The sequence below is a fragment of the Lissotriton helveticus genome, chromosome 1_1 (genome assembly GCF_964261635.1).
Source record: "Lissotriton helveticus chromosome 1_1, aLisHel1.1, whole genome shotgun sequence".
Classification (NCBI taxonomy): domain Eukaryota; kingdom Metazoa; phylum Chordata; class Amphibia; order Caudata; family Salamandridae; genus Lissotriton; species Lissotriton helveticus.
This window is the reverse complement of record NC_136057.1, coordinates 57903074-58035842: the sequence shown is the minus strand read 5'-3', so window position 1 is coordinate 58035842 and position 132769 is coordinate 57903074. Positions and strand designations below refer to the sequence as shown.

The 132769-nt window shown below is 46.8% G+C and overlaps 1 protein-coding gene across 1 annotated transcript; it reads right to left on the bottom strand.

Moving 5' to 3' along the window:
* Window positions 1–56182: 56182 nt before the first annotated feature.
* Window positions 56183–123236, bottom strand: LOC144767479 (uncharacterized). Its single transcript, XM_078650898.1, has 3 exons — window positions 123053–123236; window positions 92055–93362; window positions 56183–58778 (listed from the first exon to the last, which is right to left on the bottom strand). The coding sequence occupies exons 2-3, from the start codon at window positions 93328–93330 to the stop codon at window positions 58009–58011; spliced, it is 2046 nt and encodes a 681-aa protein (XP_078507024.1). The 5' UTR covers window positions 93331–93362; window positions 123053–123236; the 3' UTR covers window positions 56183–58008.
* Between the last annotated feature and the right edge of the window lie 9533 nt (window positions 123237–132769).

Sequence of the window (132769 nt, the reverse complement as noted above, 5' to 3'; positions counted from 1 at the left end):
ATGTGGTGTGGACACTGTTCCACAATGAATTTTTAGTCCAATTTGGAGGCAATGCTCGAAATATTATACCTACAGGGTATTGTGAGCTTTGAGGTGGTCCGTGGATGTGGTGCAAAAGAGGGAAGAAGCACCCAAGGGTTTTGATTTTCCAACCCCTCATACTTTGTGGAGGATCAAATGGCAATCTAGCAATAATTCTCTACCCGCCGTGTGCTTTTCCCACAGATTATGATGTGTGCGCTAAATAGGGAACCCCATGTTGGAAGGAATGCATTCTTTAGATATCTAAGCCAGGATCAGAGGGTACTACATTTTGGGATCCGGAGGGTCCTGATGAATGCCGGGGTGACCAAACATTGTGGGCACAATTTAAATGGCAGAAACATGTCGACACCTTGGCAGTAAGGAGAGGTGAAGGAATCTTAATCTTCTACTGTCACCGCCATCCTTCACATTTTAAAAACTAGCCAGAAGACCCAGGAATAACGTTTCGAGTGGGCACACATCCGAGCTAGTTTTAACTTTCACCAGCTGCATTTTTCTTCGGTGATCCCAAATTTTCTTTGTTTTTATTGTTAAAACCTCCCTATGCTCTACTCCAGGTGTTGGTGTGAGTAGGGGTGTTAGTAAGCAAGCCCAATGATGAGCATGTCACAATTTTGTGAGCGAGGGCAGTTTATTCTCACTGAGCATAAGCCACCTTTTATTATCCACTTTCCCATTCCTTTGTGTATGTTGCATAAATTGGGGAGGTCGGAGTAGGGATGTCACCTCTCCCCCCTTCAGGTTGTGTTAAAGTGAGTGCTGTCACCATCAGTGTGTGTACCGTGGCACATGCCCATTAGTCATGCAGGGGTGGTGTTGGTTGCACCACAGGCCTGGGAGTCCACGACGAGTTGTTGCAGGCTTGCCATGCAGGGGGTCCACCTGTTGCAGCAGCGCCAGTGTTCCGTTCTAGAAGTAATTACCTGAGAGCCAGACAGCATTAATCCGTCTTCATGTAAACCTGTGCCATGTATGTTATTTGCTTTTAAAAGACTATCCATACATAGCTACCAAGGTTTCAGGTTGCTATTTGTGACATTTTCATATTTTCATTGTAATTATGAGTGACATTTCAATGACTATGAGTGCCACTATCTCCGTCACCACTGACCAGAGTCACCCAACGTCACCGGCATGGCCAAAGACACTTCTGATACAGATAGATAAAAAAAATAGCATTTGGACAGGGCATTTTTTTAGGCAAATTGTGAGTAGCCCCGTAGCTTGTCCCATTTCTCCTCAGTGAATTGTTTGCTCTATGTTTCCTCCAATGTTTCTACATTTGAATCACCTGGTATAATTCAGTCACAGCCTTACATCCAGTTACCGACCTACAGGTGGGCTTACTGGTGGGCTTTTAGTAGGGTATTTGTGACACATATAATATAGGCATGTTTTGCTTAAGAAATCATAAGTATTCCACCAGAATACGGTCTGTCGATATTTATGTTTCTGTTCATTGGTCAGCACATTCTGTCATGTCGTCTTCCGATAATTTCGACCTTCTCTGAAGAATGCCCTGGTACTTGTGTGTTCTTCCACTGTTTGGGTTGTGGGGTCTGTTTTTCCCTGCTCCCTTGATATCTGCTTACAAATCAATCAATCAGGGAATTGTCAGCATGCTATTCACCTGTGAGGGTCTCAAGGCGTTAAAGGGGGGGGGGGGGGTACGCAGATCTGTTTAGCTAAAGAGCCAGGTCTGGAGGGTCTCCCTGAAGGTGTTCAGGGAGGGGGCATGTCTGATATCTGCCAGTTGCTCGTTCCAGGTCTTGGCTGCAATGTGAGAGAAGGATCTTTCACCTGCTCTGGCTCTGTGGATGCGCAGGGTTTCGGCCAGTGCGAGGTTGGAAAATCGGAGGTTTCTTTTGGGCACGTGGAAGTTGATTCTGTTGTTGCGGTATTTGGATCCGTTGTTGTGTAGGCATTTGTAGGCGTGAGTGAGGATTTTGAAAGTGACTCTTTTCTCCACGGGGAGCCAGTGGAGACTTCGTAGGTGTTAACTGATGTGTTTGTGTCGGGGGATGCCGAGGATGAGTCCGACAGCAGTGTTCTGTATTGTCTGGAGTTTGAGGAGTTGGGACTTCTTGATGCCGGCTTAGAGTGTGTTTCCGTAGTCCAGTCTGCTGGTGAGGAGTGCGTGGGTGACTGTCTTCCTTGACTCAGGGGGGATCCACTTGAAGGTCTTGCGGAGGATGGGGTGGGTATTAAAGCAGCTGGAGGGGACGGCGTTGACCTGTCGGTTCATGGTGAGTGATGAGTCGAGTACGATGCTGAGGTTCTTGGCATGGTCTGAGGGGGTAGGTGGTCTTCCGAGGGCGGTCGGCCACCAGGTGCTGTTCCATGCAGAAGGAGTGGCACCAAGGACAAGGACTTCTGTCTTCTCGACATTGAGCTTCAGGCAGCTGTTGGTCATCCAGACTGCAACATCTTGCAATACATTCTGGTAGTTGGTTTTGGCAGTGGTGGGGTCTTTGGTGAGAGAGAGGATGAGCTGGGTGTTGTTGGCGTAGGATACGAGGTTGATGCCGTGTTGTCAGTCGATCACTGCGAGGGGGAGGCCTTGTAGATGTTGTAGAGGGTGGGGATCAGTGATGAACCCTGTGGGACTCCGCAGGTGATTTATGTGGGGTCGAGAGGAAGGGTGGGAGTCTGATTCTTTGGCTTCTTCTGGTGTGGAATGATTTATGAAGATGACATACACCATGCTGAAGAAGATCATTGGTCAAAGAGCCAGGTTTTCAATTGTTTCCGGAAAATTAAAAGTGTTGGACTAGTCTTGATGGTAAAAAGGAGCGTGTTCCAAAGCCTCGCAGTGGCTACTAGGAAGCGTCTGTCTCCCCAGGCAACTGTTCTGGTGCGAGGGACTGGAAGAAGATAAGTCGATGCGGAGCGAAGAGGCCTGATCGGGGTGTAGATCTTAAAAGCCTTTCTGAGAAATCGTGGTTCGGAATTATAGATAGCCTTGTAGGCAATGCAGAGGGCCTTAAATTTTATGCGGCTTCTGACTCGCAGCCAATGATGTTGACGTATGGCAGCAGAGACAGAGTGGACAGACTGCAGTTTGTCCAAAACCTGCTCCTGAGCATTCAGCAAGAGAGCAATGCAGTAATCCAATTTGGAGAATATTAAGGTGGCTATGAGAGTTTTTCCTGCCGCAGGAGGTAGGTAAGGAAGTAGTTTTTTGATTTTTTAAGAATAAAAAAGGAGGAACATATCACTGAATTAACATGATGGTGAAATGTTAGTTTGAGGTCAAACATGACCCCATGGTTTCTGACCTTAGCAACCGGTGCTGGCGGGGGCCCCATTTTGAATAGCCACCAATTTTCCGACCATACCGGAGACAGGTTGCCAAAAACCATCACCTCAGTCTTATCTGAGTTTAATTTTAAGCAGTTCATCGACATCCAGGAGCCTATGGCTAGCATACCCTCCTGGAATCTCGACACAACTGCGACACCATCCTTATGCACAGCCAACACCAGTTGGGTGTCATCTGCGTAGGTGGTTAAACTCAGCCCATGTGATTTTATGACCCTCGCCAAATCCGACACATAGATATTAAATAGTGTCGGACTTAGCGATGATCCCTGGGGCACTCCTCATGGCAAGGTGGAAGTGGGCGAGTAGAATGTGCCCAATTTCACAGATTGAGTGCGGTTAGCCAGGAAAGAGGCTACAAGATCTCTGGCTAGGTGGTTGACCCCCAATGTTGAGACACGGTCGATCAAGATGGAATGATCGACCGTGTCAAAGGCGGCGGAAAGATCTAACAATATGAGGGCCGCCGCCCCGCCATGATCTAAGATTGTCCTGATCTTGTCAGCTGCCTTTATCAGTGCGGTTTCTGTCCCGTGGCCTTGCCTAAACCCAAACTGGGTATCGTCCAGCAGGTGGTATTGATTGATATAATCCGAAAGCTGGTGGTTCATGAAGGATTAGAATATCTTTGCTGGGAAAGGGAGGCAGGCTATGGGTCTGTAGCTGGCTAGTTCTGAGGGATCTAAGGATGTTTTTTTTTAGCAGAGGCTTAATTACTGCTTTTTTCCATATCTCCGGATAATCACCAGAGAGGAACATGGATTTGCAGATGTCCATAAGCGGAGGGGTAATGGTTTCAGAGAGCAGATTGAATACCAGAGCAGGACAGGGTCTAAAGGGGAGCCCGAGCTGATGGTGGCTACCTATTTACTAATTGTGTCAGCCGAAACGGGGTGAAAGAGTGAAAAGGTCGGGCCAGCCGATATAGGCACAGGTCGAGAGTCAGGGACTTGAGGGTGGGTTAATGAGGAAAATGCTGAGTATATATCGGTGACCTTGGTAGCAAAGTAATTGGCTAAGGAGTTACATAGGTCTTGGGATGGCTCAATAGCAGGAACTGATGGGGGAATAGATAGGGGATTGACTATTTGAAACAGTTTTTTGGACGAATTTTGTGCGAGCTAGATTTGAGATAGGAAAAAGGCACTTTTATGAGAGATTATGGAACGTTTATATATGGCTAAGGCATCTTTATAGCATTGTTTGTCCTGAGGGCTATAATGTTTACGCCAATGTCTCTCGAGGTTCCTGCAGTGCTGCCTCTACAGTCTAAGGTCCTCCGAAAACCATCTCGCGGACGGAGTGGAACGATTTGGAAAAATTAAATTGGTAGGGACTACCATGCTAAGGGCGTCCAGGAGCCAGTCCTGGTACCTATTGGAGGCCTGAGTGGGATTTGAGGAAGCCTCATAAGGGGAGGCGGTAAGGATCTGAGTAAGAAGAGGGAGATCTAGATTTTTCCAATCTCGAATACTTTGCGCAATTTGCGATTTAGACTGTGATGGGTTGGGGTTATGCGCTTTTATGCTGAAGATGACTACTTCATGGTCTGACCAAGTCAGAGGAAGCACCTTAAGCAATGATATAACCGGGCAATTGGTAAACAACCCATCGAGAGTGTGACCCGCTTGATGAGTCGGGACTGAGACTAACTGATATAATCCTACCGCTGCCAGGTCGGTGGTGAGTTGGACCGTATCTTTGTCTATGGGGGATTCTAGATGGAAATTGAAATCTCCCAGGATTGTGTAGTCCGATGGTCCTGTCAGAGGTTCTGTCATCTCATCGAGAGTTGAACGAAAACGTTTACGTGAACCTGGGGTCGATAAGTTGGGGGAGTTATCTCACAGAGATGCTTTTTGTGCCATGCTAAGGACTGCATCGGTTGGGAAAAAATTGTTAAAATAATACCATATGTAGGAAGGTAGATCCCTGACTATGGTTGCCCCCAACTTTTTGCCTGATGTTTTGCTGGTTTTCTGATTTAGTTGACCTGGGGCCCTGCTATTCAGGACCCCAGGCCTACTGCTCTCTCTGTAAAACGGATTCCATGTACCTTAGGTACATATCTAATTGGATACTGAGTCACCTTATCAGTCCCTGTACAGTGTACCTTAGGTACCCAGGGCATAGGTGTACCCAGGGCCTACCAGGGGCTGCAGCATGTATTATGCCACCCCTGGCTGGCCATCCAAATCTGACACAACTGGCTGCACGACAGCTGGGGCAAGGTGCTGTAATCACCCTTTGCTTTAGATATAGTATACCTATATCTAACCCTAAAATGGGCACACAGATCTCCTATCAGTCACTCCTATGGCAGGCCTTGACAATCCTGAAGGCAGAGTGCTTGGAATCGTGTGAGATGGTGCTCTGGCATGAGCTGAGCCTGTCTGCGGCTTTCGGGATCTATCCCTTAGCCGTTTCCCTGATAACGCATACCATATACTCTTAAGTGCATTATAATCCTCGCGGTTATATGCCAACTCTGGTATCGCTTTATCAAAACATGTCGAGTAAGGTGTCATACGAATTGGAATACTAACCCTTCGCCAATTCTGGCGACGGGGTTAGCATTCCACCCTTCTAGAGGGACACGACATGTATGTAACCTGTGACCCCGGTTAAAGTCAGACAGAGCCTTAGCTCCACAAAATGGATGCTGCCACAGAGACACAAGTCTGCCCTCCTGCTGCTGGGAGTCCTCCCAGAGCAGGAGGCAAGGACAAAGGGTTTCCTGCCAGGGGCGGTGCCAGCACCGTCCCAGACAGGGTTTTGTGCATTCTAGGTAGGCAGGGCTTTAGAGGAAGGTGACTGCAAGTGGCACCCCGGTGCTCACTGTGCATAGGCCGGCTTGAACCAGTTCCAGGGGCACACCAGACCCTGAGCTGGGGAAAGCCCGCCAAAGGAGAGGGGTGTAACCACCCCCCTCCTGGTCCCACCCATAGGGCAGGACTTAGTCGCGTGCCAGCCCCCTTTTTCAGGATAAAGGTAGGAGCAGGCCCCCTTCCAAAGTAGATCAATCTTTGAATCCTGAACCGACCTTCTACACGAAGAACTCAAGACTCTTCTCAAGATTTTCTCCCTTGTGACTAAGGAGTAGTCACCCTGCAGCAGCAGGCACCAACCAAGCATCGCGGTTTGTTGCCAGTCTCTCCTTCGGATCAAGACTGCTCCAGCACGACGAGAACCGGCTTCCCTGGCACCTCTGACCTCAACCTACATCATCAGCCCAGCTGTGATCCGTGGGTGCGACGAGACCTCGAGGGACCGGCCATCTTCAGAACTGCACGACGCTTGTCCAGCACGACCACCGAGTGACCCTCGACCGAGTGCTTTGGGGTGAGAGAAGCCCCAACCCTGAGCAGCTCCAGCACCGAAGTCCAGCCCCCCTGCATCCACGAGATCTGCGTGGGGCCCTTCTGCTTTTTGCTGCTCACCGCGTTGTCCCGGACACTTGCCCGTTGGCTAGTGGCCCTTTTACGACGCTCCACGACGACAACTACTGCTGGTCTGGTTGCTCCAGACTAGCCCTTGCTCCCCTCCAGAAGAGGAGCACCCTGGACCCTCCTGGTCCACTCAAGACGCCATTTTAGGTCCACCGCGTGGGCCTTGCATTTGCCAAGACTTGTTGCCCCAATCCTGGGTCCAGCGACGTCGACAGCAAGTACCTTCGTGGGACAGCTCGCACCTCCATCCTGGTCGCCGACAACGCCTCCTGGTCCGAGAGACTGCAGAGCCCAGCAGCGCCCACTCACCTGGCTGAGGTGACTTCGTCCGGTGCCATCCTGGTGCCCACCTAAATCACTGGCTAGTGATTCAGAACTTGGTCCCCTCTGCTTACAGGTTTCTTCTCCCCTGATCCAGGCTTGGATCTCCACGAACTTTCTTCACTGGCCGCCTGCCAGCAACTTCTTTCTTCAGGCTCCTGGTTCTTCAACAAGGGTTTCCGACGCAACTTCAACCCTATGCAGCCGCAGCCCCTGGGCTAGGTAAACTGAGTACTCCGGTGCTCCAGCATAGTCCAACACCCTAAGTGTTCGGATCCACTCCCGTTTTCGACCCACCTAGTCGGGTTCGCCCGAGAACAGTAACTTTGCAATTGCTAGCATCCATAGACTTTTTCCCGCCTTACGCGTGAGAGTTCCCACTCTGCACACGACGTCCACAGGCCTCCTGCTCCTAACCTAAGTGTTTAGTATTGTAGGCCTAGCGTTTCTAAAGTCTAGAAAAGTATTACTTACCTGCTAGTAATTTCGCATTCCATTTTCATAGTATATGGTTTTTCGTGCCCCTCGGGCATCTGTGTAAATTGTGCGACTTTCAGTGTTTCTTCAAGAGCTTTTGTTGTGTGCTTAGCTCCCTGTCTCATAAAGAGCCAGGGTGGTCTTGTTATAAATAAATATACTTTATTTTTCATAACAACTTGTGTGGTGTCCTTTCACTTGGTGTTCAAGGGGTAATGTGATGGTAAAACAGCTGGCTTAACACGCCCTCTAGAGTCTTAGCCTTAGACTGCTCGTATCCATGCTACTAGGATAGCTGGTCTATAAGGTTGACTTACAACCAATCATCAATAAGGGTTGTTTGGACTGATACATAGTGATCACTAGAATAGTGAGCACTGCATATCAGGCCAACTTCTCACATTGGTGGCAGCGGTTGGGATTTGAGCTTGCTGTTGTTTTGCCACACGTATCCTAAGAATATCATTTGAAAGATCACATAAGTACTAAGGTACATATAACTTAGCTTAGAATACTCTGAGTTCTACTGAACCAGCTGTTGTAGCTCCTAGGGCCTAGCACACCCTAAACTACAACTCTAGCAAGGGATCAGTAGGTAAACATATAGTGTAGGTAAGTGCACCACTTACACCTCACTAGAAAAGCATGTCTACCCATGGAGAGTCTTCAGAGACTCCCCTTGTGGTTATTGACCCTCCACAGGTCATCTCAAGATATGCAGCCCTCAGTTTCCAGGAGATGAGACAAGTGTGTACCTCCAGGAAACTGAAACAGGGGTCTAACCCCACCATTCCCTTTCTGATAGGTCTCTTAGAGACTTATGATGCTAGGAAAGCATCCCAGGCAGATGGGAATATGCCAGCCTTAGAGGGTACTCGTGGTGATCCAGACCTCCTTGACACTGAAAATGCAGTTGGGGAGGAGGATCAAGAGGAACTCTCTGGGGATGAGGCAGACAGGCCTGAATTAGTCAGCAGACTCACTAGGGCCAACTTAGACCTGCTTGGGAAAGGAGCTGGGGGCCCCCCAGTACTGACCCTCATCAGGCCTAACATTGGAGTTAGGAGAGATAGATCTCCTTCTAGGGACTCCATTAGATCTCTGCACTCTAATGCCTCTTCTCAGGGGAGAAGGAACTCTCCCCAGAGGAGATTGACTTCACCTCAGAGAAGAGAGCATGAAGCAAGGATGAGACAAGCTAAACTGAGGATTGAAAGGGAAGAACTTGCCCTGGCCAAAGAGAAGCTTGCCTTTGCTAGAGAGCAGCAGATGAGTGGGATAGTTCCCACTGGTGGCAGCAATCTCCCAAGAGATAAAGAGAAGGGTTTAGATACTAAACACCTGACAAAGATAGTGCCCCCCTTTAAGCAAGGGGATGACATCCAGAAATGGATGGCTGCTTTGGAGAGGGCCTGCACTGTGCAGTGCATTCCCCAGAGTCAGTGGGCAGCTATACTGTGGCTCTCCTTTGATGGCAAAGGTAGAGATAAGCTCCTCACTACTAGAGTTGAGGATGCTAACAATTACCAGGTCCTGAAAAATGCACTGGTTGATGGGTTTGGCTTAACCACTGAGCAGTACAGGTTGCTGTTCAGAGACACCCAGAAAACTCAGACTCAGGACTGGTCTGACTTTGTTGATTGTGCCACTAAGGCTTTGGAAGGCTGGCTACTGGGTAGCAAGGTTACTGACTTCACAGGATTGTATAATCTTATTATGAGAGAGCAAGTCTTAAATAATTGTCAGAACCAGTTATTACACCAGCACCTGGTAGACTCTGATCTGACCTCTCCACAAGAATTGGGTAAGAGGGCAGACAAATGGGTCAGAACCAGGATTAGGCCCAAGAAACAAGGTGGTGACCAGAAAAAGGAATCAACCAAGCCTCAAGAGAAGGGTGGGAATACATCTACAGATCAAACCACATCAGGGCCCCAAAAATCCTCTGAGGGGGGTGGGTCCCAGAATCCTTCTAATAACCAGAAGAAACCTTATTGTTATCCCTGTAAACAGGTGGGTCATTTGAAAACTGACAGCAGTTGCCCAAAGAACAACAATAAGGAGAATATACCCCCAAGTAACATTCCCAAACCTCCTGTTACTACTAGTAGTAATCCCCCAGGTGGTGGGAGTGCCCCCAAGAATTTGGGTGCATTTACTTTGGGAGTTCCTGGGGACTCTGGCCTAACCAGGTCCCCAAACTTAGATACTCTTGTCTGTGAGACTGGCATGGGGTTTGCCAACTTCACAACTTGTCCCAACACTTTGGGCAAGTACAGACAGGAACCCCTCATCAATGGTATAAAAGTTGAGGCCTATAGGGATACAGGGGCTAGCATCACCATGGTGACTGAGAGTCTAGTCCCCTCAAGGCAACTTTTACCTGGTGCCACATACCAGGTGACCAATATTGATGGAGTACAGAGAGATCATCCCATGGCAGTGGTTAATCTCAGCTGGGGAGGTGTCACTGGCCACAAGAGGGTGGCAGTGTCACCAAACTTGCCTGTAGATTGCCTACTGGGGAATGATTTAGAGACCTCAGCCTGGGCTGAGGTAGAGCAAGAAACCCATTCTAGAATGGTAAACCCCCATGGTAAGGTTAGTAGGGCAGTGATAGCCACAGCCCTAGTCCAAGATGTCCTCCCTGAACAGGTCAGGAGGGCTGTGCCAGTCACAGCCCAATCTCAGACAGCTTCCTTCCCAGAAAAGGTTAGCAGGGCTGTGATGGTCACAGCCCATACCCAAACTGAGTCCCCTCCTGAAAAGGTTGGTGGAGTTGTGATGGCCACAGCTCAAACTCAGACAGATAATAGTGTTGTGAAGCCTGAAACTATGGATCACTCCACTCAGACCGAGAGCATTGCGGAGGAAGAGAAATCTCCCTCCCACCAGACTTTAGGAAAGGATCAGCCTCCTCAGGGAACTGATCTGACCCCTTGTGAAGAAACTGCCACAGAGGTAGTCAGGCCTAGCCTGGCAGAACCCCTGATGTCAGTGAACCCTTCCAAGGTGGGACCCAGTCTGGAGCAGGTAACCTGCCCCTCTCTACCCTGCCTCAGTCAGCCCAGGGTTGTAGAGGTCAGGGAGGCCAGTGTTGGACCCCAAAGGGCCCCCTGTCCAAAAGAATTCCCCAATCAGTAGATTAAGGGCACTGAAGCTAGTAGTCCTAGCCAAGTGAAAATAAAACAAACTCCTGAGGGATCCCCCTTAAAATTAGTTAGGGACCTCCCACAGATGGACACTGTTGGGCACAGCCAAACTTGGGACCTGAGGGCCCCAGACCTGACCTGTCCCTCCAGTAAGCCAAACAGTGGGACCCAGCCTCCAGCTTCAGGTAGCCAGAGGTTGACCCTGAGAGCTCATAGCAACTCAGTTCTGGAAAGAAAGGCACACATGGTAGATGGTGATTGGAGGAAGTTGAGCCCAACATTAGTGGAGTCTCACTGCAGTACTCCATCCCAGCACCAGTCTTTTACTTTGCCAAAACACACCACAGGTGGAGATTCCCTATGGTGGAGACCCTCAGATACCCTTAGGGTGAGGGATTGCTTAGTGGACCATGAGATAGGGGGTAACCATGCCAGTGCTGGTACTTCCTTATATGGCCACTTAGGCAATATAGGCTTACCTGGTCAAGGATAGCCTTATCTCCTTTCGTTTGGGGGGGTTTATGTAGGAAGGTAGATCCCTGACTATGGTTGCCCCCAACTTTTTGCCTGGTGTTTTGCTGGTTTTCTGACTTAGTGACCTGGGGCCCTGCTATTCAGGACCCCAGGCCTACTGCTCTCTCTGTAAAATGGATTCCATGTACCTTAGGTACATATCTAATTGGATACTGAGTCACCTTATCAGTCCCTGTACAGTGTACCTTAGGTACCCAGGGCATAGGTGTACCCAGGGCCTACCAGGGGCTGCAGCATGTATTATGCCACCCCTGGCTGGCCATCCAAATCTGACACAACTGGCTGCACGACAGCTGGGGCAAGGTGGTGTAATCACCCTTTGCTTTAGATATAGTATACCTATATCTAACCCTAAAATGGGCACACAGATCTCCTATCAGTCACTCCTATGGCAGGCCTTGACAATCCTGAAGGCAGAGTGCTTGGAATCGTGTGAGATGGTGCTCTGGCATGAGCTGAGCCTGTCTGCGGCTTTCGGGATCTATCCCTTAGCCGTTTCCCTGATAACGCATACCATATACTCTTAAGTGCATTATAATCCTCGCGGTTATATGCCAACTCTGGTATCGCTTTATCAAAACATGTCGAGTAAGGTGTCATACGAATTGGAATACTAACCCCTCGCCAATTCTGGCGACGGGGTTAGCATTCCACACTTCTAGAGGGACACGACATGTATGTAACCTGTGACCCCGGTTAAAGTCAGACAGAGCCTTAGCTCCACAAAATGGATGCTGCCACCGAGACACAAGTCTGCCCTCCTGCTGCTGGGAGTCCTCCCAGAGCAGGAGGCAAGGACAAAGGGTTTCCTGCCAGGGGCGGTGCCAGCACCGTCCCAGACAGGATTTTGTGTATCCTAGGTAGGCAGGGCTTTAGAGGAAGGTGACTGCAAGTGGCACCCCGGTGCTCACTGTGCATAGGCCGGCTTGAACCAGTTCCAGGGGCACACCAGACTCTGAGCTGGGGAAAGCCCGCCAAAGGAGAGGGGTGTAACCACCCCCCTCCTGGTCCCACCCATAGGGCAGGACTTAGTCGCGTGCCAGCCCCCTTTTTCAGGATAAAGGTAGGAGCAGGGCCCTCTTCCAAAGTAGATCAATCTTTGAATCCTGAACTGACCTTCTACACGAAGAACTCAAGACTCTTCTCAAGATTTTCTCCCTTGTGACTAAGGAGTAGTCACCCTGCAGCAGCAGGCACCAACCAAGCATCGCCTGCAGTCATAGCCATAGGAAGCATGAGGTTATTCAGTACTGTGGCGAGAGTGACCCCCGGCAAAGGAAAAAATACATGCCAGTTGGATAAGAGAAGACAACCAAACAAAGCTTACAAGTCCAGTAGTGCAGCGAAGTTCCGACCCAAACATACCATCTGTTCATTATTAAACATAACATATAATTGTTCAAATAGTGCAGTATATCAATAATAAGGAGCTTTATACTTGCCTACCCCCACCCTCAGTTTCACCTGTACCCTTCCCCACTAGATAATTTTGATACACCCCCAGAAACATCTACATCGGCTCTGGGGTGGCAACAATTCACTTTACACATCAGATTGGGAATTACACCCGAGCATATCAGCAGCCCAATCCTCTACCAAAGGTGTGGGACCTCTTCCCCATCTCATGGCAACCCGCCACTTGGCTAACATCTCCCAAACGCCACAAGCTTCCTGATATCTTTATCTATATCCTTATCTAGGCCGAAGAGAGCCAGTGCAGGGTGAGGGGCCAGGGTGTGTCCTGTAATCTCACTCAACCTGAGAAATATTCCCTTCCAATAGCCAGGAATCTTCAGGAAATACCAAGCCACATGTATGACATTAGCTGTCGGCTCTGGGCATCTATAGCAGACAGCTGCCGCCCTTAAGCCGTATCTGTAGAGTTTCTCTGGTGTATAATACACTCTATTAATATATTTGAAATGTACAAGTCTGTGTCTGCTATTTAAGGAAATGCTCTTAGTAACTGAACAGCAATATTGCCACGTTCTGTCATCTAGAACTATGTTTAGTTCTCTCTGCCAGCCTTGGTGAGCCTTAGACGACAGTGACTTTTTCTGATCCTGTAGCAACCCGTACATCCTGGTCACCAACTTCTGGGTGAACTAGTCTGCAGGACATACGCGAGAGCAGGCAAAGATTCAGACTCCTGCAAGTCATCACCGAGCAGGTAGCGCCAGGCGTGTCGGGCCCTAAGGTATTGAAATTGGTCAAGTACAGTGGAGAACCCCTCCTCCCACGCATAGACCACACTCCCATCAAAGAAATGCCCCAGTTTAGTGATGCTCAATTTCTGCAGCACTTTGGTAACCTCCGGTTAAGTCCCTGTCGGGAACCATTTACACCATTGTATTGGTATCAAAGGAGAGTATAAGAAAGCTCCCGCCTGTTTTTCTAAGAGACATTTCCAAGCATGAATAGTGGTATGTATAGAGTCCAGGAATCCATGTCTACGATTGGGCTTATAGAAAATCAGGTGTGAGAGAGGGATCGGTAACCACCCTTTCCATACGATAGTGAGGGACGACCTCTGGACCATGTATCGTGTCAGGTATGTGTGAAGCTTGGGCTACTCTCAATCAATCAGGGTTTCTGACCCCAGGCTGCTTACCTGCCCATGCCAGTCTAACCATCAGGGACTTAGGTAGGTTAAGCGTCCGAGTCAGGAGGGAATGGGTACATTTGTAAAAAGAAAGAGAAATCGGAGCAGGACCACCATTTTCATCAAAGATATGCGCCCTATTAGAGAGAGAGGAAGTTTAATACCTCTGCTAACATCACCCTCAAGCCAGGATTTCACTCTACCATAGTTTTCAGCCAGGACTGTCTCGGGAATTGGTATGAATTTGGACCTCCAGATACCGAATTGGGTCAGTGGAACATTGTAAAGGGGGTCCAAGCTGTACCAGATTTGGACCAGTTAATGCATAGCCCCAAGACCTTTCCAAACTGCGTGACCTCAGCCAGCACTGGCTCAAGATTACTCTCCAGCTCACGGACATACATTAGGGTGTCATATGCATGTGCAGATACTATAACGGAATAGTCACGAAAACAGATGGCTCTGCGATGATGGTATTCTCCAAGCGCACAGAGAAGAGGCTCTGCCACCAGGGCATATACCAACGGGGACAGCGGGCAACCCTGTTGGGTGCCCTGCAAAATTTTAATAGTGAAACCACGTTGCCCACCCGGCACTATTGAGATTCCACAGCATTTCACTACCTTTACCAGATGCCTGATGTGAATATTAACAAGGGTAGACTGAGCTCCAAACCCTGGGAGAAGCCAGAAGCCAGTCCTCTTTGTGATGAGGCGAAGGGGAGGGGGGGCATAACTTGAAAAGACCACTCCTTTAAAAAGGAGGTAAACCTGGCCAGACCGTTGCTCTGTACCCCCAGTTCAGTGAGGTTAGTTAATATTATTGCAGGTGAGACAGTGTTGAAGGCTGCACTTAAATCTAGGAGTATCAGAGCCTGTGTTACATCACGGATGTGTATATGTAAATGACATACTGTGTTTGTGTTTGTCTATGTTAGTGACTCTCCTTTTTTAATTGTTTTGGTTTTTAATGTTTAATGTAACTACAATGTAATAAGAATTGTTAATGAACTATGTGATGAATCATGACTACTAGCTATGTTATGAATAACCGTCTCTCTCTCTTTTAAACAATAAATCTCATTTGATCATCAGTTTTGGTTATCTGTTGGCTATATATGGTTCAATCTTCTTGAGCATGGATGAGTGAGAGTATAGGTGAAGAATCAAGCTTGAATGTTACGTACAGAATGGATGTTGTGTAGCTAATATATGTTGGTCCAAAGGATACTGTTCTTTGATCACTGTATAGTGCCCCATTCCTTTGGTCCTAAGGGCTCCTCTTTACTCTTGACAACATCTTCCACTGAAACCACAGCGATTTGCCAAGAAAACCTACAACTGATTCTTCTCTGGAATGGCTCCCAGGATCTGGAATGCTTTGCCCAAAGAAACAAGACTGAATCCTTCCACTGCCTCTTTAAAAAAATGAACAGAAAGCAATTCTGATGGCTAAACTCAGGGGAATTTACTGACTTATTACTGTATTTTAATTACTAGTCTGTTTTATTGAGCTCCATATTTTAATCGCTAGTTTTATACTTATTTGAGTATTGAATATCTGAATCACCTATAACTCTATTTTCTATGTCTATACTTGTTTCCAACATCTGACATGTCCCGCAAGGGTCTTATTCGCGCTCTATAAAGCCTTCAAAATAAATAAATAAATACGCTGAACCCCACCCACGGGCATTTCTCCTGCTGACACTGCCTCACAATGCAGTAAGATGCAGTGCAGTGACACAGATTCAGCATAGTGCAGTATGGTGCAGTGCAGTGTGTGCAGATTTCTCACAGTACATTAAGGTGCAGTGCAGTGGTACAGATTCTTCAGTGCAGATCCCCTCTTTAACACAAATGATGACCACAAACACCCCTTTCGGTGGAAGGAAAGCCCCCCAGAAGTCCCCGGATTGGACAGCCCAGCTCAGCCCAGACCCTGAATAAGATTTCCTCCAGGATTATTCAGTCTATTTCTACAAACACAGCAACTGTTGCTGACAACCACCTACCTGAGCAGAAACCTGTGCAGACATTTCCAGACTCTCTCCTCCTCGAGGGCTGGTGTGGGGCTTGTGCAGATTTTGGTTCTGATGGAGGGGGGTCTATCAGGGTCTGAAGAAGAATGTAACTGCACAGAGAGACAGGGTGTCCTTTGCCCTCTGCAACAGGATGGGCACTGAATGATAAAGACGCAGGAAATGATGTCAGCATCCGCTGCTGCTGCTGTCTCTGCCACTGCTGACCTGGAACAGGAAACTCTTCCCCTTTCATATAATGTGCTCTGTAGATTTCATCAGCAGGCGAGGCGCGCCCTCTGCTGGCCACTAACGGAATCTCCATTTCTAGTCTCCAGGACTGAATACATTTCACACGAACAAACATTTTGTGGCAGGAAAGACCTGGGTTTTTAGATGCCACAGATTATGTGTTAGTGGTGCAATTAAACTGGACAGCTTATTTCTAGTTTCATTTTATTTTTTCAAACACTTATCGGGTTTTTTAAATGCACAACGTGGTAAATACCGTACAATTCTAGTCACCAGTTCAAATACAGTTTGGCATAAGTCATGTTTGAAAGCAAAACTAAAAGAACACTTTTTTCTAATCTTCCTGTGTTTTGGGGTTGTTCCTTATACTTAACACAGTTTTATATCGTCGAACAACACTGAAATTTAGGCCAAAATTAGGTGTTGAATTTCTGATTTAAGATGACAAGTGCCTCTTGATATATTGAGATAGCGGCCTCTGACAGGCTTTGATTCCAAAGCCTGTCTCTTAGCTGTTTTGTTACTTCCCTGCCAAGTGCCACGCATCAGGAGTAAGACAAAAGCATGTTAGTGCTGGTGTCTGCATCCCTGCACTAAAATGGAATAGTCATGTATTTATAGCGCCCCGGAACTACCACGAGGTGTGCACCACAAAGCTGCCCTTTGATAAATGTAAGTGGTGCCGTGCTGGGCAGAGCCTGCTGTGTTGAACACTGGTTTCTGTCTTTACATTACTTAAATCAAGTCAATCCCAGCCGTCTCTGAGTGTTTCTCCTACCACCTGACCTCTCAGCGCTACATGATCAGGATCAGGTGAAAATCAAAACCTGGAGGATTCGTTACTGCAGTGTCAACATGTAAGTGTATTGTTTTGTTTGTGTTTGCTGGCTCTGCCTACAGCCCACTTTTCATTGATGACTAGACATGTGGCAGACCTTGGGCTCTGCAGGTGCACAAGGCCAGGGTATTTCAAGCCAGCACAAGTCACTCTTCTTTCATTTCACCACTTCGCCTCCTTATCTCACTTTCAGGACCTATGGCAGCAGGAGACAGCTCAGTGCTAGCCTCTGGTGCCTCTCCACCCCCATCCTGTAGGCTTGAGCAGAGCCCACTATGACTCTGCTGTGCTTTTCATGCTCTCACCTCAGGTAGGGTTGACCCCTATCAACAAGATAAATACCGACCAGTTGTTGTTGTTTTAAGAGTCTGAAAGGTCCGGGCATGATACTAAATGGGACTTTAAACAAAATGGTATATATAAATTTGTAACTCAATGCGAGATGAAAAATATCCCGACATTACTATGTTTTCTCCCTGGTACCTCTAGGATTAATCTTTTTTGGTAGAAGCGTAACACGAGGCCTCTCCTTTCTCCATATCTTCTTAGGTACAACCGTGTACAAAGAGCTGAAGTCACCATCAGTTCCATCTGTCTGTCCAGAATTTGGAATGAGGCCTTTGGTCGAATCCTTCTGACGTTTTCTCCTAAGCCAGGGAGAACCATCAACACAAGATCATCATTCTAGTCTTCCCAACTGAAATCGTCGGTAACTGACACATGGGATTTGGCAGACTCTTTACAAACCCGGTCATAGTGACTTCTATGCTCCCATCTTCTGCGGCCTTGTTTGAAGTGAAACACCACTTTGAGTCACTGGTATGATTCTCACTGCTGCATCTGGAGCAAACCTCCACTATTGTCCATCTCTGTGCTTTATTATTGTATTTGCTGGTTGTTGCTTAAGGTGCTTCTTCTTTCTTTCCATCTGCTGCAGCTTCTCCATCCAGAGCCTCTTTCCTACTCATTTCTTTCATACAACGGTCCTATTCTTCAAAAACCCTAGCAATGGAGAGGGCATACTTCAAGGAGGATTTCCTGCTGCCCACAGATGCTCTTGTGCTTTTTTTACTCTGGCACTGGGCAATAAGTTGGTCCCTGATCGTCGGTTTTATAGAAAGTTCACGTAAGCCTGATACAAAGTCATCTAGCGATTCACCCGGTTTTAGAAGTCTGGTATGAAACTTGTAACCTGACATTACAATATATTCCTCCTGGGCAAGCCTTTTTTCAGACGTAGTTTCACATCCTTGAACACATCCTTGAAAGGCTAATTGTCACTACCCTGCACCTAAGCTAAATATTTAAAAATGTGATGAGCCTCCTTGCCAATGGTGTCTAATAACAATGCTTTATTCCGCTCAGTAGTAAATTCCAGCGCATCCAGTGCAATAAAGTAATTACCAAACAGGTCTCTTCACTCCTCCCATTGAATCGAAGGTTGACCCTGTTGTGTCAGAAATGGGGGTGGAATCACAATTGAGGAACGTGCCATAATTAAATGCCAGAGGATACCACCAAAGAGCCTTTCCTCTAATGGTTCTCATGAGCCATGACACTCCATCTTCTGAAACTGCCCCAGCCACAGAGCAGAACAGGGGAATACTCCTCCACATCTTACATGGACCCAAAACGGTAGGGGACTTCCTCCAATAGGTGCGTCATGCAGGCAGAGCAGGCGGTCTTTACCAACACAAGACCGGTTGTGTAGTGTGTGTGCCCGGCCAGGCAGATTAGCAGAGGCCTTGTGAGGGGAAACAAACTTTACAACGCAGATTTTACACTGCGATACATTCACAACCTGGTCGTTACAACGACTGCGTTGTTACAACGCAGTGCCATTACAAAGCAATTCGTTACAACGACTTGCGCTAGATGGTGCTCTAGACTAAGAATGAGTATAATTTACTATTCCAACACCTTCCCTACTGTAGCACACACTGGAGTTGGAATAGTAAAACATACTATTCCTCAGTCCAGTACGCCATCAAGCGCAAGTCGTTGTAACGACTTGCGTTTTAATGGCACTACCTTGTAACAACGACGTCGTTGTAACAACCGCATTGTGAATATATCGCGGTGTAAAATCCGTGTTGTAAAGTGTCATATTCCTTGTGAGGCAATGTTATACACCAACTGCAGTGGGCAGACACGGCAGGTGAGACAGTCTGATGTGCCCATTACTCACTGTGATCCCGGTCACACTTTGGCCCCCTAACGCACATCTTGACAAATGTAGTCTTCACACACTACCAGGCCAGTAGTGTAGCGCGCCTGACACAGTAGTTCAGCAGAGGCCTCGGTGCATGAGGCAATGTTACACTGCAGATACAGCAGGCAAACATGGCACGTGAAAAGTAAACGTACCCATTACTCACTTCGGTCACCTGACACAAATCTTCACTGGAAGCTCTGACTTGAAACTCCTTTTCCAGTGCTACCCTTGCCTCGAAATTCCTTTAGATGTGACACACACCCAGCACCGACTCCACTCACACCACAGTCTGGTGTCATTCACAACACGTGGCTGGCGATTGTTGCCAAAATGTTGAAGTGACTGCACCACACTAGTTGTAAAGGTAGAACACCTTTAGTAACAGACACCAATAATGTAGCGTGATTCTCCCCTCCCCAACCACAGAGCTACTTATTCGGGTAGAATCCTGCACCAACAACATTCCGACATGACATTGCATCAAGACATTATCAAGACCATGAACCCCGAGTACTACACAATGTATGTGGCACAGCCTGATAGTGGGCCTATCACCGAGTGTCCAAACAGCACAGTGTGGAAAACTAGAATTCCAAATAAAAGCTGCGCCTTTCACCATTAGACCAGCTGCCTCAGGCTACAATGGAAAATAAAGTTGTGCCGGTCACAAGTTTGAAGTCATATCCCAGCACTATACAAGCATTTCACATAGGTGTAGCTGTCAGCGTCTATGCTGTTATGCAATATCACAGGTAACAATAAATAAGCATATTTCCTTTTAGCTTCTTTACGATAGCTCCCTGCACTGTAAACAGACACCTGCATCTTGAGGGTGCTGTGCTGATTCGTCAAGCCTCTACTCTCAGAGTGTTATGTTCTGTATTGTATATTTTCACCCTGGTACTGTGATGCTGTTTCCCTGCAACATGGATGATTCCACTTCTGCAACCTGGTGTGTGTGGATTCTGAGAAGCTCTGAAGCAGACAGTTGCCAGAGATCAGGGAGGTGCCGGGGTCATTGTAACCTGCTGAATAAAGCTCTTATTAATGCTATCTTCTGAGTCCTTCCTTACAAAACTGCCAACAAGAATGGGATCCTGTTGAAGAGGACACGTTGCTGAGGAAGAAGATACTTGTTTTGACAATGTTTTTGCTTGTCAGCTCGATGTTATAGGGTTTTCAGTCTAAATCGTCACCAAAATATAGTAAAGGACTCAGGAGAAGTTCCAGGTATAAAACTGTAGTTTAATGGAAGTGAAGAAGCCTACGGGGTACTGCGACCAGCTGGCAGAGATCTCAACAGTACCCAAGTCAACTGCTAGGAATTTCAGGGTCGACCGTTCGCAGAACACGAAGGGTGCTCAAAAGTATACAACTCCATACATAAACATGACTCGAGAGAGAGACGAATAACAACCACGTGCCTGTCGCTGCAAAGTGAAGTAAATTAAGCTGCAGGCACGCTACACATTTATACATTACAGTACTTCTCTTCACAAATATCAGAGGTTGTGGAAATTGGTGCATGAGACAGCGGTGACCACTTTATTGTTTTCTGCTTTGTTTCTGGTGATTTGTTAGGATCTAGTAACATAATGGCCGGTATTTTGCCACATCCATCCTGTTGAGCCACCGATGGATTGGGAATCATGGCGAAAGGTATTTTAGTTTATGTGGAGGTCTTGGAAGATGAAGACTGCGAACCAGAGAGGAAAGTGTCTTTATTAAAGCATTGTTTGGGCGCCAGTGGACTAAAGGAATTCGGGAATCTGTCTATGTTGGTAAATCCTGGGAATATTGATGTGCATCAATATGCAGCCAAACAGTTATTGATAAGATATAGTAAGAAAGGAAATGTGGTCATTGAAAGATTCATATTTTACTCTAGGAAACAGCAGCCTGAGGAATCAGGTGATAGTTATGTGTCCACGCTCAGGTCTTAGGCTGGAACTTCTGATTTCGAGCATATTACATATTTTCCAGTCTTAGGAGACCAAATACTTATGCAAACTAACAACAAGAAAATCCAGGAGAGATTGTGGGCCACTGCAGATACGTCATTGTAGCGGGGTCCGTCTGTCTTGCCCCGTAGCGGGGTCCTCGTTAACGTTGTCCGACCCCCCCCTTTTCGCTCCTCAGCCTGAATACCACGTCGGAAGCCCCGGACCCGAGTTCTACTCGTGTGACGAGGAAGACGACGGCGACTGGGGGCCCTTTAAGAGAACAGGTAGCTGGATGGAGGAGGAGTCGACACACCTGTATAAGGGCGGAGCGGCGGATCAGCCGGGGTGTTTCTACACCGGAGGAGCGGACAGTGTGGCAGAGTGCGGAGAGGCGGGAAGCAGCGAGGAGAACTGGAGGAGTGGAGAAAGGCGAGGAGGGGAAGAGAGCCCAGCAGACGTCGGGAGGAGCGAGAGCCGGAGAAGAGGACCCGAGGAGGCTTCACACGACTCAACTGAGAACGCCAGACAACCCAGAAGCGGAGCCGCCCAACAAGCTGAGCCCGGAGGCCAACACCACGCACCGCCCAGCCGTACGCCAGGAGGGGTACGGCTCCTCGAGGTACGTGATCGCTTCCTGGGGTGGTGGCGGAAGGGACGAGGGTATCCCTGAGAAACAGAGCCTTGTACCTAGCGGGGGAAACGCCCAATAGCTGTAAATAGTCACGAGCACACTCACCTTAACTTCGAGCACTGTGTGGATCCCTCACTTCCCCGTTCCCGGATTAGTGCAAGAGCAGAGGTGCTTAAGCAGAACGCAATCCTTACTTGTCCTCTCTTTCTTCCTGCATGTACCCTGGCTACGGCGAGAGCGCTCAGAACGGAGCCTCCGGAGCCCAGCAGAAGGCGGAGCCCCAGCCGGACCGAAGGAGAAGTTGTGAGACGGAAGACGAGGAGAGAGAGAAGCCGGTCCCCACGTCGAGGAGTCACACGTAAAACCTGTACCGACTCTCTGTTAGACAAAATAAACCTTGCAACCACTAAGACCCGCTTATTGCCTCTTCCTGTCCCCACGGTTACAGTGGTGGAGAATGCGGGCATAACCTCCATCTGTACCACAAAGATGGAAGCTGTCATACAAGCCCTCGTGCAGGGACAGGAATCCCTGGAAAGGCTAGCAGAGCAGCAGCTACGTGCGGCAGAGGCAGACAGAGAAGTTATGAAAGCCGCCGTAATGGCCCGGGCTATGGATCCCCCTGCCTCCGCCAGTCCTGTGGTATCGGGAGGACCGCCGCACGGCTTGGGCGGAGTCTCCCTACAGAAATATCAACCGGGAGAGGACCCCGACGCCTTCCTCCTAAACTTCGAGCGGGCCGCTCGAGCATGTGGGTGGCCCGGTGCCAAATGGCCGTTCTTTTTGGCCCCTTTGTTAGTGGGAGAGGCGCAAGCAGCCTATCAAGTGGCTAACCCTAGGGGAGACACCCCCTACTCCGAGATAAAGAAAATAATCCTGGATCATCTCGGTCTCGACAAAGAGGCCTACAGGCTGAGATTCAGAAAAGAGAGGGGAGTCCCGGGAGAAACGCCCAAAACCCTCTTCGTCAGGCTGAAGATGGCCGCAGACAAGTGGCTGAAGCCACACGAGAGTTCCAAGGAGGAGATCATGGACCGTATATACCTAGAGCAATTCCTGGAAGCTCTACCTTTCTCTACCCAGAGGTGGTTGAGGCAACACCACGATCTCACCACCAACCAAGCAGTAGAAATGGCCAACACATTCTCAAGAGTTCAACAGAGACCAACCGGTGGCCCCGAAATGGAAAGACAGAAAATCCCACCCCGACCAGAGAGACGGCCGGTGAAACCCGTCGACCCTCCAAAGACACGTCCCTGGAGAAATGAACCACTGCCACACTCAGGACCGCAGTGCTTCGACTGCGGAACCTGGGGACACATAGCGAGACACTGTCCACGTCGAAAGCAGGAGGAGGAACCAATGGAGGTCGGGTACCTGCCCCGTACCGTGATGTATTCGGCCGAGATGGGACGTGCATATCGAGTGAGTATGACCATCAACGGCAACCCCGTGAAAGCCCTGCTGGATTCAGGGTGCCGCCAATCCGTAGTACAGTCACACCATGTGAAGGCACCTCAAGTAATCCCCCATGAAAGAGTGTACATTAGATGCGTACATGGGGATGTCAAGCCATACCCCGTGGCCGTGATACAGCTGGTCCCCCGGACTGGGATTCCGTACCACATCAGAGTCGGAGTATTGTCGTCCCTGCCTGAGGACCTGATCATAGGCACAGACAATCCGAGCTTCCTGGATATGTTCAAACAGTCAATAGAACCCAGTGACAAGAAACCTAAACACCCCTTGAATCCGAATACCATGGATTCCTTGGTTTCACCGGAACCATGGATCTTGGATCGGAGCTTCCAGTTCGCACAGGCGAACGACGCCTCATTGTTCAATGCCTGGGAAAAAGCACACATAGAGCAGGAAAACAGGACACCCGAGTACCCTCGATTTTACATCAAAAATGATTTGTTGTATCGACAAGGGAGCGAAACCGACCCCGAACAGTTACTAGTGCCAGGCCCCTTCCGTGAACAAGTGCTGTTCTATTCGCACTCCCACTTAGTGGCCGGACACACAGGAGCTGAAAAGACAACACAAAACCTGCTGAAATGCTTCTACTGGCCGGGGATTTACAAAGACGTCATGCTTTACTGCCAAAAATGCGACGTGTGCCAGAAACGAAACATGTCCAGACCCCCGGCCGTTCCGTTACAACCCCTTCCGATCATAGGGGTCCCTTTTGAACGGGTAGGGATGGATCTGATCGGCCCGCTACCGAAAACAAAGAAAGGACACCAATATGTGTTGGTGGTCGTAGACTATGCCACCCGCTTCCCTGAGGCCTTCCCTCTTTCCTCCGCTACCACCAAGAACGTGGCCGATAAGATGCTGGAGCTGTTCTCCCGAGTAGGGTTCCCAAAAGAAATCCTAACGGATCAGGGAACCCCTTTCGTGTCCCGCCTGATGAAAGAGGTATGTGCTCTCTTACATATCCACAAAATCCGCACGGCAGTCTACCACCCCCAGACGGATGGCCTGGTTGAACGGTACAACCGAACCCTAAAGACAACCATCAGGAAGATGCTGGAGGTCAACAGCAACGAATGGGACCAGGTGCTCCCCCTGGCCCTGTACGTCATAAGGGGACAGAAACAGAGTAGCCTGGGGTTTTCCTCGTTCGAACTGCTCTACGGGAGACAACCCCGGTCATTACTTGACATGACTAAAGAGGCCTGGGAACAAGAAACCCCGGAGGAAGTGGCCAAAACCCTAGAGTACGCTAGGAATCTACGTTCTAAACTAGGTAAACTACGGGATCTGGCATTCGCCAATCTGGAAAAAAAACAAACAAAACAGAAGAAGGCATACGACAAAGGGAAGAAGTGGAGGCGCTTGACCATAGGAGACTGGGCCTTGGTGTTGCTACCCTCTTCGACCCAGAAGTTTAAGGCAGAGTGGGGAGGCCCGTACAAAGTCCTCGAAACGATAGGAAACACCAGCTACCGTCTACAGATTCGACCCCGCAAATCCCAAGTCTACCACATAAACATATTGAAAAAGTGGCTTGGGACCCCTCCTGCTGAGGTACAGGTGGTCAACACCATCAGACCAGAGCCTGTCTCAACCATTGACCGGCTGATTATCAATGAGGATCTCATGGCCACCGAGCGACAAGAGCTTCTCAATACCCTGGATAAACACGCAAAGGTGTTCTCCGACACCCCCGGAAGGACTACGCTGGCGGAACATTGTATACATACCGAGCCAGGGAAGAGCGTAAAAATCAAACCGTACAGGATACCCGAAGCTCGCAGGAAAGGAATCCGGCAGGAGGTGGAAGACATGCTCAAACTTGGGGTGATCAGACCATCCCACAGTGAATGGTCTAGTCCGATCGTTCTGATCCCCAAACCAGACGGATCACGACGCTTTTGTATGGACTTCCGTGCCCTAAACGAAATATCAACGTTCGATGCTTACCCAATTCCACGGATAGACGAGTTAATAGAAAGGTTAGGGGAAGCACAATACATTAGCACCATCGACCTGACCAAAGGCTATTGGCAGGTCCCCTTACGCGAGGAAGACCGACCAAAGACAGCGTTTACAACCGAAGAAGGAAGATACGAGTTTACAGTTCTCCCCTTTGGTTTACACGGTGCCCCGGCCACCTTCCAAAGACTGATGAACAACGTCCTGAAGGGGATTTCGAGTTTCACGTCGGCCTACTTGGACGATGTTGTGGTGTTCAGTCCGGACTGGCCCTCTCATCTACAACATCTGGACCAGGTACTGGAGACCCTATCAAGGGCAGGCCTGAAGATCAATGCCAAGAAGACCCGGATGGCATTTCAGAAAGTGAAATACCTTGGCTACGTCCTCGGACATGGCCTTATCGAACCCCAAACAGAGAAGGTACGCGCCATTGCGGAGACCCCGTTTCCCGAGACGAAAAAGGAGCTCAGAGCATTTCTTGGCCTGATAGGCTACTATCGGAGGTTCATTCCGAACTTTGCGCAGACAGCTGCCCCTCTGACGGATGCCCTACAGGCTTCAGTGAAACAGTCGACCCTTCGAACGCCCTCTCTGTAGATGTCTGACGCTTTCGCGTCCTTGAAACGTGCCATAACGTCAACGCCTATATTGGCTTCACCGGACTTTGCGAAACCCTTCGCGCTCCACACGGACGCCTCGGACTATGGGATAGGGGCCGTGCTCTCTCAAGAGAACGAGGCTGGAGTCGAACACCCCATCCTGTTCGTTAGCAGGAAGCTGTTTCCACGTGAACTCAAGTACCCCACGGTGGAGAAGGAATGTCTTGCCATTAAGTGGGCTGTGGACAAGCTGGCCTATTATTTGGAAGGTCGGACATTCACGCTGTTCACGGACCACGCCCCCCTTCTATGGATGGCATGGCACAAGTCCACCAACGCCAGAGTCATGCGTTGGTTCCTGTCCCTGCAGCCGTTCTCCTTTCGCATTTGTCACAAGAGAGGGGTGGACAACACGGGGGCGGACTACCTGTCCCGTCATCCGCTTCCCGAACGGAAGCGTCCTGGGGGGGAGGTGTGTAGCGGGGTCCGTCTGTCTTGCCCCGTAGCGGGGTCCTCGTTAACGTTGTCCGACCCCCCCTTTTCGCTCCTCAGCCTGAATACCACGTCGGAAGCCCCGGACCCGAGTTCTACTCGTGTGACGAGGAAGACGACGGCGACTGGGGGCCCTTTAAGAGAACAGGTAGCTGGATGGAGGAGGAGTCGACACACCTGTATAAGGGCGGAGCAGCGGATCAGCCGGTGTGTTTCTACACCGGAGGAGAGGACAGTGTGGCAGAGTGCGGAGAGGCGGGAAGCAGCGAGGAGAACTGGAGGAGTGGAGAAAGGCGAGGAGGGGAAGAGAGCCCAGCAGACGTCGGGAGGAGCGAGAGCCGGAGAAGAGGACCCGAGGAGGCTTCACACGACTCAACTGAGAACGCCAGACAACCCAGAAGCGGAGCCGCCCAACAAGCTGAGCCTGGAGGCCAACACCACGCACCGCCCAGCCATACGCCAGGAGGGGTACGGCTCCTCGAGGTACGTGATCGCTTCCTGGGGTGGTGGCGGAAGGGACGAGGGTATCCCTGAGAAACAGAGCCTTGTACCTAGCGGGGGAAACGCCCAATAGCTGTAAATAGTCACGAGCACACTCACCTTAACTTCGAGCACTGTGTGGATCCCTCACTTCCCCGTTCCCGGATTAGTGCAAGAGCAGAGGTGCTTAAGCAGAACGCAATCCTTACTTGTCCTCTCTTTCTTCCTGCATGTACCCTGGCTACGGCGAGAGCGCTCAGAACGGAGCCTCCGGAGCCCAGCAGAAGGCGGAGCCCCAGCCGGACCGAAGGAGAAGTTGTGAGACGGAAGACGAGGAGAGAGAGAAGCCGGTCCCCACGTCGAGGAGTCACACGTAAAACCTGTACCGACTCTCTGTTAGACAAAATAAACCTTGCAACCACTAAGACCCGCTTATTGCCTCTTCCTGTCCCCACGGTTACAGTCATTAAACAATGCCATTGAAATAACTAAACTTATTGAAGATTCTGAAAAGTTTGTGCAGGAGGGAAGAGGGAGTGTGAAGAGTGAGGTACACATTGTTGCAAAAGAGGGAGATAAAGTCAAGAACATTTTTCATCAGAAAATTTGGGTAAAACCAAACCCTACATGGCAGACTAAGTGGCAAAGACCTGAGGGGAGAACATTTTTTGATTCATGTTTTAGATGTAGTAATGGTTTTCACTTGGGAAATTCGAAAGTGTGTACTGCTTTAGAAAAAATTGTTCCATGTGTAACAAAAAAGGGTATGGAGATCAGCTCATCGGATGTTATACAAAGCCAGGAGTAATTGGAGTCACGTTTGGAAAACAGGGATTAGGAGGTAAACATTGTGTTAAACATTAATGACGAAAGGGCTGTTACAAAATGTCCTTCTTGCACTGCTAGCATTGATGGTACAAGCTCAAGTGGGTTGGTCCATTCTTGCGCCTGGTATAACATAATTGCACATAACATTGTCAAGGCGAAGTGGCCCAGTAAAATCTTGTTGCCTCCTGATGTTTCTTCAAGTGGTTATACGGGTCACAAGATTCAATTGATGGGGTCTTTTTGGGCAAAAATTGAATTTCATGGTCACAGAATTTGTGGGGAGGTTTTTATTGCAAGGGATGGTCAGTCTTTAATAGGGGGTCACACCAGAAGGAACTTGGCATCAAACTTGATCCAAGAGGAGATCCTCCTGTGTATGCTTTACAGATTTCTTCGGAAGTTACATGTAGAGGGAAATCTGGCGATGAGGCGGAATTCTTACAGAAATTGAAACCCAAGTTTCCTGAGCTTTTTGCCAATGAACTGGGAATGTATAAGTGGTTCACACATCGTATTAAGTTACAGGACAGAGCCATTACTGCACGCCATAGAGTAAGGAATGTTCCTTTGTCGTACAGATGTAAACTGAAGGAAATGTTACAAGACATGTATAAGGGGAAGATTATTGAGACTGGAATCCTCTCTGTGTGTTTCTGCGGTTATTTCAGTCAAATAAAACGAGGAACTTCAACTCTGCATTGACCTATGCAGCCTCAAAGATGCAAATTGGGCTGATGCTTATCCCCTTCCTAATCTACATGAAATGGTATCTACGCTGGCTGGGGCACAGGTGTTTTCGTTTCTTGAATTAGCCAGTGCATATAATCCGGTGTTATTGCGTGAGGAATGTAAAAACTTGACTGAGTTATCACCCCTGAGGGTTTGTTTCGGCTATGCAGCATGCCTTTTGGTTTAATAAGTGCTGCTTCAGTATTCCAAAGGTTAATGAAAGAAACCCTGAATGATCTTAATGGAGCCGTTGCTTTCCAGGATGATATATTGGTATTTGGGAAAGATGTAGAAAAACATGACCATAATATAGAGAATGTTTTGGCCGCTTTAACATCCAAGGAGTTGACTGTATATTCAGATAGATGTAGATTTGGGAAAAAAGAGGTAGAATAGTTAGGACACTGCCTCAGTGGAACTGGTATTACACCCAAAAAAGTAATATAGAAAACATTAGCAAGGCTCCAGAACGTACACGTAAGGAACAGTTGGTGGCTTTTCTGGTATTAACGGAGTTCTATGCAAAGTTTATCCCAAAGTATGGTGCTGTGGCGGATCCTCTTAGATGTTTACTACAAAAAAATGCTACATTTGAATGGACCAAGGTTATCTCTACTGTCTTTGACACTTTAAAAAACCTAATTGTGAATGTACCATGTTTAAAACCTTTTCCAATTGGGAAGCAGTGCAGTATAACGGTTGATGCCAGTAAATTAGGTCTTAGGTGGAGTGCTGATGCAAGAGGAACATGGACATGAATGGATTATGGCATATGCTTCTAAAGAGTTGCTGAGGCAGAGAAAAATGTCTCAGTGATTGAAAGAGAGCTATTAGCTTGTGTGTGGGGCGATGAACATTCTAGGTCCTTTTTGTGGGGTACAAGGTTCACTATTAAAACTGATCACAAACCTCGTGTGCACATGTTAGCACCGGGTGGCGGTCGTATCATGTCTGCTAGATTAGCCAGATTGGCTTCAAGGTTACAACATTTTTCATTACAAGATAGGATGCCTTCCTGGTAAAAACAATGAACACACTGACTGCATGCCCAGATTACCTTTACCTATCTAGTACCATGATAAAAAGTATGAGGCAGATGACTGTGATGTGACGTTCAGTTTTGAGAATATTAATTTACTTGGTTCTGATTTTCCAGTTGTGGAGGAGAACAGGTGGCATGAAGAAATGAGAAAAGACAGTTAACTTATCAAAATGAACCAATTTATTTTGTAGGGTTGGCCTAAGGGGAGGAGACTTGCCAATGAATTTATGAGGTTTTTTTAAGGTACGCGAGGAACTGGCAGTGAAAAATTATATTATTGTACGGGGTCATAGGTTTGTACCTCCTTTTAGTTTAAGGAGAGCTATAGTTGATATTGCTGATGAGGGGCATTTGGTATTTCAGCAACAAGTATAAGTATCAAAGTTACCATTTGGTGGCCAGGCATGGACTAATTTGTGGAGCATCAAGTGAGATGATGTGATAAAAGTACTAATAGTAACAAATCAGCCAAAGCCTTAATTTCTGATCTCAAACCTGCAGAGTTGCCCAAAGCAGCTTGGTGCAAGTTAGGGTTGGATATCATTGGCTCATTTTCTGTCTTACCTAGACAAGAGGCCTTTGGCATTGTTCTGATAGATTACTTCTCTAAATGGTCAGAGATCAAAATGGTGAAGGATGTTACTTCTGAAGTGGTCATAGAGGTTTTGGATGAGATATTCTGTGGAGAGGACATTCCCCAGGAACTTGTGACTGACACTGGGCCCCAGCTTGTAAGTCAACAGATGGAGAAGTATTTTCAAAATGTGGAGTGATTCATAAGAGAATTGAGGTCTCTCATCTATAAGCCAATGGCCAAGTGGAAAGGTTTAACATGTGGTTAAAGAAGCCATCCAATTGGCTGTAAAAGGTAGTTTGATCTGGAAGAATGCTTTGCAGTCTATGTTGTTGTCTTACAGAACCTCGCCTAAATCTGTTACTTTGGCAAGTCCTTTATGGGGACATAAACCTAGCATTAATTTGGTCCCATGGTGGCTAAGAGGCAAGAAATCATTGCATTGTGATCTGGCTGAAGTAGATTTGAAAGATATGCGTGAGAAAATTGAAGTGTATAAAATAAACATGACAGAGGATCTCAATGAAAGTATGGGGGGTGTGCCTGGGAAACAAGGTATGGACCTGGGTGACATGGTGCGTTTAAGGAAATGGGTGATAGTGGGTAAGGGATTTGCAAAATGGTCGGATCCTGTATGTGTGATTCAGGTCTTTAGGATCACAGTACATGTTGAGGGTGGTACTGTATGGAATGTCAGGAGACTCTGTTTATTTAGGAATTAAATCACATCATCTGAACTGTGCGTCAAATGTGTTTTTTTATGTACGAGGAAATTATGTTTTGGGAAATTCATGCTGAGATGCATCTTTTCAGGGTAATATTGTAGTGTCCAGGAGCTGTTCCAGGGATTTAGGATCAAGACGTCTTCCTGTTAAACTTAAAGATTAAGTACTTGCAAAAAAAAAAGTGTGAAGGGAGAAGATGTGTCTTATACACGAGCGCGGCAATCCTATGTTGTGCTTGTGCTCAGACGTGCACTACTTGCTGTGATTTAAGGTTGACACGAGCATGAACATCAGGAGACTCATGCATGTCATTCACGAAGTGAAGGACAGTGATGAAGACCTAGTCTTGGTATCCATTGACAAAGTTAAGGCATTTGACACAGTAAATTGGTGTTATCTCTAGGCAGTTCTTATAAGAATGGGGTTTCAACCCCGATTTCAGACATGGGTAAAGCTACTTTACACCGATCCTTCCGCCAGAATCAGGCTGGGGGGAATAATCTCTGCAACCTTTGAGGTACATAGAGTCACCAGAGAGGGGTACCCATTATTGCCTCTGCTATTTGCGCTGGCATTGGAACTGCTGGCCATCACACTTAGGAAGGAAATTAGTTGCTACGGGGTACACATTGGGGGAAAAGTGCATCTGATTTCTCTATATGCCGACAACACTTTATTTTACCTGATGGCGCAGACAATTTCACTGCCACACTTGTTGGAGCACTTTAAAACCTTCTGGGACGTCTCTGGATTGCGTATAAACATGGCCAAATCCTTGACCTTTCTGCTTGGTGCATTGTGTCATCGGGGCTCCTCCAAGCTTCCCCCAATGCTATTATGTTGGGAAACGGGCCTGTTCAGATACCTAGGTATCACAGTCACGCGCACCACTCAGACACAGAAGCAATGCAATATTGACCGCGTGACAGAGGTATTGGCCCAGTCAGCTTCCTTAACTAACGGTTTTCAACGATATGGAATCCCTTTCAACACCAACTCCTTTTAAAAACTTCTTTGCCTTAGAATACCAGACCCTTGAAGATTTGAAGAACGACAAAGGAATAATCATCAAGCCAGCTGACAAGGGGGGAGGCATAGTTATCCAAAATACACCGGATTATGACAATGTGTGTAAGAACCTCCTGAACAATAGGACCAATTACACTCCCTTGACAACAGGCCCTACACCAGAACTGAAGTCACGCATCCATAACTTAGATAAGGAAGCTGAAGAGAATGAATGGATTTCCAAACATGAGGCAGCATACCTCATGGCAGACGGTGTCACAATACCATACTTTTACACCCTGCCTAAGACCCACAAAAATATAAATCCACCTCCGGAAGACCCATTGTGTCGGGGATGGGTTCACTCCTCGAACCCCTCTCAACGTTCTGTGATTACTACCTAAAACCTCTAATACAGAACACCTCAACTTATCTAAAAGACACTAAAAATCTATTGCAGCTACTGGAACTGGTAACTGGTAACTTTTTAAGAAAATTCAATTACTCTTGTCACACTTGATAGAGAGCTTGTATACACGCATCCCTCAGGACGACACTCAGAGTCCTAGGGACAGCTTTGGACTCAATTGTGTGGGAATATACAACACCTAAAGTATTCATACTAGAATGTGCCACGATGGCCTTAAAAGAAAATTACTTTGAGTACCAAGGAAAGCTATATCTTCAGAGCACTGGGACGTCTATGGGCAGCACGTTTGCTAATAGCGTAGCCAGACTCTATGTCCATGATTTTGAGTCCAAGCACATTTTGCCCACTAATAACCCCTTCTCATCCTCCATAGGATTATGGAGGAGGTATATTGACGATATTTTCCTCATCTGGAAGGGGGACGAACCTTCTCTAGAACAATTCCTGATCTGGGTGAATACCTTAGACCCATACCTAAAATTCACCCACTGTTACAGCAAATAGGCTGTGGTATTCCTGGACGTGGTCATCACTGTAAGTGGCACTACACTAAACACAAGAACGCACTACAAGCCGACAGCAAAGAATAACTTACTCGAGTTCTCGAGTTTCCACCCGAGACCTCTGAGGGAGAACCTGCCCTACGGCCAGTATCTTAGGATACGGTGAAACTGTAGCGATACCAGGGACTACAAAACTCAAGCTAATGACCTCACCAAGAGATTGAAATCAAGAGGATACCCTACCAAAATCCTTGACAAAGGAAACAAACGTGCAAGGAATCCACTGACCTTGCCTCTGCAAGTGGCGATTGTGAAATGTAGTGCACACAAGAAGGTTACTGATGATGTTGGTCGTGGCAATACATTTGCTGACGCAGTCGCAAAAGAAACAGCAAGGGATGTGATGAGTCGAATATATGTTGCAGGCCCTGCAAGATGGGTTGGTGACGTTGGAATGTGTGAAGATACGATAGAGAGTGTGAAGTCTATTCAAGCTGAAGCTACAGAGAAAGAGTTGAGTGTGTGGAGAGAGAGTACGGGTAAATTGGATGCAAATGGTTGTTGGGTTGAATTGTCAGAGCATCAACGATGGTTGTTACCCGATGCGTATGTGCTTGCAGTGGTTATGATGTCGCAGGGAATGGCTCATATCAGTGTGAAAGGGATTTGTAAGTTGTTGGCTCCAGTATGGCAAAATGCTGGAATTCCTAAGTGTGCAGAGAATGTGGTCAAGAATTGCATGGTGTGTCTGAAATACAATCCTGGTAGGGGAACCCCAACTCCAGCTGGTCATTTTGTGCCTCCAACGTACCCGTTCGAGGTTTTGCAGCTAGATTTCATCCACATGGAAAGGTGCAACAATTTGAAATACGTACTCGTTGTTTGTGCCTTTTCAAGATGGGTAGATGCATATCCCCTGAAAGACAACACTGCCTTATCCACAGCTAAAGCCCTTGTCAAAGAATTTTTACCTAGATTTGGAATGCCGAGAATGGTCTGGAGTGATAATGGGAGTGAATTTGTGGGTCGAGTGATGAAGAAAGTATGTGAAGGGCTAGGCATCCAACAAAAATTCCATGCTGCAAATCACCCCCAATCAGCTGGACTAGTAGAATGCTACAATGGCACGCTAAAACTGAAATTGGCCAAGATTCAAGCGAGCTCTGGTCTTAAATGGCCTGACGCTCTGCCTTTAGCACTCCTATCAACAAGAATGACTGTGCATTCGCGAGTGGGACTTAGGGCCAGATGTAGGTGTCTAAATACCGGTCGGAAATGGCCGAAAATACCGATTTTCGTCCGTTTCCGACCGGTATTTGGACATTGGTATGTAGGGCTTTGAAAAACATACAGATTCGGTAATTTTACCGAATCGGTAATTTTACAGATTCGGTAAAATTACCGATCGGTAAAATTACGGAATCTGTATTTTCTTATGTAGGTAGCACTTTAAACAGTGCTACAGGGCCTTTAGAATTCGTTATTTACGATGGAATACTATTCCATGGTAAATAACGAATTCCAGTGTACATGCACATCTGTGCATGTACACCTGTGCCATGTGGCACACAGACATGCCCTAAGGGCATGTCTGTGTGTCACATGGCACACAAGCCAGGAACAGGGGTGCAACAGGGTGTCAAAGTGACACCCTGTCACCCTTGCAAATTCGGTAATTTTACCGATTCTGTAATTACAGAATCGGTATTTCCCATTGATTCCTATGGGCTTCAAAGCCCATAGGAATCAATGGGAAATACCGATTCGGTATTTACAGAATCGGTAAATACCGAATCTTAACGATTCGGTATTTACAGATTCTGAAATATCTACATCTCCCCCCTTCATATTTACCACTTCTTAAATATCGAATCGATAAAATTCGGTATTTAAGAAGTGGTAAATAAGAATTACCTACATCGGGCCCTTTGTCCCTATGAAATCGTGTTCGGCCGCCCGGCCAACATATGGGGAGTGCCAAGGCCGACAAAATTCAGTGAAATCGAACACCCTGTTTTGCTTGATTATTTGTATGAATTGACTGCTAAATTGCGTGTTTTACACCAACAGGTTCACGATACTCTGCCTCAGGTCTCTGAAGCTCCAGGACATCCTATCGATCCTGGATCCTGGGTGCTGGTCAAGAATTTTCAGCGAACAAAGAATGACCAGCCCCGTTGGACCGGCCCCCATCTAGTTCTTCTCTCAACGAGATCAGCCGTTCGAGTGGAAGGAAAGAAGAACTGGATCCACGGCGTGCATTGCAAGAGGGTCCCTTTGCCTCTGCCGTACGACCGGTGGGTCCAGGAGGGTGTCGCTGACTCAGAGACTGAAACTGTGCCTCGTTTTCTATCTTTCAGTGATGCACGTGTAAAAGGAACAATTTCTGAACGAGAAAGTGACAATCTTTTGCAAGAAGCTGTGCCGCTGTCGATTCGATTAGACACTACAGAGCCTGATCTCTTGTTTCAGGACCAGACATTACCTGGGAAAAGACGCTATAATCTGAGGCCGAGAACTATGGACTAATAAAATTTCCTTTTCTTCACTATTTTTGAAAGTGCAGCTCTCTCATCTGAGAAACTTTCTTATTTTTGTTTTTCGAACCGACATCCGGGTTCAGCTGTAGGGTCGTGGTTGCCCAAGTCTTTGGAGTGCAGCTGAAGACGTTAGGTCGACAGTTCTGGTTGGTCTAAGGGAGTTGCCCTGGACTGACAGAAGCATTCCTTAACATAGAACACCCTACCACCGCGAGCAGCAATTAGAGAGGATGGAGTTTTTCGAGATGGAGAGACCTGCCAAACAGATGAACTTTAAAGCCAAAATGTGTATAATGATGACAAAGAAACGTTTTTTGATATTATGTATTTTCATGTTGCTTAGTGTAATGATGTTTTTAATAGGATATGTTTTATTCTCTTTTCAAGTGACATTTGCACCCACTACACAGCCCATACCTCCTTCTACTGTTTCCTCGCATTCTTTTCACCCTCTGCCTGAACATGAGTCCGCAAGAAGATTAGAATTTGTCAATATTTCATTCTGGAAAAGGCAGCTGCTATTGGAGACAAACCCTCTAATGAAGCCACTAGGGCACTTCTGTGGCAAACGCATGAAGACCTCATTAATGCAATGGAGGCAGACCTTTTCACCAAGGGGAACGCTAGATCCGGCAGGACGCGCGGAAAGTCCTGGTATAACTCCACGTGTCGCAAGTCCAAACGCGACCTCCTGTTAGCTGTCAAAGCAGGTCATAGCAGGGAGGAAATAAAACTGAGAAGAAGGACACATAAAAATCTCCTGTCAAATGCTAGGGTGGAGTGGGATGAAGCCCACTGGGAGAAACTCACAAGAGCTCTAGGGAACAGGGACTCCCGTAAATTCTGGAGAATTGTGAATCACGGCTCGGAAGATCTTCCCATAGCTATCGAGCCTAACATTGCCCCGAGTGTGTGGGGAACTCACTTTCAGTCCCTTTATGCCCTAGAGGAAGGTGCCTCGACGCATACCCCATATACTCTTGAGACTTTACCAGCTGGTGAACCATTCACGATAAAAGAGGTCCAGGTTGCCATTGCAGGGCTTTCGGTGTCAAAAGCCCCTGGCCTAGACGGGGTACCCGGAGACCTCTATAAACAAGAGCCGGGGATATGGGCTCCATATTTGAGGCTGATGTTCAATGCGGTCCTTGGAGGAATGGGGGTTCCGGACACTTGGCTGGGAGCAGAGGTGGTCCCTATTTTCAAAAGGGGATCCCCTCTGCTGCCGGCCAATTACCGCCCAATCAGTCTGATAGATGTTTCCCAGAAGCTCTTTGGGAGGTTGATGCTAGACAGGCTACAGAACTGGTTAGAGGAAACCAACATGCTGAGCCCATATCAGGCGGGATTCAGGAGGGGGGTCTCGACGGTTGACCAAATACTTAGACTGAATCTCATCTATTGGAGAACAGCGCTGATCGAGGGCGGCACCCTGTACACGGTATTCGTGGATCTACGTGCTAGCAATCCTTATCAAATTGCACCAAAACAACTTTGCACAAGTCAGGTGCGGAAAAAGTGGTACACTAGCTAAAAGATTCCCCGTTCGCAGAGATGTAAGGCAGGGCTGTGTGCTCGCACCAACCCTGTTTTGCATCTTTGTGAACGGGGTAATAGAGCACCTGGCTAGGATCCCTGACATTGATGCCCCGAAACTGTGCGGCAGCAGGGTTCCGGCAATAATGTTCGCGGATGATACCCTGCTGCTGTCCAAATCCCCCATGGGCATTCAGCGGGTGCTAGATGGGTTCCTGGAATTCTGCGGGAAAGGGGTCTTGAAGTTAACCCGCAAAAAACAAAATTTATGATCTTAAACCCAATGCCGACCAATAGACCCAACCCGAGGTTAGGAGATGTAAGCCTGGAAAGGGTGAAGACGTTTGAGTATCTGGGAATAACCCTGAATCAAAACCTGACGTGGGGGGCACACCAAACCAAATCCACTATGAAATTAACCCAGAGGGCGGGAGGGATCCTAAGAATTGCTAGTAAAACATCTTACCGCCCGCTTGGTCCTGCAATACAAATCTACAAATCGCAGGCCCGTGGGGCAGTTGTCTACGGAGGAGAGCTCTGGAGCCATATATTTTCCCAAAGCCTCTTAACTGCCGAAAAAAAGTTCCTCAGGCAGCTAGCAATCCTTCCGGGAAGCACACCACTGCTCCCTCTAAGATTGGATTTGGGCATGAGGCCAATCACCGAGGAACTTGGCCTCAAACCACTGACCTTTTGGCGCCGCCTGTGGAGCAGCCAAGACCTGACAACCTACAGAGCGGAGCTCCAGGACCTTTTACTAACCTCAAAAGCCAGTAACATACCCTGGCTAAGCTATATAAAGACTATGTGTGAGTCCCTTGGAATGACAGGACTATGGACAGACCCAGAAAAAGCGAGCATTAGCATTTCCAAGAATTTGCTTTCAAAAACCTATTATGATTTTATGCTGGCTCGAGCACTGCGGAGGGTCCATGCGGGATCACTAACTTCTCATTTCATCCAAAGCAAAGACACTTATAACATGGAATGTGTCCTGAACGACATCACGCCCCCTCTAACAAGAAAACTGTTCCTACAGTGGAGGTATGGGACTTTACCTTGGAGGTCCTTCACAAAAGGATGGACGAGACAACCCAGCACTTCGGCTTGCCCCGCATGCGATAACTCACAGGAGAATGATGTGCATGTTGTGTTTCTGTGTAGAGCATATCGGAACAGCAGAAAGCGTTGGATTGTTCCTCTGCTTAAAAATCTGGGTTTTAGACAGCTTCAACCGGCATATAGAGTCTTAAAAACGGACTTATCCCCGATAACAGTCTTTGCGATGTCAAAATTTCTAACTGCAATGTGGTTTATACGCACAAGGCTTTTAAAGGTGGCCAGGGAATAATATTAAGAGTGTTCGCTTCCACTAATTATGACTGTTTTTAAAAAATTTCCAAGATTTGAACTGATTTAAATCCCGATTGTAATATGTTTTTATGGATGTAATATTGTGTCTATCTTTTATGGTCTTGTGGCCGAAATAAAGATTTGAAACTGAATAATTCATTCGTTCAGCTTCTGCACCAACACCAATTAGTAGTGAACACAACTAACTGTTGGGTGTGTGGTCTTATGCCTCATACTACTGATAAAGGTATTCCCTACTTAGTCCTGCCTTTCAGCCATAATGGTTCTGTGTGGGCATACAGAACGATGTTCATCTACGCACATGAAGTGAACCCCCTACGTTCTGTGAAAGATAATCCTAAGAATAGTGCTCTAGTTAAGGGTATAGTAGATATGATTAGGGAAGATATTTCCTATGAGACTATCCCGAGAGATGAGACACTAGCATATATTGGATGGAACGTAACCGGATATGGAGTTACTCTGAGTGAGAACCAGCGAGCAAAAAGATCCTCCCCGATTTGGGTTGTACCCCATCAGGGTCACCTATGTCTGCAAGGTAATGGCAAGAATCCGAGAGCTCAGTTAGCGAAGAGTATCTGCACTGAAACATATGTTTTTGCGTCCCAGACTTCACCTTCGTTCCTAGCAGCTAAGGATACCTATTTCATCTGCCATGATAGAGCCTATACATGGTTGCCCCCTGACTTCTCGGGCACATGTTTTGTTTCGTTCCTGTTGCCTCCCACCTACACAGCCACGGCAGATTACCATAAGACAAGGATAGTTAGAGGTGTTTTCAGTAAAGAAGACACTGCAGGTCAAGAATTTGGAGACTTCATGAAGGGTTTTCTGCCATTTTGGGGACCCATGGTTAACAGCAGGAACATAAGGCAATTGACGAGGGTGGTTGAATCCACCGTAGTTGAAACGGACGGTGCCCTTAGTAACTTGACTGCTGAGCTCCAGTCGGATCGCCTTATGACTCTTCAGAACAGGGTCGCATTAGACGTCATACTTGCAGACCGAGGTGGGGGTATGTAAAGTGATCCAATCAAGTTGCTGTGTTTTCATTCCAGATAACGCTCCGACAGTATACCAGGCCATTTCCAAACTGCATAAGATCTCTGAATCTATTCACGTGGATAAAGGAGATTGGTCATTGATGGGGTGGTTCTGGGAACTGATATCCGCCTGGGGATGGAAGATTCTGATAGTCATTGGGATGATCTTAGCCATTCTTTTCCTGTTCTGTCTGTGCGTACAGTGTGCTCCTGCAATATGTGGCCTCTGTGCTACATCGTGTGTAAGGAAACCTGTATCAAGAGACGAGCTAAGTAATAGGACGATGCTACAGCAACATCTCAATGACTTTATGAATATAGACCTGGACTCAGATTAGCGTGAGTATAGGTTATTGCCTATGTAAGGGCAAAAGGAGGGTTCTGTGGTACTGAAAATTCTGGACCCGTGTTATAAACATCGTCATATCATGACGATTTTGGTATCAGCAGACCGAGAATGATTAGAATACTATGCACAAACATTTTCGTCATATTTGAATGACGAGAACACCCTGAAAATTAGAGTTTCCGTCCTGAACCCTCGGGTTCCATTTTGTGAACGGCAGCCATTTTGTGATTGCCCTCACATAGGCCGATGACTAAGGCCAAAAACGATTCTGAAGAACACGTACACCTTTGCTGACTCCTCTGTGACCTGGGCAAGCTGACTCCACTGCCTGAAGCCAAACCTGTCCGGCCAGTTCCTTTCCCAGTGGCCGATCGAGATTAGCATCAGGGCACAGCATAAACCTTTCATCGCATACAAACCCTGCCTAATCTTACACACACCTGTCCCTGTTTCTACTTTATGACCTGCTTTACGAGGAGGAGGAGCCCGTTTTTATTAGGGGTCCGCCGATATCTGATGGAAAATGTTGGGCCTTGCCGGATAATTTATTGTGGGCTGGACAAACTGAAAATAAGCTTGTCATCATGATTCTGCTTTTTCTTTGTAGTGGAAATATGTGAATGGTCAACTGTAAAATAAGGAATGTTTGCCTAAAGCATAATATTTTGTATAAAAAGGGAAGGCTGGCTTTGTAAGATTGAGCAGTCTCCTGAGAATATACACCGTGTTGTACTTCTAGGATACCTGTTACTGGCTGCAGCCAATAAATTCGATCTTTGACTTCACCTAGAAGACTCTGTGTTTCTCTAGTCTAAAACAGGAAGGACTCGAGGTAATAGGGTGTGTCCCTGGCACTGCTGGGTTCTGAAAAACCCAGTACTTCAAACCTCAGGTCTGTATGAATCTGTATTCTAAAATATCATTCTGCTTCTGTGGTCTATCGTAAGGGGAATTCCAATACTGGTGGCGACGTGGATGGGGTAAGTGGAAAAATGACTTATCCCAGTTAACCTTTAGCCCTGAAAGACCCCCAAATCGTACCACTTCTCTTAACATAGGAGTAAGATTCTTCCCTGGTTCCCGAATATACAGCAACATGTTGTGAGCGTATGCTGATATGACTAGTCTGTAGCTCGGGAATCGCGGCCCTCTGTTACCATGATATTCTCGGAGCGAGCACGCAGCAGCTCTACTATGAGAGCGTATAGCAGGGGCGTTAGTGGGCAGCCCTAACGGGTGCCTCCTGTAATCGGACTTTGGGACGTGGTTATTGCACCAATATCAATATGTGTCACCGGTTTGTTGTGCACTGTCCTAACAAATTGTTGAAATACTTCTCCTACTCCAATCCGTCTTGAGATTGCTCTCATGAATACCCACTCAACTGAGTCAAATGCGTTTTCGGCGTCCAGAAAGACTGTTTCGGGGTCCAGGTGCTGTAGTGCATCCAGCAGCGTCCTAAGATTAGTATTCAGACTCCGACCCAGGGACAAATCCTGTCTGCTCTGGCACCACCACCCTTGGTAATATCAACTACAGCCTATTGACAAGTACTTTAGCATATATTTTCCCGTCAACATTTACTAACGATAAAGGCCCACTGGAGGAGCAGGCATTGGGAGGTTTGCCAGGTTTCGGTATTTCAACATTGAGGGCCTCGCGCATCAAAGGGGTATTACTTTTACCATTTCTCCATAGAGCGTGACTAAGTGTGGTATCAGGACATCTTGAAATGCTTTATAAAAAGCCACCGTTAGGCCATCCATCCCCAGCGCTTTCCCAGGTTGCATACCCGCCGGTGCTGCACGGATCTCCGCCGGGTCCAGCGGATCCATCAGATGCTCCCACGTCTTTTTAATAAGCTCCAAATAGTCATTCATGGCTGCCTCATCAAGGGTTATTTAAGACCTATATAACTCATCATAGTATTTGCGAAATCTTTCGGCTATATGGTGCTGCTCATGTAGGGGTTTGTCATCTTCATCTAACTCTTCCAACAGAGTATCTACCTCTCTCCTAGGGTGCACCTATGCTCCTAATGTTGCCACAGGGTGTTCCCCTTCTCTGTATGCTCTGGCTACCGCATACTGTCCCATATGCTGAAACTCCTAGGCTGCTATTTCATTGTCCTCTTCTAGTCTAACCTGGATGTACCTTAACGTTTCTTTATCTCCCAACCGGTGATGTTTCGTTTCTAGCTCTGATATTTCTTTATCTAGGACTGTTCACCTACTCCAGGGGGATTTCAGTACCCCTGAGTTCTTTGATATAACCATCCCCCGATATAAACTTTGAATGTTTCCCAGACCATAGCAAATGTATCCACCGAGCTTACATTGTCTGATAAAATCTCACTTATTAGCTGACTCAATTCCACTTTAAAGGCGGAGTCTAGGAGAGAGTACGGTGGGAATCACCAAGTAAAGGCAGAGGTCTGGCATTGTCAGAGCTCCATGGTCAATATTACTGGCGAGTGATCCCAATATGTACGGGGAGAGGTTCACGTAAGGTAACCCTAGGCACTAGGCTCTTAAAGAATAACCAATAATCCATCCTAGTGGGTATGTCATGTACGGTGGAATAGTGCATATACCTGAAACCTTTTTAAGCAATGTCTCCATATATCCACCATTCCCAAACAGTCCATTATATCTGTGATAGTTTTTGCAGCCGCTGTCGGTCTGCGGGTCGGGTCCATTGATATATCCTTAGCAGGGTCCAGGAAGCAATTAAAGTCGCCCCTCCAATTCTGAGGCAGGCCATCGTCCTGGTGCAGGTTGGTAGGTCATCATAGTTAGAACCGTAGAGTCCAACCAACAGGACTGCTACGTCTTCCTTATAACAACGGTCCACCACAAATCTACCGCTTGGGTCAATGTGTACATTTTTTATCCTCACACCTGCCTTATTGTCATCCCAGATAAGGACCCCTCTAGGATGTGAGGTAAATCCTGATGCAATAAATTGACATGTTGTCGTTTCGCCCTCTTTCTCATTGTCTCATTGTCTCAAAGTCTGGTTGAACAAGGGTACCACCCTAAATAGAGAGATCCTAAGGGATTGTATGGCTCTGGACCATGCCCACTACATTCCTTGGTTAAAATACATCCGGGAAGGATATAGGACTCTATGTAGGGCGGATCTCTATAGTAATCCGAATTCAATAGAAAGAAAAGATCTTCTTTGGGCCAAGAAGACTTTTTTTAGACAGCGGCTGGTGAACAGGGAAGAGCGTGAGTTAATGAAGCCCAGTGTACGTAAATATATTATTCTTAAGACTTACCCACAGTTGAACCGTATCTCCAAAGGCTTCCCAAAACGCATGACCGTTTTTTATTAACAAGATTAAGTTTTGATTTATTTCACCTTCTCCTCGCCCACCCGCGGGGGAGTAGAAAAGGCGAGACTCTGTAGATTGTATGTGGTTTCATGGATTGCCATCTGTGCTTTTGTCAGATCGTGGGTCTCAATTTTCTTCCAGGTTTTGGCAACAATGGTGTCATAATTTACAAATCACGTCAAACATGTCAACAAGTTACCATCCACAAAAGGACGGTCAAACCGAACGCCTCAATCAAACTTTAAAGCAATATTTACGATGTTACGCCTCGGAAGCTAAAAACTCTTGGTTGGATTTGCTGTGGATGGCAGAGGTAGCTTATAATTCATCACCACATTCGTCCATTGGTATGTCTCCTTTTGAGGGGAAAACTATTCCATTGACCTTACCTAAAGCAAGTTCAGACACACCAGCAGTACAGGATACGGTTCGTCATATGTAAGTTATTCATCGCCAAATTCACAAGCATCTTGTGCAAGCAAAAAGAAAATACAAAGAACAATATGATAAACACCACAGACCTGGTCCATCCTATAACTCGGGAGACAAAGTGTTGCTGTCTACCAAAAACTTTGTCTTCAAGAAAATAAGTATGTTTCACCCAAAACTTATTGGGCCATACAAAATTGTAAGACAAGTCAATACAGTTACTTACAAGTTACTGTTGCCTAGTTCTTTGCGAATTCATCTTGTGTTTCACACTTCTCTACTGAAGTCAGCCGGAAACACTTCCCCAGAACGTCCACCACCCCTTCTGGTCCATGGACACTGGGAATATGAGGTGCGAGACATTTTGGATTCCAAATTCAGAGGTTCAGAAGTTTGGTATCTAGTGTCTTGGAAAGGGTATGGACCTGAGAATGACCTGAGAATGACTCATGGGAGCCTGCTAGGAATGTTCATGCTCCACGTTTAGTGCGACGCTTTCACCTCCGGAATCCACAAAAGCCGGGCCCTAGACCGCGATGGGGAGGTGGAAGTACTGTCAGGTTTAGTGCCTGCCCCATTCACTACACATATATGCATGCCATTGTGCGCCAAAGCCTTTTATCGGAAAGCACATTGGTCTGCTTCTTTGGGTCGTTGGTGGTTACTCTGTTCCTATCAGAGATAATGTGCTTTCCCTTGTGCATTTTGATTCAACATTACTTGCAATGCTTTGTATGTTGTTAATTTGAGGCCTTTAGTCATTTGTTATGTGGACACTGATGTTAACTGAAACGATGCTTTAACCTCAAGAGATTTTCTTACAGCTCCTTATTGTTTTTCAGGAGATCTTCCCTTGTAAACTATATCTCCCATCATTCTATGGGGGAAGTACACGGTGAGTGTGGCCACGCTAACGTCAGCGGCCACGCCCCTTCACCGGTGCTCACTATTCTCCTGGATTCCTGGCGGAAGGAGCTTTTTGTCTGGGTTCCGGTATCTTTACTTTGGGATCCTGTGTGCTCAGGTTGGTGGCAGTTTACTTCTCCTTCAAGTCTCGGGATCCTGTTTGGCCGGGTATTTCTCCGCCTCAGGTCTTCTGAAGACTTTGTGCATTCTGCCGGCTTCCGCATACACGCTGGGCTTCCCGCTGGGTATTACAGTTCCGTGCCGGCTCCCGCAGTGATTCGTCATCCGATTTAGAACCTTAGCCTGAATAACAGCAGAGTAGGTCGTACTCTGCAGGTAAGAAGATTATAATCTTCATGATACAGCGTTTACGATCTTCGTTCAATTTACTGCCTAATTTGCATATTTGAAGTACTATCGCATAGCATGTGATCAAACCAGTTTTCTCTTTGTATATAAACTATAAACTAATAATCTTTGCTATTTGATATAAATACAACTTCCATATTTTGTGATTTACCTGACATGACGATTTGATTCTTAAAAAAACATTTATTATGAAAATAGACATGTTGGAAACATAAGCATCTTTAAGGAAATCTCCTCTGCTTAATAAGAATATGCACAAGCTTTAGAATTGCGCAGACTTATTATCTAAAGTGAAGGAACTTTAGTACATGACTAAACTACACAAGAACAATCGTGAGCTACAACTTAAGATAAGCTGTGAGACATAATATTTACAGTAATATTTGTTTTGTTGTCATTAACCTTTTCCTTTACAGATCTCCTTCCCTGCTGTTCCCATCCTAATTCCCTTCCCCCGCTTGATCACTTCAATCCTCTGTTGCCTTATGAATCAGAGTTGAAGGTATCGAGAGGTAGGTCACTGTGTCTTCGCATCCAGACTCTGAGGAAGGAAGCTCTACCTGGCAATTGGGCACCAGATGCTGTATTGCAACACAGCACCCGGCCGCCCTAGTGCCCCTGGGGGTGACCTGTTGATGCTGCCTTGGACCTTGCCCCATACTCACCTTAAGACCAACAGAGTGATCAGGTGAGGCGCTGTAAAGAACTTGTATGCAGCCTTTGTTTTTCCTCCATAGGATAGCATGGACACTTATGAAAATTGCACTGTTACCTGATCGTATTGATTCTGGTGCCTAAATATATATATCAAGATATGTGTTATTTTTATAAATTGGCGTGGCTCTCCTTATTGAGTCATGTGTACCATTTATTGATTTTGTGTGTGTATCACAGATGTCTAACACTCCTCTCTGATAAGCCTAAGGCTGCTCAACCATACAACTCCATAGAAGAGCACCTTGAGATTGCTAAAGCAAACCCCGTCCACTCATAAGGGAACCCCTGGGCTCCATGCACAGTATACCTCTTTTTTTTATTCTTTATAAAGAGCCGGTTTCCCACAGTTATCATTCATATATCTGGTTGTGGTCAGATCTTCTTATATAAGCTTATGTACGGTGTATTTGCTTCTTGATTGATTCTTTTATTTGATTGTTAATGTAATTGAAAGAGAAGCTGCTACACTTGTCTGCCGATGTGATGCAATTGGTGGGAAATTGCCACAGCGTTTTCATCTGTGGAGCAATTGACTTGGGTCAGAATGCACACTTACTGGTCGGAGGAGCGCAGTCTTCTACTGCCTGCTTTGATGCACGCGCCCTAGTGTGCCCACTCCACTTTGCACGAGCGATAAGCCCATGGCCGAGCTGTGATAATTAGACCAACAAGACACGTTCAATACCACCTCATACACTGATTGAGGGACTCTGAGGGCCTCATTTACCAAGAATTGGCATACAGCAGCATTGCAAGTCTTTTTTGGTGCACTGCTCTGCGCCAATCGAAAGAGCAGGAATGCACCGTACAGGACACAGTGCATTACTGGCCTTTCAGGCACACATTTTGCAGCCGAGCACCAACACAGAGACACCCTTGCACCATAGTGCACTGGGGTCTATGTCTGCTGAAGAACGTGGCACACATGGAAAGAGGAATAAAAGAGGGGAAATTAAAACATTTCTCCTCGTTATGCCTGCTTTGGGGAGGTGTAAGGTTTTGGCATTGCCCCAGGTTTACATGACTGTCTAAATCTTGGGCGGGGTCAAAATAAATGGGTGTTTCGTGGGAAAACCCACAGCAACACCCATGGAACACCTCCTTGATGCAGAGTAAGCCAACTCAGCGCTTTGCGCTGCCTAGCCTTACTCCATATCTATGAAGCGTTTTGGGTCGCCTTGTAGATATGATTCAGAGTCCTGCACCACACAAGCTTTAAAAAAAAAAAGTGACGCTCTAGCTGGGCAGGCCTCTTGTAAATGAGGCCAGAGTTTGCACCAGCAAGATCAAAACTATTTGTCTACAGAGAGTAGCTGACAAGTACTAGGGTACTCAGCCCCTGATTCCCTTACCACTGAGAAGGACTACAATAATTCAATTAAGGGGGGACCACCCGGAGCGAGACATCCCTCCATGCTTATTTTTCGGAGTATAGATCATTCCATGTCAAACATGTGGGGGGGTTTTTCTTTAACAACTGGGACATGTTGTTTCAAGTCACCTGGCTACTAGACAAGGTAACAGACTTCAAGTTGGAGTTTTACAGCATCCAACTTCAAGTTAGCAGACCTCACCCTCTCTGGTTTTCACAAGCGGAGCAGAAATTTTATTGATTCAGGAATTCTGCATCTTTTGGGAAAAGATATCTCAGTCTCGCCAACACTCCAGAGGGTTTTGTAGTTACATTTTCTTGATGAAAAAGAAGGGCCAGGTTATTGTTTAGTCTTGAACTTTTGGGAGTTCAATTATTTCATAGTCTACAGGCACTTCAAAATGGAAGGGATACACTTGTTGCGAGATCGCCTTCAGGCTGGTAACTTGATGGGCGTACTGGATTTAAAAGATGCATATCGGATTATTCCAGTCTTCATCTCACACCATCGTTTTCTTCAGTTTCAATAGGGAAATGAGTGATTTGAATTCAAACTTCTTCCTTTTGGGATCATTGGTGTTTCACAAAAAACCAAGGCTATGTGGAACGTCTAGGGTTATACAGAGTGTGTCTTATTGTATATCTAGATGACATTATCATACTGACTTGGTAGCCAATCAAAGTCATTCAACATTTGTTTTGGGTGATTTGCTTGTTTCAGTACCTAGTGTTTGTCATAAACTCAGATAAATTGATTCTGTCCGCAGTACAATTCACAGGGGCAGATTTACAAGCCCCTTGCGCCTCTTTTCCCGGCCGCTGAGTCACTTTTGTGACGCAGCGGCTGCGCAAAAGATGCACCATGGTGCGGGGTATTTACAACAAGATGCATCTGGGAGATGTGTCAAGGTGGAAAGCCCTGCACCAGAAGTAGGCGTTCCTGCGCAGGGGAGGAGGGGGGGGTTGAGGCCGGGTAAGGAACGCCTCCTAAAAGTGGCTGAGTGAAATCTACAAGATTTCACTCAGTCACTTTTGGGCCCATGCTGCTTCAAAACCCTGCACCTGCTTGAAGTAGGGGAAGGATTGACGCAGCATCCTTCAGATAGGGCCCCCCCCCCAGGGCATTGCTGGAGCTGCGGCGAGCATCTTTACGGCACAGATGCGTCATGCATCTGTGCCGTTTTTGCCCCATGGTACGCTGCATTGTCAATGTGGCGCATCCATGGTGGCGGATCTGGGGCGCACAATAACTGGCGCATCCCTGCCGATATGCAGGGATGCGCCAGATATTGTAAGGTTGCCCCACAGAGTTTAGGGGCTTTTATGTGGATTCACTGATGGCCCAATTACCCCTTCACACCCACAAACTAAAAATCTAAGAGGGAACTTCAGTTTGCACTGAGCAGACAGACAATATCCCTGCCTTTAGTGGCCAGGCATACTCCAATCGTGTCCCATTATTGTTTGAATCTAGGACGAAACTGACATAGTTTCGCGGGCACATGGAAGCGTGGTTTGGCAGGGAGATCATTGGATGCCTTCCAAAGGTCAAGATAGAGTCTGATGTCAGATGCTGGGGAACAGGAGACCGATGTGGGACGCTATCCACAGGGGGCTGGTGGACAACAGAGGAATTGAAAATGCATATCAGTTCCCTGGTACTGTTGGCGGGCTCCTTTGCGATCAAGAAGTTGCACCCAACAAAGTGAGTTGCTACATTTTATTGAAGATGGACGACGTTTCAGCTTTCTATTATATCAACAAATTATGTTATGGTGCTTCTGCCTTCAGCAAAGCATTTAAGTGATAGAGGAACATATGGACGCGCCACCAGAAGACAGTGGGTGCTTGGCATTCCAGACATCTGATGGACTTCAGCCACTGGAAGTTGGATGCCCGAATTTTCCAGGAGCTCCATTACCACCGAGGTCCATGTCTCATGGACATGTGTGCATCAAGATCGAATCAACAACTGAAAGAATTTTTCAGATAGAGGCTGGATCCAGACGCCCTAGCGACTGATGCATTCCTTCCACATTGGGGGGAATGTTATGCTTTCCTTCCATTGACGAGGATTCTGAGGGTATTCTCTGAGGAGGCAGAGTTAGTTCTGGTGACAACTGCTTGGAAGACTTCGGTATCTTTCCCTTTCCTTCTACAGCTGTCCTGCGACTCGCTAGTTGTTCTTCCCCTTTGTCCGATGTTGCTCCAGGACCCATTAGGCTCTTTCACATCCACTGGCGCAGTCCATTCCTCTGTGGCTCGTGGCTTGGAGAATTTCAGGACTAGATTGCAAGTAGCAGGACATTCGGAACCGACTTCTATCTTCATCCAGTGTGCCCAGAAGATATCCTTCAGCCTAGTCTAGAGAGTTAACTTGGTGTGTCGAGTGGAAGCACCTATAACCATGGTGCTAAATTTCCTACCTGAACTGGCGACTTGTGGTCTCCCTTATCAGACCGTTAGCACCTCTCAGTCTGTCGTTTCTGCCGGAGGAGGGTCATCCGGTGGGGAAAAATGTGGGATGTGAACGTGGTTTTAAAGTTCTTGGAACATTATTCTGACAACTCTGATCTTTCAGGCAAACAAGTACTGGCCGAGTTGACCATGTTGTTATGTCTCATCTCATGCAAGAAGGGGTAGAATGTTTGAAAATTGTATATTACAAGTAGAGTGATTTTTCACATGTCTGAACTTAAGACTAATATCTGAACTATTAATTATCCTGCATTTCCTAGCAACTAGAAATTGTGTGTGGTTGGTTGTCTCAAGTAATATATAAAGATATTGCCAGAACGAATAGACAGGATTCTGTAGGGCAGCTGCTGATTGCATTTCAGAGACCCTTTTGACCCGTCTCTTCCACCAGGTTGCCAGATTGCAGAAGTGGCTACATTTGGACTCTGGAATGGATGTTTCTGTGTTTGGAGCTCCTTCAGTGCCAGGAGGTACGGCTTCTTTAGGTTCACGACTGGAAGAGATCACAAAAGCGACAGATTTGTCTGCGGAGTCTACTTTTTGTACCTTTTATCATGAGCATGTTGTTGATGTGGCTTCTGAAACAGTGGGACAGCTTTGAGCAAGCATAATCTCAGCCTCTGGTCCCGATATAGGATGAAAAACCTTTTAACTATTGTGTCAAGAATTTTAAGTTCTATTAAGGACACGGAGGCGAGGATTATCCCACTTGATAAGGTACATTTCATATATTACGTAGTGTATTTTGCCCTCTTGATTGTGTTTGCAAACTTGCTGTTGACGCATAGTAATATTTTGCTCCCTTGCTTTGTCTTCGGGAGACAGAGTTTACCAAATGTTTTTCTTTTCTATCTGGAAAACAGAAGCAAGAGTGAGCAGTCCTACTTCTGGTGGATTCAGATTTTCTGGAATGCAATTCTGTTCATCTGAGTGACGTTTTATACAACTAATGCAGTGTTCCAGGTTAGACAAAGAAGGCAATCCCATCTAGGACCCGGATATTGTGGATGAACTGTTTGAAACTGAGCATACTCAAAGACGAGGCAGTAAGATGGTACTGGCTATACTTGAGGAGCAATGATTGGTGGATTGTGGTTACTGACATCATGGAAAATGTAGTTTTTAGGTTCACTGTTGATTGGTTGCTGTGCAAATTTAGTAAAAGAAAAAGAAGCATTATTCTCACCTATATGTGCTTAGTAAAATTTTAAATTCTTGATGTGATAGCTCAAAAAAAAAAATTCTCTCAACACATTTATATACAGATACATAAACATAAGGCCTGGGCGGTGAACTCCTTCTCCGTTCGTGGACTTTGTGGAGTTTTCCGCACTCCACAGAGCACTCGAGTTCTGAATAACTTTCCTCGCTCGAGCTCACCAACGTTAAATTGGCTAGTGCGAGCAAGGAAAATCGAGCACTAGACCATCTCCCAGCCAGATTTCTCAACGCAGGTGCTCAGGGATAGGCACTAGCACTCATGTTGAGAAACCTTCCATTCGCGTTGAGGAAGCTGCCGCTCTAGTAGAACTTCTACTCAAGCGGCGGTTAGAAGCAGCGCCCTCTTGAACTGTGCGTGGTGCCGTTCACACTGATTTTACTGCGTGAGACAAACATCTGGCGCAAAACAATCAGTGCCAAAGGCGTAACGTGTTGCACTCCACCACTTGCGGAATTCCGCACAGCGCTGTGGAGATTTTGTCACTTCTCAGAGTCCTGCATAGCAGAACTCGCCGAACTCCGCCCAGGCCAAATATACATTAGGCAATACATCAATAAAATGTAAAATGTAGACACGGACATCCCTGGGATGATCTGCAATGAAATCCTCACTTACATCAGCACATTAAAAGTAAATAACTGAAGCGGCCGCCAATCCCTAAATGCACCGCAGCTACCACCACTGTGTAAATAAGTTATGCCTTCAATAAAGGCCTATAAGTTAATTTGATTAAAAAAAAATCGATTTCCCAAGGAGAGGCACTTGCACTATCCTGACACTTCTTTATGTGGATGACGCCATTCAATTCCCAGCCCCTGGATACCCTCACGGGTGAGAAGCCGAGCTCTGCAAATCTGAGAATTATTATTCATATTATTAACTAGGACAGAAATGAGCCTTCTAAAAGCCCTGGATACCTTTGTGGAGTCTCTGTCATCCCAAGATTTGCATTTAATCAGCAGAAGTCATTTGTAATGCTCCGTGGGGCAAGGAAATGTATATTTAAAACTGTTATCATTGAGGGAACGCCAGTTGCCAAAGTAGAGAGTTTTTAGGTCGAGACTGGAGTCAGCGCACAAGGGCAGCTCTGGGGAAGATCTGTGGTAGTTCAGTACAGGAGAGACACCCCGCCCATATTTGTTATTGGCTTGTGTCTTTGTCCTTTGTAAATGCTGTCTCCTGATTCATTATGAGGCTTGTTAGTCCCTCCTTAGTACGGCCATTTCGTCATTTGTAACCTCCCATGGCTACTGGCCCCTTTACATAGTTGTTACATTGTATGTGTACTTTTTTATTTATTGTGTTTCTTCTACATTAGGCGCCATGACCTGCTTGCTTACATTCAGGGGGGCCATGCCCGCTTTCACTCTTGCAGTAGCCAGCCTGGCCCGTCCCTCTTTCCTGGACTTGGAGCTAGAGCTGTAGCCTCTGGAGACGGCCAGGAGTCGGGACTGCAGGTGGGCAGGATCAGGCCACGCTGCCGCAACACTTTGCCCGGATATCTCCTGTTTTCTTTCCCTGGCTCTGGCTGGGGGCTCGGGCTAGCCTCACAGGCCGGTGCCCGGGTTGCGTGCAATGGTAAGCCGTGGCATAAAAGTGACTTTGTGCTTCGGGAGGACCTGGGGGGTGGTGCCCTGCAGGGGTGGTAACCTACAGGTCTCCAGCCTCATCCAGCAGGGGGTGACCCACTACAAGAAGGCCATTGCGAAGGTGAGTCCGGGAGCGCTGGGGAGTACAATATGGCGCTGCCCAGGGGTAGGTGAGGGAGAGGGCGGGCAGATCACTTCGGGGAGGGCAGCGAAGCCCCAGGACATGCTCTCTGCTACTGTCCTGGTATTCAAGGAGAGGCAGGGGCGCTTGGAAGCCCCCACAATGTTTACTTTATGATAGAGGTCAACAAAAACACACAATAAAAGGTCAATACTGTTGATCAGTATTTGATAAGACTTTAGAATAACGTTAATTTATTTTTCCGGTAGAGCACATATGGAAGGAGATACAGGATCCCAGTATATTTATGCTTCGAATATACACGTGCACTTTATGTGCCATTTAATCTGCCCACACTGGAAAGCAGTGGGTTATCTGGGGAAAGAGGTAATCAAAGTTTCTGAAAACCTACACAATTTCTTGCTTGTTGGTATTCACAAATGTTTGCAAGGAACATTCTCACCTTCTATATAACAGTAGAAATACGTGCACGGGGGCTGCCAATTCATGGTTGCAGTGTTTAAAAGTTAATATACTAACTGCGATCATGAGTGTAATGGGGCAGTGTCAAAGGCATGGCTACAAACATCACAACATCCTGTAAATATTTTGTAGACCTCTCATCTACAGGTAACTGGAGATAAAATATTTCTTCCAACTACACACTTAAAGATCATATCTTATGTGATTTCTAAAGAATAGACGGTTGACATTCAAAGGGAATATTTTAGGTGATTGCTAAAGAATAGATTGTTGATGTTGAAAGGCATCCTCAATAAGGGTGAAGGTAGAAATTTTTGTTCACCTGTCACAGTTTGTTCGGCTGTCGGGTCTCTGCTGTGAGAGTTATCGTAGCAGGATCGGAATTTGTGACCTAGTGGTAAGGCAAACATCTCTGCTCTTTGGGCGTAGCCCAATTAATCTGTCTCTCTATGATTGGAGCCTGAGGCCGATATGCAGGGGCGATGGAATTATGTGGCAGGAGAGCACCAAACTATGCAGAGGTGTTGAGTAAATTATGCAGCAAGAAAAGGCGAATTATGTGGCATAATTAATTTCTCATTTTTAGATCGATCTCTGCGGCATGCTGTATTGGGGCATGGAATTGAAGCCCTGCCCATATTTGTCATTGGCCTGTGTCATTGCCCTTCGTAAATGCTGGCTTCTGATTCGTTAATAGGCTCGTTAGTCCCTCCTTAGTACGACCTTGTCTTCATTTGTAACCTCTCAGGAGAACTTGCCCTTTTACTTTGGTTGTTACATGGTACGTCTTTTTTTAGTCTGTATGCACTATTTTTCTTTAATGAGTTTCTCCTACTGCAGGCACAACATGCTTTCCTGCAACATTCAGTGTGCCAAGCACGCTTTCACTTCCCAAGCAGCCCGGGACAATGGCTACCACTTCTTTGAAATGAAATAGGTGTCGCATTTACAAGAGTTTCGAGCTATTGGCATCATAAATGACAATGTCTTTTATTTCTGTGTTAATTAGCAAAACAAATAAATAAAATGCATTGTCATTTACGATGCCAATAGCTTAAACCCTAGCAAATGTGAGACCTATTGCATTGCAAATGCTTGTTGTTATTTGGGGTTGCCTTTCAATCGACAAGCTAACTGGGAGCTCTTGATGGTGTTGACGGTACAACAAACTAACAGAACACTGGAAGCAATTTTTCACTTCTCAGCACAGTTAGGTCATAGGCCAGTGAGGGAAATGATCACTTTATATAAAGCAAAGTGTCTTTCAATAGCCTCGTATGGGGCCGGTGTTTGGGGGATGTGTGATAGCTCTAGACTCAAAATAACAGAGAACAGTTTTCTCTAAAAAGACTCTTGATGATGCCACAGGGCGCACCAATTTTATTCTGTCACTAGGGAGTGTGCTTACATTTTGTGTGCCATATCCTGGGTCTGGCCACACTGTTATTATGGTTAAGAATTTAGCAAACTCCGGCGCTAGGATTCTCTAAGTGCATTCTTCAGAGATGCCTGACCTTGGATAATTCTGGCTATTCCTTAACTAGGGTATTTTAAGCACTCTTTTAGTAGGCTGGGAGCTTTTGAGCTTTTTAATAACCCCAACCAATTTGCCTGCTCAGCTAGAGATCAGATAAAGCGGGCATTTTATAACTAGGCGCAGCGCGTATGCGCAGCAGCAAGCCGATCAGCTTCCCTCTCTGGCAAATTACCTTGTTTTAACATCTGGCAACGAGCTGGAATTTTACTTCTCTTGTATTGAAAGGTCCAACATAGGTTTTATTTGAGCAGGCTTTGATTGTGGTCCCTGCATTTTCTCTTTGCTTTCCCACATCAAGAGGCTTGGTTTGAGAACCTTCCTCCTGCCCTTAGTTACGGCAACGTTTCAAAAAGACAAGGGAACCCGCAAGGTAGGAAGGACCCTGGGTATCAGCTAATTATTGAATACAGTGGGTCCTTCAATGAATTATACTAACGAACAATAAATATAGACCAGAATCAGTGCTATATTGGTTCATTCATGTCCAGCCGGACATGGTACGATTTAATAGATACAAACAATCAGTGCTAAAGTTCGAGATATAGAGTGGGACACAATCCTGTATCCTTCAAGGCTCAAAACAAATAGACAATAACACTTACACAAAACATTTTCAGGCACGAAAAAGAGATTATCGCCAATACATGAATCATGAGGGCAAGCTTTGTAAAGACGTAGACAAAAATTCACAAGTTTTAACGAATGTGTTTAACATGCAATCAGTCTAAAAGAGTCGACAACGTTTCGATCTATAACGAGGTACATAGATCATCATCAGGACGGAAATTTACATACGCCTGAAAATTAACAATGCCTTGAGGGTGAATACGAGGGCTGATGTCGCCAAGGTCTAGGGATTCCAGGCGGATTTGCTATAAGGATACCGCTCGGTTACTACACAATGATTGAGAATTAATAGGTCATGACTGCATGAGTTGGACGGGTCGGGGGTTGAGATAAGCCGGCCACGAGGGAATCATGAGATGTGCGCTGGACCGCTAATGCCCGGATCGGCAGGTTGAGGAGCGGAAGGTTGGCTGCCAGGATCGGGAAAGCACATCGCCCTTTCTGCTTTTCTGAGCACTTTATAAATCAGTGAGAACCCGTTTGTTTATTTCCCCATGGTTTTAATTCTTTTCAGGGAGGTTTTAGATTTCTGCAGTACCTCGACGCACCTGAGATTTGCTTTGCTGAGATCAGTTTCATTAGAGGGTCACTTATAATTAGGAAAAGATACTGCTAATGGTTGGGCTTTGGTCTTGGTCGTGGGATTTAAGTTATCGACATTTTATTCCATGTTTATATTTGTTGAGATCTTGAATGTGTTTATGTATGTGTTTTATTAAATGAATTTTTAGTCTAATAGGCTGGTAACTTGTACTTTTATGGCCTATGTAAGCAGAATTAAGTTTTATGTCAGGCTGATATGCCGTAATTGTGTAAACGCAGCTGTTACAATCTTGTGACCCACTGACTTGCTCTTGACAATATTCCAGTATCACAGCTTCAGCTGAGGCCCCCAATTCCTAGTCTCATCATTCACTTAGCACCCAGGGCGTCTCATCATTGCACACACATACATGCCACCATTACCACTTAGTACATTCCTGGAGACACACATGTCACTGCAGATCCAGGGCTTGCTACCAGCCACAGCAAGCTCCAGCACATGCCCAAATGTGGTTGTTGATCTGGGCACTGGAGTCTGAGTGACCCAAGAGCAGCCCCGCACAAAGCCTAGCAGCAGGCATCAGTCTGTCTCTTGCTGCATGGTCACATGTAATGTGGCTAAAATGAGGGAGAGCTCAGTGGGCCCTAAAGGGAACTCATACATGGTCACTGATGACCACGGGTGGATCTTATGGGGGACACAGCGTTCACCAGGATGCCTCATGACTCCATAAACTAGAGCTGTTGCTTCGATATAATGGTTTGGAGGCAAGCCTTGTGCGCTCACAGATGGCACAGAGTCCAGAGTAATCATCTATTTTAAACCAACCAATACCGTCAGTGAAGGAGAAGGTCCAAGGGACAAAGGTGTTCCCAAAGCAATTACACTATTAAACGTCAAAACTTGTCTTTGGAAACATCAACAGTGCAAATTGTACTTGTAAGGCTTGCACTACTCTAATAAACACAGTGATGGAGTGAACTACACACTGTAATGCCTCCCATCTGAGGGGCTGGTGGTGGGAGGGCTGCAGGGGGGCGTAAGTTCCTACCCACCCTCTTCCGGGACAGAGTAATCACCAAGATGGAAAACAGACACTCTGTACTCGCTGATGAGTTTGAAGTACCTCCCGTCTCATCGCCACATGAAACAGGCAGGCAGATTAGTTTATTAGCAAAGTTTTATTGCATAAAATAAGACATTCTTGGAAAACAGCTCACTGCGGCAGTGTCCTTTGTCTAGTTGTCAATCTCACCCCTCACATTAGAACAGGACAACAACTGACCTCACAAAACACATCACAGCATGCGATGAAATACTCCTTACAGTGTCTTCACCAGACAATCTGCTTTGTTTTGTAATGTATGTGAAAGTTAGTTTTTGGGTATTTAATTCTCACCAGAATAGCGGCCCAACTGCGGCCGACTTCTACCATATGGTCTGCTTTGCCCTGGCCTTGACCCATTCTGGTCCAAGGTGGAATCTGAGCTCACACAGGCCTTGGGTTGGCAGGTTCCACACGATCCCTTACGTCTTCTCCTGGGTGTATTTGATGGTTTGCACGGTCGCTGTGGCTAAACGAGATATTGCAGCGGCCTGGGCCCAGCCCAACCCCCCTACCCTGCGAAAGTGGCGCCGGGGGGGTAGATTGATGTGCGGCCCAAGAGGAACCCCTCTTTGAGACACATGGTTCTCCCGCGAGGTTCCATAGGGTTTGGGGCAAATGGCTGAACCTACTGTTTTAAATTGCCAGCTTTGGCTCTTCCGTGTAACGGGGTGCTGCTTTCCAGCGTGGGTGGCTTGCATAAATACTCCTACCCACACAGTGTTTTTTTTTACTGTCTGTTGGAGATGGAATTGGCTTTACTGTGTAAGATGTATGCTGTCTTTTTGTTTGTTTGTTTTTCAAAATGCTAATAAAATTGATTATGAAAAAAAAAAAAATCTCACCAGAATAAACCATCTCAAAACATTATGAATTGTGTAACGGTCTCGGCAGTTGAAACTGCAGAATTATATGGTTGGTGCCACCTTTGCAAGTTGTTAGAATCTGGACAGCCATGAATCCTCTTTTGATCTCTCAGCCTGGATGGGTTGTACAGAATATTTACACAGCCGGTCTGAAGATAATGAAAGGGAGTAGATGTTCCTGCTTTAGTGATGAAAGGAGTTTATATTTTTGTCCTCAAGTGGTTATTGATTCCTATTTCTTCTCCTAGTTTCTTCTTCCCATGTGCTCAGGTCTTTCAATAATTTTTTGTTGAATCCCAGAAGTTATGTCTATCAGGATAGTTTATGATCCATACTTGGTAACATGTCCTCAACACTGCACATATTTCATGAGAGTCAGACAGGTTTAATTTGCAGTGAAGCAGCCTCTGTGAAGTTTGTTGCTTGGTGAAGTGACGTTAGTGACGTTGAAGAACCTACATTCTGTTTGGAGATGCTGCGAACGTTGGAGTTTGTCCTTTAACTCAAAGCTCTTCTGACATTCAGAGGAAAGGGAGGATCTCATCCCGGAAGGATCGTTAGATGTCATGGGAGGTCTAACTTCAGCTGTAGATTCTTAGATGATGTAAAAGATCACATTTCTTTTTTTAAATGAAGGTTTTTTGGCAGTGCTTCGAGAAGGCTTCCATCTTGTATGTGTTACTTGAGGTTGCTGAGCACCACATTTTGTTTACAGCAGTTTCCATATCCTGTACGGCGTCATGGCCCTTGCCTGTGTGCTCTTTGATGGCGTACAAGGGCTGCCTTAAGATCAAAGCTCTTGCTTCACACAGGGCAGTGATAAAGCCTCTGTCCGGTGTGTAGGCTTTGATGCTGTACAAGGGTCGCCTTCCGAGAAAACCTCTTGGAACACACAGTGCAGTGATAAGGCCGCTCTCCGGTGTGTGTTCTCTGATGGCGTACAAGGTTTGCCTGATGAGCAAAGCACTTGGAACACACAGTGCAGTGATAAGGCCTCTCTCCTGTGTGTGTTCTTTGATGCAGCACAAGGTTTGTCTGATGAGCAAAGCACTTGGAACACACAGTGCAATGATGAAGTCTCTCTCTGGTGTGTGTTCTTTGATGCCGTACAAGGTTTACCTTCTGAGAAAAGGGTTTGGAACACACAGTGCAGTGATAAGGCTTCTCTCCTGTGTGTATTCTTTGATGTTGTAGAAGATTTCCCTTCTGAGTAAAACTTTTCTCACAGACATTGCAGTGAAAGGGCCTCTCTCCACTGTGAGTTTTTTCACGTGTTGCCTTATCAGCAAACCTCATATCATGCTCAGTGTAGGGATAGCGATCTATGTGTGTTTGTTCGTGCAGTAAAAGATGCGTATTTCCAGTAAATGTCTTCTTACACTCAGCACAGTCATAAGCTCTTAGGCCGGTGCCTATTCTTTTCTGCTTTGCAAGTAGTGTTTTATTGTTAAAATTCTCCCTCCTCTGTATTCCTTGGTGTTTTCTTTCATTCATTTTATAAGCAAAATTCTTCCGTTCTCCAGAAGCTTTACTTTTCTCTTTCCCATTCATACTTTCTGTCTGCGACTGCTGTGCTGCAGAATAAAATGAACACTGAGAATTATACATGGGAAATATTTCTTGAAAGAAATGCACGGTTATAATATGAGAAAAGTGGACAGTAATATCTAGGAAGGACGAAAATGTTACTACCTGTAAACAATCATTTGCTGCTTGTAGTTCTACCGTTCACATGTGGTGATCTCCCATGGGTTGGGTTTGACTACTAAAAAAATATTACTTTTTGATTTGAGTTTTGATCTGGAGAACGACTTGTGATCTCATACCAGAAAGGCATAAAGCATCAGCGTGCAGACTCCAACTTAAATGATTGTGTTGTTTTCGCCATCGGAGTACGACTGCTTATATGTGTAAAATAAAAACAATAAACTGCTTAATCTGAGCAACCTATATACTTTCCAACCATACAGCAAGTGGGTGATGCATGTGAGCCTGCAACATGACAAGCTGACAGCATTTGCAAGTGAGAAACATTTTCAATTTGCAGCAAGCTGTGGCACATCACAGGTTGTGCTATAACTTAAAAGAATCGTTAAGGTCCAGAACGCCGCAGCCAGGCTCATTCTAGGGACACCTCACCACGAACATACGACCCAAAACCTAAGAAGCCTCCACTGGCTCCCCATCGAGAAGAGGATCACCTTCAAACTCCTCACCCTCGCCTACAAATCCCTTAACATCGGACCCACATACCTCAACGACCGAGTATGTCTCCAGGTACCGAAGAGGAACCTCTGCTCCACTGACCTCGCCCTGGCAGAGGTCCCCGGCATCCGAAGAAACAGAAACGATGGGAGAACCTTCTCCTACATCGCAGCCAAATTCTGGAACGAGCTCTCGGTCAACATCAGACGCTCCCCGACCCTGCACACGTTCAGGAAGGACCTCAAGACCTGGAACGAGCTCTCGGTCAACATCAGACGCTCCCCAAGCCTCCACATGTTCAGGAAGGACCTCAAGACCTGGCTTTTTGACTGACCCGGAGCTGCTCCCTCCGACCCCCCCGCCACCCCCCGGCGCCTTGAGACCCTGGCGGGTGAGTAGCACGCTCTATAAACCGCTGATTGATTGATTGATTGAAAGGAAAGAATTGCTAATTGAGTTACTAATATGCTTAGAACAATTAAACACTTCTGGGTATCTTCCTTGCATTGATGTCACCAGAGAAATATTTTATGAAAGAATGCACAGAACCACATGTTCCTGCTTTACAAATATCTACAAGAGGTATGTTGGGTAGAAAAGCCATGGATGCATCTTTATCACACGTGGACTCAGCCTGTGTTATTTCTATGTGGTGTCTCCGCTAGGCCTGGGCGGTAAATGCAGTTCTGCTTGCGGAATTTGGGTAATTTTGCGTTCCGCGGAGAACACCGAATTGCAAAAACTTCCACGATCCGCAGAATTTTTTGCTTCTTCACGCTTTTAAAATGCGTGTTCATGAGATATTACCCCCGGAGCACGCAAACAGGAAAAAAGCATTGTGAACGGGCGGAACAAACAATTCCGCGTGTTCGCAGAATTCTGCAAGCTCTCAGAGATTTTTTACCGGTTCGCTGAGCTTTGCGTAACACGACTACGGAAATTCCGCCCACCCCGAGTCTCCACACGAGTAGAAAACCATATGCCAAATTGTGCCGGTGCAAAAAAAATGTCTTATTTTTCATACATTTTCAATTCTGATGATGTAGAGCACGAGTGCATGTTAAATACTGGGGGGCTTATTTACAAGCCCCTTGCGCCTCTAGTGCACCACTTTTAACATGGCAAAAGGTGACGCACCGGCGGCGCAAGGGTGTTATAAATAAGCCCCTAGGTGCATATTTAACTTTGTCTTTGTAAACTTGCAGGAACTGTTCATCTACTTATGGGGCGTGTCGTTTGCTAACATTCAAATCTTAACTGGATGCCAGGGGTGCTCTGGTGGGATAACCATTCCCAACTATCCCATGAACATTTTCACAAAAGTTTTTTCAAAAGTATTCAAACGTTAGTGTAGGCTAGGCCAGCTTCTTTGTGTATGTATCTATATGTTATTTCTATACTACAAACCTAGCCTAAAGTTAGGGCCAAAGATGAGCATACATTATTTTTAAAGAAGGAAGTCCTCATCACCTGATAGATACAGGGATGTTGTTCCAGATCATGAGTTCATAGATGGAAAAGGCCTGCTAACTTTTTTTTTTGTTACAGTTCTAAGTCTGCAGTCTGATGGAGTTCTCCAACCTCGCATTTGTTGCACTTGAAAATAAGAGCTGAACTTAAGGACAACGAGAATGATGAACAAGTGATAAGAAAGAGGTAAAAGCTACAAAAGAGGAAATTCTAAAGGGAAAAGCAAGACTACTGTCCTGGAAGAGTCTTAAGCTTTGTAAGATGATACGAATAAGTAAGGAGAGCAGTCAAAATTCCATTGACACAAAAGACGACATGAACTTCTGACAGAGGAATCAAGCTCAGAAGGTGAATCAGACGACTCTGCTAGCAACTACCTAGAAAAAAACTACTTGCCACTTTTTCGCTGAGTACGGGTTACTGAGACAAGGACGGACAATGGAATATTATAAAAAAGGAAAAACAAAAGCAAGAGGCACAAACAGAGGAAGAGAAAGACAGGAAATAGCAAATGGAAGACAAAAAGATAACTCACCCCATAGGAAGAGAAAGGTGATCGAGCAAGGCGAGATATGATTATTAACTCATCACAACATTAACTGACAATGGATGAACTAAATATCCAGAACTGTGGCTTATATTTCTGCCCCAGGAGGGACTTAGATTACAGTTCATGTAGAATTGACATATTTCCATTTCTAAGATATCAACATAAAGTCAGACCCAAGCCAATGCATGAGAATAGGGGAGCCCAATACAGAAAACATGGCTTGTGTTCAAGAGACGCTGATACTTCATGACATTGGCTGGTCTGGATAATGGAAATATATGTGCTACGAAAGAGCAGGAAGCATTGCTGGGAAAGGAGGCACAGATAGATCAGGGAAGCCTAACTCGCTTCAAAAAGCAAGCTACATATAACTCCTCCTTGCCTCATGATAATATGGATGTCTTTAGTGACTTGGTCGTCAAAGACTTGTTCAAATAAATTGTTTACCAGTCAAGGCAAGAAGGGAAGAATCAGATGCAACTTGAGTAATGGACAAAGGGAGACCATTAACACATTACGTAATGACAACATAAGTACCAATGTCATCCGATAAGGGGCAGGAATGTGGTTTTAGTGATTGTTTGCAATTATGAACAAAAGGCTTTTCAATATTTATTAAATACAGATTGTTGTGAAATGGGAATGGCAACATTTTAATTTGTGTAAAGCACTACCCTCTACTGAACCATGCTTTTACCTTCTAACAAATGTATGCAAGAACAAGGGGAGGCGTATAGTCCCCTCCAACAATAGCTCACTGGAAAGCACAGCCATAAACTAATACCATTTATTGCTGATTCTTGTGGAGAGCCTCCCATCATATTGTATAGATAGAGAGAATTTTCTACAAAAGATATACACAGGAGACAATCATATTTGACAATTACCTAGGATGTGAGCTTGCTAATTATGTATACAACACATGGAAGGTCTAAGAGCCTACAAACACGCTTTTTGCAATAGACCAATATCTCCATATGACTATACATAGATGCTTAGGACCATGATTTTTGCCTAAATAACAATATTTTCATATTTAAAGATAGATATTACAGACAAATCTCAGGGACAGCAATGGGCACCTGCTCTCCCAGCTCTGCAAATGTATTTGTGGTCTGGTGGAAGGAACAGGTGTGTCGTGTAGTTCCCACTAATCCGTAGGACCTGCGCGTTTGTTAGTCAATATAACCTTTGGATGAGGTGCCTAGACTGGCTCCGGGAAGCTCCGCAGGATGAGTTGGCCTAGACACCAGCTAGCTCACAGTGCCACCATAAGACTACCTAACCTTACCAGGAAGCAAATGGTTTCTGGCAACCTCTGAACGTGACAACCCTGACCTCTCAGGGATCTTGAAAACAGAACAGAACCTTTTGCTCAGTCACGCAGGGACAGGCAAGCAAGACCACTGACTCATTGTCAGTGAAATTGCTCTCCCACCCTCGCAGCTCCACCATTAAGTGAGCTGCCCCTGCCCCTGCACTCTTGAGTGTTGGTGATCGAGGCCCTCCTCCACCCGCAGGTTTCCCTGCGCCTCATCCCTGGTGGTCCAGTGGACCTCTGTCTCCTTTCTCTCACTCTGCTCCTTCACTCGTTTTTCTACCCAATCTTTCACCTTTCTGCACCTTTCTGCATCTCTGCTCTTTTGTGCCTTATTTCTGCCCATTTTCCCTTTCTCTCCCTCTGCTCCTTCACTCGTTTTCACTCGTTTTTCTACCCTTTCTATCTTTCACCTTTCTACACCTCTGCTCTTTTGTGCCTTATTTCTGCCCATTTTCCCTTTCTCTCCCTCTGCTCCTTCACTCGTTTTCACTCGTTTTTCTACCCTTTCTATCTTTCACCTTTCTGCTCTTTTCTGCATCTCTGCTCTTTTGTGCCTTATTTCTACTTATTTTCCCTTTTTTCTTTATCCCTTCTTTCCTCCCTTTACCTTTCCCCGCCGCTGCTGCCCCCGCGGCCCCTCCCCCCCAGCGCGACCGGCCCAATCCAGCTCCCCTCCCCGCTCCCGCCTCCCAGCTGTCCAGCCCTCCCCGACCCCTACTTAATGGCGGCAACTGCGCGGCCGCGCCGCTGTTGCACCGAAGGCGCGTCAAAGGCAAGTACGTCTGCGCCCGTCTGCGACCCGTCCGTGACCAGCACTAGGAACCCTGGATCTCCGCCCCGCCAACGCTACGACCCAGCAGCACTCCACGCACTCAACCCAGGCTGCAACAACAACTGCAAGCTAGCATCACCAGCCGACACCCATGGACCCTTCAGCTGTCACCGCTGCCGGCACACATGCAGCACCGCCAAGAACACAGATCCAGCACAACCCGCCCACAAGAACACAACCAAACCGAAGTCCCTGTAATGCATCCTCCTCAACGTCCCATCCCTCCACAAACACGCCACAGAAATCTGGAACCTCCTCGACAGCACCACCCCGGACGTAGCATTCTTCACCGAAACCTGGACCAACACCACCTCGGGACCGGACATCGCCATCGCCATCCCCCAAGGATACAAGATCTCCAGGAAGGACCGCCCCACCCACCCAGGAGGAGGAATCACCATCGTCCACAAATCCAGCCTCCGCCTGAGCACACTCCCTCACGAGTCCACAGAACTGATGGAACACCTTCACTTCAAGATACTGGCCAGTCCCACCGCCGCCCTCCGAGGAACCCTCATCTACCGACCCCCTGGAGCCCGCGGACCCTTCGCCAACTCCATCACAGACATTATCTCCCCGCAGGCCATCGCATCCACCAACTACACCCTGCTGGGAGACCTCAACTTCCACCTCGACAATCAACTGGACCCCAACACCACATGCCTCCTGTACAACCTCCACAACATTGGACTTCCGCCAGATCGTGACCGAGCCCACGCACTCAGCAGAACACACCCTCGACCCCCTCTTCAATACAGGAAACTCCATCACCTTCAGCCACACCACCGAACTCCCATGGACCGACCATCGTTGCGTCCACTTCACCTTCAGAACACCCACCATCCACAGACACCAGCACCTGCTTCCACACAGAAACTGGACCAAAATCACCGACGACCAGCTCACCTCCTCACTCAACAACTCCACCCCAACCATCGCGGAAAACGACGACCCCAACACCGCAGCCCGAACCCTGCATAGATGGATCTCGGACAGCACCAACACCATAGCCCCCCTCAAGAAAAACAACAATACCCGTGCCAAGAAAGCCAGATAGTTTACCACCGAACTTCAAGAATCCAGGCGCACATGCCGCCGCCTCGAAAAGGCCTGGAGAAACACCAAATCCACAGAAGCCCACAACTTCAGAGCCGCCACCAACGCCCACCATCAACTCATCAGAGAAACGAGGAAAAAAGCGATTGAAGACAGAATCTCCACCCACGCACACAACAGCAAGGAACTCTTCAGCATCATCAAGGAGTTCGCCCAACCCACCAGCGAGTCTACCGACATCCCTCCCTCACAAGACCTCTGTGACAAACTCAGCACCTTTTTCCACCACAAAATCAAGAGCATCTACGCCAACTTCGACGAAGACAACCAACACACTGAACCCTCACCAACCACCCCTGACACCCGGAAACCAGCGATTGATGACTGGACAGCCCTCACCACCGAAGACACACTGAAGACAATGAAGTCAATCCACTCAGGGGCCCCCACAGACCCCTGCCCCCACCACATCTTCAACAGAGCCGCCGACACCAACACACCCATGCTCGGCCACACCATCAACCGCTCCCTGGCGACCGCCTCGTTCCCCGATGACTGGAAACACGCCGAGGTGAACCCCCTCCTAAAGAAACCCTCAGCGGACCCCACCGACCTCAAAAACTACAGACCCATCTCCCTGCTCCCGTTCCCAGCGAAAGTCATCGAGAAAGCCATCAACAGCCAACTCGCCACATTCATTGAAGAACACAACATCCTCGACTCCTCCCAATCCGGCTTCAGAAAAAACCACAGTACGGAAACCGCCCTCCTCGCCGCAACAGACGACATCCGCACCCTACTGGACAAAGGAGAAACAGTAGCCCTCATCCTCCTCGACCTATCAGCGGCGTTCGACACACTCTCCCACCGCACCCTAATACGCAGACTCTACGACGCAGGAATCCAGGACAAGGCCCTCGACTGGATCTGCTCCTTCCTCTCCGGCAGGACGCAGCGGGTCAGACTCCCCCCTTTCCTCTCGGACCCCACACCTACCACCTGCGGAGTTCCCCAGGGCTCTTCCCTTAGCCCGACGCTCTTCAACGTCTACATGGCTCCACTTGCCCCCATCGTCAGAACCTACGGACTCAACATCGTGTCATACGCAGACGACCCAGCTCATCCTCTCCCTATCCAACAAGCCCAACACCGCCAGATGCAACTTTCAAGAAGGCATGGAAGCCGTCGCCAAATGGATGAAAAACAGCTGCCTACAACTAAACACCACAAAACAGAAGTACTCATCATGGGCCAAAACCCCGACGCCTGGAGCGACACCTGGTGGCCCACCGCCCTCGGAAACCCGCCAACCCCCACAGACCACGCACGCAACCTGGGAATCATCCTGGACTCCGAGCTCAAAATGGACCGCCAGATCAACTCCGTCTCATCTTCCTGCTTCCACACCCTCCGCCTCCTTTGTAAGACCTTCAAATGGATCCCCCTCGAACACCGAAAGACAGTCACTCACGCCCTGGTCACCAGCAGACTCGACTACGGCAACGCACTCTACGCCAGAATAAACAAAAACCTCATCCGCAAGCTACAGAACATCCAGAACGTCGCCGCAAGACTGGTCCTCAACCTGCCTAAACACTGCCACATCTCCCAGAACCTGCGTACACTCCACTGGCTCCCCGTCGAGGCGAGAATCACCTCTAAGATGCTCACCCACGCACACAAGGCCCTCCTCGGCCTCGGACCAGCATACCTGAACAGCCGACTCAAATTTCACGCACCCCAAAGGACCCTACAATCAGCCCAACTCTCCTATGCCGTGGTCCCCCGCACCAGAAAGACCAGATCGGGAGGCCGCTCCTTCTCCTTCCTCGTGGCCAAAGCATGGAACGCCCTTAGGCTCCACCTCAGACAGACAACATCGCTGCCCATCTTCACAAGAAACCTCAAAACCTGGCTCTTTGACAGACCCCCTCCTTGATGGAATGGAACCTTCCCCCCCCCCCCCCCCACCCCTAGCGCCTTGAGACCCTTACGGGTGAGTAGTCACCCTTTTACAAACCCCTGATTGATTGATTGATACTTGCTCTCAGAGAAATATACAGAGAATACACAGTGGGACGTTTTCAATTATTTATTGAACCAACGTTATTCTTGTATAGAATACATAAGCTGCAATAATCAGTAGACTGAAGCAGCTGAAAGTGATTACAAGCACGTAAATAGTAGATATAGTTCTACCATGGTGCTAGAACAGTGTATATATGCAGGCATATAAGCAAGGCAGTAATCAGGCGTACTCCTACTATGCACTCCCTACTCTGCGTGTACCTAGTGTGTGTGTGGGTGTGAAGCCAAGAATCTCCACTAAGGGACGATCCCACCCCATTACCTGACAGGAAAGAATGCAGGCCCCGTATTGGTTACAAACTGAACTCCCCCTCACGGAGATGTCAGCCCGCTGCATAGTGAAGTCTCAGCCTGCACGGACCCTGGGTGTCAGCTGTAGCGCCTCCTCTACTTATCTATTGGGATGCTCATTATTTATAATAGAAAGCATCTTTGTGATGTACGTATAGATTAGTCTATGTACTAGATATGTAGATAGCCCTGTTACCCTGTGGATGAAGATCTGACATTTGAACATAGTGCGTCAAGAGGCCTTGTACGGATCACTGACATAACCTCGACAGACCCGAATATCGACTGGACAAAATATCGATGAAAAATTATCGACAACAAAATTATCGATTGCCTATACTTAAACAACAAAACACAAAAATATCGAAACCACATTATCGACTAAAAAAAACAACGACTACAACAATATCGACTAACAACATTATCGATTTCTAAAACATCGATTATCACATCTTTTAATGAAAAACAGTCAAAATATCGAATACAAAAATATAGATAGCAAATTTATCGTCTTTTTAAAATATCGAAATTACTACATCCTTGAATAAATCACTTTATTATCTTAAAATGTAGTCATACTATTCATAATTATTCACTAATTGTTTCTAAAAAGCTATAAAACATACTATATATTTTCCTAACATTTATAACACAAAATAAATACTAACATACATTTTATAATACATAAACAATGTTTCGAACAACTAAACATTTCTTACTGCAAATTATATATATTCCTCCACTTTAAAAATATAAAGATAACATTACCTATACTAAATAAGGCCTTACACATTAAATAAACGTTAATTGGCGTCACCCATATAAGGAAAGCAATTAGCATAACAGGTGAAAAAATTCAAATCCACTAATTAAAACAGACTATCAATTTAAACAACCAATCCTATTTCAGAAACTATTAGACTAATACTATATAAACAAGATTACAGCAAACTAAAAATGCAGCCTAAATCTCCTAAGTAAAGGAAGACGAAACTCTGCAGGATTTCTGAAAGAAAACGTATTGACTTCAACATAAAGACAGCTACACCTATCTAAAGTAAGTACTACTACATTATTTTCCATCGAAAATTTAGCTCTCAAACGTCACACCTATGTTTAAAAGCCAAATACCTAAAATATATGTTTTTTTTTTACTATTTATCCTACAGACAAAAAGAAAATACAGAAGACCTAGACAACACCTGGACATCAAAAGTTAAATATAAATAAGTAAGTATATAATTTAAATGTAACTTCGACATTTAATAGATAGGTAACTAAATAGAAACTAGCTAAAAACCTCTACCAAAATATCATAAATAGTTATAAAATATTTGTACACATTTTCTCAACTTCCACAGGTACAAAAATATATACACAGAAAATAACAGTTTGAAGAACATCAACACCTGAAAAGAACTACTTGACATCATAAAAAGATTTACAGGTAAATCAGAAATGTGTTAAACTGTATTATTAGAATACAACATTATTTTTTCAAAAAATGTAATGACATTCTCTTTTAATTACCTCCTAGGACTACAATACAAGCATGACTGAAGGAGCTAAATTCATTTATTCACAAAAAGGGAAAATGCTTCTTTGTTACATGGGATATGTCTACACTCAAGAGAAACAAAAAGATTTGAAAGTTTTTTGGAAGTGTACGAAATATTATGCCAACAAATGTTATGGTAGAGCTATAACTCAGGAAACTACTGTTACTTATACTAAGGAACATAATCACCCACCCAATGTAACAGAAATAGAGATTAGACAAATGCTAGATTCCCTTAAAGAAGCTAGTACTAGTACTGATCAACCAACAACTGCTATTCTGAAACTCCATTTAAGTGTACTTCCCCAACATGCTTCTAGCCAATTACCATCTATCGAATCCCTTAAAAGAACTGTAGCTAGACAAAAAAGAGCAACATGCACTACTCCTCCCACACCAAAAACTTTTGAAGAAGTGCAAATTCCCCCTGAACTCTCTGTAACTCACAATAAAGAAGATGTTATACTCTATGACAACAAATCTAAAGATAAAAGAATTATACTGTTTGCCACAGAAAACAACATGACTAAACTTACCCAATGCCAAACTTGGATGATGGACGGTACTTTTTCTGTATGCCCCAAACCTTTTTATCAATTATACACTATCCATGGTCATTTCCAAAATGCTAATATTCCATTCCTTTATGCCCTTCTACCAAACAAACAGCAAGCTACCTATCAAGAAATACTAACTGAAGTCAAGCAACATACTAACAACTATTTTCCACAAAAAATTATCATTGACTTTGAAAAAGCAATGATAAACAGCATCCTTAAAACATACCCACACACAGCAATACAAGGTTGCTATTACCATTTTAACCAATGTATCTGGCGACATCTACAAAAATCTACCTTGAGTATCCAATACGCCACTGATAGCACTTTTGCTTATCAAATAAAAAAACTCATCGCCCTAGCCTATGTTCCACTGACAGATGTAACTGAGCACTATAACTTGTTAATAGACAGCCCCTACTATAAAAGAAACGAAGAAAGACTAAGCCCTATGCTTGACTACTTCGAAGACACATGGGTAGGAAGGCTACACAGATCAGGCCATAGAAGACAACCCAAATACCAAATAGCTTGCTGGAATGTCTACCTTAGCACACTAAATAAGGAAGCAAAAACAAACAATGCAGTTGAAGGATGGCACAATGCCTTCCAAGCAACTACAGGCCGAGGAACGCCTACCCTTCACAAATTAATACAATCCTTACAAAAAGAACAGAGTTACCAGGAGCTCCGAATGGAGCAATCAGTAACTTTGATTGGACCTAAACTCACCAAAGAAAAGAAAAAAATGTATAATACACTCCAAAGTCAAGTTACCCTCTATCCAACTAGCAAAGGACTAGAATATCTATCAATGATTGCAAAAACTATTCTTTAAAACATAACATAACTATACACGTTACATTAAGCATTTTCTTTCGAAATTCCTTGATTTTTACATGTAACAATTTGCAATTAAATTATCAAATACATAATATTAACATATATAAAATGTATTTAGATAATGTATTTACAAAATGTTACATACAACGTAAGTAAAGCAAAAATTAAAACAGTTTCCCCACCCATAAAAAGTTTTGTAAATACTTACATTTCTGTTGCACCTTCAAACGTAATCCAATTCCAAGCAATCCATACGACACCATTGCAAAAACCCATACACTCCATGGAAGCCCAAAAAAAAAAATGCAAAAATACAAGCAAATCCATAGCGACTCCTCTCCAATGTAATACACACGATATACCATAGAAAACCCGAAAATAGTAATTTTTTTTTAAAAACGCTCCTGGAAAACTTGAAAACGAAAATATTTGTGTGCAAAAATAAGAGTATATAATACTCGTCACACAACTCTGATCGAAAAAGAAGGACCTCCTCAAAAACAGTAAAACGCGACGATAACCTGTAAAAAATAAAATACATACCCACCCACACAAAAACACCCATACATATATAAAAAGACATATTTATACACCAAACATATTATCTTTGTAACATTTAAACATATTAGCTCACGTCACACACCTACAACTAAAACGCGGTAAAAATGAAATATCGTACACTGTACCTAACACCGAAAACACAATCTTCTCTTAATAACCCTATCTACATAAACCTAAACACACCACACATACACTAAAACTAACTTCATTAACTTCTAAAATACAATTAAAACAAACTTACCCTCTCTAACGCGAAGCAGCATCCAACCGCGATCTGTTGAAGCACCAAATAAGCCTAAATAACATTACGCGGTTAAAAAGTAGTCCCTGTATATAGCAAAAACCTCTTTAATTTCTATATTCCAACACTTTAAAAAAATACACTGAGTATTATATTAAGTGTAAATAATTATTTAAATTGTAGAAAATTATTTCTTAAATATTCTTTACTTTCAAATAATTATTCAACTGTTATCTGTTACTTTAAATAATATTTTATTATTTATATATACATTTTGAAAATAATCTATATGTTAAACAAATTAGAATATATAACCTTGTTACAAGTAATTTGTTTATAAAAATAGCTAATATTAGTTTAAACATTATGTATGTATATAAAAATGTTTTTTTGTGTTTATCTATGTAAAAATTAATATTATAAATATGTTCAATATTCATAATATTAATTTGTAAAAAAAATATGATTACTTTGTAAAAAACTAAAATGTTACTGTTATAAAACAAATATACATATTTATCTATGACAATATATTCAATGTCTATGTGAATAAAATAATTGTTATTAAATGAAAAGTACATATTACCAATTTGTTTCTTTAACTATTTAAATTACAATATATGTGAATAAACATAAATTATTTAAATTTCATTTATTTGTTAAAAACATATATATGCACTTCATATATTTTTTTGGATAATAAAAACTGTTTACTTACAATTTTCAATAGAAATAAAAATACATCTCTACTTACAATTTATTTTTTATATGTTAATAAACTGTTTTTCATTTATTCCATTTAACCCTGTGTATGTTTCCTTCTTTATTGTTCTATATAAATATTAATTACATATGAAATATTCTATTAAAAAATGCATTTTAAATTTTAATAATTTTTAAAATGTATTTCTCTTTTAACTACTACAATAACAATAATTATAATGAATACAAAATGTTTCTATGTAATTTTAAAACTTTATTATAGTATCCTACCAATAATAATTATTAGTATTAATTTTTTTTTCTTATTTCCACTGCACCAATTATAAACTCACAAAACCATACTACACATTAAAACCATACAAATTACAATTCCCACTTCACCAATTGTAAACTCATGGAAGGTGCTGGACACTGAACCCATACTAATTACTATTCCCACTCCACCAAGTATAACATCAGGGAAGGTGCTGGACACTGAACCCATACAAATTACTATTCCAACTCCACCAAGTATAAATGTTATTTTTACCCTGTACCCCTGTATCCAAAAACCCCAAACTGACCCTGAACCCTAAAAATACCCCTTTACCCAAAAACTGAAAACTGACCCTGAACCCTAAAAATACCCCTTTACCCAAAAACTGAAAACTTACCCTGAACCCTAAAAATACCCCTTTACCCAAAAACTGAAAATTGACCCTGAACCCTAAAAATACCCCTTTACCCAAAAACTGAAAACTGACCCTGAACCCTAAAAATACCCCTTTACCCAAAAACTGAAAACTGACCCAGAACCCTAAAAATACCCCTTTACCCAAAAACTGAAAACTGACCCTGAACCCTAAAAATCCCCCTTTACCCAAAAACTGAAAACTGACCCTGAACCCTAAAAATACCCCTTTAACCAAAAACTGAAAACTGACCCAGAACCCTAAAAATACCCCTTTACCCAAAAACTGAAAACTGACCCTGAACCCTAAAAATACCCCTTTACCCAAAAACTGAAAACTGACCCTGAACCCTAAAAATACCCCTTTACCCAAAAACCCAAAACTGACCCTGAACCCTAAAAATACCCCTTTACCCAAAAACCCAAACCTATAACATTTTAAATATAATGATATACTTACCAATACTTACGTTGTAATGGTATGCGTTGTAAAAGTACCTACGTTGTAAAAACATTTGTTGTAAATACATGCGTTGTAATGGTATTTGCGTTGTAAAAGTTTCGTTGTAATGGTAGTGCGTTGTAAAAGTTGTGTGGTAAACGTTGTATACCTTAAACAAAAATTATAATTTCATTATTTATTATTAAATTACTTCCCACTCTATTCCCCTATAAACCCACAACCCGCTACAGGAAATAAAATAATTAAATTTAACATAATTAACAATTAATCAATTAAATAAAATGTATTACCAATAAAATTTTAAATAATTAACTAATATTTTTTAATTATCAATTAATTAAATATTACTACCAATTAATAAATTTACATATTTAATTAATTATAATTAAATTACTTCCCACCCTATTCCCCTATAAACCACAACCCGCTACATGACATAAATTATTTAAATTAACATAATTAGCAATTAATCAAATAAATGAAATTAATGACCAATTAAATTTTATCTAATTAAAAATTATTATTTAATTAACAATTAATTAAATATTACTACCAATGAATAAATGTACATATTTAATTAATTATAATTAAATTACTTCCCACCCTATTGCCCTATAAACCCACAACCCGCTACATGACATAAAATATTTAAATTAGCATAATTAGCAATTAATCAATTAAATTAAATTAATTACCAATTAAATTTTATATAATTAAAAAATATTATTTAATTAACAATTAATTAAATATTACTACCAATTAATGAATTTACATATTTAATTAATTATAATTAAATTACTTCCCACCCTATTCCCCTAAAAACCCACTACCCGCTCCTAGAAATTATTATACTATTTGAATTATTTTTTATAATTATTAATTTTTTATAAATTTAATTTCAATATAAATAAATAACATATATTTTAACAATAAATGTAGTAATAAAAAAATAAAACAGTGTACATTTAAATATTCGATATTATTTATATCGATATTATTAGTCGATATTATGACAGTCGATATCATGACTGTCGATAACACAACTTTCGATATTCTTAAAACCTATATATTTTTTTTTTTTATAAACTTTTTATTGAAGATGCATGTACATATTACAATCATAAGATTCTTTTCAGAGTGATATTTCGTCTTCTTACATATGTGTCGCTCCAAACCATGCCCAACACCATTTAATCTTACGAATAGTAAGCGACTAATGCATAAGTGTGCCTAATCTTTTAACTAAACATCGTAACGTCTGTCTTTGTGCATAGTGTTAAGAACCTTCATCTGTCAGTGCGTGTGTCATAACCATCAGCAATATAAAAAGAAACCTTTAAAACAGTAGAAAAAGTCATCCTATGTGAGTACATTTGTGACATTGATAGTGGTCCACAGCCATCCCCAACCCTCCACGCCGTTGCAAAGTAAGATCTATTTTGGAACCACATTGCGTTTGCCAGGTCAATTATATTAATCACCTCCCCGCCCTCTATTCGTCCTCCCCCTCAGAGTCTAGGTCTTCTTCTTCTGGTAGTGGTTCACAGATGTCCCCACTATAGGTGTTCCAAGCTGTCCATATCTTATTCCATTTGCGGGGGCAAGCCCTCGTGACATATACTGCTCTTTCGGTAATCATCAGCTTGTCCATGTTGTTACCCCACCTACAAGCTGTGGGCAAATCTGGTGCTCCCCATTTTTGCGCAATGTCTCGCTTAGCCACCATCATGGCCAGGGTAGCCCATATCAATCCATGCCTATTCAGGTCATTAGGGTCCCAAATATTTAACAAGCATTTCCGAGGTTCTGGTAAAATTGAAACCCCAAGCGTTTGCGAGATGGTGCGCATAACCTGCCTCCAGAATTCCTGTATATGTGTGCAATCCCAAATTGTGTGATATAGTGTCCCCTCTTCCCCGCACCCCCGGAGATAGAAGGGATGTGGCGCCCGATGTATTCTGTGGAGTAGGGTCCTAGTGTAATAAACACGGTGTAAGATTTTCAGTTGCACCAATCTGAATTTTGCTGAGATGCCGACCTCTTTCGGTGAGGCCAGCGCTTCATTCCACTCCGATTCAGTAACTTCACCTATTTCCCCCACCCATCCCTCTTTCAGCTTTTCTGTTGGGTCTCCCAGGTTATTGATCAGTTTTTTATAGGTGAGGGAAGTTGCGCTCTGTGGCATGAAGTCAGTTAAGAGTCTGTCCTCCAGTGGCGAAGATTCTGGTATATCTGTTCCCGCCGGTATCGCTTGAAGCAGTGCGTGTCTTATCTGCACATATCTAAATGTCTCGGTCGGGCGCAGGCTATATTGTTGTTGTAGGTGCGTAAACTCAATCACCGTGCCCTTGTCCCATAAGTCCCCGATTGTGGAGATTCCTATACAGTCCCACTGCGTGAATCCCTTGCATGATCGTAAGGACCCCAGAGCTTTTATGTCCCATAGCGGTGTCTGTTTGGTGAGTTTTCCTTGCCAGCCTAGTCGTTTTTGTGCAACGTGCCACAGGGTCGCAGTGTGGTGCGTCGGACCTAGTAGTCTCCGTACCTGCAGCTTGTTATATAGTACTGCGAGCATGCATTCCGACCCCAGTTGTGACCAGTCGGCTTGGTACGCTGGGTCAGTCCTCGGAGCATGTATCCATTGGTTTATCGTTTTAAGATGTGCTGCCCAGTAATATAGCTGTATGTTGGGCAGGGCTATGCCTCCTTCATACCAGCTTCTTGTCAACTTGTCGTAAGCTATACGCGCCGGGCCATTGCTCCAGAGCAGGTTTGAGACCAGTGCTGCGATTTGTTTGAAGTATTTCGGTTCCACCAGATATGGGGTGTTCTCCAACACATAGAGGAACCTGGGGAGGGCCATCATTTTATAGAGTGCTGCGCGCCCTAGGAGAGTCAGCGGCAAGGCGACCCAATGCTTGACATCCGCCCGCAGGCGGTCCATGGGTGGCTTCAAGTTCTTTTCGAAGAAGTCTGCAGCGCTGTTCGCAATAACAATGCCTAGGTATTTAAAGGAGTCTCGAGTTAATTTCAGGGGGCAGTTCTCTTCCAGCACCGGGTCTGGACCTTGTAGTGTGTAAATTACAGATTTGGACCAGTTCAGGGTGTACCCTGATGCTTTACCTTGTGTGTTACATAGATCCAGTAGCGCTGGGATTCCGCTTTCAGGCTCTACCATGTATATCAGCATGTCATCTGCATAAAGGGATAGTCTATCTTCCCATCCATCTTCCCATGTGATCCCCTTAATCAACGGTGTAGTTCTGATGAGGATTGCCAGTGGTTCTATCACCAGAGCGAAGAGCAAGGGTGATATCGGGCATCCCTGCCTAGTCCCTCTACCCAGCGGGAACGTCTGCGAGATGTGGCCATTCGCTACTACTTGTGCCACCGGCTGAGTGTAAAGTAGTCTCACCCAGGCTATAAAGTTCGGGCCAAAGTCCATACGTCTTAACACCGCAAACAGATATTCCCATTCCACCAGATCAAAAGCCATTTTGGCGTCAAGGGAGAGAATAGCTGCCTTTTCTGGGATAAGGTGGGCTCGCGCCAGCACCCCATGGATTCGCCTGAGATTCAGAGCCGTACTTCTGTGAGGCATATAGCCTGACTGGTCAGGGTGTATCAGTGACTGTAGGTGCTGAATTAAACGGGTGGCCAGCAGTTTCGCTAGTACCTTAGCCTCCACATTAATCAGGGAAATGGGGCGGTAAGAGGAGCATTGGGACGGAGGTTTGCCCGGCTTTGGAATAGCCACAATCGTGGCCGTGCGCTGGTCCAAAGGCAGTATTGCCTTGTCCCGGCATTCCATATACATTTTCCGCAGTGGTTTACTCAGTGTTTCTGCCCGTGATTTGTACCACTCCAATGGTATGCCATTGGGGCCTAGTGCTTTACCTGAGTGTAGTGCCTGAATCGCTAGTTGTATTTCGTCTTCTGTCGGGTCCAGTTCTAAGTCCTGTATTGCCTCCGGGGCGAGTTTGGGGATGTCAATGTTGTCAAGTGCGAGTGTCGCCTCTTGAGCAGTAACCTCTCGCTCAGGGGTGTATATGTCTTGAAAGTGGCGCGCCAAGGCGCATATGATGTCTTCTGGGTGTGTTTGCAATTGACCATCGTGGGAGTATAGTCGCTGTATACCTTTATTACCTCCCCCCCTCTTGTCTAGCCAAGCTAGCATTTTTCCAGCTTTGTCTCCAACATCGTAAACCCTATTGGCTGTATCTGTGATATGGCCCTGGACTGTCACTGTGAGATGGGCTCGATGTTCTTGCTGCCTTAATTGTAGTGCGTGTGTCGTTGCCGGTGAGGGGTCTGCCATATGGGCGACGTTCGCGGCGTGGAGTGCCAGTTCTAGCTCTGTGAGGTCCCTCCTGCATTTCTTTTTATGCCCCGTTATTGCTGCCATCGCTTCCCCCCTCAGGACCGTTTTGTATGCCTCCCAGAGTACCGAAGGAGAGGATACCGACCCCGTGTTTTCTTCAAAATAGCGTGCGGTCACTAATTGAAGTTCCTTCCTGATCTTCGGGATGGTGAGGTAGTTCGGGTATATTGGATAAATTCTCGTACGCCTCTTTTTTTTTGTAGTGAGTGACAGAGACACCGGTGAGTGATCAGAGATCCCTCTGGGCAGGATGTCAATTTTGTCTACCTTGCCCACTCCCGCCCCTAGAAACAGAAAGTAATCAATGCGAGTTAAGCTATTGTGTACGGCGGAGTAGTACGTGTATTGTGCCTCCGTGGGGTGCAAGTGACGCCACACGTCCGTAATGCCCATTGCCTCTAGGAATCCTGGGAGAGCTGGAGTCCCTCTATGGCGTTCTCTAGTGGGAAATGTGTCTAGTGTGGGATCCATTATTGCATTGAGGTCACCCCCTATGATCGTGTCTCCATCTGGGAGGTCTAATAGGAAGCTGCCTAGTGCAGGTAATGCCAGAGAGTGGAGTGCCGGGGGGATGTAAACCGATACTACGTTGAGAGGCTTACCCTCCCACTGCCCATGTAGTGCCGCGAAACGACCCTGGTTGTCCGTTTTGCGGTGTAGTACCATGAAGGGTGACGTTTTTTTCATTAGTATCCCCACCCCCCGGGAGCCAGACGTGAACTCTGCATGCGTCGCCATGACATAACCACGTCTGTCAAGTGCCTTACATGCTGGCCCCGTGAGGTGCGTCTCCTGAAGTAGGATAAGATCAGGGCCTTGGCGTTTGATTGCTTGTAGTACCAACCCCCGCTTTATTTTATCTCCCAACCCTCTGACGTTCCAAGTAAGTAGTCGTAGGGGGGGCACTTCAAGGGTCGTACGGGCACCCTCAGTGGGTTCAGTGTGTAGTCGTTGGGCCATTGGATCGCCTGTGTAGTGCTCTGTGTGTCACAGCAACGGTCGTAAGATACATGGAGTGTGCAATGTAGAGGTGTAGAAGTAGCATGTCGCCCAGTCCATTCACGCAACGTACAGTGTGGAGGGCGACCTCCACTACTAACGGTCCTTGTGAGGACTTACTGTGGTTCCAGCACTTCGTTACGGCGTGAGGGAATTGCTTAGCGCCCTGTGTGTTCGTGTACCCTGTGGCGTGAGTGATGACTGTTAACAATAACAATAACTGAGTAACTCCCCGTCCAGCCCCCCTCCCTGCTCCCCTGCGCCACGGACAAACCCCCGCCCGCTTCCCCAACTGTGCAGAGTGCTTTACCCCCTCCCAAACTATTTTACTTGCTTGTGGGGGTTGGTGAGTCCCCTTCAGGCACCGGCTCTGCCCACCTTACTTCGCTTCACCAGGTCCAGGTCTATCGCTCACATCCGGCCCCTCCCTCCCATGGTCCAACTTCAGCTATGGCCCTGTTGACCAGAGTCAAGTAGGTTCTGTTCCACGTCGGACTCCGCTCCCACTGAGTTCTCACGCTGTGTCAACTGGTCGGTCTGCTTGCCTGCTTGGTCTCCGTTACGATGGTTCGGCCGATCCCTGTGCGACCGGCGAGGTTGGCCTACCTGTCTCCAGCCATCAAGCCAGTCTTGTGCCACCTCCGGCTTGTCGAAGAACCATGTCTTTCCGTTGGCTACAATCCGCAATTTGGCAGGGAATAACATTGAATATGGCAGTTCCCTGTCTCGCAACGCCTTCTTCACCTCGGTGAATGATTTCCGGCGTCTGGCTACTTCCGCCGTGTAGTCTGGAGAGAATGGCAAGGTCGAGTTATGGAGTTTAATGGGCGGCGAGACTCTTGCCGCTTGCAAAATCGCATCCCTGTCCCTAAAATTGAACAGTCTAGCCAGCACTGGCCTTGGCGCCGCTCCCGGTTTGGGTTCGCCCCCAGGCACCCTGTGCGCCCTTTCCACTGAGAAGAAGTGCGATAATCCTTTAGGCTGGAGTTTATTTTTGATGAGATCTTCTACGTAGAGGTCCATCGCTCTTTTCCCTTCCGTCTCTGGAAGGCCGAGGATGCGTACATTATTTCTTCGGGAACGCCCTTCTTGGTCGTCCAGCTTGTCCTGCAGTTGTCGAGTGATCTTGTCCATACGCTCCATAGCTATTTGCAGTTCCGAAGTGTCCCCAACAAGAGATTTCGTAACCACCTCCACCTGTGACACTCTTTCCGTCATTTTTTGAAAATCGGCTCGCAGCAGAGTCACTTCAGAGGAAATAGAGCCCACCGTTGTTCGCACTTCGGAGAGGGTTTTCATGATGTCTTCTAGCGTGACTTTCTTGGTAGCGTCTGTTTCCTGATTTGCGCCCGTGGAGTTCCGGCCATTCATTTGCGACTGCCCCTGTTGACCATAAGCAAATTTATCTAATTTGGCTTGTGTCGATCCACTCCTTGATCCCCTGCCTGCCATGATTCGCGGCTTCCGGATAACTGTCCTGGTTCCAGCAATCGCCTTGTCCACTATTCCACTGGTGGCTCTTTCCGCTCTTTGTGGTGCGGGGGGGGGGGGAGTAAGTCGTCGTTCACCCAGCTGTCGAGAGGGGCCTCTTTCTCCGGATATCTCTGCGCCCCGTTCACAGGGGGCTCCTCGCCCTCTTAATCCGGTACTCGCCGTGGAAAGTGACCTACCGCTTCTCTCCCCATACACCGCCGCCCCCCCACCGGTCGCGCAGAGCGTCTATGGCATGTGGTCTCGTGAATTATGCCCGCCAATAGCCTGTATGGCTGCCCTGGGTGCGTGCTGTCTATAGTGCTACTGCTTGTAGATATTTGTTGCGTCGCGCTGTGTCAGGGCTTCAAGCGCGCTCTGGCAGTGTCCACCTGCCTGCCTCTCCCCACTCCAGTGCGTTCCACATGCACCAGTGCGGGCCCGATCCATCTTCTGCCGGCGGTGTCAGGCACAGCGGCTCCTCAAGGTTCCGTGGTAGGCGCTGGCTCCGTGGGGTATGGACTGCGTGGGGTGCTTCTTACTATGCTGCCGCCCGGCCCGGACCGGCACCACCTCCGCGACCGGCACTGTCTCTGCTGGTTTCTAAGAATCCTCCTCGCCGCCTCTGCTCTGGATGGGACCCCGGGGGGACTCGCAGGCAGCCCCGATGTCTAGCTGTACGTGTGAGGCCGCGTATGTCCCCGCCTGGGTGAGGGGGCCCTTTCCGTGTCCAGCACTACAGTACTACCTTTTTCTCGAAGTGTCCCGAGGGGATCTTGCCTTCCCCGAGGAGGGCCCACAGTTTTGCAGGGCGTCGCTCTCCGTCCGTTCGCGGGCACGGTTGCCGCGACTATCCGGCTCCAACTTCAGGCTTTCGTGGGTTAATCCGCCGGCCTGTGCACCGGCGGCAGCTCAGGAGCCCCCCCCAGTCGCATGCGACGCTGGGTCGTCTCTGATGATACTTCACTCGGGGGGAGCGGAGGATGTCTACGGAGCAGTCCGGCCAGCCCTCACTTCCGCCGGGGTCGGAGCACCACCAGAGGCCGGTGCTGCACTCCGGGTGTAGGCCCAGCGATGTCGGGGCAAAATGACACTGTTCTCGGCCTCGGATGAGCGCCGGGGCAGGACCGGACGGTGCCGCTCTTTCTCCAGACCCTGGTTCCGCTCCTTCGGGTGGGGAATTAAACGGATATGTATGTTGGATTTGTCAAAAGCCGAGTTGCCTCAGGGAGCTCCCGTTTCACACAGCCGCCATTCTCGGCTGCTAGCCACGCCCCCCTTAAAACCTATATTTTGACTTTCGATATTTTTAAACTACTAGAAAAAACGATATTTTTTACTATCGATATTACTTACTCGATATTTTTTCAATCGATATTTTTTAACATACATGAAAATCGATAATAAATACATCGATATTACTTACCTCGACATTAATGCCATCTCGATATTCTGGAGTCGATATTATGTCCATTCGAAAATAAAAACTCGATATTTAGACTGCACACCGCCTTGTACATGGTGTTAGAGGCATCGTGATAATTTTGTGTGAAGCTAGATGTGTAAACAAAGTAGTTTCAGAGAAACTAATTGTAACTTGCGGGGCAGGGAAAGGCAGAAGACAAGTTTTGGTTAAAGTACTACCAGGCTTTATTTTATGGAAAAGCAAGTCGGTACAGGTTTTCCTGGGAACGGCTCTCCTGGGGGATCGGCTCCTCTACTGTCGGATCTTTCTCAGGACACCTTCCTCTCTTCGCCGCGTTGAACTCCTTCTCCTCTTTTCTTTGTTGGGCTCTGTGGTGACCCAGGCTCCTCCGGTGGGGAAACACAAGAGAGGGATGTATCAGGGTACGTTCTTACTGAACCAACAGTTTGGGGGTGGGGGGAGTGTTTGGAAACCTCTGTGCACGGGGTTATTAAGGAAAGTGAGGGACGTGGATACCAAAAACCTCAGAAAGGGCTCACTGGGTGCTTTTACCCTTCCCCCTCCTTCCAACCCAACCCGCTATACGTTCACGCACCTCTGTTAGCCACACCCCTCCTGGGGAGCGGCTGGGCGACTCGTACTGCCGTTGGCCTCCTGGCTTTTGCTGTACAGCTGGGCTCCGTCGGGCCTTTGCCTCCGGATACTCTCGTCTCTCCTTCTCCGCTACTGCTGTTCCCAGCGTCTCCTCCTCCGCTGCTGATGTTCCCAGTGTCTCCTCCTCCGCTACTGATGTTCACAGCGTCTCCTCCTCCGCTACTGATGTTCCCAGCGCCTCCTCCTCCGCTACGAATGTTCCCCGCGTCTCCTCTTCCGTCTGCTTCCAAGTTCCGATCTCTCCTACGCTCTTGCTCCACGCCACACCTCTTCCTTCGCTGACCGCTCCTCCGGTGTAAAGACACACCAGGGCATTCTCTCTGATGTCTTTTAAGGCGGCGTCGGACTCCTCCTCCGCTATATTCCCGCCAGACCAGTTAAAGGGCCCGATACCTGCGTCCTCATCATCGCAGCTGTACCGCTCCTCGTACATGTTCCACGTAGGGGGACGTGTGGGCTGTGGAAATAAGAGGGAGGGGTCACAGGTTACAGTCTCGCACGGGGGTAGAGGGGGCGGAGGCCACCCATCCCCCTTACACTAATCCAACATTGTCGTGCATACAAATATGTACAAAAGGTCACAGCAGAAATGTTACTGTAAAAAATAGGACAATATATGAAAAGAGCTACTTCGCTACATGGGCCTAACCCGGGCACATAACAGGTGGTCTGGACATCATGAAATGAAAACATGACAAACCATGCGCTGATTTAGATCGGGATATAGATGACCTTTCCCTGCTGTGGGACGGAAGTAGGGAAAAGTCTAAAAGATTAATCAGGAGACAGACAAAAACTGATCTCAACCTAAAATTCACTCATTAGATCAGAAATAAATCTAAAAAATGACCTGGCTATCCATACTGAGCTAGAGAAGCACACATGGTCACAAGCCTACATAGAAAGGAAAAAGCAGGGCGTTGTGAATAACGTACATCCACAGAAACTGATAGAAAGTATCACCTATGGTGAAATGCTACGGACCCGTCGAAAAAGGGAAAGCCAAGAAGTGTATGAGAAGGAAGAAAAAAGTACATGGCCAGCAACCAAGCGAGAACCCAGAACATGAATAAACTACTTTCAAAATCAGAGACACCAAAGGAGAGACCTGATATTACCGTAAGGTTCATCACTACATACAATACGAGATACACAGCAGCAAGACAAATTCTAAACATTGGAAAATATTAAAAGCTGATCAGGTGACTGGACATGATATTAACTCACATCGCTCCATCACGCATCGTAAAGCCCTATTCTTAAATGACCAACAAGCACATAGCTATATAGATAGTCCAATGAGAGAAAACCTAAAAGGTTTCAGAAAATGAGGGAAACGTACGGCTTGCAAATCTGGTGTCAAAATAAAGGAGGTTATTCTGCAGAACAGGAAGGAAAAGCAATCAATTCATAACCTGTAGCACAGATTTATGTGTATATATACGTGAAAGAATGTACACACAGAAAACAATATGTGGCCAACCTGATGTTCCCCATTGGCAAGTGATGGAGCACATGAGAGGCATCAAACATGCGGACTTAAATTCACCAGCGTCTGGAGATTTTGAAAAATGCCATGATAGAATTGTAGACTCGGTCGGTTTCTTTGGCCTTATATCAGAGGAGGTGATCAAGAGAAGTAATTGAAAAAAATCGATTTAAGATATAATACAGACATGGGTCCCGTGGAAGCCAAGGGCCTGAATAAAGATGAGGAATTACACGTGCACATAGAATGCTTACTGATGTCGAAAGTACATATATGTACACATGCTAGGTAATCTGCACACTTTCCTACTAATGACACACTCTAGAACACGTTAAAAAAACAACCATTTCCTTGCAAGATTAAAAATATATAATTTCTTTACATTTTTCAGTGCACTGCTTAGGGTAAGGGAGGTATACCTCATACAATCATATTAGATTGATAATGCTCACCACGAAGGCACAAGAAGTTTGTCTTAAAATCAGTGATGCCAGTGCCATCCCCGAAGGCTACAAAATCTCCCGCAAGTACCACGTCGACTGACCAGGAGGAGGCATAGCTATCATCCACAAGAACAACCTCCAACTGACCAATTATTCAAATGACTCAATGACTACCATGAAACACCTCCCCTTCCAGATCCAGAGCAACCTCAACACCACCCTCCAAGGCTCAGTCCCCAGCGTGGCCTTCAACGAAGCCATTGTAGACCTCATTGCACCCCAGGCTCTCGCATCCACCGATTACATCCTACTCGGAGACCTCAAATTCAATTGGACAACCACAGTGACCAGAACACCTCCTCCCAACTGGAGAACCTCGCCAACATCGGACTCAAGCAGCAAGTCACCGCACTGAGCCACATAGCCAGACACACGTTCGACCTAGTCTTCTCCATCAGCAGGAACATCATCTAGAGCCACACCACCGAAATTCTCTGGACCGACCAGCACTGTGTGTACTTCGCCTTCGCCATTCCCACCGTTCACCACCACCCTCATTGCCCCCGCCCCATCTGCCGTAGCTGAAACAAGGCCACCATAGAACTTCTCGTCAACTTTCTCAGCATGACCACACCACCAACTGACGCCAATACCGCAGCACACATCCTTCACCAATGGATCTCCAACTCTCTCTGCGCCGGCACCCCTCAAAAAGACATCAAATAAGCAAAACTTCAAGAAAGCCAGCTCGTTCACTCCCGCCCTCCACAAGTCAATACATACCAGCAGACAACTCGAGTAGAGATAGAGGAACAACAAAATACCAGAAACCCACGGAACCTTCAAAACCGCTGTCAACGCACACCACCTTCTTCTCAAAACCACAAAGAAAAAGGCCCCTCAAAGATAGAATCAATGCCTACGCACACAACAGCACAGAAGTCTTCGCCATCGTCAATGAGTTGGCCAGCCCCAACAGCGAGCCCACAGACATTTCACCCTCCCTAAGACCTCTGCAACAAACTCAGCACATTCTTCCATTACATGATCAGGCAGATCTCCGACAGCTTTGACACCCAAGACCCTGCTACAACGCCTGCCACCACAGCACACAATGAAGCCTCACCCAAACAGATCGTGCTCAACTGGACTCCACTCACCACAGATTACACTCTCAATACAATGCGGAGCATCCACTCCAGAGTCCCACTGGATCTTTTCCCATATCACATCTTCCATTTAGCAGCTGCAGCACCATCAACTACTCCATCAAAGCTGCCACCTTCGCCGAGGACTGGAAACATGCAGAGATCAACCCCCTGTTACAGAAGCCGTCTGCCAACCCGACAGACCTCTAGTACTTCAGACCTATCTCCCTCTTCCCCTCTCTTGCCAAGGTCATCGAAAAGGCCATCAACGCCCAACTCTCCAAGTTCATCGAAGAGAACCACATCCAGAACACCTCCCAATCCGGCTCCCGAAGCAATCACAGCACGAGACTGAACTCCTCGCCGCCATAGACTACATCCTCTCCCTCCTTGACTGGGGCGAAACCGCCGTCCTCTTCCTACTGGACCTCTCGGCGGCCTTCGGCAACATCTCCCAACGCTCCCTAATCACAAGACAAGGCACTGGACTGGATCCACTCCTTCCTGACAGGCCGAACACAGTGTCTCAGACTATCCCGTTCCTCTCAGAACTTACAGAAATCAGCTGTGGAGTGCCCCAGGGCTCCTCTTTGAACTCCACCTTCTTCAACGTCTACATGGCCCGCCTCACGGCCATCGTTAGAAACCACAGACTCAACATCGAGTCTTACGCCTATGACACCCAGCTGATCCTCTTCCTCACCAATGAACCCACAGCCACCTGATTCAACTTTCACAACAGAATGAAGGCTGTTGCCACCTGAAAGAAAGACAGCTCCCTTAAGCTCAACTCAGACAAGACCGAAGTACTTATCATGTGACCCGCCCCCTCAGCCTGGGATAACTCCTGCGTGGTCTGCCACACTAGGAACCCCTCCTACCCTTATGGACCACGCACACAACCTCGGCATTATACTCAATTCCTCACTCACAATATGAACCGCCAAATCAACGCTGTAGCCTCATCCTGCTTTGAAAGACATTTAGATGGATCCCCGCAGAACCTAGAAACACCTTCACCCATGCACACATCACCAGCAGAGTTGACTACGGCAACGCACTCTACGTCGGCATCACTCAGAAACAGCTCAGGAAACTACAGAACGTCCAAAACACCACAGCCAGACTGGTCCTAGATATCCCCTGCTGCAGCCACATATCAGCACCTCAGTCAACGCCACTGGCTCCCAATCATCAAGAGAATCACCTTCAAGCTCCTCACACATGCCTACAAAGCTCTCCACGACTTAGGACCAGCATACCTGAACCACTGCCTCACATTATACATACCCGCCAGACGACTTCACCCCGCCCAGCATTCCCTGGCCACCGTCCCACGGATCCACAAGACCAAAGTCAGAGGAAGAGCCGTCTCTTACCTCAGGCAATCCCTGTCACTGATCCAATTCAGGAAGGACTTCAGGACCTGGGTCTTCGACTGAACCTCCACGCCCAGAGGGATCAGTAGACACCCCGCTCCACTCAGTGCCTTAAGACCCTCAGGGGTGAGGAGCTGCACTATACAAACTCCGGATTAATTGAGCAATGCCTGCTTTTCAGAATAGAGCCCACTGGGTCTGTGAAACGGAATATATCAGAGGATCTGATCCAGTATGAATACTGTGTACATGTGGGTGAATATGTGATTGTAGGAAATCATATGCGCACTGGGGTTCTCGCTCTGGTATTACCACAACGACATGCATTGTATAATTATACCCTCACTGTCGAGTCCCAAGCGATATATTCGTAGATAGGGTTCTACTCTTCTGCAATGGAACAGAGCATTGAATAATACATTGTGATACTTGCCTGCCATAGTTCGAGTTTCACCCCTTCCCCTCTAGTTTGCTAAGCTGCTAAGGGCCAGGCTCTATTGCTTGGACTCATTATGATCCACCACAAAAGAATGGCATCATCTGATGAACCCACATGCATTTACATAGTAGAAACAAATGGCTGCATGCTATAGAAACGATAATTTAATTATACATTTGTGACAGGTCGAGTTTAAGTCCCATTTCTATGTTAACTAATGACAGAACCAAAGCTGATACCGAATACCATGAAAATGAATGTAACGCTCTAAACACTGTATGAATGATCCAAGATGATTATAATGAACCTGTTTTCAGTATGGTGCATTGGTGCACAAAACAAATGCATCCTAAAAATGATTGTGATTGATGATGTGAAAAGGAGTAGGCAATGAGTATTGATTGTCTATCGCAGACCAATAGATGCAGATCTATGGAGATTAGGGCAGTTCACTTGGGGTAGACAAAGGCTTGTTGTTAAGCCGCAACTCTTCACTACGACACTTGCTGAAAACAAATTATGGCAGGTTACGCCACGGCCATAAATGAAAGCTAAAGAGAGAGGCAGAGACTGGTGCATTGAAAGAGGCTGACACCATCAGTGGAAGAGAGAGAGTGTGGAAAAGCAGAAAAGAGGCAGACACAGGCGCAGTGAAAAAGACAGAGATTCTGGGGCACAGAGAGATGCAGAGACAAGTTATGGAAAGATAGAGATGAAAAGTTAGTGGGAATGATAGAGGCAGACAGCAGAAAAGACCAACAGAGACAGAGAAAGAAAGATGCCATGGAAAAACAAAGTCGAGTTTGAGAGGATTGCACTGCTTCCGCAGTCTGTAATGGCAGACCGGCTAACATCACTGAGGGTGGCACACACAGAGCTTCAGGCCCTAATGATCCCTTTAATGGCCCTGCCTGGGTACCACAGGTACCACATAACAGTGACTTATAAGCGGGTTAAAGTCCTTGCCAACTCGGGTTACCAAATCACATGTCACAGTTTTTGGGACTGAGCACTGGCTCAGGGGTCTGCTTAGCAGGTCTCTGTGAACTTTCAGAGTCAAAGGCATCACCACTGGGGAAAAAGTGTGGGGGTGACCATACGAAAAGAGAGCTTTCCCACATCATCCTTTACCCATAATAGATGAAATGGTAACACTTCCTGGAGCAAAAATCTTCTCAATATTGGATATGGCCTCAGGGTATCATCAAGGGCTATTGAGGAAGGAGTCAAGACATATGAGGACATTTCTGGCTCCTGATGTAGTAGATCAGTTTCACACGATGCCATCTGGTCTCGCCTTTGCAGCAGCCATGTTCCAAAGTAGCATGGCAGAGGAGGTGAATAGTCTCTCGGAAGTTTTGGTTTTCCAAAACAATGCTTTGATTTTCGGCAAAGATTTAGATACGCATATGCATACACTTAGAATATCTAGAGAGCCTTCCTGGAAAGAGGATTGAGATTTTAAAAAAGTGATAAATGTATGGTTGGTTGAAAATTTTGGGCAAGTGGCTTTGACTAAAGGGATTTTACTATGGCCAGGCCTGTTGACAGTCACTGAAATACCTGCTCCAAAACACTGTGACCAAAAACTTGAGTTTAAGGGAATTGTGGGAGGGATGGGCAGAAATAGAAGCTAGGAGGCTTTAGTTGTTTATCAATTGTTCCGGTTTATTTGTAGTTTGTAGACAAAATCAAGAGTTCTTCTTGAGCTGCTGTCCTGGTGGGTGGTCGGAGGGTCTCTTCTGGTGTGTTCCGGTTTCCTGGTGATTCCTGAAATCCCCTTCGACTGTTCGTCTCCCAGATGGCTTGAAAGGAAAAGAACAAAACAGGACGGTGAGACTCGGGTTCTCGGAAAAGTTCTAGGTCAGGAGATGGAATAGTGTCTGTCACCACACCACGTTGTGCATGAATAGGGGGTTAACGCCTATTTAATGTGGCCCAGGGCTTAACGGTCCCTTTACCCCCCTTTCAGTGTAGGTAATTCAAGCTGAGTCACTCAGGAGTCATAGGAAGAGAATCATCAGAGACGAGTATTAGCCCAAGACATCGGTAAATGGTGAAAGAAAAATAAAGGCAGAAACCAAGGAAATATCCTCATGAAAGAAAAGACAATATGTGGCTTACTTTGGGGCAGTACAACCACCCCTTGACTTCCTCCCTGTACTTCAATATGCTCTCCCCTTCTAGCTTGGTGCCCTCACTTGGCCCGGTTCACTCACCATCCTAGCCGCACCTCTCCTGAGCTGCAGCGCATTTTTGCACCTCCTGGGGGAGGTGGGGATACACCAATCCTAGCTCCACTCCTCTCCTTCGTCCAGGTTATCATTGCCGTCGTCGTCCCGTTTTCTCCACGTCTCTTCCCTCTTCTGGCATCCTGCTGCTACAACTCGATGCACACTCCGGCCTCCTCGTCATCGGGTCTCTCCGCGTCTTCCTTCTACGCCTTTTATTTTCCTGTCAGCCTTCCTGGTTGGGTCTCTCCGCGTCTTCCTTCTAGGCCTTTTCTTTTCTTGTCAGCTTTCCTGATTGGATCTCTCCGCGTCTTCCATCTCCGCCTTTTCTTTTCCTGTCAGCCTTCATGAGTGGGTCTCTCTGCGTCTTCCGTCTCCGCCTTTTCTTTTCTTGTCGCCTTCCTGATTGGGTCTCTCCGCGTCTTCCGTCTCCGCCTTTTCTTGTCTGCCTTCCTAATTGGGTCTCTCCACGTCTTCCGTCTCCGCCTTTTCTTTTCGTGTCAGGCTTCCTGATTGAGTCTCTCCGCGTCTTCCGATTCCGCCTTTTCTTTTCTTGTTGGCCTTCCTGATTGGTCCTTCTCCATAAAGCCACCTCCTTCTTCCTACAAGGAGGAGGTCGGGAGCAACAGGTTAACCCTTGCCGCCTCCTTGTTTTCCGTGGTATTTCCAGTTACCAGGACAGGTAACGGGGGTTCAGGGCCCTACTCTCGGGGTCCTCCTCACAGGAATGTATGAATTTTATTAAAAATGTACTGAAAATGTTACAGTGATTGCGGAACCACTTCACAATCTTTTCAATAAGAATGTTTGATTTGTCTAGGGTGGTTGGGGACAGGAAGGTGCATTTGCAGAGATTAGGAGAAAACTGCTCAATGCAGCACTTCTGAGTCCATATCTACCAGGCAATGAGTGCTGTATCACTGATGATACTGGTAGCATTGGCAATGGCGCTGTAGTGACTCAAGGTAAAGGAAATGAGGAATGTGCAATGCATCACACACACTGTGACCACATGAACGTAACACTCGACCATTGAGCGTGGGATGTAGGACTGAGCGTGGGCAACTGAAAAGTTTCAGTCATCCTTGTGTGGGACCAAGTTCAGAATATGAACTGATGATCAACCTCTTTTGAATGGTAATAATGTGAACACCAGTAGGCTACTCCCAGCTTGGTGAGGTTACGTTAAAAACTTTTGAAACATCATTTTGAGGTCGAACACACTGCTACAGAGAGGAACAAAAATACTGATTGTTTGCTTCGACTGCCCTGAGGGCAGGAAGATGTGGAACATAAGAACAAAAAAAATGACTGAAGATGAGGAATGTATTGCAGCAAATATTTGTTGGCCGGGTAAAGAGTGTGTTTGTGTGTGTGTGTGTGTGGGCAAAAGTAGAGAACGACATTGGATGAAGATTCTTTTTTACTGAAAGTGATTCATTTCACGAGGAAAGAATGGCAAAAGAAAAACAATTTGTTGTGTGAACTGCAGACCGATGGCCAAGTTCATTCTGTCAGAGGTGAGCCGTGAAGGACATTTAGGTGTGATATCTAGCAGCAAACGACTGACAATGCAATACTGGTAGCCTGCCATGGACAGGGATGTGGAAAAAACTCATTAGAGAGAGTTACCAGTTGTTTGCAAAATGATAAAAGGATGATATACAGAGTTCTGCTTATGACAGAAGTGGGTTTTCCTGACAGAGTGCGGGGTAATGAATGTAATGATTTTTTAGGTCTGTTTCAGATGCTTCCTGTGCATCAGACATTTGCCATTGTGCTTGTGGGCTACATGTCAAATTGGTTGAAAGTATGAAATGTACATGGAAGTGAGGGTTTTCTGTGTGAATTGGTATCGGATAATGGTGTACAATTTGTCTTGAGGGAGATGAAGCAGTATTTGGATGGAACTTGATTCAAGATAAATGTGCTAGTCGTTATCAGCCACAGAGTAATGGCCAAGCAGAGAGGATGAACAGATTGGTCAATCAGGGTTTTTTCAGTGGAAGATGCTTCAAGGGCTATGCTTTCAGCTTATTGCAACACACTGCATGACACCATTTTGTGCAGAGAGGCAGAAATTTGCATGATTTGGTCCTAGTAATGTGCACTGAAATGTCTAAAGAGGGGCTGAGACACATAGCTATATAAAGAAGGAAGAAAGATGAATTGGGCTTCAAAAGATACATATGATATTGTAAAGCTATTGTTCGCACAGGCATGATAACAGAGCCAATAATCTTATGCAATCATAGTACTCTGGAATTACTGAGGAAATCAGATGCCAAATCTCCACAGTAATTCCACATATCTCAAAGCAATCACCATTTACTTCCCCCACCCTCCAGCAGAGTTTCTTTAAATGCTGATATTGCTGACTTAGAGGGAGGAAAAAGTGAGGGAAATGTAATAGGAGACATTATGGAGAAACAGCTGAGGCCTTATAATGGGGCCCACATTAGATAAAATAAACATTCGAAAATATATCACCCAATCCTTTATACTGTAATACAACTAACCCAGCTTGATATTCAGACCACCTTGTACTGTGCACCTAACCCTACAGACAACACTTAATCTTGAAACTCCCTTGACCTTGTACGTTGTTCTACATGATGTAGTATGTTATAATACAGCCAGCCCTCTCTAACCTGCAGGCCCCCCAGTTCGATGTACATGTACCTACACACGTCAGAAAAAGGACCACTTCTTATTAAAGGCTCTGGGGTGCCGCGAACCTTACCCTACTCATCCCACCACTACAGACCTGACTTACAGATCACTTGTCTTCTTCACACTGCCTTCCTCTCCTCCTGAGCGGCAGACCCTGACTGACCCAGAAATCCTCTTATATTCTGGGCACTCACACATCACATAGACCCAGCCCCATCTCTAAAGTGCTTTAGTTTGCACTAGCAACAAAAAAGAGCAATGTTACTCTCGGTGAATAACACCTCACTTACATCTCACACTTAGGGGATGGTGAGTATCGCGGAGCTTGGATTGAAATCGCAGATTCTGCCATACTTCCTCAGAGTTCTTGAGCCCGGAATGGGGCGTCTCATGCACAGACCAGAATTCAGGTCATTTTTCATGTGCAGAGTTCCAATTCTTAGCCTATCACTGAACGTTAAGGAGAAACTCCTTTGCGAAAATAAAGGCGATACCAGGTACATGACCGCTTCTGGTGCACTCAAGGCCCCCTCACAGATACCCGTCCAAACAACTCAGATTTGGCCCCCTGCAGGTCTTACAAAAAATCTGGAAAGATCCACTTTGGAGATATTTTATGTTACATTCCCTCAAAACTGTACAAGTTACTCAACATTCTACAGGTTAATTCAGTACGAAACAAATACCTGGGATGGCTTTGAGCAGCAATCCATCTGCGTCTGTATTTCCTCTCTCCAATGGGTCTCTAGCGATAGCTCCATCAGTATCAGGAGCATTCTGTGGCAGGAATGATGAGGCTCCAGATGGGCCCTGCACATCAGCACATGTCGGTTGTAGGTCAGAGTTCTCATCTCGGTTCTCAGGGCCCAGTGGTTCTTGCTTGTAGTTCTGATCGTAGTCCTCGGGACTCAGTGGTTCTAGCTTACAGCTGGGCTCTGGACTGAGTGCCTCAAGGTGCATTGGTTCGGTCTTGCAGTTCTGATGTGGTTCATGTGCATCAGAGAGCATCTGCAGGCATGTGTTGAGCTGCAGACTCTGGTCTTCTTGAAATGCTGGGTGTCTGCAGACGTTTTGCCGTTGACCGTCACCATCAAACCACAACAACTCTTGCTTCAGGTGTTCAATTGGTCCCTCCCCATCTGGGAGCACTGGTTGTCTGCAGTGGTTTCGCTGTGGCTCATGTCCCTCGTGAAACAGTGGCTGCAGGCAGACGTTCTGTTGTGCGTCCCAACTATCTGCATACAATGGTTCTTTCTTCACGTGCTCCTCTTGTTTGTGTTCCTCTGGTTCTCGTTGTATGCACTGGTCTAGCTGTGGTTCCTGTCCATCATCAAACCTTGGTGGAAGACGAAGGCTTGGCTCACCTGGGATGACTTGAACATCTGGTGGAGGGCACCTGGAGACAGTACCGTCCTGCCGTGGTCCAGGGCCAGCCGGAGACAGATTTTGGGGGCGCTGGCTCTGCTGTGGTTCATGCCAACGAGGAGACAGAGGTTGAAGACACTGATTTGGCTGTGGATCACAACCAGGTGGAGATGTAGATTGAAGGCATGGGTTCAACTTCTTGGCACTGACTGAAAGATTTATCAGAGGGGACCTGCTGAGAGGACAATCTCTGACCACCACCGGACTGACCCTCTCCAAAGACACGCCCCCATTTACAAGGTGATCTAGACCCTTTGCTATCCAGATTTGCTCCATGAGCCCAGCGACTCTTGATGGCACGTCCTCTAGGGTATTCTGCAAGTTGTCCACTTTGGCTTCCAACTGCTCCAACATAGATAAAAGGATCATGTTAGGCAAGTTCCCCGATAGCGGTTCCATTTCACAGTCCCTCTGAGCATCATTTTGGGATCTTGAAGAAGGCCCATTATGGATAGGAGAAGAAGGGAGTGTGGATCTTACAGGTTCAGGTGAACACTGCACTTCTCCTTTTCGTCTTGGAACCTGCCTTTTCTCCATTCTGGAATTCTGATGTTCACGTCCTCAAGTGTCTGTGAAGGGAAGAAAATAGAAAAGACAACACATTATCACAGGACAATTAGGTCAAAATACCTGTCTCACCACACGTTGTTTAAGCTTTAAATGAAATATATTCAGCCCAGCAAATGGCTCGAAAGAACTAAATTGGCTCAAGAGCTGGAGAGGATCTACCCTGCTCAAGGTCAGGCTGTCCTCGAGGACATCAGGAGTTACCCTACTACACATCTAAACCCGCTCAGTGCTGCCCTTACGTGATATGGCGAGATTTCATGCAGGTCCGCTCTGCCCTGCCAGAGAGGACTCCCTATCCAGAGCTGATCTGTTAAGCTTCAAAATTTATCAGTATGACCTCATCAAACCTAACCTTATAATTTAACGGACTTATTGCGTTTTTGTAATTCTTTATTTTATTTTAATGAAAATTCAGTAAGCATTACCATAATTGATATTTTGTATGAAGTTGAGCAATGGGGAATAATCGATTTAAATAAAAATAAAAAAATACAATTTTGCTGGTTAGGAATTGAACTACCTAGGTCGCGCAATCTCTTCTGATGGGGTCTGCCCCGAAGATGAATCAATTAAAGCCACACAGGAAATACCTAGACCCATAAAGAAAGAAGAGGCACACGTGTTTTTGGTGAGAAACATTCTATTCTCAGTTTGTACCTAATTTACTTGTGCCATGTGAGCCCTGCTGAGGAAGGGTGCAGACTATGTGTGGAGTAGGGAATGCGAGAAGAATTTGCAGATGTTAAGGAAAGTCTTGTGAATGCTCAGTCTGCATAGTTTTGCCCCATTGTGTTGTTACGGATGCTTGAGACAAGGGCCTAGGAGTGGAACTGAAACAGCGGCTGTGAGACGTTGGCCTGGTATATGATGTCCACTATTCTAGTGGGTACCCTGCACCAGTCCAAACAACCCTTATGGTGATGGTTGTAAAGTCAACCTTATAGACCAGCTATCCTAGTGGTAGCATGGACAAAGCAGTCTTAGGCTAAAACTTCAGAGAGCATGTGAAGCCAGCTGTTTTACCATATATAATCCCTTGAATACCAGATGAAAGGACACCACACAAGGTATATATCAAATATATATGTATTTATTACTAACACAACCCCTCTGCATTCTTTATGAGGTCAGAGATCGAAGTACATTACAAGTTACTTAATCAGCATACTTTAAGTTGCACAAAATACAATTCTGCCCTCGGGGCCTCACGAACCATATACTAAGTAAGTGGTATAAGAACCCATACATGAACAGTGAGTAGGCCTAGGGCCTAAGGAATCAATGGGGCTACAGTACAGAACCGAAGGTTAGGAAGTAGGAGACCCTCAGGCGGCGCTTGCAGTGTCTAAACACAGGCGCGGGTTCTCATTGACTTCAATGCAGAACGAAGAAATCACAAAGCTAAAGATTAAGGGCACTTCCGAGTGGACTACGATAAAACCCCTTTAAGCTAGGAGATAGTCAACACCCACGGGAGCACCGGAGTACTCGAGTTACCTCACCCAGGGAAGCCGGGTGCAAAGGTGTCTTTTCGTGTCGGGTTTCGGCGATGCTTTCAATGGAGACCTGCAAAGGAAGTGCTGCAGGCGGCCGAAGGAAGAGTGTCCGGGTGGATCCAAGAGTGGATCAAAGCTGTGAAGAACCTGAAAGCAGAGGGGAAAGAGTCTGGGTCACTTGCCAGGGACCAGGATAGAACCAGGAGGGAACCAGGTGATGTTGCGATGCAAACAGGTGAAGAGGTGAAGCTTGTCTCTGCAGCTACGTGGACCAGGAGGTGTCGACAACGACCAGGAGCTAGATACGAGCTGTCCCACGATGGATCTAGTTGACTGCGGTGTTGGTATCCGGATTTGACCCAACAAGCCTTGGCAACCGCAACCAACGCAGGAAGTAAAGATTGGCTTCAGGTCAGACCAGCAAGGTCTGAGGCGCTTCTCTTTTGGAGGGAAGCTGGAGCAAGCCCAGAGCAACTAGGCAAGCGTTCAAAATTCAAGGGTTTGTCTTCAGGGGGGGCGCACTAGCCAACGGGCTAACAACCAGGAAGACGCGTCAAGCTGAAATGCAGGAGCGGGCCCCACGCAGCACTTGTGGAGTGAGGAGGGCTGAGCTCTGGTGCAAATGATGCTCGGGTCTGGGGCTTCTCTTACCCTAATGCACAACTGCGAGGGTGCCTCGGCCGTTGCACAGTTAGCAAAGTGCAGGAAGCCCAAGATAACCGGTCCCACATCTCTCGTGCCCGCCAAGGGTTTCAGCTTTGCTGTGGATGTGGATCGAAGTTGGAGATGTCTGGAAGTCCAGTCTCTGAGTCGCTGAGTTGTCGGGTTCCTGATGACAAAGCAAAGCGGCAAGTTACTGGTGGTGCCTGTTTGAACAGGGTGGTCACTCCTTGACCACAAGGGAGATCTTCTTCAGTCTTCTAGTCAGCATAGAATGTCTAAGTCCAAGAGTTCTGTATCGTGTTTCTTTCCAGGGTAATCTGAAGTCTCTAGACTCAGCTCCTAACTTTATACCAAACTAAGGGGCTGGATTACCTGCTAGGTCCCTCCTATGGGTGGAACCTGGGAAGGGGGTGTCCAGTTTCGCGTCAGAGCTGGGACTGGAGTGCCCCAGAAACTGGTTTTAACCGGGCTATGCATGGAGCACCTTGTGTGCCCCAGGCAGTGTCTGGAAAAGCATCTTTCCATTCAACCCACCCTGACCCAATACACTACTGGCTGTCTGGGGAGGTGCTAGCACCTCCCAAGGCAGGAAGCCTATTGTCCAGGCCTCCCCTGCCGGAGTTTCGTCCAGCAGCAGGAGGTCAGACTCGTGTCTGTGGCAGCAGCATCCATTTTGTGATGCCGAGGCTCTGTTTAACTTTAACCGGGTAAAGCAGTAACCAACATGTCTTCTCCCTCTAGAAAGGTGGAATTCTACCCCCGTCGCTAGGACTGGCGGGGGGAGGTTAGTATTCCAAAGCGTTTGACACCTTACACGACATGTTTTGATAAAGCCAAACCAAAGTTAGCATTTAACCGCGAGGATTATAATGCACTGAAGAGTATATGGTATGGCTATATCATAGAACAGCTATAAGGACATGGTTCTGAAACTGCAGAAGGGCTCAGCTCATGCCATAGCACCCTCTCACATAAAACCAAGCACTCTGCCTCCATGATTGTTAAGGCCTGTCATAGGAGTGACGTATAGGTATATATGTGTCTATATATAAGGTTATTACACCACCTTACCCAAGCTGAGTGATCAGCCTGTGGTGTCAGTTTGGATGGCCAGCCAGGGGTGGCATGATACATGCTGCAGCTCCTGGTAGGCCTTGGATGCACCTACGCCCTGGGTACCTATGGTACACAATACAGGGACTCACAGAGGTGACCCAATACCCAATCAGGTATGTACCTAAAGTACATGGAGTCCATTTTACAGTGAGAGCAGATGGCCTGGGGCCCTGAATAGCAGGATCCCAGGCCAGCTAAACACTATGCAAAAAGTTGGGGGTAACCATAGTCAGATATCCACCTGTCTACAGCGGCAAGATCGGAAAGAAAGTCATTATTGCCTTTGCATCTAGGGCTTTGCCGGAGGCTGAATGTAGACATTCCACTACTGAGAAGGAGGCACTGGCCATGTTTTGGGCTCTCAAAATAAACAATCATGTGAAGTGTAGGAAACTGTAAGTAGAGGATGTTCGACTAGTCCAAACTGGACCCAATCTATGCCGCTGCTACAAGGTGCCTGCTTTCTAAGGTAAAAAAAGGGGCAATCTCTTTCTGGCGTTTAATATGATACATGCACCATGACAAGACTCACAGACCTTGCCAGACCGAGAAAGCACGGTTGATCTTTACTTTCAAGCTCTACACATTTTGAGCAAAGATTGGAAGAGTGCCCATCTCCGAAGGCTAGTAGGCATCAAGCCATAAGTCATTACGGCCATTAACAAGCAGAACTTCTGTCTTCTCAGCGTTTCACCTTAGTTTATTTCAGTCCAGCCTCTGCCATAGGACAGGCATTGTTTGGTGGAATGTTAGGGGAGAGTTAAGTGTCTAGACACAGCAAGTCTCGGGTGTCGTTACAATACATAAATGCTCAAACACCTTTCTCAAGTAAAGCTTCAGCAAGTGGGATTACATAGCTGGTGAACAAATGGGGCGAGATTGAGGACCCATGAGTCACTCTGAAATTCCATGCAATGTGTGAAACGTTGCCCAATCTGGCGATACATGTTCAGCCTGAAAATAATGATATGAAGCTCTTAAAGGCCTAGCACCCGATGCCCAAAGCCTCAACATGGTTCACCAAGATGGAGTACTCAACTGTGCAAAGACAGCAGAGAAATCTAATGAGATCAAAGCATTGGCTCCTACTCCCAATTCAGCTCATCCATAATAGGGAGAAGCACTGTCTCTGTAGTGTGTGATGGCCGAAATCATTCCCTAGTTCACTGAGAAAGTGGTTTTGCTACAAACCTTTCCACCAGCTAAGAGCAAAAGAAAGTAACAATATCGGTAATAACTTTTTTTAAACCAAGGAATCTGCTCCTGGCTTCCAGGACAAGGGATTCACTTTGATGTCTTTAAGAGGGGCAGGAACCATACCATTAACAACTAAGTGGGGAGTAATGGCAGAGGTACTGGTCCAACTTAGGGATTTAGTGGTTTACAATTTGTTACAGGATTGACGTTGTTCAGCTAACCAGATCTAGCCACCTCAAAAGGAATTTGCAGAAGTTTCAGGGAAGAAAGTGGAGAACTCCCTTTGTCAAATAATACTAGGTGCTGAAGTGGTATCTACCAGGGGGAAGGTATGTGAATCAATCTCCTCCATCAAGGTTTTAATTTTGTTGTGTCACACAGTTGGTGCAACGTTGTAGGAGGCGACAAACAAACAGATTCTCTGAGCTAGAGCAATAACCCTGCCACTTAACTTAGTTGGGGAAAACAAATGTTATTATTTTAGTAAAGGAGGAGGACTTAGAGAAGAGGTCCTGAAGGAATAACATCAGGATCAAGGAGTATATATGCGTGAAGAAGGGGAAGACAAGTAAACAGGTTAGACAAATATTGCATACAATCCTCGACTAGAGATGAAAAGGCCATGCAGGACTGAAAGTCCTGGGAATGACCAGGCTATGGCATTATGAACGTTTGGAGACAGCTGCTTATCATCATGGGGAAAGGACCTTTTAACGGAACCCTAATAGAAAGAGAATACATTTCTTAGCGATTGTGCAGAAAGGTTTCTATCCTATTAAGGACACAGATGTAAGGATTACGCATTTCTCTCTTCGTATTATCCAATGAGTCCCATGCTCAGAAAAAAAAGCCCCTGCTTTCCACGTAAAACAGGCACAAGGCGAATCGCTTCCTCTTTTTTTGTGCAAAAATTCCCTCTCTGTTGCCATTCATCCACTGGTAAGAATGTTGCTGATCAGAGCTTGAAAGGAAAACCCCTTGTGAGTCATGTCATTCGTTGATCCTGTGCCACCGTAGAATCGTCCACATTGCTCAAAGTATTTCTTACAATCATCAATAGAATGGGAGCAGATTTGTCAAGATCGCTCAATACTAAAGAAAGGTACCTATCCTCAATGAGCTTCCATTCTCCTTCTTGAGTGGGAACTGTATTGGTTGTATGTAGTGTGGGAAAATCCTCACCTCCGTGACAATAATAGAATTTAATTTTCTTTCATGTAAGCTCTGAAATATTGTTAGGTTATGTCACGTTACCACAACTTGTAAAGCGCAACAGCTGCCCCAGTGAAGGGACACCCGGCGCGGACAGCATAGCAACTGACATGTAAGGGTGGGACTGAGGGAAGGAATATGGTGCAGGGAAAAGGTAGGTTTTAACGGCCTTCCTGTATTGTAGATAGTTGTATGGCAATGGATGTAAGCTGGAAGTGCATTCCAGAGGAGGGCCGCTGTGCTCCGAAAGAAGAAGCCTTTGCGCAGACTTTGTGTTCAGGGACCACTACCAGGTGTTGACTGTGAGCAAAGATGGCATGATGGAACATAAGGCAAGAGGAGGCTGGCCAAGATGTTGGGGGACGACAGTTTCAAGGCTGTGAAGGCGATGCATAAAGCCTTGAATTTATTTGCCTGGCTACAGGCAACCAGTGAAGGCGCCGGATGGCGTTGGAAACCGGGCAGGACCTGCACAGACCTAGCAGGGTCCTTGCTGCCGCGTTCTGTGCCCTTTGTAGCCTCAGAATTTCAACCTTATTGGTCCCTAGATACAGAGAGCAGGCATAGTCCAGGCTTGAAATTACAAACGCCTGAATGATGATCTGTTGTGTGGGTGCATCGAAGACACCCAATAGGGTTCGAAGCCCCCGAAGTGGTCCAAAGCCGTTTTTTGGTTTAGGCACGGAAGTTGAGAGATGAGTCTATCCACACCCTTAGATTTTTCACAACCTGCTTGGGGGGCGGGGGGTGCACTACCAAGGCTTGCGGCCCACCAGCGTTCACTGCACTGACCATGGTCCTTGCCAGCAGTGCCTCCGACTTGCTGGCATTCAGCTGGAGACAGTTGGTGGTAATCCATTCAGCAACTGCTGCTAGGTTGCCCTGAAATTTTAGGGCGTCCCGCTCGGTGTTATTCGAGAGCGCCACTACCAACTGTGTATCGTCGGCATAGGAGACCATGGTCAGTCCTCTGCTCTTAGCTACTGCGGCCAGGGGTTGGACGTACAGATTGAAAAGCAGGGGGCTGTGGGAGGAACCCTGTGGCACCCCTTTGTTTGACCCATGGAGGATAAGATAGTAGGAAGCACTTTCCTGAATTGGTCTGGTTTGAGCGGGTCTACTGGAGATCCAGACTTGACTTTATTACACAGTGTTCGTAGCTGGTCGGCAGGGATAGGCGGAAAGATGTCTAAGGTATTCGCCTTTTGAGGGCCCCGTGCAGCTTGCTCGCTACTATGTGTTGTTGGGAAGGACCTATAGATGTTATTCACCTTCCTAACAACGAAGGTGGCATGGTCCTCACACTGCTCATTGGACTTGATAGTTGGCCCAGCGGCAGTCTGCTGGGATTAAAGGCTATTGAGAATGCGCTCTTTGAAGGGTTATCACTTTCGTGAATTTTATTGGCGTAAAATGCCACTCGGGCCAATTGAATGGCCTTGTGGTACCTCTTAATCGCTGCCTGGTAAATGCCCTTTGCGGTGGGATTGAAATCCCTTCTCCGAATACTCTCCAGCCTCTTGCAGCTCTTGCGCATATTGGCCAAGTTGCTTTTCTACAATGGTCTAGTTTTAGATTTGTGGTTAAAAAACCATTTCTCAGGGATTAGGCTGTCTAACGGATACCTGATCCAGTTGGAGAAAACCCTGTATGTCTTGTTGGCGTCAACCGGCAGCCTCGGGCAGGTAACCGAGAGGCATGCGTCGAATTGTGCCCAGTTCAATTAGTGCCATGGACGTATGAGGGAGACCGAATAATCTGTACTCCATACCGGGGTTATACCTTGGAGTGACATAAGGACTGGGTAGTGGTCGGACCATCCCATGGGGATGGGCGTGTGCACTGTGAGTGAGGGTACGTTCGTGAAGACTGGGTCTAACAGGTGGCTGGCAATGTGCGTCGGACCCGATACTAATTGCACAAGCTGACAAGCTGCAAGATCGGCTACAAAGTTAGCTATGTCTATGTCATCATAATTATCCAGATGGAGGTTCAAATCCCCAGTGACGGTAAAGTTAGCGGCGTTAACTGCTAATACACTAACCGTCTCCATGAGGGTAGTCCTAAAGTCAGTGGATGGCCCAGGGGGCCGGTATACCAGGAGCCCTGACATCATGTAGTTGGGGCTCAGTGAGATCTTAAAGTGTGCACATTCGCATCCGGTGATGACCTGTTTTACAAAAGCACATGTGTAGCAAGATTTAAAAATATTTGCGATGCACCCACCTTTGGACTCCCTATTTATATAGGGATGCAGTAGCCAAAAGGGAGCGCAAGGCCTGGCTCGGCTATCATAGCATCAGAAAGCCACGTCTCGGTAAGTAAGAGGACATAAGGGGAGGTGTCCTTTGATAGGTCATGGACATCAGCAAAGTGTTTCGCTAAGGAGCGACAGTTCAGATTGAGGATGCTAAGATGCTTACTGGGATGGGGGAGGTAGCAGTGTGGGGACGGGGCTAGTACAGTACTGAAGCCGCACTGTATACAGCAGAGTGGGCCCTCAATGGCGTCCCCATAGGACTGTCTACAATTGCTCACCGAGTTCATGATTTTTAGGAAGTCATTCCGAGCATAGAAGAGCCTATCTCTAGTGGGGGAGGCAGCATGTCTGGCGACGAACTGGCGTGGATGGGCGCAGACGGCCTTGCCTTTGGCGTGCCTCTGGTGCATCCGCTGCACGCTTCTGCGACATTGGCCCCTTTTCACTGGGCTGGTGCCGAGTTTTGAGCAACTAGACTGTCTCCTCACCCAAAATGGCAGAGGAGCGTGGCACTACGCCACTCTCAACTCCCTCCACACAAACAGCCCACTAATGGGTGGTGGTGGACCAGGGAGGGTTTGGCGGATTTTAAGTCCCAGATATGGTGAGTGCAGATAGGGAGAAAGCAGAGAGTAATTTGTGCAATTTGCATACGTTTTTAAAAGACAGATTATGGCAGCGAGAAAATACAGGTCAAGCACAGACTTCGATGCCAAAGATTTTAAAAGCGCTCAAGGTTACACACACACACACACACACACACACACACACACACACACACACAAGTTGAAACAGCACAGCTTCCTGCAACTGGGCAGTCCTGCACGTCAGATACATGCTGCGAGCAATAATTACATTCCTTGTTCGGACCGTAGACTCTGATTATGCAAGTTTAACGCTTATTAACCACCAGTGGTGCCACCACCATCACTGGTTTGAAGCAGAATTTCTTTAAGGTGGAGTCCAAGGACCAGGCTTCCATCCTCAAACTATCCTCAAGACGGCTACCCAAGGTATAGGCCTATGATGTCATCGAACCCCTCACTGAGTACAACCAAAAGTTGGAGACACTGATTTCATCCTTGGTCATAATCCACCGAAACCGTTGTGCATTTGTTGCTGGGGGAACCGGCTTGAATGGTTTCTTGATTGCAGTGAGCAGCTGTTTTGTCCCAGGGAGTCTCAGCTCCACTGTTATGGTCTCATAACCTCGTAAACAACTTACTATGCACAAGTTACGAGTTACGCACAATTTAGGATTGCCTGGCAATGCCAGATATTCAACTATCCTAGTGTGCAATTTGGAATTTCTTGACACTGTGAAGGTAACTCCCTCCATGGTGTACACTCAGAAACAAATATCTTGGGCTCTGACATCAGAGACCCATTTACCTAACATAAGACATGACAAACTAGCTATTTTACTCAACAATTCCTTTCTGGCAAGATTCCAGGAAGTGCAGAACCACATTTATTTCCTACAATTGTGAATATCGAGGTTTGGGAGGAATTGAAAGTCTGATTTCTCTGAGAAGTGCACACACCAGAGGATGCGTTCCCTGTACGCTTCCTTGCCATGAAGTGAAGAATGACCTTGGACATCCCTTAGAATGTTTTGAGTCTGGGGTACACGGATTGGAGAATTCAAAGAAAGGTCGAGAAGAACTGGAAACCAAGCTTGCAATCTCCAAACCAGTGTCCATAACAACAGGTTCATCTTCTGTCTCCTGACCTGTGCCATAAGCTTCACGATCATGGAGAACAGGGGACATGCATAATTGAGCGCCTGCCTCCAGTCTTGACGGAACACATCAGTTGCCTCTGCTAAAGGGTCGGTCTGCAGCTTAAAAACCAAGGAACAGGTGATCCAGTCTCGATGTAAACAGGCCTATGTGGCATGGTCTCCACCTGGTCATTATCAAGTGATCGAAAAACAAAAGGGGCCTCAATCAACAACGGGTGCAGCGGCCTCACCGGGCCCTGGCTGTGCCGCGATCTAACGTTGGCCCAAATCCACTGCAGCCCCATTACAGTAGGAGCAAATAAGAGAACTGTGAGTGTGGAGTGCACCCCGGGCTCTGGGCCTCTCCGCTCTGGTACCAGGTGGGCAGACCGAACTCGAACAAGCATGCAGCCCGATCCCTAGAGGCCTGGGCTAGCCCTGGAGTCTGACTACCAGTGGGCCCTGAACAAGAAACGAGTGCCACTCATTACCTGTCCCTCATCAGACCCCCTATAAGCAGTGAGTGCAGCGAGTCTGTAAGGCTGTGTATTGCGCCCATACCTAGAAATGCATCTGCCCAATAAAATACGGGTACAAATAAAGGAACCCCCTGGGCATACACCACAGAACTGGCACCAGCACACTCCAAAAGTAGTGGTGACTCGTGAGTAAGGCCCCACCACCCTATAGAGACCTCGTTGCTCTTTTCTGGGGACTATTGGGCAAGTTACCTTACACTGCTTGCAAGGTGCAAAGACGCTGATAATTACATGTGAATGAAGGTGACACTGACCTAAAAGATTATCACCTCTTCAATCACGCCCTTGCATAACCAAAGATGGGCCATACAAGGGGGAAACAACCAGACCCACTAGCATCGGGGGAGCAGAACATAACGAGCAGGACGGCGCAGTCCAAGTACCTGATCCAGACTGCCTTCCGCCAGCAGCCACCGAAGACCCTGAAGATAAACTAAATTTTATATTACAGGAAGTCTGGGAATCAAGGAAAGTGATTGAGCAACAAATGAGCACACTAACAACAGGCTTTGCGCTCCTAATGGCTGAGCATGGCAAAACAGCTACGAATGTGAAAAACAGTAAAATGCTCCTCACTGAAATGGTTCCACAACACAAAGCCCACGCAAAACAAATAGAACAACTGCGGTGCCAGGTATCCAGCCAACAAGATAGGGCAGACGACGCCGAAGGCTGTTCACAGCAAAACAATGTGAGAATAGTGGGGCTTCCAGAATGAAGCGTAGGAAAAAACCCAATGAAATTCGTGGAACAGTGGCTACAAGACACGATCGCCCGGAGCAACTAACCGAATCCTTCAGAGTGGAAAGGGCACACAGAATCCCCGGGAGACCACTGATAGCAGGGGCACCACCCAGGCCAATATTAGTGTGAATACTTAATTATAAAGATTGGGACACTTTACTTAGAGCTGCCAGGGAGAAGGGCTCAATTCAATTTGAGAACAAATAAATCTCGCTATTCCCAGACTTTACTTTGGCAGTTCAGCACCAGGAGGTCAAAAAGACGCTCAGAGCTCACAATCTCAAATATGCCCTCCTATTCCCGGCCCTACTAAAAGTGATATACAAACAGAATTCTTATTTCTTTGAAAACCCATAGGAGGCTGTGGAATGGACGTAGGTCACACTGGTTCCCGACACATTGCAGGGGTCGGCACAGTCCGCCAAACAGAAATCACAAAAGTTGCATACATTACGTTAAGAAAGATCAGGCTGCAGAAAACCATTCCGTACAGACAAAAGACAAGCCCATCTCCAGTGCAGAAAGGCAAAAATCAGCACTAATGACAACAGCAGCACTTGACTATCAAGATACTCTCTCCCTGGGCCAGTCTATCGAATCATCCGAAGATACTAACCTGCATTTAGACTCCGAGAACAGTATGGCTCTTTTCCTGTCCATCACCCGAGAATTAGTAAACGATTACCTTGGATGAATACCTTGACTCAAGGTCAATCAGGCCTTAGAAAAATACCCTAAGGTAGACGTGACACTGAGCTATATGCTCTCTTGGCCTTGCAATACATTCACAACATTACAAAAGGCCTGCACCCAGCCAGCTGTATGGCAGCTAAGAGAACTCCACACATAGAAACACGGCAGACTATGGTACCCATCTCCCCCATTGTGACTGCACCAAAGTTCAAGGTGTATTATAATGAACCTTGTTTTGTAGTTTGGCCTACCTTGGTTCTTCGGACAGAACCTTCTATTGGGTAATGTTAAGGGTACTTGTACAGTTAGCTCACTCCTAGGTAAGACCGCTATGTATACAAGCTGTCAAGGAATGACAAGTCATAAGACAAAACATACACAAACGTATGGCTACGTTAGGAAGGTACACAATAACAACCTGGAATGTTAGATGAAAGGGATCTGTGCATAAGCGTCACAGAGTATATGCCCAATTGAATAGGTGGAAACCACATATTGTTTTAATGCAGGTGACACACCTCACTAACTCAGAGGCCACCAAGCTACAGAGAAAAAGGACGGGTCAAATATACCATACAACATTCTCTGCCATTGCAAGGGGAGCTGCTATATGGATCAGAAACGGTACTCCCTCTGTTGCATTAGACCAAAGAGTGGATGTGAACGGTAGATATGTATTGATCCACGGTACACTAGATGATATGCATATAGTGATTGGCAGCATATGCGCCCCAAAGGCAGAGCAGGATACATTCTTAGGTACACGTAACAATATCCTAGCTGATTGGGTAGAATCCCCCTGGCTTCTGGGAGGGGATTACAATGCAGTCCTTGATATAGACTTCGATCGCTCTCACACTCCATTGCAGGGAGCAGGTGCCAAGAAACAAGCAGCCTCTCTGCATAGGATGGCAAAAGGATGGGCACTAACTGATGCTTGGCGCACTAAAAACCCAAGCGGCTGGGAGTATTCATTTTACTCTCCCCCACATATGTTACATACACGAATAGATAGGATATTTTGCTCTTAGCTCCTGGTTGCACAAATTGCCCAAACCACATACCTCGGGAAAAAGATGTCGGACCACAACCCCCTAGAGGTAACATTTTCCAGGGGTAAAATTCCTACTTCAATCCCAACACGGAGACTGCAGACCCAAACACTAGAAGACTCTGTATTTCGCAACACCCTAGCCACAGCTATTTCGAATAATTTCTCCGAAAATGCAGATACTACAGAATCACGTCAAGTAGAATGGGAAGGCATTTGAGACAGTTATTAGAGGTGTAGCTATCAGCACAATATTGGGAGTCTGACAAACGATTAATAGAGAGCTAAAAGAAATAGAAAGTAGACTGGAGCAGCAGCAATCACTGAGACCTCAAAGGAACCGGCCCTACAAGAGGCTCACATCACACATGCCGAACTCTTAAAGTGACTACAAGTCATAGATTATCGAACATATACACAAAACAACATGCAGAGGCAGATCAGGCTGGCTCTCTCCTGGCCAGGACTTTGAAAGATGCTCCAACCCCCATACAAGAGAGCAATACGATTGAGGGAACCACAGGAAACACGCAATCGGACATAAATACAGCATTTATGAAGTATTATGAAACCATGAAATGATATGCATCACCTAGCGATCCCAAGGAAGATGCATTGGAGGTGTTCCTATATGGTCTCGTATTACCCCAATTACTAGAAGCGCACCAAAAAGTGTTAGCAGAACCCATTTCAAAAATGTAAATTACAGAAGCGATAAAAGAACATCCCAAGAAACAAAACCCCGGGCCTGGACGGCCTCCCGGTGGAGCTTTATGAGATATTCTCACGGCACTGGTCCCCTAATTAGGGCGCCTGTACCAGGAATCACTAGACACAGGGTCCCTCCCTCCTACCTCAGGGCAGGCACTGGTCACTTCCCTCCCAAAACTAGGCAGGAACCCCAGGTACATGTCCGGATACCGACCTCTCTCTTTATTAAACACCGAATATAAAATAGTAAGAAAAATATTATCCTGTAGACTACTTCAATATTTGCCAAAACTAATAAACATAGATCAATGCTGTTTCATGCCTGCCCATAACACCTCCCTCAGAATTAGGCAACTATACCGCGTATTGACTTCTACAACTGCAGATAACACTGAAGTTGGTTAAATCTCCCTAGACCGGAGGCAAGCTTTTGACACACTAAGCTGGGGCCCAGATCGTGTCATTTGCCGATGACACTCAGCTCCTTTTTACTTGTGGAAGGGGGGCTGAGTTCGATGGAGAGAGCATCCGGGGCTGTCTTTGAATGGTTCCAGCTAAACAGCCTCAAGTGCAACCCAGATAAATCTGAGGTGCTCTTCTTCGGGTGTCAGTCTGACCCAAGCTGGCAGGAGTGGTGGCCGGTGAATATGTTCCCTCCCGTGTCATCTTCTCTGATTGCCAAGAACCTGGGGGTCAAGATTGACAACGGCTTGACACTCAAGTCCCAGATCCTTGGGTTGACCGGTACTTGTTACGGCCTTCTCAAGATGCTGCGCAAGTTCCTTCCCCTGCTCTCGCTGGCGCACAGGAAGATCACGATCCAGGCCCTTATTGGCTCGAGACTTGACTACTCAAATGTCCTCTATTTGGGCTTGCCTGAATATCTTCTCCAAAGGCTACAGGTAGTCCAGAACTCGGCGGCTCGTGCCATTTTTGGCCTGCATCGCCGAGCGAGAGCTTCGGAACTTCTGCTTTCTTTGCATTGGCTGCCTATCCGGAAGCGGATTGCTTTCAAAGCACTTACGCTGGCGCATAAGGCATTCCATGGCGTAGGAGCGGAATACATCCAGAAACGGCTCGCTCTCTACAAACCGACTAGAGCTTTAAGATCGGAATCTCTTTGCCTTGCCGTTGTCCCTGTTGTTAAAAAAGCAAGGGTTGGGGGGCGTTCCTTTAAACGCTTGGCGCCTCAGCTCTGGAACACTCTTCCTTTGGCGCTTCGCAGTACTTCCAATCTGTTGGCCTTCCGAAAGGATTTGAAGACGTGGCTTTACGTCCAGAAATCTGCTTGCGCTTTTGCTTCACTGTGTCCTTCCCTTTGCAGTTTGTTGTGGGTCAGAAAGCGCCGGGACACTCTTCGGAGTAGCCGAGCGCTATATAAGACACCCATAACATAACATAACATAACATAACTGTCCTTTCGAAATTTTTTATCCAGCGGGAGTTTGTGAGAGGGGTTAACTTATTATACACGGCACCTACTGTACGGGCCCGCACGGGTGCCCACATTTCACAGGCTTATGCGGTAGCCTGTGGCACGCGTCAGGGATGCCCGCTGTCTCCGCTTTTGTTCATATTAGCACTCGAACCATTAGCCATCAAACTACGCTCCGTTGCAACAGAAAAGGGTATTAAGATCGGAAACAGCAACCATATTCTCTCATCATACGCAGATGATAATATTCTTTATTTAAACAATCTACAGGGTGATCTCGAGCCCATCTCAAGTATATTTGTTCCCTTCCAAAGTCTTTCAGGCCTTCCCATGAATTAGTCCAAATTGTATGCCTACTATTTCAATGACACAGCAAGGGTAGAGCCGATCCGCTTTGGCGCCTGGGCATTCCCAGTTGAGCCTACTACTTTCATATACCTCGGCATACAAATATATAGGGGAACGCAAGAACTACTGGGCGGTAACCTATTACGTGCAACCACGGCACTTAAAAATCAGATCGCATTCTGGACCTTATTACCACTTTCTGTGGCGAGGAGAGTTGCCATTTCAAAAAGGGTTATGCTCCCAAGACTGTTATATTATTTCACAAATCTGCCCATAGTAGTAGTACCAAAAAACAGCTTCAAGACCTCGAACATGCTGCTATTAGAATTAATATGGGGTGGGGGCCGCAGGAGAGTGGGGCTCTTGAAAATTCAGCTGAGTACTGACCAGAGAGGCTTGGGGGTCCCGGACTTTAAGGCACACTGCTATGCGAGTCAACTTTAAAAGCTATCACCTCCATGAGACAGGGATGATGCAACAGACACCAGAGCAGATGACCCTCCATACCCTGTTATTGCCTGGAGGAAGGACCCCAATAGCGGCTCCCCTTTTGCTGAAAACAGCCCTCAGATATTAAAAAAAGAAACAATCCAATACACTAAGAGGTTACTCCCCTATGCCCCTAATGTTCCATGGTTAGGGATCCCCACACAAACAAGAGTAATAAAAACTAGAAGCTTCTCCAGATGGATATGAGAAGGTCTGAACACTGTTGGGATGCTGTTCTCTGACAGTGTTTTATTAGATCATGTGAAGTTGGTTTTCGCTGATTGTCGGAGGTATCTGCCCAGAGCATTGCAGCTGGAAATAAGCAGATCCAAGCCGAGGACTGTTTTTTTATCGATGCCTGCTGCCTATCGTGCACAGGGGGATTCTTTTGAGCAAACCTCCCATGGGCTTTGACTAATAAAAGAAAGATCGTAGTTGAGGATTACCCTCCAATCTGTGTCCATATTGTTTGCCGCTTACCGCACACAGAGAGCTGTGGCTCCCGTGAAGGATATTTTAACGTACACCGCAACTGACAAATTTATGGTGGCTAATATCTAACAGTGACAGATTATATTTAACCATGCAGTTCTGGAATACTTCCCGATACATGATAGTGACGGGTGACCAGTATCCCAAAACCGTTAGACAGGATATTGAGCTTTTTATCTGCTTGAAGGTACCGATGACTTAGAACACCCGGTGGTAGTGCTTTCTGGAGACTTTTTGTGTTCCCAGAATTTACAGATGTTTATTGGGACTGGGACGTTTTTATATGTAAAAAAAAAAAAAATTCCTGAAGAAGGCGTTGGCCATAAATAAGCGCCTGCCGAAACGCGTTGATGCTCTTTGAAGGAAACTGTGTTAAATCTGGGGTGACAATTGTTTCAAATTTCAGCATTTTCTACAAATCATTTATAGCTGTTACAATTGATGCACGTATGATTTGCCGGCTTCCTTTTGGAACAAGCATTTGCAATGCAATAGGTCTCGCATTATTTAAGTTTGAGCTATTATTATTGTAAATGGCAATGTTTTTTGCTTTATGCTATAGTTTTCTTATGTACATAAAAAGCTACATATAAAGTATTTGTTGTTAAAATTATTTATGCAGTATTTAAATTTGTTTGCATAAAAGATTACAAGAATATCTTAGCAAAAAAGTAAAACTTTTTAATGGTAATTGACTAAATGTCCATTTGTACATTTTAATTTCAAATAGGTAAGTGTAAACATCACAAATATATTGTGCAAACAGTGCAAAATATTTTAGCCATAAATATTTGAGCGTACATGATATGTGTTCCATAAAAGTATTATTATCAACTGACGCTGTCAGCAGTGTGCAATATTCTTCAGCCTTTGCTTTGTTTTGCTTCACTTTGGATATGTATACCTGTCACTGCACTATTTACACTGTGCTGTTCACACACGCCTATATTTTTTATAGTGAACAAGAGCTTTGGTAATGGGCGACAGTCGGAAATGGGGCTCAAGCGCCTAACTGTTGCTCATCAGCACTGAGTTGTGTGCCTCGATTGCAAATCATTGTAAATAACTTACATTTTGTTGTAATTATTTTTTTAAATGCTGTTTAGTTACCCACTATGCAACAAGATTAAATTTGTGACGGATTTTAATACTAGACGTACAATTTTGAGGGATGTATGCCAGTAGTATGTTTTCACGGTTTACTTAATTTGTAGTTCTTGCACTATCACGTGATAGGCACTCGGGTGTATTTAATCAGGTTTAGCCAACAACGCAATTATGTGAGCAAGGCCACCCTGCTGGCCGAAACGCGTCATCCCGTCCTGCATATTGCGCTGATGGAATGAAAATAAATACATTTTGAAGTATTCCAGCCTGCGGTGAATTATATTTCCTGTGTCCGTTTCTCGTGGTTGGTGAATTTCAACACCAGGAGAGGGTGTCTGTGCGCTGTACATACAGAAGAATGAGGTTACACACTTCACAGTCCTGTCAAGTGTCACGCAACTGGTGTGACACTCACGCATATCAGTGCGGTGATCCGCATCACCGCACTGAATGCATTTGTCACGCATTTTGCCAGCTGTGCCAGCGGCGCGCCAGCAGCTCTTGTGGGCCCGGGCTCTCAAGTTCAGCTTATTGCCGACTAATGTGTGCCGCCTAAAGAAACCACAGACTCACTGCAGCAGCTCTGACTGAGCTGAGCTCTCTGAGCGGCGCCGCCGCGCTACAATGTATCTCTGCTGCTAGTGCCTCTAGAGTCCGACGTCGACTCCCGTTTTCCTGTTGCCCTGGAAACTTAACTTAATGCAGATACAGTCAGCAGGGGCCGGCCGGCGCCCGGCCTGCCCGCAGTCGATACAGCCTCAGAGCTGTCAATCAACGGTCATGGCGCAACAGGGCGCCAGGATGATAAATCCGGATGTGCCGGCCTGGGATGGGCCGTCACGTCCGGAGGAAGCAGGAAGTTAAGCGGCGGGTGATTCATAGCTGCCAAGGTTTCAGATTGCCCAAGTGTGACATTTTCATATTTCAGTGAAATTATGAGTGACATTTTAATGACTATGAGTGACACTTTCGCGCGAGCTAAATCAAGCAATGAAAACGAGGGAACCATATATAAATATCAGAGAAATTACACACATTTGAGCAATGAGAAACTCTAAGAAGATCTTAAAACTGCTGCAATTGACCTATGGCTTTGCTTTTACTCACTATTGGTGACTGCTCTATTTCTACTGTAATGCTCTTTGTCTGTCATATATGGCCCAACACCATCGTGTAGTACCAATCATTTATATGTTGTGTATATAATCTATTTAATTTCTAAAGCACTCTAACATCTTTTGGCCCCTCTCTCACCAACAGTTCATTTGCTTTATTGTTATGCTCATACCAATGTAGGGTGTAAGGGCACTTCACATCAGGCACACATTATACCAATACAATTACTCTTTCGTAGTTACTATAGTCTAGCAAATGTTATTCGTAGCACATCTCCACTGACAGCAGCTGAAGTGCTAATGGGTAATTCATCCATCAAGCAAGCAAGCAAGCAAGCAAGCAATAGTGAGGGTGAAACTGACGTGCTTTGCAGTGTTCACAAGCATTCTGTCAGGTGTACTGCAAGAAATCCGAGCACAAATATATAATTAGCAACTGGGGGCTCAGGCCAGCAGGATATTCGAAAATAAAAAAAATCCCGCAGTGCCACCTGTGACCTTAGTACTAACACAGGCCGGCACTGGCTGCAGGCTGCAGCTGTGCCTGACCATGCGCTGCCTTTCATTCTGTAAATCACAGAGGCTGGTGGCACTTACTTTGGCAGTAGTCGCAATGTCTGGAAGAGTGTGGCGGGCTACCATACACACGGGGCAAGTGTTCCCGAGTGATGCCATTGAAATGTATGCTACATCTGTCTGCGCTCCGCCCCTTTGTCCAAAAATCTTGCTCGCCACTGTTGCTGTCTTCTTTGAATACCAAAGGAGTCCCAGGCACGCCTGTGCCCAAAACCTTCTCCACTGTAACAGCACTGTGGATGGGATGATGCTGCGCCAGGGTCTCAGTAGAGTCACTGGAAACATTAATCTCAACAGGCAATTTGGTGCTAGGCAGTTTCTGAGCCAAATGAAGAGTCATTCAAGAACTACTTACAAACCACACTTACTTGACACAAAAGTATTTTAGGAGTGATTGATTTGGGGCACAACGGAGACCCATAGAAACAATTTCAAATGAGTACACATTATTAGCCGCAGGTGTGCGGTAATCCTGGGTATTTCATTAAAAAACATCCTGCCCTGCCTGCATGCACGCTGTATCGTGGTCCTCTCGGCTTCTCAAATAAACGAAGATCTGCCAGCCAGAGATAGTTTCACTTGTGGTGACTTAAGGGAATCAGATTCATTAAAAAAATCTTGAGCAAAGAGCAAATGTTTATGTTACTGGGCAAAAGACATAAAACAAAGCGAATGAAGCACTACGGAGCTGTGTTTGGACAACAAGCAGGGTCAGGGGGCTGTGAATGGATCGACTGCCTCAGGGGTAAGAGCTGCCGTAAAGTAAACACAATTTCAAAAGGGGGGTGGTGATGGACAGAGTATCTGAGTTAATCAGAACACTCCTACCCAGTCAACAGATCAGGGCTTGATCCATCACCGTTTTTTAGCTCACTGCACCATCCCAGTTCAGAACCTGGCTATATGCAAATTAGTCTGTCCCTGGCCCAGTGCATCATGGGAACAGGGCAGACCAAACTACCAAGCCAATTCTTCACTGGAAAGGAAACAAGCTTCCGGGGACCGGTTTCTGGCATTACAGCCGTCTTCGGCCCGGCTTGCTTGAATCCTGATGGTGCAGTGAGCAAGGGACTCATGTCTGAGCATACCCTTCCACACTCATGGTGGCCAAAATAATTTCAAAAGGGGGGTGGTGATGGACAGAGTATCTGAGTTAATCAGAACACTCCTACCCAGTCAACAGATCAGGGCTTGATCCATCACCGTTTTTTAGCTCACTGCACCATCCCAGTTCAGAACCTGGCTATATGCAAATTAGTCTGTCCCTGGCCCAGTGCATCATGGGAACAGGGCAGACCAAACTACCAAGCCAATTCTTCACTGGAAAGGAAACAAGCTTCCGGGGACCGGTTTCTGGCATTACAGCCGTCTTCGGCCCGGCTTGCTTGAATCCTGATGGTGCAGTGAGCAAGGGACTCATGTCTGAGCATACCCTTCCACACTCATGGTGGCCAAAATAATTTCAAAAGGGGGGTGGTGATGGACAGAGTATCTGAGTTAATCAGAACACTCCTACCCAGTCAACAGATCAGGGCTTGATCCATCACCGTTTTTTAGCTCACTGCACCATCCCAGTTCAGAACCTGGCTATATGCAAATTAGTCTGTCCCTGGCCCAGTGCATCATGGGAACAGGGCAGACCAAACTACCAAGCCAATTCTTCACTGGAAAGGAAACAAGCTTCCGGGGACCGGTTTCTGGCATTACAGCCGTCTTCGGCCCGGCTTGCTTGAATCCTGATGGTGCAGTGAGCAAGGGACTCATGTCTGAGCATACCCTTCCACACTCATGGTGGCCAAAATAATTTCAAAAGGGGGGTGGTGATGGACAGAGTATCTGAGTTAATCAGAACACTCCTACCCAGTCAACAGATCAGGGCTTGATCCATCACCGTTTTTTAGCTCACTGCACCATCCCAGTTCAGAACCTGGCTATATGCAAATTAGTCTGTCCCTGGCCCAGTGCATCATGGGAACAGGGCAGACCAAACTACCAAGCCAATTCTTCACTGGAAAGGAAACAAGCTTCCGGGGACCGGTTTCTGGCATTACAGCCGTCTTCGGCCCGGCTTGCTTGAATCCTGATGGTGCAGTGAGCAAGGGACTCATGTCTGAGCATACCCTTCCACACTCATGGTGGCCAAAATAATTTCAAAAGGGGGGTGGTGATGGACAGAGTATCTGAGTTAATCAGAACACTCCTACCCAGTCAACAGATCAGGGCTTGATCCATCACCGTTTTTTAGCTCACTGCACCATCCCAGTTCAGAACCTGGCTATATGCAAATTAGTCTGTCCCTGGCCCAGTGCATCATGGGAACAGGGCAGACCAAACTACCAAGCCAATTCTTCACTGGAAAGGAAACAAGCTTCCGGGGACCGGTTTCTGGCATTAATTCAGAGACTCTGTCCATCACCACCCCTTGTTGTAAATTATTTTGTCCACCCTAAGCGTGGAAGGGTATACTCAGATGTGAGTCCCTTGCTCATTGCACCATCAGGATTCAAGCAAGCCGGGCCGAAGACGCCTGAAATGGCAGAAACCGGTCCCCGGAAGCTTGTTTCCTTCCCAGTGTAAGAATTGGCTTTTGTAGTCTGGTCTGCCCTGTTCCCATGATGCACTGGGCCAGGGACAGACTAATTTGCATACAGCCAGGTTCTGAAACTGGGATGGTGCAATGAGCTAAAAAACGGTGTTGGATCTAGCCCTGATCTCTTGACTGGGTGAGAGTACTCTGCTTAATTCAGAGACTCTGTCCATCACCACCCCTTGTTGTAAATTATTTTGTCCACCCTAAGCGTGGAAGGGTATACTCAGATGTGAGTCCCTTGCTCATTGCACCATCAGGATTCAAGCAAGCCGGGCCGAAGACGCCTGAAATGGCAGAAACCGGTCCCCGGAAGCTTGTTTCCTTCCCAGTGTAAGAATTGGCTTTTGTAGTCTGGTCTGCCCTGTTCCCATGATGCACTGGGCCAGGGACAGACTAATTTGCATACAGCCAGGTTCTGAAACTGGGATGGTGCAATGAGCTAAAAAACGGTGTTGGATCTAGCCCTGATCTCTTGACTGGGTGAGAGTACTCTGCTTAATTCAGAGACTCTGTCCATCACCACCCCTTGTTGTAAATTATTTTGTCCACCCTAAGCGTGGAAGGGTATACTCAGATGTGAGTCCCTTGCTCATTGCACCATCAGGATTCAAGCAAGCCGGGCCGAAGACGCCTGAAATGGCAGAAACCGGTCCCCGGAAGCTTGTTTCCTTCCCAGTGTAAGAATTGGCTTTTGTAGTCTGGTCTGCCCTGTTCCCATGATGCACTGGGCCAGGGACAGACTAATTTGCATACAGCCAGGTTCTGAAACTGGGATGGTGCAATGAGCTAAAAAACGGTGTTGGATCTAGCCCTGATCTCTTGACTGGGTGAGAGTACTCTGCTTAATTCAGAGACTGTCCATCACCACCCCTTGTTGTAAATTATTTTGTCCACCCTAAGCGTGGAAGGGTATACTCAGATGTGAGTCCCTTGCTCATTGCACCATCAGGATTCAAGCAAGCCGGGCCGAAGACGCCTGAAATGGCAGAAACCGGTCCCCGGAAGCTTGTTTCCTTCCCAGTGTAAGAATTGGCTTTTGTAGTCTGGTCTGCCCTGTTCCCATGATGCACTGGGCCAGGGACAGACTAATTTGCATACAGCCAGGTTCTGAAACTGGGATGGTGCAATGAGCTAAAAAACGGTGTTGGATCTAGCCCTGATCTCTTGACTGGGTGAGAGTACTCTGCTTAATTCAGAGACTCTGTCCATCACCACCCCTTGTTGTAAATTATTTTGTCCACCCTAAGCGTGGAAGGGTATACTCAGATGTGAGTCCCTTGCTCATTGCACCATCAGGATTCAAGCAAGCCGGGCCGAAGACGCCTGAAATGGCAGAAACCGGTCCCCGGAAGCTTGTTTCCTTCCCAGTGTAAGAATTGGCTTTTGTAGTCTGGTCTGCCCTGTTCCCATGATGCACTGGGCCAGGGACAGACTAATTTGCATACAGCCAGGTTCTGAAACTGGGATGGTGCAATGAGCTAAAAAACGGTGTTGGATCTAGCCCTGATCTCTTGACTGGGTGAGAGTACTCTGCTTAATTCAGAGACTCTGTCCATCACCACCCCTTGTTGTAAATTGTAAAGTAAACACAGCAAATAAAAGGGGAAGCCGGCAAGCAAAGAGCACAGGCGCACTCCACAGAACTTTATCTCTGCCCTAACAGCAGCCATCCCCTACACTCAAACCCCATCACCTAGCAATTAGCACATCTCACATATCACGGTCTGCGAGCTGCTGCTAACGACTTTCCTGTCTGCTGATGTTTAGCAGAATTTTAGTCGATTGCGAGAGGGTTTCAACCAGCAAGATCAAAAATGAGGTATATAATTTATATGAAGAGAATAGACCCGCACGGGGACTCATGACACTGCTTGCTCCTTCGACAGTTAACTTTCCTGTTGCAAGGCAGAACTTGTAGGACACGTTTGCTCCTCTGAATGGAACCAAGACATTTCAGAAAAACTTTGACAATAATCGAACCCGGGGAACGGGAAAGGGGAGGGGAAGGACGGGGAAATGCGCTGGCATGTTATCAGTTCAAAGGAGGTTCCCACAGGAGAGGGGGCGAAAGGAAAGAAAACAACCAAGGAAAAAAAACACAGCCAGCAAAACAGGGCACATGGAAAAAAATAAATACATTACATTTTGGTGCAGACTGTCAGCAGGGTTGCATTGGTCTTATGAGATGGAAAACGCAATGCATACATAAACATTTACAAAATGGCACTGTTATAAACAAAATTCGCACGTCCAACGTTTTAAAAAACTTGGAACGTTCTGTTTGTTCTATTGCAGACAGGATTCACAGTCGATTACAATAAGAATAGTCCAATAAATAAAACCCTACGCCCCCGATCGTACCACACGAAACTCAGCTCGAAGTTAGTTTGCAGAATCCGGAATCCCTTCGAAGTTGCAACAGCCAACCCGATCAGAAACCCTTGCAGAATGAAATTCCAACCGACCACCGACATTGCTGAATAGGAAGAAGTAAAACGGGCGCATAACACTGCAGCCTGCAGCTGTGTTCTTCTTTAGCAGGGCACAGGCGGCCGTCCATATGGCACTTACTTAGATAGTTGAGCTGGGCGGCTGTGCTGCCGCGGCGGGGGGCACCACCGCCGAGCCCTCGCAGTTTTCTTTCGATTCCTGGTGGCGGCCAGAGCGGTGTCCTGTGTCGGCCGGCTCAGCTGAGCTGCCTGCGGCTGCCACAGTGATCAAGGTGCGCTGCTGACTCTGCTGTACGGGGGGGGCGGCTGCACAGGGGGCCGCGGCGGGTGGCCATGCTTAAGAGTGACGAGGACTGTGCACAGCATGCGCGCCGCCCGCCTGCCTGCACCACTCTCTAATCAGCAACAACACACATTAAGACTCACCCGCGAATGAAGCGCGAGTGATTATTAATATGAGAACAAGGTTTTCAATCCCGGGCGGAAGTCAGGCAGGCCGGGGGCGGGACGTGAAGACACACCGGAAGCCCGGGCGGGCTCCCGTGAGGTGAGAGAGCCTCGCACGCACAGAAGGAAGAGACCGCCGCCGCCTGCAACGAGCCCTCGCCTGAAGACAAGTACCGGTGAGTGGGGGCCTTTACTGAGCCTTTACTGAGCTGCGAGGGCGGGGGGCATGTGTGTGTGCGTGGGGCGGCGGGGGGCTCTGTATGTGTGTGAGCGTGCGTGTGTGTATGTGTCTTGGAGTCTGTGTGTATGCGTGCGTGTGTATATGCGTGTGTGATGACTGCGGGGGGAGGGAGAGAGTGTGTGCGAGCGAGTGTCTCTGTGTGTGTATGCGCATGCATGCATGTGTGTATGTGTGGGGATGTGCACGGCGCGGGAATTCTGGTGAATGTGGACGGAGCCGACGTGCGCGTGCAAGCAGCTGAATCCAGCCGGGGAGAAGCGCGTGACAGTTTTTTGTCCGTCATTCCCCCGTGTCAGCTCGCTATAAGTCTCCAGCCCTGGACGCATCCTTCGGATGCGAATTCCATGGCGAGACCTAAAAAGGAATTTGTTTTTCCTTCTTATGTTCCCAAGTATTTATGTGTATAAATGAGTTTTGTACATAAATGTATATTTTTTTTAAACAAAGATTAGATTGTGTTACAGACTACAGGGTCTGATTTTTATGATTTAGTACACATTAGTAATTTTAATGTATCATGATATGTATAGTGTCTTTTTTAACCGCATGCGTGTGGGCGGAATTCCGCTCGTACGCTGACTTTTGCGAAACCGCATGTTACGTGACGAGCTGGGCTCGTCATCAGCGTAGCAGGAGGCTACCTCATGACGAGCCCAGCTCGTCATCAGCGTGCAAGGGGTTAATGGATAAATTTGTATTTTTTCAGATTTGTATTCACCTAGATTGATCTTTTTAATTGCATCCCCTGTGTCTAGTGACATCCTACTGGTGAAGAGGAGGTTTGTGTATGAACTATGTATGAATGGTGTGCGAAGTGTGTATCAATCTAAAGGGGCCTTCACTTTTTTTGTAACTTTGTTAGAAAGCAAGGGGTACTAAATTCCCTTTGCATTCTACATGTAGCATCAGTAGGTACATTAGATGAAACTGGGCACCAGATAGCAGATAGCCTACTACACACTATTTAGTACATACATTACACCTTATGGGCAACGGAAGGTATTTAACCCTATGGCTGTACAAGGGAATTCACTCCCACGCAGAAGTTTCACTGGAGGCGCTCAGAGAAAAGTGGAGCACTGAAATAGGTAAAGAAACAATTGACAAAGAATGGGACATCACATTAGAAGACCACCAAAAAGTATCCTGCAATTCCAAATTAAAACTTATTCAACACATGGTGTTTCATAGGGCCTACCTTACACCGCACCGATTAAAAAAAAACCCGGAGGTGGGAGATCACTGTCCCCAATGCTTTGCACAGACTGCTGATCTGTTACATAAGTTATGGGCTTGTCCTCGATTGGTCTCCTTCTGGGCAAATGTGATGAAGGTCTAAGGAACTGTTACAAACATGATAGGAGGACACACCACAGAATACTGTATACTAGGACTGCGCCGTAAACGCAAGAAACAAACAGTGCAACCCGATTTGCGAACTTATCACTAATATTGGAAAAACCTACAATTACTATGAGGTGGAAATCCGCATTGCCCCCTGCAATGCTGACCTGGCATGGAAAAGGAGTCAGATGGGGAAGTGCCGAAAGCATGTCAATAAGGAGGGAGGAAACCATGGGATTAAGAAAGACCCCTATTTCACTAGAATGGGACGCAGTGCGTGAACTCTTTATATCCTCTGAAGCTTCATTACATTAGGACGCTGTCGTTTAGATACTCACCCACCAATACAAAACGTAGAAAACCAAAAGCAGATCCCCCCAGACATTAACAAACCAGATACACGCACAGCTTTAAACCAATTAATTGGAAATATACATACGAACAGGGACTAAACCAATTATTTATCTGCTCATGGGAGGACAGGAGGGAGTCTAGGGAAGGGAGGGGGTGGGAATGTTTTTGTTGTAAGTTATAGGAAGGCGGGGCTAGGTTAAGATGACGTAGAACGAATGAATATACCAGTGAAACCAGCACTGCTACTATGAGTTACAACACGGTCACTGCATCTTCTACGGTGGTAACACCGCTTTACAGAATATAAGTACGTTGAAATGATCGCCCTCTGATTCTAGTAGGAAACTCCTATATGTATTTTGTTACATATGATTCGCTGTCACGCTGGATTGTTAAGCATAAAAATTAATAAAATATGTTTTTTTAAAACAGAGAAGCATGGGAATTTTTGATAGTACATTTGCGATGACGGTTGTCTGGCTGAAGAATGTTATAAACTAATTCCTTTCCTGCAGTACATAGCAACACATGATATGTGGCCTCAGAGAATCCTAGAGATGGAGGGGTATCATACATACATATTAAACAGGAAGCTGTTCACGAACACTGGAGTGTATGCCATAATTGAACATTTAAAGGGCTTTCTGTGAGCTGGATACTGTTCCTGTGCACTGGAGTGGATGCCTTAATTGAACATTTAAAGAGGCTTTCTGTGAGTTGCAACTGTTCCTGTGCACTGGAGTGTATGCCATAATTGAACATTTAAAGGGCTTTCTGTGAGCTGGATACTGTTCCTGTGCACTGGAGTGTACAACGTAACAGAACATTTAGAAGGATAAAAGGTTTAGCGAGTTTTGTGTCAAGAACTATCAATTCTATTAACTACACTAAGGTGAGGATTATGCCCCTCAATCTTTGCTGCAATATTCGCAGCCGCCTTTAAGAACAGTCAAACACAAAAAACTACATTTACCATCAATTCAGTGACTAATCAGAGCATACATGTCCCTTTATCAATCAGAGGCACCAAAACTATTCCTCTCTCTTTGCTCAATTGACCAAAAGATCAACACCTTGGAACTTCACTTGCAGAAGAACAAAAAGTCACTGTGATCAAACGGAATTGTAACGATCCGGAATTCCATTATAGAGTAGAACCCTCCAGGAGGTCATGGAAGTGAAACTTTTGTCACTAAAGACAGCAACTCCAGATGAATCAGATTCAACCTGTGAATGGCGCAATGCCTATAAGACCTGGCCACTTCCTAACAAGGCCTTTCCTGCGCTTCTGCTCAGTACATCAAACAAGGTAACGTCCAACCCAAAACAGAACATTCAAATAATAGCGAGGGACCTCAAATGAACAAATTCAAACCATACACAATTATGGAATATAATATTATGGGCTTGATTTATTACTTGGAGGATGGCCTGTATGGTTTTGCCAATGGAACAGAATATATTACTTCATACCCATGGTGGAGAGCCGTCCACATAATTTATAAATGACTGCCAAGGATTTATCAAAATATGACGGCGGTTCCTGGCAATGTGTATGACGCAGCCCTGTAGCATGGAGTTATTGTTTTTTGTTTGCAAAAAGAAAATCCTGAAACTAGATTTGCTTTTTGTAAAAAATATAATGCTCCTTTCGCCCTGAGAGTCTTCTCCCATGGTGAGTGGAGCATTATAATGCTTTTATTGTTCCTCACCTCCCCTCTAGACCCTTGGACTCACCACCTCTCTACACCCTGGACTCACCTCCTCTCTACACCCCTGGACTCACCACCTCTCTACACCCTGGACTCACCTCCCCTCTAGACCCCTGGACTCACCACCTCTCTACACCCTGGACTCACCTCCTCTCTACACCCCTGGACTCACCTCACCTCTACACCCCTGGACTCACCTCACCTCTACACCCCTGGACTCACCTCCCCTCTAGACCCCTGGACTCACCTCCTCTATACACCCCTGGACTTACCTCCCCTCTACACCCCTGGACTCACCTCACCTCTACACCCCTGGACTCACCTCCTCTATACACCCCTGGACTCACCTCCTCTATACACCCCTGGACTCACCTCCCCTCTACACCCCTGGACTCACCTCCCCTCTACACCCCTGGACTCACCTCCCCTCTACACCCCTGGACTCACCTCCCCTCTACACCCCTGGACTCACCTCCCCTCCCCCCCTGGACTCACCTCCCCTCCCCCCCTGGACTCACCTCCCCTCTACACCCCTGGACTCACCTCCCCTCTACACCCCTGGACTCACCTCACCTCTACACCCCTGGACTCACCTCACCTCTACACCCCTGGACTCACCTCACCTCTACACCCCTGGACTCACCTCCCCTCTACACCCCTGGACTCACCTCCCCTCTACACCCCGACTCACCTCCCCTCTACACCCCTGGACTCACCTCCCCTCCCCCCCTGGACTCACCTCCCCTCCCCCCCTGGACTCACCTCCCCTCCCCCCCCTGGACTCACCTCCCCTCCCCCCCCTGGACTCACCTCCCCTCTTCACCCCTGGACTCACCTCCTCTATACACCCCTGGACTCACCTCCCCTCTACACCCCTGGACTCACCTCCCCTGTACACCCCTGGACTCACCTCCCCTCTACACCCCTGGACTCACCTCCCCTCTACACCCCTGGACTCACCTCCCCTCCCCCCCTGGACTCACCTCCCCATCCCCCCTGGACTCACCTCCCCTCCCCCCCTGGACTCACCTCCCCTCCCCCCCTGGACTCACCTCCCCTCTACACCCCTGGACTCACCTCCCCTCTACACCCCTGGACTCACCTCCCCTCTACACCCCTGGACTCGCCTCCCCTCCCCCCCTGGACTTACCCCCCCCCTGGACTCACCTCCCCTCTACACCCCTGGACTCACCTCCCCTCTACACCCCTGGACTCATCTCTTCTCTACACCCCTGGACTCACCTCCCCTCTCCCCCCCCTGGACTCACCTCCCCTCTCCCCCCCCTGGACTCACCTCCCCTCTCACCCCCTGGACTCACCTCCCCTCTCCCCCTGGACTCACCTCCCCTCTACACCCCTGGACTCACCTCCCCACTACACCCCTGGACTCACCTCCCCACTACACCCCTGGCCTGGACTCACCTCCCCACTACACCCCTCGCTCCCCTCTCACCCTCTCTCCTCTTTCAAGGGTCTCCCCTCCACCTCTTCTGCTCCCCCCCCCTCTGCTCCTCGCCCCCCCTCTGCCCCCCAATCTGCCACCCTCTGCCCCTCCTCCTCCTCTCCTCCCCCCCTCAATCTCACCCTCTCTCCTCCTTGGGTCTCTTCTCTTCTCTTCTCCTTCACTGTTGGAAACTAATGAACAGTTTCACTTCTGGGTCATCCGGGGCAGAGTCGGCACAAGCAGCGGAGCCGATGGAGCTCTCCTCAGGCCTTTGAGAGGAACAATGTCCGGGTCACTGAGGGCATCGTCAGCAGCAGCAGCGGAGGCCGGAAGAAGCCTTCTTTCAGTATAACATTACCCCGCCCCCTCCCTCTCAGTAATGTTTGCTTCCAGGTCAGCGTCGGCAGAGCCAGCACTAGTACCGGATGCGGCTGAGCTCTCCTCAGGCTGGTGCGTGTGATAGTTTCCGGGTTAACGGGGGCAGAGCCAGCAGTAAGCCCCAGCCACCTGCAGAGGAGAGGAGCCCTCAGGGTCTGTCTGTGCTGCAGCTACCTTCATTTCATCAGGGGTAAGTGAGACCTCTCACAACCAAGAGGTGTGAATACAGCCTGAGGTGCACTGACCTCACACCATCATCAGGGGGTGCAGCCTGGGGGGCACTGACGTCACACCATCATTAGGGGGTGCAGGGGGCATATGTACTGACCTCACATCATCATCAGGGGGGGCAGGGGGCAGGTGTACTGACCTCACACCATCATCAGGGGGTGCAGCCTGGGGGGCACTGACGTCACGCCATCATCAGGGGGTGCAGGGGGTAGGTGTACTGACCTCACATCATCATCAGGGGGTGCAGGGGGCAGGTGTACTGACCTCACATCATAATCAGGGGGTGCAGGGGGCAGGTGTACTGGCCTCACACCATCATCAGGGGTGCAGGGGGCAGGTGTACTGGCCTCTCCTCATCATCAGGGGGTGCAGGGGGCAGGTGTACTGACCTCACACCATCATCATCGGGGGATGCAGCCTGAGGTGTTCTGACCTCACACCTTCATCGGGGGGGATGCCGGGGGCTGGTGTACTGACCTCACACCATCATCGGGGGATGCCGGAGGCAGGTATACTGACCTCACACCATCATCAGGGGATGCCGGGGGCTGGTGTACTGACCTCACACCATCATCGGAGCGTGCAGCCTGCAGGTGTACTGACCTCACACCCTCATCAGGAGGGTGCAGGGGGCAGGTGTACTGGCTTCACACCATCATCGGGCGGGCAGCCTGCAGGTGTACTGACCTCACACCAACAGCAGGGGGCAAGTGTACTGACCTCACACCATCATCAGGGGGTGCAGGGGGCAGGTGTACTGGCCTCACACCATCATCAGGGGGTGCGGGTGTACTGGCCTCACACCATCATCAGGGGTGCAGGGGGCAGGTGGACTGGCCTCTCCTCATCATCAGGGGGTGCAGGGGGCAGTTGGACTGTCCTCACACCATCATCAAGGGGTGCATCCTGGGGAGTACTGACCTCACACCATCATCATCGGGGGATGCAGCCTGAGGTGTTCTGACCTCACACCATCATCGGGGGGATGCCGGGGGCTGGTGTACTGACCTCCCACCATCATCAGGGGAATGCCGGAGGCAGTTGTACTGACCTCACACCATCATCAGGGGATGCCGGGGGCTGGTGTACTGACCTCACACCATCATCAGGGGGATGCCGGGGGTTGGTGTACTGACCTCACACCATCATCAGGGGGTGCAGCCTGCAGGTGTACTGACCTCACACCATCAGCAGGGGGTAGGTGTACTGACCTCACACCATCATCGGGGGATGCAGGGGGCAGGTGTACTGACCTCACACCATCATCAGGAGGGTGCCGGGGGCAGGTGTACTGGCTTCACACCATCATGGGGGGGGGCAGCCTGCAGGTGTACTGACCTCACACCATCAGCAGGGGGCAAGTGTACTGACCTCACACAATCATCGGGGGGTGCAGGGGACAGGTGTGCTGGCCTCACACCATCATCAGGGGCAGGTGTACTGACCTCACACCATCATCAGGGTGTACAGGGGGCAGGTGTACTGACCTCACACCATCATCAGGGGCAGATGTACTGACCACACACCATCATCAGGGGGTGCAGGGGGCAGGTGTACTTGCCTCACACAATCATCATGGAGTGCAGGGGCAGGTATACTGGCCTCACACCATCATCAGGGGTGCAGGGGGCAGGTGTACTGGCCTCACACTATCATTAGGGGGTGCAGGGGGCAGGTGTACTGGCCTCACACCATCATCAGGGGGTGCAGGGGGCAGCTGTACTGGCCTTACACCATCATCAGGGGAGAGGGGGCACGTGTACTAACCTCACACCATCATCAAGGGGTGCAGGGAGCAGGTGTACTAGCCTCACACTATCATTAGGGGGTGCAGCCTGAGGTGTACTGGCCTCACACCATCATCAGAGGATGCAGGGGGCAGGTGTACTGACCTCACACCATCATCAGGGGTGCAGGGGGCAGGTGTACTGGCCTCACACCATCATCAGGGGGTGCAGGGGGCAGGTGTACTGGCCTCACATCATCATCGGGGGGCAGGTGTACTGACCTCACACCATCATCGGGGGGCAGGGGCAGGTGTACTGACCTCACACCATCATCAGAGGGTGCAGAGGGCAGGTGTACTGGCCTCACACCATCATTGGGGGGCAGGTGTACTGACCTCACACCATCATCAGGGGATGCAGGGGGCAGGTGTACTCACCTCACACCATCATCAGGGGGTGCAGGGGGCAGGTGTACTGACCTCACACCCTCATCAGGGAGTGCAGGGGGCAGGTGTACTGACCTCACGCTATCATTGGGGGAGCAGGTGTACTGACCTCACACCATCATCAGGGGGTGCAGGGGGCAGGTGTACTGACCTCACGCTATCATTGGGGGGCAGGTGTGATGGCCTCACACCATCATCAGGGAGTGCAGGGGGCAGGTGTGCTGGCCTCACACCATCATCAGGGGATGCAGGGGGCAGGTGTACTGACCTCACACCGTCATCAGGGGATGCAGGGGGCAGGTGTACTGACCTCACACCGTCATCAGGGGATGCAGGGGGCAAGTGTACTGACCTCGCACCATCATCAGGGGATGCAGCCGGCAGGTGCATGTTTAATGTTTAATAACTGTGAGACTACATGGCTCACTGTTTTATATGAATCCCTTCATTTAGCCATGGCTCTTTAAAGAACATTGCATTATGATATGTAAACACTCATATTAACAGTGTTTAGATCCAAGCTACATGTCCCAGAATGCTATGTATCCTTGCTGAAATTTAGGACTTGAGGTGTACTGTGCAAGGGGGTCACTTTGTGACCTTGTTATAATACATCAAAGATTTAGTGTGGCCTCAGTGTGTGGTCTTAACTCCTGTATACACTTACAACGCAGGCATTACATCGCAACATCCTTTACAAGGCATGACACTACAATTCAGGCATTACAACGCATGATACTACATCGCAATTCACTACTACGCAGGCATTACAACGCATACCATTGTAGTTAGAATAGTAATTTTTACCCCTACACTATCCAACACTTACCCTACTGTTGCACCCCCTGGAGTTGAAATAGTAATTTTTACCCCTACACTATCCAACACTTACCCTACTGTTGCACCCCCTGGAGTTGGAATAGTAATTGTTACCCCTACACTACCCAACACTTATCCTACTGATGCACCCCCTGTAGTTAGATTAGTAATTTGTATCCCCATACTATCCAATCTATCTAACTACCGCCCCATCTCCCTTCTCCCTTATGGTGCTAAGCTACTGGAAACTCACGTAACCAGCTGCTTATCCAATTTTATCGAAACATCTGATTACTTGGAACCCAACCAAGCGGGATTCCGCCAGGCACACTCCACCGAGGCGGTGATCCTCGCCGTGCAGAACACCCTAAGGACCAATGCCGATAGCGGAATCCATCAGGCCCTCGTGCTGCTTGATCTATCGGCCGCGTTCGACACGGTGGACCACACCATACTATTACACCGTGTCGAACAAGCCGGCCTCAGCGGCGCGGCTCTCTCTTGGATTAAGTCATTCCTGATGGACAGATCCCAGGCTGTAAAGCTGGAGAATTTCACAGCCCCCACACTCCCTACCACTTGCGGTGTCCCACAGGGCTCCTCACTGTCCCCCCTCCTTTTTAATCTTTATCTCAAACCCCTACTGCACTCCCTGAAAGATAGAAAGGTCATGATATTCAACTACGCAGACGATTTGCAGCTGGTATTCCCCCTCAACTCCCCGGACTCTGTCGAGGAATTTCAAAAGACCATGCTGCACATCCAGAGCTGGATGGATCGGAACCACCTTAAATTGAACCCAGGAAAGACTGAGTTAGTACTCCCTAGCAACAGTGCACTCAGTTGGGGGCCCCACTTTTGCCCATCCTCGCTGGGTACACCTCCATCCCCCTCCCAGTCAGCCAAAAGTCTTGGGGTCACTCTTAGCGCCGATCTATCACTGAAGACCCAGGTCGGAACTGTGATCTCCTCCTGCTTCTTTCAGTTAAGAAAGATTAAAAAAATCGCTCATCTGCTGACCCACTCTGCTCTCATCCAGGTGGTGCTCGCATTGGTTCTCTCGCGGTTAGATTTTTCCAACTCCACCTACCTGGGCCTTCCCCTCACCATCGCTAAACGCCTGCAGATTGCTCAAAATCAAGCAGCCAGATTAATATTCAAGAGCAATCGCAGGAAGTCAGCCAAACCTCTGTTGGCCTCCCTCCATTGGCTCCCCATCACCCATCGGATCACCTTTAAGACAGGCTGCATAATCTTCAAGGCTCTCCATGGAAAGAGCCCCAGGTTCATCAACCAACTCATTAACAAATATGAACCTACCCGCGAGCTTCGCTCTACCCATTTGTCCCTCCTCACTGTGCCGACTTTTAAAAAGAAACGACTCGGCGGATCCAGCTTCGCATATCTCACCCCAAAGACCTGGAACTCTTTGCCCCTGTCCATCCGGAGCTGTACCAAGCTGACAGAGTTCAGACGAGCCCTGAAGACCCGGCTATTCAAACAAGCGTACGGTTAGAGCAATACACCATCTGCCCCTTCACTTACCATCTACCATCTGCTTTCTTCAGCGCCATGAGACCCCTGGGTGACCGTGCGCTTAACAAATTCCGTATAGAAATAGAAATAGAAATAGAAATACTTACCTTAAATGCAATGTGATGGTATGCAATGTAATGGTTTGCGTTGTAAAGGTAGTATGCGATGATTGGAATGCGCTGTAAAGGTAGTTTTTTAAAATGTGATGTATTGTCGTATGATGTAATGGAATGCATTGCAGTGGACGTTGCAATGTAAAAATTGCATTGTAAGTGCATGCGTTGTAAATGTATGTGTTGTAACGTCATACATTCGTCCAGAATGGGTCCGTTTGGAGTTGTTACTCATTTTCACGAATACCTGCTCAGACCTTGTTCTTTGATGTTTGTACTCAGTGGAAGGCTGTCTCTGCAATGGATTAAGAGGTATGCTAGGAGGAAACAAAAGCATATTTTTACAGAACAATATTAGTTTCTTCTCTCCGAGTACATGTCTTTATTAAGCACCTTTGTCCACAGTTCTGTACGTTGAACCTTTGATATCCGGACTTTGTTCCCTAAAGTAAGGTGGTTGTTTTATTCATAACTAGCATATGAAGCTGACTTCTAGTTCGTTGATATGCTAATAATTTGTAGGGCCCGGGCAACACATATTTGGGGCTCCCTATTTGGAATACATTTGAATTTATTATCACTTTTAGGGTCATTGAAGTCCGTATGATACCCCAAAAATATTTAATCGTGTTAAACCTTCAGAACCCAGGGCCGTCAAAAGCATCTAAAAGCCCAAGCTGGCTAGAGTCCACCAGCCAAGTACTATCAAAGAAGCTTGAACACACATTGATAAAGGTATTTCGTTTTGCGTTTGAGTCTATATTTTTTGTTGCAAAAAGGTTTTATATGGCTGTCCAGTCAGCTTGTTACTCCAATTGCAGGAAATCCTGTAATGGGTTATGTGTTCTAGGTTTAGTGGACTAGTGCATAACATTACAATAAAAAGACTTATACATATAGCACTTGAAAGTGTAGCTTTAGTTGCTGAATATTTGTAATTACAAATAAATCCCCTTTCACCATGGGCATTCCTGCTGCAGCGAAATTCAAAGCACCGATCTCAGGATTTTCACCCATGCAATTGTAAAAATCGAATAACTTTCTCTTTATTTCTCTTCCCCTGCCTTGTCCATCTCAACTTCTATATATGTGTAAACCTACAGCAAAACCCAAGCCGCTTTCAGTGGCGGGCCTTGGCGGGGGCGCGAACCCCAAATCTCAACAACAATCGTTTTGCCGGTTTCCCACAAACGATATCAGGGCCACAAGTATTCCTTTTCAGTGTGTTTTTATTTTAAGCCAAGTCACTCGGCGCGTTTCAGAGGCAACCTCCTTCTTCACGAGTACGAGTGCAATGCAAATCACAGTGTTTATACAATATCATGTGACACACCTCTACGTAATAGACAGTGACAATAGATTCAAGGTGTTTGAACGTCTTCGGAGCTGGAAAAACAGACTTGTTTAGTCAATGTTGGGAGATACATAGTGAGTGTAAGGGTTCACCAGGCTTATTCCGCAGGAGTGTCAGGAACCTGAAGACAAGTCCTCAACCTTCCCCTGCCACCTATCGCCCCTATCAGACACTAGTGAGCGACAGATAGGAAGGGGAAAGAAGTCACTGTAAGGAAAATATATTAAACACTCAGTCATGTTTACATTCACCTTCTTTAGGAACAACAATAAAGTTTCTTGACCCATTATACCTATTTGCATGGAATGGTTATCTCTCTTGTGCCATGGAAAAGCAATGATCACGGTATTCTAAGGACTGGAGAAAAACACAACAGACACGATCAATGACTGCAACTCTGTATGGAACGGAATAGAGAGATCTAAATGCTATCTCACCAGCGAAGGCTCTGATAGATGCAAGGGTACTAAGGTCAGGGAGAAAACAGATCAGTCATTGCTGGAACCTGTATGCCTAGGAAACATGCAAAGATTTGTTTATACATCAATGTAACCCCTTAAAGAACAAATACATAAATGCAACGCTGCACGCTGTTACCATGACCCAGAGGAGGGCAGCGAAGTCTCTTTGTAGTCCACGAGTGAATCCCAGCTGGAAGTGGAAGGAAGTGTGCAAGATTTTCAGTGTGGTAGAAATAAGGGGGAATAAACAATAAAGAGATAGAGACGGCAAAACCTAACAAACCTCACGGGAATGAAAACCGGCGGAACGAAACAGGCAGTCACCGGCCAGCCGACGGGAGAAACTCCGGCCAGCGGACAGAAGACCAAACTAAACCGTCTGGCACGACTCTCAAAACCTCGCGGGTGAAGGGTTGCGGTCTCAGAGCCAAGGCAGTGATATGGGGCAAAAAACAGGACGAAGAACTGGAAAAAAGGCGTTTGTAGAAATGAGACGCGGTAATCCACAATGTCCAGGCGAAAGCGAAACTCAGGAAGATCCGGAAGTGCAGGAAATACGGGAGGCCAAGCACTAGAACGCGAAGCGCCTTCCCAAGAGCGCGTCAGGCGTTTGTTGTCTGCCTCACGCTGCGCGCATGCGCACTGACACGTCGCCATCTTGAGTGTATTGTCGGCAACAGTGACAGTGAGACATTGCATTAAAATCATCATGCAGTATATAAATTAAACATTAGGTCATTGCTGTGGACCTAAAGGTTTTTTCTTGAGTTTTTTACGTGCCGTTGCGAAAATCATTAATTCCGCATCATCATGTGCGGCACCTTGTCATTTCCAACCAAATAAGTGCTGGGGAAAGTTCACTGAGATTATAAGATAAACCACGTCAACTGTAATTCTACGCGCTTGGTGTAAAACACATTCAATCATTAGTGAGGATGACCAAGCACGTAGAATTACAGATGACATGGTTTATCTTGTAATCACACAGAACTCAACTCTGAGGTGAGGCTGGGTAGACCACGCATACACAGGAGAATGTGGGGGTTGAGGCTGAGCAGACCACGCATACACAGGAGAATGTGAGGGTGGAGGCCGGCAGACCACGCATGCACCGTAGAATGTGAGGGTTGAGGCTAAGCAGACCAAGCATGCACAAGACAATGTGAGGGTTGAGGCTGAGCAGACCAAGCATGCACAAGGGAATGTGAGGGTTGAAGCTGCACAGATCAAGCATGCACAAGAGAATATGAGGGTTGAGGCTGGGCAGACCACGCATACACAGTTGAATGTGAGGGTTGAGTCTGAGCACACCAAGCGTGCACAAGAGAATGGGAGGGTTGAGTCTGAGCACACCAAGCATGCACAAGAGAATGTGAGGGTTAAGGCTGGGCAGACCACACATGCACAGGAGAAGGTGAGGGTTGAGGCTGGGCAGACCACGCATACACAGTTGAATGTGAGGTTTGAGGCTGGGCAGACCAAGCGTGCACAAGAGAATGTGAGGGTTGAGTCTGAGCACACCAAGAGTGCACAAGAGAATGTGAGGGTTGAGTCTGAGCACACCAAGCATGCACAAGGGAATGTGAGGGTTGAGTCTGAGCACACCAAGCATGCACAAGAGAATGTGAGGGTTGAGGCTGGCAGACCAAGCATGCACAAGAGAATGTAGGGTTGAGACTGGGCAGACCAAGCATGCACAAGAGAATGTGAGGGTTGACACTGGGCATACCATGCATGCACAAGAGAATGTGAGGGTTAAGGATGGGCAGACCAAGCATGCACAAGAGAATGTGAGGGTTGAGACTGGTCAGACCAAGCATGCACAAGAGAATGTGAGGGTTGACACTGGGCAGACCAAGCATGCACAAGAGAATGTGAGGGTTGACACTGGGCATACCATGCATGCACAAGAAAATATGAGGGCTGAGGCTGGGCAGACCAAGTATGCACAAGAGAATGTGAGGGTTGAGGCTTGGCACACCAAGCATGCACAAGAGAATATGAGGGTTGAGGCTGAGCAGACCAAGTGGGGTCACGAGAATGTGAGGGTTGAGGGTGGGCAAACCAAGCAATACAAAAGGGGATGATGGACGGAGCGTCTGAGCAAATGAAACACTCACCCCCAGTCAACTGATCTGGGTTTAATCCATCACCATTCTTTAGCTCGCTCTGCCACCCCAGTTCAGACATGGCCATATGCTGGCCTGGCTGATGAGGATTATGAATCCGAAACCGGTCCCAGGATGCTTGTTTCTGGTCCAGGAAAGACATGGCTTGGCAGTTCGGGCTGGACTGTTCCCATGAGGCACAGGGTCAGACTGATTTGCATATGGCCATGTCTGAACTGGGGTGGCAGAGTGAGCTAAAGAATGGTGATGGATTAAACCCAGATTAATTGACTGGGGGTGAGTGTTTGATTTGCTCAAACGCTCCGTCCATCACCCCCTTTTGTATCGCTTTGTTAGCCATAAGATGGCAGGGTATGCTCAGACGTGAGTCCCTTGCTTACTGTGCCACTGGATTCAAGATAGCCTGGCTGATGAGGATTATGAATCCGAAACCGGTCCTCGGAAGCTTGTTTCTGGTCCAGGAAAGACATGGCTTGGCAGTTCGGCCTGGACTGTTCCCATGAGGCACAGGGTCAGACTGATTTGTATATGGCCAATGCTGAACTGGGGTGGCAGAGTGAGCTAAAGAAAGGTGATGGTTTAAACCCAGATCAGTTGACTGGGGGTGAGTGTTTGATTTGCTCAAATGCTCCGTCAATCATCCCCTTTTGTATGGGCAAACCA

Bases quoted from the DNA above. Each gene is read 5' to 3' on its own strand.
- LOC144767479 (XM_078650898.1), bottom strand. From the start codon at position 93,330: ATGGAGAAAAGGCAGGTTCCAAGACGAAAAGGAGAAGTGCAGTGTTCA. The intron at 58,779-92,054 runs GTATTTGTTTCG...TTTATTCTGCAG, and splicing joins GCTGCTCAAAGCCATCCCAG to CACAGCAGTCGCAGACAGAA.